A 120,771-nucleotide genomic window follows, 5' to 3' on the forward strand; every position below is an offset into this window, starting at 1 on the left:
GGATCCGGGGGCAGCCACAGCTCCTCTGGGAATTCCAGCCCAGTCCCTCCTCCCAGCCAGGAATTCCTTCCCAATATCCCGTCCATCCCTGCCCTCTGGCAGTACCATTCCCTGCGTCCCGTCCCTCCATCCCTTGTCCCCAATCCCTCTCCAGCTCTCCTGGGCTCTCTGGCAGGGGCTCTGAGCTCTCCCTGGTGAACACCCCCAGCTCTCCCAGCCTGGCTCCAGAGCTGATGTTCCTTAGAAAATTTTTGAGGGAAAGGAAAACCAGGCGACGGTCTGTTCCTACCACTTGAAGATGAAGCAGGACAGGTTTAGGTGGGATATTGTGGTGAAACTCCTGGCTGTGAGGGTGAGCAGGGGCTGGGCTGGAATTCCCAGAGGAGCTGCGGCTGCCCCTGGATCCCTGGCAGTGCCCAAGGCCAGGCTGGGATAACCAGGGATAGTGGAAGCTGTCCTTGCCCATGGCAGGGGGTGGCTTTAACCAACCCAAACCTTTCCAGGAATTCCATGACCCCATCCAGCACCATTTGCTGAGGTAACTCAAGTTTCAGGCATTCAGCAGAACCCAAGGATTTTGCAGCAGAAATGAGCCCACCCAAAGCCCCCCTGGCAGTGCTGATGAGCAGGAGCAAGTCCAATGCTCACTGTGACCTTCCTTGCTTAATAAAACATTAAATTTTTTAATAAAACACCTCAGAATGTCAAGATTTGGGTTTTTTAGCCGCAACAGGGTTTCTAAAAATTGCATTTGCTGCTCAGAACTGGCAGATGAGGGGGGAATGACGTAGAAAAAAACAAAAAAGGTGAAGTGGAAAAGCAAAGTTTGCCTTTTTTTTTTTTTTTTCCCCTCTAATGGAGGGTAGGAAAACAAGGACACAAACACTGCCAGGAGCCTGGCTGGTGTGAGCCGGAGAGAAATCCAGCATCCCACACGTCCCAGCCAAACCAGGGCTTGGGAATAGATTTCAGATGAATAAAAATAATAAAAATAAAATAAAATAAAATAAAATAAAATAAAATAAAATATGTAATTAAGGGTGGGTTTTTGCAGCCGCAAAGGCCGTGCCATGCGGGCAGGCCGGAGGTTCCCAGTGCCACCTTCCGTCAGCCGCGCCGCACTGCACGGCCACGGAAATCCCGCTGGAAAAGCGGGATTGCATCACCCAGCCCGGCTCCGATCCTTCCCCTCGCAAAAATCCCTGAGCCAGCAGGGAGGATTTCACTGCCCCGCAGCACCCTGCCCTCATTACAGAATATATCTTTATTTACGGATTTTTACAAATATCTGTACAGTTCGCGTGACTTTTTTTTTTTTTTTTTTCCTAAGTTAACGCTCTTTGTTTTCGGCGCGTTCCCTCCCTGCAACACCTGAGTTATAATTGAAATACTGAGATGGAACTTGAGCTTCCAAGCGGACGAGGGGAAGGAGAACACGGATGAAAATCCACAAGGAAAGAGCTCGATTTGGGTGAATTCCCGTCCCTTTGCCGCTGGCAGGTGCCAGCCTGCCCAGCCGGGCTCTCCTTGGCGGCAGGGCAGCCTCCTTCCTCGCATCCCAAATCTCCGGGTTGCAGATTTCTCAGGGAACGGGGATAAACTCCAAACGAGAAGACGTCGGGCTCGTGATCCCCACAGTGAACCCTCTCGATAAAGCCAAGCCGTGCTCTCTGCCACTTCCCAGCACAGTCCAGAGGGGACAAACCCCTCGATGTCCCCCGTAGGTTTTTCCAGCGGGGATGCAGCCTGGTGCCCCGTGCCCTGCCAGCCACACGGTGTTTTCCGAGTGCTTCCTTGAGAGAGAGGAGAGGGCACCTGCGGCCAAGTGAAAGGACTCAGATTTTCCACATCGAGTCAGTCGGCCGCGGCTGCGGCTCTCTCAAGCAAGGAAAAAGCGATCCCAACGGCACTTTTGTCCTGGAATCAGCAGCACAGGGAATGCCTGCGAGGTGCTGAATGATTGCCCGAGCCAGCACAGCTCACGCTGCTCCGTCCCCGAGGGAAAAGTGACTTATGGTGACAATCCACAAGAGACACCACACGGGACAAAGCGGAGCCCGTCTCTCCTCGAGGGAATCACCCGAGGAGCGTGTGGCACCTTTCGGGTGAAGGCTGATCCCAAAAAGGCTCCCTGCTCCTCCAGAAGTTTGGTATTTAGGGTTTGGGGTGCAGGACAAAGCCAAGAGCCGGGCGGTGCTGAGGGGACAAACGCCCAGACTGGAAAAGCCACCGAGAGCGCAGGTGATGATCCATGAGGATCCTGGCAGTGCCAGAGGCCACGGGCTCGGTGACAGCTGTTGGGAGCTTAGGAAGAACATCACCCAGCTGGGAACCACGGGAATTCTTGGATTACAGCCATCCAGCCAGGGCACAACACTGCCAGGGGTGCTGAGCCTGTGCCAGGGGCTGACATCCCTCTGTCCTGCGATGGGCAGGAATAACGGCACAGCCTCAGGGAGGGAAGGGAAGGGAAGGTGTGGGAGCCTCAGCTCCAGCACGGTGTCACCGCGTGCCACCACCCTGTCACACCCCACACACCTGCACACAGGTGGGGAGTGAAGCAGGACACTTCACCAACACTTCCAAAACTCCTGCACCTCTCCTCCATCCCCACCCAGCGCCAAGCCACGAGGGATTCCCCCGAATCCACACGGCCACAAGCTCACACCAGGTACAGGACGAGGGGTCTGGGGGCAAAAGGGGTGCGAGGGAACCTCGAGTGACATGGGTGGGGTGCAGGCAACCTTATCAATATGATAATAAGTAATTCACCTAGTGAATCTGGGGAACGCCAGCCCAGAGGCAGAGCTGGGAAGTGCCTGGAACACCCGCCTCCGGCTACTCCCTAAGGCTGGGAACACGCAGCCTCAAGAGGTTCACAGTCCGAGTTTTGCTTTTAAAAACACCCCCACCCCACCCTGAACCTCAGCACTGTTTAAAAATGAGTGGCTGTTCCCAGGTGTCGCCGTAAGCTCGGACACAGCCTCAGGAAGAATCCCTGGGCTGGAGCGTGCGGCGGGCAGGGCTCTGCTCTCATCCCCTTCTCAGCAGCCCTCGCGGAGGAGGAGTTGGGATTTGCCCGTGATTCCAGCGGCGTGGACTGAACGAGGGCTCAGGGCATCCTGGCAGGCTTCTCCCAGCAGCCCAAGTGTCACTCCAACCCAGTTTGGTGTGCTCTGCTCTGAGCACTGACACCCAAAATGTGCTTTGAAACCCCTGCCCTCTTCACCCCGCTCCTGCCAGGGCAGCGTCCGGGCCGGAGCGATGCGAAAGCAGTCGGATGATGGTGACATCGTGAACATCCTCATCCTCGGAGAGCACAGCTCTGAGGGCTGGCTGGTGGGGAACGCTCTGAGAAGGGTCTGTCCCCACCTGTCCCCATCCCACACCCCCAGAGGGGTCAGGACAGCGTCATGGGAACGCTCCGAGCACAACAAGAGGAGCAGCACCGCTGGAGCAGCTCCTGTCTCCCCATTCCATCCTTCCTGGGAGAGGCGAGGAGAGGAGGGATGTGACACTGGAAAAAAGTCAGGTCAGTCCTATAGGAAGGGGAATTCCACTCCCCTCAGCCTTAAACCAGAGGGGGGAAAAAAAAAAAAAAAAAAATCCATGGAATAGCTTTCAAAGCAATGTCTCTCCTGTAGTGTGACGTCAGTGCCCGCACAGGTACCGTCGTATGTTTGCAGCCAGAAAAGGAAAGAAAATAAACCAAAAAAAACCCAAAACCCCTTTCCCCCCCAAAAAAAAACCCATGGAAAAATTGGATCAGGGCTGCAGCTCAGGCTGGTCCTACCCTATCTGGATCTGCCCCGAGTACATGGTGAGCAGCACCATGATGGTGAAGCCCGTGAGCAGCCCCGCGTTCTGGATGGCGAAGGTGATCAGGGCGCTGCCGTTCTGCTCGTCCTCCCGGCTCACCTCGTTCATCTCAGGGAACTGCAGGGGAAAAAATTGGGATGGCAGGGCTCAGTGACAGCTCCGTCCTTGCTCAGCAAACCTCCACCACCCTCCCATCCCGGCGATTTCAGCGGAGCAAAGCAAAGCAGAGACATCCGCACGTGCCGAGAGCAAACCCCGCCGTGCCTGCGGGCTGAGGGCAAGCAGAGCTTTTCCTAGGGGGAAAAAAAAAAATCCCAGGGGCTCAGGATTCCAGGGCTGAGGATCTGGGGCTCGGGATTTACCATGTCAGCCAGTGCTATGTACAGGAACATCCCTCCAGCCAGAGCAAAGATCCAGTTGGCGGAGAAGTGGCTGCCGGCCACGATGCCGAAGGCCAGGCCCACGTAGCAGCAGCAGGCGGAGATGAAGTTGAAGAAGAGCGCCTGGCGAATGGTCATGCCAGCGTTCAGCAGGATCACAAAGTCCCCTGCGGGAGAAGAAGGTGGGAGGATGAGGAGGGAAGGGCTGTCAGCAGCATCGGGACAGCACCGGCTCCGACTCGGAGAATCCCGGAATATCCCGAGCTGGAAGGGACGCACGAGGATCAGAGTCCAACGCCTGGAGCACACAGGACACCCCGAAAATCTCAGCATGTGCCAGCTCAAGTGTGGGCTCCCTGTGGCTGCTGGCACTGGGCACTGACCATTCCACTGTTCCTAAATTCAGACATTCACACCCAAACCTGCCTCTCCTTCACTGACCATTCCACTGTTCCTAAATTCAGACATTCACACCCAAACCTGCCTCTCCTTCACTGACCATTCCACTGTTCCTAAATTCAGACATTCACACCCAAACCTGCCTCTCCTTCACTGACCATTCCACTACTCCTAAATTCATTCACACTCAACCTGCCTCTCCCTCACTGACCATTCCACTATTCCTAAATTCGGACATTCACACTTAAATCCATCTCTCCTTCACTGACCATTCCACTATTCCTGAATTCAGACACTCACACCCAAATCTGCCTCTCCTCCACTGACCATTCCACTATTCCTAAATTCATTCACACCCAAACCTGCCTCTCCTTCACTGATCATTCCACTATTCCTGAATTCAGACATTCACAATTAAATCCATCTCTCCTTCACTGACCATTCCACTACTCCTAAATTTGGACACTCACACCCAAACCCGCCTCCCTCCTCAACTGCCCCTAAATTTGAACATTCACACCCAAACCTGCCTCCCACTCACTGACCACAGCACTGTCCCTAAACCCACACATCCCCACCCAAACCCGCCTCCTCCTCCGCCCCAAACCAACGAGGTGTCAAGCCCTTTTTTTTTTAATTTTTTTTTTTTTTTTTTTTTGCCTCCAGATGCCTCCATCTAAATTTAAACCTCAGACATCATATTACCTCGTTATTTTTAGAGCAGCGATTACTCAGAGCAGTTTACAGCGCTCCCTTTCCCCCCCCACCCTCCACGCACCCCTCAGCAGCATCGCTGTTTATTCCACCCCAAAATTCGCCTTTCTGGATGGAAAAAGGCCGGGTTCCGGAGCGAGCAGGAGCAGGGGCAGAGCCCAGGAGCCACGTACCCAGCTCGTGTGGGAACTCCTCGCAGAGTATGGCCACGGAGGTGCTGATCCCTTGGAAGACGGACACGGTGAAGGACGCGCCGATGGCCAGGCCGTCGATGAAGTTGTGGAGGCCGTCGCTCAGGGTGATCATCCACGCCAGCGTCCCGATGTCCGAGTACCTCACCTCCTTCAGCCAGTAGCACGCGCTCTGGGAGGCCTGCAGGTCCTGCCACAGCACCCCAAAACGGGGCTCAGCACCCGGGTGGGGTCGCTGATCCCTCCCCGGGATGGGAAAAACAACCCCCCGTTCGTTAAATCCGGTCTGTTCCCGCCACCCGCAGAGGATTTGGGCTGCAAAACTCTTTTTAACTGACAGGTGGGGTTTTGCCGCAATCCCGCGGGGTTTTGCCGCAATCCCACGGGATTTTGCGCTCACCTGGACGGAGAGGGAGCCCACCACAGCCTTCTCATCCCCGGAGGGGGGCTTGCACTCCAGGTCGCTGGTGATGTGTGGGATCATGTGGTCCAGGTCCCCGTTCTGCAGCTTCTCCGTGACGCCCTCCTCCCGGTCCTTCTTGGAGGGCAGAGCCTCGGGGCCGTAGTGGCTGTGCCCGTGGTGGTGCTGCAGGATCAGGGGGTTCGGGGCTGTCAGCCATCCCAATATTCCTGCTGTTTCCCACCCTGCTATCCTGATATTCCTGCTCTTTCCAACCCAGCCATCCCAATATTCCTGCTCTTTCCTGCCCCACCACCCTGAAATTCCTGCTGCTTCCCACCCTGCTACCCAGATATTCCTGCTGTTTCCTACCCAGCCATCCCGATATTCCTGCTGCTTCCCACCCTGCTACCCAGATATTCCTGCTGTTTCCCACCCTGGTATCCTAATATTCCTTCTCTTTCCCTCCCCACCACCCTGAAATTCCTGCTGTTTCCCTTCCCGCCACCCCAATATCCCTGCTGTTTCCTTCCCCACCATCCCAATATTCCCACCGTTTCCCACCCAGCCATCCCAATATTCCCGCTGTTTCCCACCCAGCCATCCCAAAATTCCCGCTGTTTCCCACCCCTCCGTCCCCTGCTCGGCCTCACCTGGTCCTTCTGCTTCAGGAGCATCTTCAGGATCTTCTCCGTGAAGAAGAAGAGGTAGAAGCCGCCGAACACCACGGCGGATTTGGAAACGTAATAATCTTCCTGGGGGTTGAATCCAAACGCCTGCGGGCAGGAGGGGACACGGCAGAGGATGAGGAGCGGGCCCTGGCAGTGCCCTTCGCCTGCCTTTGCCCCTGGGGTGACGCTGGAGGGGTGACACAGCTCCGAGCTCCCTCTGAGGAGCGGCTGCTTCGGGGACAAGCTCAGGAAACGCCTTTTGTGCACCTTTAATCTCCCTCATTCCCTGCATCGGATCCAACACCCGCACCGGGGCAGGGATGCCAAAACCAGGCTCCGCTCTGCACGGGGGGGACCTGCCTCCAGGGCTAGAAAAAGCCAGAAAAGGCAAAAAAAAACAACGAATCTCTGCTTGAAGCAGACTGGGGATCTCCCTGGGGAGAGAGAGCCCAACTCCAAACTCCAAACTGCAGCTCCGAGGGGCTTCCAGCCCTCCACAGCTCGCTCTGGGCTCCCCTCCGATGCCGCCTTCCCAGAGAGAGAAACAGCCCCAGAGAGAGAGAGAGAGAGAAGAAAGCCCAGACCTCTCCCTACCTCGGGAATGAGCTGGAAGAGGGCGTTGGAGTAGAGAGTTCCAATCGCCAGAGCTATGAAGTAGAGGAGCAGCCGCTTGTAAAAGGTCTTCTTCATGAAGGGCACCACGCTGGCTCCCACCAGCGAGCACAGGGAGATGACGGAGACGCAGAGGAAACCGTAACCCCAGACTTGGCAGAGCCAAACCCACCCCGGGAGACGGGAGACGGGAAGGGACGAGATCAGCGCGGGGACGGGCAGGGGAGGAATCCACACCGACAGGACAGAGAGAGGAGGGAGGGAGACAAGAGGACATCCATTAGTGATTGCTCTTCATCCGGCGCCACCTCCCAAGGGCGAACCCGGCGCCCAACGGCTTTGGGAAACGTTTGGGAACCTCATTTCGGGGCGGCCGGGCCGCGTCCCGGCTCCGCTGCGGGAGCCCTTCCCAAGCCGCAGAGCGCCCGGGTGCCCCGAGCGCCCGGCACGCTCCATCCCTGCCCCGCGGCGGGGTTGGGGCGTGCCCTCCGGCATTTCAATTCCCGGCAGATCCCCGGGAATTGGAGGCGCTCCTTTTCCAAGTCCGGCAAATAAAAGTTGCCGTTCTGGAGCTGAAAAGGAACCTTGGAAAAACATCCCAATGCCAGCAGGGATGAGGCAGTGAGCTCAGCGACAAAACGGGCAACGCCAGGGTTTGGAAAAACCCCGCCGGAATTTTTGAGCCAAATCCAGCTCGTCCTCTTGAGGAGGCACCCGGAGCACGTTCCGAAGGTTTCCAGTCCAGGTGGGTTTGGTCAGCTCCAGAACGGCGCAATTACAACACAATTAATTTTGCGATATTTCTGTCGGTCCCATCGGAGCACCAGGAAACCTCACGGAAGCCAGAACCCTTGTGGGAACACCGGGCTGGGAAATCAGGCGGGGAAAAAAAAATCAAAATATTTGCAAAAGTTGGCCGATTCCAGAGGAAGCCGCTGCTTCTCCAGGCTGTTCTCCGTGCTTTTATACGGATATTTGAGCGTATTTTCAGGGATATTTCACATTTTTTTCTCTCCGGCTCATGCCACAAGCGTGGCCGAGCACATCCCTCCGAGGCAGAAACTCCTGGACACGCAGAGCAGGAGCAAACCGCTTCTCCCAGCGCATTCCCACTCCTCAGACGCGGCAGGGCCGGAGGACACCGCGCGTTTCCTGGTGCTCAGAGAGGGGTCAGAAAAGCCCTGCGGAGCCCCTTGAGCCAAGCCCTGAGCCTGGGGGTCGGATGGATTTGGCGGGGTGGAGGCAGAGAGGGAGCTGCCCCCGGAGACGCGAGAGAGGGCAGGGACGTTCTACCGCACCTCTGGGATGAGCTGGAAGAGCGCGTTAGAGAGCAGCGTGCCGATGGAGAGCGCGATGAAAAACAGGAGCACCCGGCTGAAAAAGGCCTTCTGGGAACACGGAACGATGAGGATCCCGAGCAGGGAGGCCACGTTAATCATGGACACACTGAGAAAACCAAAGCCCCACACTGCGGAACGAGAAGAAACGAGGGCCAGACATTACCGAGGCTCTCGGAGAGCCCTGGCTGGGGAGGGCTGGCTCCAGGGCTCTTCCCCGTGCTCCGGATGCTCCAGCTGCGACAAAACCGCCGTGTCGGGCGCAGGGGAGGTGGGAACGAAGCCGCCTCGGAAAAGGTTTTTCCCGAGCCGGCCCCAGCGTGGGAGAAGCCGAGCTGCGCTCGGAGCAGCTGATCCGCGGCCTTGGGCACGGTCAGGAGCGGGATAAGCGGGAGCTGGGGGAGCATCTGCCGGCGGCTGGATCCCTCCAGGGCCCCCTCCCACCCACAGGGAACTCACAGCAGAGTCCCCTCCTCATCCAGCTATCCCGGAGGCACAGAGGTTATCCCGGCAAAACCACAGCACGATCCACAGCCAGGAGAACTCGGTCGGGATTCCCGGCTGCCGGAGGCAGGCGATTTCCCAGGAGTGGGAACTGGCTGTTCCTCGGTGCCCAGGCCCAGGCAGTGCCCGTGGCCCCCCGCCAGCACCCCAATTACCTTCAGCTGAGCTGGGCCTGCTCTCCTCTGTCTGCTCATTCTCCTCGTTTTCCAGGTTTTCGGAGGCGCACGCGCCCGACTCCAGCTGCTGCAGGATGGTGGGGCAGAACTCCTGGAACTCTCTGTGCCCCACAGGGGAGCCCTCGCTCAGGTTGTGGATGGCAAAAAGCTCCACGGAGCTGAAGCACTGGGGGAGGGAAGGGACAGAAACGCGCCTTGAGCTTCCCACAGCTCCTCAGAGAGATTGCGGGAGTCTGCAGGGAGGTTTTGGGGGGTCCGCAGAGAGGTTTTGGGGGGTCCGCAGGGAGGTTTTGAGGGGTCCGCAGAGAGGTTTTGGGGGGTCCCCAGGGAGGTTTTGGGGGGTCCCCAGGGAGGTTTTGGGGGGTCCCCAGGGAGGTTTTGGGGGTCCCCTCCTTACCCGGGAGAGGTTCAGGCGCTGCTGAGGTGTTTGGGAGGCATTGGCGTGTCCCACTCCCACATCCAGGCGGTTCAGCAGGGCCTTGAGCTGCCTGAGGCTCAGGCTCTGGCTCTCTCCGTAGCGCTGCAGCAGATCCTGCAGGAAGGAGGCTGCGGACACCCCGGACACTCCGGCGCCGTCCCTGCCCGCCCGGACCTGCGGCCAGGGGAGGAGGCAGAGCAGCAGCAGGAGCAGCAGCAGGCAGCAGCTCCGGGGGCCCACGCTGGGGATCATGGTGCCTCTGGGATGCTGGGAGAGAAACCACACTTGGCTTCGGCATTCCCAGAACTCCAACCGCGGCTCCTCCACCCCACCGACGGATTTATCCTCAGGGAAAGGGGGAACAAGCGCTGGGAGCGGCCAGATCCCGAGGAGGACTCAGCATTTTTCCCGCAATCTTTCCGCACGAGAGCACCCCTGCACCCTCACTCACCGCGGGGCGCTGCCGGGACACGGCTCCCGGGGGCTCTCCAGCTCCGCAGCGCCTCGGGGACCCTGGGAAGAGCGGGATGGTCGGGAAGCAGGCAGGGCCGGCTGTGCCAGCCCCAAACCCAGCTCTGCCGGGGGTGAGGGGGTCACGCTCCAGCCCTTGGCCACGCGTGGGTCCCCTGGGTGTCACCGGGGCTGGGACACAAACGCCTCCGGGACTTCAATGCCGGTGTTCAGAGGAACACGGGAGCCCCGGGGACAGAGGTGGCCTGTTCATCAGGTTATAATTTAACCAGGATAATTACCATGAACCGAGTGCTTCCCCGCTCCAACTGTAGGAGCCTTTATAGTGTTTGCCCAGAATCAATCCTTGCCCTCTGTGCCCCTTTCATGCGTGCCGGGAATCGATAAAAGAGGGGCGGCACAGCCCCGGGGTGCAAAGGAATGGGCTCGGGGAAAAGGGGGGAACGCCAGGCACGACCTGCACGTCCAAGCCGGGACGCACCCAAGAGCCTGGAGCTCAGGCCGCCTCCCTGGAAAAGCTCCCCCGAAAGGCGCGTGGGATTCGCGAGGAGAAAATGAAAGCCCGCTGCCTCCATCCCGATGCCAGCGTGGGGCTGCAGGTGCTCGTGCCGATCCTCCCCGGCTCCCCTTCCCAGCGGCTCCCGGAGCTCCCGACCCAGCCCTGACACCCCACAGCGCCCGGCCTGCGCTGACGGCTCACAGGCTCCGTGAGGCCTCGGTCTCTTCCAAAAAACAGGACATTTTTGAAGCCTGGCCAAGCGATTGTTCCAAAAATAACCTGGGGCCAGGATTTCCACGCCGAGGGGCTGCCGGGGAACCCGCAGGACCCTGCTCCCCCCATCCGGGACCCCGCTGCCCCTGAAGGCTCCCACATTCCCGCAGGTTTTACCAGCTTACCACCACTTTGTGAGCTTTGTTCTCCGGCAGGTTTTAGCCTCCTCCTGCCAGGGCTTAGCTCGGATGCTTTGACTTAACCCTTCCCCTCCCAAAACCAGGGAAGGAGCCCGTCCAGAGCGGTGCTGGGAACACCCAACTGGGTGGGGGCACCCGAGGGACCCTTCCTCTGCCCTCCCTATCCCAAATCCACCCTTCCAGGTGGCTCCACGGGACATCCAGGCCGCCGGTGACTCGCACAGGTGCTGGCACAGCGTGCCAAAGGTGTGTCCCGGCTGGCCGCCCTCCGCATCGCCCCGATCCCGCCGGGAGCCCTCCGGCTCCCTGCACACCCCACGTGTGCCAAAGCACGCAGCTCTCTCTCTCTGCTGCCAAAATCCCTCCCGGGGGTTTCTCCCAAAGCCGGGCTGAGCCGGATACACCCGGGCTGGGAAACCGGGACCTCGACTTTGGCCCCGCTGCAAAAGCAAAGCGCCGAGCGAGGGGGGCAGCGGCCGGAGCTGCAAAGGCTCGCTCCGTTTTAGGGCAAAACCGAGGCGGAGGAGCCGCCCCTGCGGAAGAGAAGGGCCCAAAGAGGGGCATCCCGGGGGGCTCCGACCTGCTGGAACCCCAGGGCAAGGCAGGAGCGGGCCGGGCACACCCAGCCCGGCATCCCGGGACAGACGGGACACCCAAAGAACGCCGACCCTCGCCACGGCCACCGCCAGCCGCGACACCCCCGGAGCCCCCCCGGCCTCCTGCTCGCTACCTTCAAGGGCGTCCTTCCACCGGGATGCGCTCCCGGAGCCCGGAGCCAGCGCCTGACCTACTTTATCGCTCCTGGGCACGGGGCACGGGGACAAAACCGCTGCCACGCGAAGGGAGGGATGCCCGGGAGGGAGGGAAGTGCCCGGGAGCGGTGCCCGGCAGCCACGACAGCAGCTCCCAAGGCCGGGCAAACCCTTCCCAGCTCCCTGGGCTTCGCTTCCCGGAGATCATCGATCCCGGCCGCGATTTCCACTCCCCCCCCCCCGCTCCGAGCGGGAAGGTGACGCCGGGAATAAAAACCGCTGGCACAGCCGAGCATGACCCCGGAGACGTCAGCCCCGCGCCAGACGCTTCGCGAAATCCCGCGCAGGGACAGCGACAGGGCAAAGCTGGAGGGGCCTGGGGCAGCGGGGACCCCCAAATTCCAACCCCCCGGGCCCCATCCCGCTGCTGCCGGGGCGGTGGGAGCCAGCGGGGCCGAGCTCCTTCCGGAGCAGAAGCCGCTCCACGTGTCCTGCGGCAAGGAGGCTTCGCCGGGGCTGGAAGGGTTTTCCAAGCCCTGCGGCTCGTCCCGGGGCTGGCAGCGGGCACGTTCCTGGGTCACGGACACGCTGCACTGCCCCCGGAGCCTCCGGGCACTCCCGTCCCTTCCCTTCCCGTGATCCCGGCCCGCAGGCCCCGGCGGATGGGCAGAGAAACCGGGAGATACCCCGGGCGTCCCCGGGCGTCCCCGGGCATCCCACCGCACACGGAGCCCCCGGTCCTGCCCAGCGCACCCTGGAGCGGAGCTGCCGCTGCCCCCCGGGCCCTGCCCCCTGTCCCACCGCCGCTGCCTGGTCCCACAGCTTCCACTGGTGGTGTCAGACCCCATAACTGGGCCCTGCACCCCAAAACTCAGTCCTGCACCCCATAATAGGGTGCTGCACCTCAGACCCCACCTCTACCTGCCCCCTCTCCTGCCCCAAACCCCACGGGCTGTCCCAAAACGAGCCTCCATGGCTGTCCACAGGCCCTAGGAGCGGTCCCAAACCCTAAACATCCTCTCTCTGCGTCCTTCCCTGCATCCTGCATCCTTCCCTGCATCCTGCATCCTTCCCCGCATCCCCCATCCCCATCCGGGGCTCGGGGCCGGCCCCAGCCCGCTCCCCCCGGTGCGCTGCCGCCCTGCCCCCGGCGGCCCGTCCCCGCGGCCGGGTCCCTGCGGCAGGGCAGGGCTGCCGTGCCTGTCCCGGTCCGTCCCGGTTCGTCCCGGTCCATCCCGGTCCTACCTCGGCTCCGCTCCGCTCCCGCTCGGGGCCGCGCAGGGCGCAGGCGCGGCCACCGGGCCAGAGAGCGCGCTGCCATTGGCTGCTGCTGCCTCGGGACACGCCCCCTCGGCCTCGGGACACGCCCCCTCAGCGGCGCGGCGCCGGGACCCCCAAAAGTGCCAAAGGGGCACCCCAAAAATCACACCCGAGACCCCTAAAAATCACACCCGGGACCCCCCAAAAACCCCAGCCAGGACGTCCCAAAAATCCCATCCGGCACCCCTAAAAAATCCCACGCGGGACACCAAAAATCCCACCCGGGACTCCCCAGATTTCCCCTAAACGTTCCCTGGGATCTTCCCCAAACACGCCAGGAGCACCGGGACTCCCCAAAACCCATCCGGGGGTACCGGGGACCCCACAGAGCCCACTGAACACCCAACCCTGAGGGCACCAAGACCCCCAGGACCCCTCCGAGGGACGCCCCCAGATCCCCAAACACCCCCTGGGAGCACTGAGCACCCCCAACATCCCCTCGGGTGGGGCTGGGGGACCACGAGGACCCCCTGGAAAAGCCCAGGTGGGACAAATCCTGGCAGCCAGACCCGTCCTGGAGCTGTCAGGGACAAAGAAAAAGCAGAGCTGGGATTAAAAAAAAAACTGCTGGACCCCCAAAATCTCCGGCCCAGCACCCCCAGGGCCAAGACTTGTTCCTAAATCCCATCCCGGGCCGGGCCACGGCTGCCAAAGTCCGCCTGGATTGGCAAATAAACGGGGATGAATGATTAACCCAGGGCACAAGGTGACAGCTCCGGTGTGCTGTGACCCCCCCTCCATCCCGGGATCCCCCCCCAAAACCCACGAGGGAGCAGCTGTAGATTAAATCAGCGACGATTTTATTGGAACGAACCACGAAAACTGCTTCGAGCGAGGAGAAAAACCAGGGAATTCCAACTTCTCTTGACTTAGAGGCAAAAAAGGAAAAAAAAAAAAAAAAAGCACCTAAAATAGGTGAAAACTCCAAACCTTTCCCTGGGGTAACGACCTGAATCCACAAAGAATTCTCCTTGGAAAAGCAGTGACTCCTCAAGGACGGGAGAACCGGCCAAACTGGAGCTGCTTTGTGCAACGGAAAAATAAAAAAAAAACAGGAAAACAACTTTAAACCCACATGGAAATGCAAGAAACTGGGGAAGGGGGGGAAAAAAACCTCCGAAATCCTTGGGATTTACATCCAGCACCAGCACAGGGAGGAGCTGTGGGAGCAGCAGCACTTTTGGGGCTCATTAACTCAACCCCCTTCACTGGGAGGGCTGGAAAAGCAGCGGGATATTCCTTGGGGTTCATCCCCACGGAGATAATTCCCAAAAAAAGCCACAGCCCTGGGATGCTGCTGCAATCCCCAAGCACCCCCTAAACCGACAAACAAGGAATAAATTAACACCAGAACAGGGAATTGAGGGAGATCCCCCTCGGAACAGGGGGGGGAGCAGCAGGCGGGGAGCGGAATTCCGGGTGCAATTCCCAGATTTCCGGGCGCAATCCCAGTTTTCCCGGAGCTGGCAGGTCAAAGGAAGAAGAGCTGCTCGCTGAGGTGGGCGCTGGGCTCGTGGTGCAGCACCTGGCCCACCAGGAATGCCAACTTGTGGGCGTATTTGCAGGGAGCAGGGACGCGGACGGTGCCCGGCCAGTTCCAGTACAGGTGACAGAGCTTGAAGGTCAACCTGGGACAGGGAGAAACGGGGTTTGGGATTTCTGGGGATGGAGACAGGTTCAGATCACTCTGAGGTGTCCCTGTCCTTGAAACAGGGAGAAACGGGGTTTGGGATTTCTGGGAATGGGAACAGGTTCAGATCCCTCCCAGGTGACTCTGTCCTTGAAACAGGGAGAAACGGGATTTGGGATTTCTGGGAATGGGAATAGAGACAGGTTCAGATCCCTCTGAGGTGACCCTGTCCTTTAAACAGGGAGAAATGGGATTTGGGATTCCTGGGAATGGGAATGGGAACAGGTTCAGATCCCTCCCAGGTGACTCTGTCCTTGAAACAGGGAGAAACGGGATTTGGGATTTCTGGGAATGGGAATGGAGACAGGTTCAGATCCCTCTCAGGTGTCCCTGTCCTTGAAGCAGGGAGAAATGGGATTTGGGATTCCTGAGAATGGGAATGGAGACAGGTTCAGATCCCTCTGAGGTGTCCCTGTCCTTGAAACAGGGAGAAATGGGATTTGGGATTCCTGGGAATGGGGACAGATCCCAGAACCTGCTCCCAGGTGTGTTTATCCAAAGGTTGGGAATGGGCTGAGCCAGGTGTGGGATCCTCCTCATCCACCTCCTCCCAGTTCACCCAGTATGAGCAGCGGGCTCAGCCCAGTGCCTGCACAGGGATCTGTGCCCCCCAAACTGCTCCAGGGGCTGATTTACCCCAAAACCCCAAATCTGGGGATTCTCCGGGTCCCCACCCCGACACGAGGCTGCTCTTCCCTCTGTGGGATACTGGGAACTCTGGGATTCCTGCTCTTCCCTCTGGAGGATTTGGGGGGGCTCTGGGATATTCAGGGGTCTCCTGCTCCTTCCCCTGGATGATTTTGGGGGTCTCTCCCCTTCCCTCTGGAATATTTTTGGGGGGCTGCAGGATGTCAGGAACTCCGGGATTCCTGCACTTTTCCCTGGATGATTTCTGGGGGTCTCTCCCCTTCCCTCTGGAATATTTTCGGGGGGCTGCAGGATCTCAGGAACTCTGGGATTCCTGCACTTTTCCCTGGATGATTTCTGGGGGTCTCTCCCCTTCCCTCTGGAATATTTTCGGGGGGCTGCAGGATCTCAGGAACTCCGGGATTCCTGCACTTTTCCCTGGAATATTTTTGGGGACCTGCAGGATCTCAGGAACCCCGGGACCCCCTCACTTTTCCCCGGGTGACTCTGAGGGTCGCTCCCCTCCCTCCAGGGAGGATTTTGGGGGGCTCAGGACCGCCCCTTACCTCTGCAGGTGCTCGGAGCTGAGGTTGGCCGTGTTCCACATGCAGATGTAGCGCGTGGGGACGCTGCAGCCCTGCCGGGAGTGATGGGCCAGCAGGAAGAAATCCTGCCTGGGGAGGCAAAACAAAGCCCAACCTTTATTTTTTTTCCCCACCCCAAAATGAGCATTTTTGCACCTCAGGGTGCTCTGAACCCCAGACTGGGGTGTATTTTTACACCCCACAACGGTGGGTTTGAACCCCCAAGCGTTTCATTTTCGCACTCCACGGGGATTTTCCTGCACCCTGGGGTGCTTTTACTTTTTCTTTCACTCTGGGATTTTTTTTGCACCCTGGTTTTATAACCTTTATATATATATATTTTTTTTTTTTTTCTCACTCAAGGTGTTTTTACACCCCATCTTAATTGTTTAAAAACAATCCATTATAATATACCTCATGGTACTTTCCCAATCCTTCCTTCTTACGGGGCATTTACACGTGTTTTTCACACCTTGGGCTGGATTTTTACCAACACCCTGGGCTATTTTTACAAATCCTTTGGCACCCTGGGAATTTTTTTGCACCCTGAGGTTCCTTTTTGCACCCTGGCCTATTTTTACAACCAATTTTTTTTTTTTGGCACCCTGGGGTGGTTTCACAACCATTTTTTTTTTCCCCCCCGTACCGAGGGTGGATTTTTTTTCCCCTCACGTTGGGGCATTTTTTTCCACCCTGGGATATTTTTTCCCACCCTGGGATATTTTTTCTCCCTTCCCAGGGCGTTTTTTACCCCGTCCCAGCTCTCCCCAGCCTCTCACCCGCCCGAGCTGGTGACGCCGTGGTCGATGACGGTGCCCAGGGGAGGGGACACGAACTCCTCTCCTGCCAGGCAGTAGAAGTTGGTGCTCAGCTGCTTCTGCACCACCACGACCACCAGGCTGGGCTGGTAATTTTGGAAGGCGTGGAAGCTCTTCTGGAGCTGGGGCACCTCGTACTTGAGCACCGTGTCCAGCTGAGGGTCGGACACCCCGTCGCGGTACAGCACGATCTTCATGGGCAGGGAGTGGTTGAGCTTGGGGGGAAAAAGAAAACGGGGAAAATCAGCTCGTTTTTAATTCCCTGCCGGCTGAGGGAGGTGGGAGAACGTTCCCTGGTCAGCAGAAGTTTGGGGATGCAGCTGGGAATTTAACCCATGCTGAGACACTTCCCAAAAATGCAGCTCGGGGTGGGTTTGGGGAGGGCTGTGTTTGTATTAATCACGGAATTCCGGATGGGTTTGGGTGGGAAGGAGCTATAAAATCATCTCAATCCAGCCCCTGCCATGGGCAGGGATACCTCCCACTGTCCCAGGTTATTCCAGCCCGGCCTTGGACACTTCCAGGGATCCAGAGGCTTCTCTGGGAATTCCAGCCCAGCTCCTCCCCACCCTCCCAGCCAGGAATTCCTTCCCAGTCTCCCACCCATCCCTGCCCTTTCCCAGTTTAAACCATTCCCTGTGTCCAGGGCTGTTCCTGCAGCATCCAGAGGGAGATGAGAAAATAAAACCAAAGAATCCTGGAATGGTTTGGGTTGGAAAGGACCTTAAATCCCATCCCATTCCACCCCTGCCACGGGCAGGGACACCTCCCACCATCCCGGCTTGCCCCAAGCTGCCTTCGGACACTTCCAGGGATTCAAGCAGCCACAGCTTCTCCGGGAAAATCCCAAGAGCTGGGATTTCTCCTGGCCCCTGGCCCGTCACAGCCTGCTTTTCTCACGCTGGGGACAAGGGCCAGGCCTTTGGGAGCTGTAACGTGGCACTTCCCTCCGAGCCAGGCGATCCCGAGGCGCGTTCCCGAGATAAGGATGAGCCGCGGCCGGCTCCACATCCAGTCCAAAGGCTGCCGGGGAGGAGGTTTGCTGCCCTGCACGTAGCCAGGCTGAAGTTTGGGAGGTTTTCCCTTCGTTTTTGAGGGAATGTGGGTGGGTTTTTGGTGGGCCTCACCTCGTGGAAGCGCTTGAGGGCTTGGGAGAGGCAGAGGCGGAGGCTGTCGGCGATTTCCTGGTGGGGCATCTGGAAAACCACCTTGGAGTACCACTTGGTGAGGATGCTGGGGATGGAAGGGGGGAATGAGCAGCAGGAACTTCCCCCAGCACCAGGCAAAGTCCAGCCCCAGAGCGGCCCTGGCTCAGCATTCCCAGCCCCTTCCCGAGCCATTCCCGGGGAGAGCAGCATCCTCAGCCCCTCCCCGGCCAGGGAAGGGGATTTGGGATGGGATATCCTGCAAATTCCCAGGGCACAGCAGGAAAACGCCTTCCCCCCCTCCCTTTCCCAGGAAGCCACGCACTGGTTCATGCTGGCCACGAAGCCGATGACGGAGCGCACCCCTGGGCTCCGGCTGTGGTGGATGTCCATGCCCACAACCATCAGCTGCGTCTGGAGAGGGGAAAAAAGGGGATTTAGGGATAATGTCCATGCCCACAACCATCAGCTGCTTCTGGAAGAGGGAAAAACAGCCAGGTTGGATTTAGGGATAAGCCAGACAGCTCCAGGCTCGGATCCCTGCAGCTCCAAGGGACTCACAGGAGCACCCAAGAGAAGCCAACCCAGATTCTCCAGCTGGCTCATCCAGCCCATGCCCACAATGATTCAGCCCCTCCAGAGCTTCCAGGCTCATCCCAGGCCTCTTTCCCAGGGCTTTCCTGCCTTACCAGCGGGATATCAACCCCCCAGAGCTGCCCGCCCAGCTTGCAGTTGATCTGCAGCAGAACTTTCTGCACCACGCTCCTGATCTTGCCGGGATGGCCCGTGAGGGACTGGGCGGTGATGACCTGTGGAGAGGGGAAAACGCAGGGAAAAGTGAGGCTTGGAGACAGCCAGGGATCCCCAGGGATGGGAGGTCCCAGCCCACCTGGGAGGGCACGGGGGTCTGCACGCAGCAAAGCTTCTTGATGGCCCCGTAGAGGTCGTCCCGGCCGCTGGGGGTGATGCACAGGAGCAGCTGCACCTTGTCCTGAGGGGAATCGTGGAATTGTTCAGCTTGGAAAAGCCCTCCTGGATCACTGAGTCAAACCTAAGGTCACCGATAACCCAGGCCCCCAAGTGCCAACGTGCACACCTCCAGGGATGGGGACTCCCTTCCCATGAAAAAATTCCTCCTGGTGTCTAACCCCAGCCTTCCCTGCCACATCCCATCCTTTGTTCCCAGCCCCGTCATGGATTTTTTAGGGAAAAATAAGGTCCCCCCCACAAGCCTCTTCTTCTCCCAGGTGCTCCCATCCCAGGGATGTCCCCGCTCCTCACCTGGCTTCCCAAAGAGCTCTGGATGCTCCTGACATAGGTCTCGATGCGGTCGTCGCGCAGCTCCTGCACCGTGGGCTGTCCCACCTGGATTCCCATGGCTCCAGAGCTGCTCCTCATGGCCCCCAGCAGGTCCTTGGCCAGGTGCTGCAGCCGCTTGGGGTAGAGCAGGAGCCAGGAATTGATGGAGATCTGGGAGAGAAGGACAGGCCGTGGTTTGGGGGGGGCGTTTCTGCGGCTCCCAACCCGCGCAGCACGGTCCAGTTTGGGAGAGGAGAAAGCTACGGAGAGCAGGGGGAGGTTTGGGAGAGGAGAACTGGGCCCAGAGGAACCTGGAGAGCAGCAGGGAGTCAGTCCGGGAGAGGGAGGGAATTCGGGCCAAGAGGAACCTGCGGCACAGAGGGGAATTTGGGAAGGAAGCGGCCCGAGGGAAATCTGGAGCACAGAGGGGGATCTGGGAAAGGGAATTTGGAATTCCATCCAATTCCTGCACGTGTGAAAGGCTCCCTCCAGCCCGGGAGGAGGTGGGAAAGCAGACACCACGGCCTCATACCTCCAGCTCCTTCGGAAAACCGTCTGGAGCGCCAGCCCAACACAAACGAGGGAAAGGCCCGAGCTGGAGGCGGCTCAGCCGCAACGCCAGCGCTCAGGAAAACCCATCCCAAGCTTTCCAAAGGAAGGGACGGGAGGAGGCTGCTGCTCACCACGGCGATGGGCGCCTCCTTGGCCACCTCCCGGTGCCAGCCCACGTCCTCGGCGGGAAGGAAGGAGCGGTGCCGGAGGTTGATCCGCTCGGCGGGCAGGACGTGACCCTGGGTCTGGGCAGAGCGGGAATCTCCGGAGCTGCCTGCGCCGCCTCCGTGCCCGGGGGCAGGCTGGGAGCCCCGCAGCCCTTACCCTGTAGATATCCGTGTCCAGGCGCAGCCCCCAGCGCTCCAGCTCCCGGGAGGCGTCCGGCGTGTCCCGGATGCGGCACAGGAGGCTGGTGAGGCGCTGGTAGTGCTGCTGGGGGCTCTGGATCATCTCCCACATCACCTCCTGCGCCGGGGGACGGCCGGCGGTGAGGGAGGGCTTGGGGTTCATCCCAAACCCTCCGGAGAGAAGGGACGAGGGGAAGGGACGGGCTCTGACCTTCAGCATCCGACTGTTCTTGTGGAGGTCGGACAGGCCGGTGGGGAAGGTGAGCTCCGGCACGAGCAGCACCAAGTCCAGCTGGCGCTGCAGGGAGGGAGAGGCAGCGTCAGCATTCCAGGGGCCGGGAATCCCGGCTGTCCCCAGGGGCTGGAGAGCAGCCCCTGGATCTCCCTGCTGTGCTCACCCTCCCCTGCGGCAGCAGCTTCTCCTTGGGCTTGTGGACAAGCAGCGGCTGGTCCAGCTCCCTGATGGTGATCCCGTGGGTCTTGCTGGAAAAAGAAACCAGCATCGTCAGCCACGTTCCACAAGCCCGGAATTTCGCTTGGCAAGGACGGATCCGGCAGAACGCCGAACGCCAAAGCCCCGCCGCGGGCAGCTCCCTGCTCCCGCCGCCGGGCTCGGAGCCCTTCCCATCCCCACGGGATGAATCCGGCGGTCTCTCCTCACCTGTAGTACTCCACGAAGGTGATCTCCTGGCCGCTGGCCAGGGTGAAAGTGTCCTTGGGGGTCTTGTCCCAGTCGATGTCGTCCACGCGGTAGGTGCGGTGGTTGTAGCGCGTCATGACCACGCTCCCCACCAGCTGCTTGGTGCACTCGTCCTGGAACGTCCTCTGGCTCTGGGAGTGGATGGTTTGCCTGGGAAAGGAGGAGAGGCACGGAACGCTCCCTCCCTGTGCTGTCCCGAGGTCAGAGCACCTCTTTGCAGCACCCTCGTCCCCAAAGATTTCGGGGGTTTTCTTTTTTTGCTTCTCTCACATCACGCTCAGGACGGACTCGCTGCGGATGATCTTGTGGATGGCGTCCACCATGAGGAAGAGCCCCCCGTCCTTCCTCCGGATGCTGACGGCGTATCCCGGCCAGATGTGGAGGCTGTGCCCAGAGGGAAGGAGGCTCTGGGTTAACCCGGAGCAGCCAAGGAACACCCCAAACTCCGGGATTCATTTCCCGGCTCCCAACTTCTCAAAACAGCCACTACAAAGTCAGGCTGACCCGGGAACACTTCCCAGCTTCCAGGTTTCCAGGGAAACGGGGACGATCCTGTGGGAAGGAAGGTGCCAGCACCCACCTGTATTTCTGTAGAGCGGTGGCCTGGGCAGGCTCAAAGAAATGTCTCCCAACCAGGCTCATGTTCAAGATTTTCATCACCCTGAGGAAGGAAAAGCAGGAAAAGCAGGACTGGGTGAGGATTGGCAGGAAGAAGGAGGAGAGGGATCTCCTCCCTGGAGCTTGGGGAGGGTCTCTTTGGTCTCTCACCTGCGGAAGACCACGTTGTAAAAAGGGATGCAGAGATCCGAGCTGGGCTCCAGGATTTTGGTCATCTGGATGTTGATGGAAATCTCCTCCCCGTCGCTCCTCCTCCGAGACTTCAGGCTGACCTTTGGCAGGGCCAGAGGGGGTTCTCCCATCCAAAGCGGGGGCACCCCAGTACCCCTAAACTGGGTGAGACCCCCCCTCACCCCTTACCTTGGGGATCTGGATGGGCAGGAAGAGGATGGAGCCGTCGAAGGCCATCACATCCCCGGTCACGGCGTGCTGCTCCTTCAGCATGGCAAGGCGCGCCCCCCTGCACTCCACCTCGGGGCTGGGGGGGCACACGGGGGCTTTTCTCCCTCCTCTGCACCCCCCAGACCTCGCTCTGCCCCCCAAAAATCCCCCTTGAAGGCGAAAACCCAGAGCTCTTTGTCGTGCCGGGCCGTGCCTCACGGCAGGATGACACAGAGGGTTCTGCCTGGGGACACCCCACCCTCGAGGGGCTCTGGGGGACCCTCGAGGGGCTCTGGGGGACCCCGGCCCCCCATTTTCACCTGAAGGTCACGTGATACTGGTAGACAGCTTCATTCTGGCAGTGGATCTTCACAAAGTTCAGCCCCACGGGGACGGTGGCTCCCTTCACCACCGGCTTCGTCCCCTGCGTCCTGCGAGGGACAGGGGCTCAGCAGTGACCCTGCAGCACCTGGGACCCCAAAACGCGGGGCTGGGGGGCATCACTTACGGCCTGGCAGCAGCTGGGGGGCTCTCCGGGGCGGGCACGGGCGTCGGGCAGGGCCGGGGGCTGGGTGGGCGCAGGGTGGGCGCGGCGGTGGCTCTTCCAGGCTGGGCGGGCAGCGCGTCCCCTCTGCCCTTCCACAGGATCCTGCATCCCCGGGGGAGGCTGCGGTGAGCCCTGGCACACGCTGGGGACGCACTGGGGGTGGCAGGGCTGCAAACCCCCCCCAGACATGACCCCGACCCCCTGGAATCCCCCTTCTGCTGCCCCACAGCAGCCTCAAAACAGCCAATTTTTGGGATAAAGGGATAGGAGGGACAGAGGAGATGGGGGAGGCAGAGGGAATAAGGGAATAGGGTGGACATGGGGAGACAGAGGGGATGGAAGAGGAGAAGGAATGGGGACAGAATATAGAAGGGGACTGGAGGAGGACCCAGAGGAGGGTGGGCACTGGGGGTTTGGGGGTTCAGGAGTGTGGGGGACTCACTGCCCACGCGTGGGAAGCGCCGTCAGCGCTGCCCCCTTCTCCTCCTCCTCCTCCTTCTGCTGCACCGGGCCGGGCGCAGCCAAAGCCTTCCCATCGCCAGCACCGCCCCGACCTGCGGGAGCAGCGGCACCGTGAGCCGGGGAACGGAGCTCGCCCGGCCCCCTCCACCCCGTCACCACCGCCACCTACCCAGGGGCTTCTCCACAGGCCGCTCATCCAGGCCCAGCCCACGGAACAGCACGGGAAACGGCGACGACGCGGGGCGGGGCTGTGCGGGACCGGGAGAAGGCGGACGAGGGGAGAAGGCGGCGAGGCTGCGGAGCCCCCGCGCCGCGGGGACGGCGGGGCCGGGGCCGGGCCCGGGCCTGGGCGGGCAGGAGAGCCGCGGCCGCTCCATGACCGCCCCGTCGAGGAGCGCCCGGAGCCGCGGCCACGCCGCCGCCGCCGCCCCGAGCGCAGGCGCGGCCCCGCCCACGCGCGGACGCGGCGCTGATTGGGCGGCTTCCGGCGGGGACACGCCCACGGCGCGGCGCCCCCTGGCGGGGGTGTGGCCGCCGGGGGCGTGGTCACGTGAGAGTGGGCGTGGTTATGCAAAATAGAGCGCGGAGCGTGATGGGAGGAAAGGAAGCTGCGATGGCAGGGAGAGCAGGGGTGGGGTGGGGGGATACAACGGGATTGGGGGAAATATGGGACGGGCAGGGGAGGGTTGGGATGGAATTCAGGGGTGGGATGGGATGGGAGATGGAATTGGAGGAGTAAAATGGGATGGGAAGGATGGGGTGTGATGGGGCAGGAGTGGGGGGATAATATGGAATTGGGAGGGTAAGGTCAGCTCTGGGGGGAGTTTGAGATGGGATGGGGTGGGAACAGCGAGGTTTAAGATGGGATGGGGTGGGAGAGAGGCGAGTGCAGGCCCAGCCCTGCCCAGGTGGTTGGTGCCCGCCATCCGTGCTCCCTGCCCAGGCACTGGTGTCATCCAGGGAGCTTTGTCTCCACACCTGTCACCCCCAGGACAGAGTGGGGGTCACCCACCGCCCCCCACCCTCTGCAGCCATGCCCAGGGACCCCAAGGCCTCGCAGGGCTCAGAGACAGAACAAGACCAAGCAGCCCCACACAGGGGGAAAAGAGGTTTTATTACAGGTTTTCCCCCCAGGATCTGTGTCCTGCTCCCAGCAGCGTGTCCACAGAGCTGGGGGACACACCAGGGTCCCACACATGCCCAGATCCCCGTTTGGCACTGGGGGGAAGCCGCCGGTTTGGGGGACACAGCCGGACACCGTGCGGGGCTGGAAGGAGGCGGGAGCGGGCTCTGCGCCCGCTCCTGCACCAGCCCCCTCCCCACGTCCCAAAGGCACATCTGGAGGGGCTGAGGGTCCGTCCCCAGGGGCTGGGGGGGCCGGGACCCCCTCGGCTACCGGTGCCGGTGCTCCAGGAGAGCCTCGAAGTCCGGGGAGCAGACCAGCTTGTGGCGCACGTGGCCCAGCACCATCATCTCGCCCGTGCGGTTGTCCCCGATGCCGACGGACACCAGCTCCTGTCCCACGGGGGAGAAAAACCCGTGAGCAGCCCAAAACCACTGGGACATCCCAGTGCTGAGCCTGGAGATGCCCCCAGAGGGGATCAGCAGGACCCTCCCCTCATCACAGGGAAGCAAGAGGCAGCAGAACGCCCTTGGGGGGTTATCTTGGGGTGAAACGCCCCCAAACCGGGTGCCAGAGTCCCTCCCTTACCTGTAGGAAGGAGCAGGGGGTGCCCATGGTCACATCCAGGGTCACCTTGCCCAGCACCAGCTGCACTTTTCCCGACTTTCGGATGAGCAGTTTCCCCACCTGCCCCTCGGGGAGGTCGGCCAGGGTGCAGGTGTTCTCTGCCTGCTTCGCCTCCTGCCGTGTGGCACAGCGGGATTGGGATCACCCCACGGGGCTGGGATCCCCCCACGGGATTGGGATCACACCAAGGGAGTGGGATCACAGCACAGGACTGGGATCACCCCACAGGATTGGGATTGCCCCATGGCACTGGCATTACCCCACGGGATTAGGATCACCCCACGGGATTGGGGGAACAGCACCATGGGATGAGGGGACAGCACAGGATAGGGAGATTACACCATGGCATGGGGGGGAAACATCACAGGCTGGGGTGGAAAGGACACCACAGGATGGGGGGACACCACAGGATGGGGGGACATCCTGGTGGGCTTGGTGGAGATGACAGCACAGGAGCGGAGGGATCCCACCCCGGGATGAGGGGACACCCCCACCGAGCCCCTACCTGGCTCTTCTCCTGCTTCACCACCACCACCTGCCCGTCCTCGTTGTGCAGCTCGGCTTTGATGGGTTTGGTGTCGTGGGTGGGGGGCTGGCCGGGCAGGGTGTCAGGGAGCTGCAGGAACACCAGCTCCTCCTCGGCCGCCAGGCTCAGCCGCTGCAGCAGCTCGGCCGCCGACACATCCCGCGGGAATCCGGGCGGGCCCTTGGGCTTGGGATCCTCCTCGCACGGCTCTTCCTTCACTGCAGAGGCGGTGCGTGGGCACGGGGACAAGGGGGACACCCCCGGGGACAAGGGGGACACCCCCTGCTCGTCCCCGCGGGGTCCCCACCCCGTCCCAGCCCACCTTTCACCGCCGGTGGGTCCAGCTCCATCTTCTCCTCCTTGGACGCGGGGAGCCATGGCTGCATGTCCTCCTGCTCTGCCGCCTCCTCCTTGAAGAGCCAGCCCGAGTGCGCCAGGGGCAGCTGCACCGGCTTGTTCCGGATGTCGTTCTTCAGCCCCGGGTCATCCAGGAACTGTGGGGACAGGCAGGGGACACTCAGCAATGCCCTGGTGGCACAGGGGACACTCAGCAATGCCCTGGTGGCACAGGGTATACTCAGCATGGTCCCAGTGGCACAGGGGACATTCAGCCCCAACCCAGTGGCACAAGGGACACTCAGCATTGCCCCAGTGGCACAGGGGACACTCAGCATGGTCCCAGTGGCACAGGTGACACTCAGCACCACTCTGGTGGCACAGGGAACATTCAGCACCACCCCAGGGGCACAGGGGACACTCAGCATTGCCCCAGTGGCACAGGGGACACTCAGCACCACTCTGGTGGCACAGGGGACACTCAGCACCGCCCCAGTGGCACAGGGGACACTCAGCATGGTCCCAGTGGCACAGGTGACACTCAGCACCACTCTGGTGGCACAGGGAACATTCAGCACCACCCCAGGGGCACAGGGGACACTCAGCATTGCCCCAGTGGCACAGGGGACACTCAGCACCACTCTGGTGGCACAGGGGACACTCAGCACCGCCCCAGTGGCACAGGGGACACTCAGCATGGTCCCAGTGGCACAGGGGACACTCAACACCACTCTGGTGGCACAGGGGACACTCAGCACCGCCCCAGTGGCACCAAAGCCACCCCCCTTCCATGCCCACTGACATCGTCCTTCTGCAGCATCCGCAGGATCTGCTTGGTCTCCTCGTCCGTCTCCCTCTTCTCCTTCTTGATGTTGATGATGTGCGAAGGGCCGAAGTCGGACACGTCCACGGTCTTGTCCCAGGAGCCTGCTGGGGGACAGAGGAGCAGCCCAGGGTCACCCCAGGAGGGGACACTCCCCCAGAAAAATAAACCCAACCAGAGGGAAGCTCCCCTTGCCTTTCTTCTTCATCATTTCAGCAGGGCCCTGCTCGAAGATGGAGTGGGACTGGATGACCTCGGGCCGGCCCCGGCCCCGGCCGTGCCCATCCCGCTGCCGCTCCCGCTCCTTCTTCTCCTTCTTGACCGTCACGTCCTCCCGGGGCCTGCGGGGCAGGGAGGTGGAAATCACCCCCAGCCCTGCCCCAAGCCCCTCCCAGGACGGCGAGTTTTTGGAAGGGACCTCTGGACATCGCCCAGAGATGGATATTTGGGATATTTATATGGATATCTGAGACATTTCCGTGGATATTTGGGATATTTATATGGATCAACGGGATCCCTTCTCAGTCCCTTCTCCAGACCAACCAGGCTCAATTCCTGCAGTCTCTCCTCCTCAGAGAGACCCCAAATCCTCCCTGCACCCCCCCCACTTTTTACCCACGGGGATCCCCCCCCCCCACTTCTGCTGGCAAATCCACCCCTGCCCCCTCTGGAAACAACCCCAAGGCCACTCACTCCTCCTTGATCTTCCTGCTGATGATGTTGGGGGTGAAGGTTTTCTGTGGGCACCAACAGAGAGGAAAAAGTCATTCCCAAAACCCGGCCCCTCCCAAAAGGGGGTCTCAACACCCAGGCCCAGCCCGGGGTGACCCCGATTTGGGGACTGGGGGGGGACGGGTCTCACCTTCTTGACGCCCCCCAGGGTGAGGTCTCGGGAGCGGATGGAGGGCAGGCGGCCCGGGCTGAGCGGGGGGGCTGCGGGGCGTCTGCCCAGCACCCCCCGAGCCCCCGGGAGCCCCGGCCGGAGGCTGCCCGGGGAGCCGGAGCTGCCAGAGCCCCCCTCGGCCATCCTGCGGGCAGGGGACACCCGGGGGGAAGGGGGGAGATCAGGGGGAGACGCTGCACCCCCAAACAGCGCTCAGTCCTACACCCACCCCAATAACGAACCCCCTGCACCCCCAAATAGGGTCCACGTGTAGCCCCCTCCCCTGAGGGGTTGTGACCCCCCCCCCCCAGGGGCCACTTGTGCCCCCCTCCCCAGCTTTCTCAGCCCCACTCATCCAGCCCCAAGCAGGAGCCATTTGTCGCCCCCCTCCCCAGGGGTCTCAACCCCCACGATCCCCCTGCTCCCCCCTCCCAAAGGGTCTCAGACCCCCCGTTACCCTCAGGACCCCCTTGCCCCCGCTCCCCAGGGGTTCAGACCCCCATTACTCACTCGCAGCCCCCTCCTCACGAGCCTGGGACCCCAGGGCCCCCCTGCGCCCCCTCCCCAGGGGTCTCAGCCCCCTCCTTGTCCCCCTTTACCCACTCTCACCCCTCTCCCCAGCATTCTCACCCCCCTATACACCCCCAACCAGGACCCACTGCCGCCCCGCTCCCCAGGGGTCTCATCCCCCTCCTCGCACCCCTCAGGACCCCCTCGACCCCCCAAAATCCTCCCACTTCCCCCGCCACGCCGCCCCTCACCCTGCCCGGGCAGCCACGGGCTCGCCGCCCCCAGCGCGCATGCGTCGCTCACGGCGCGTTCTTCCTGAGGCGACGCTGCCGCCGCCATATTTGCTGAGGGCACGGCGGGCTTGGCAATGAGCCGCCATCTTTGTGGTTGGCATTGCCTAACGCTGTGTGACAGCGGCGGCGCCATCTTTGTGACGGGCAGTGCCCGGTTCTCCGGACTGGACGCCGGGGGCAGCGCCGAGGGGACATTTTTGGGGGGATCACTCGTCCCTTGATTTAACACCCTCACGGGATTCCTGCAGTGCAATCACCCTCTCGGAGTCCCCTGCAGCCCCACAGCCAGCCAGGACCCCCACAGAGGGAGTTCATGCGTGGGCACCCCCTCCCAAAACATTTGGGGGGCAATGGGGTTTTTAGGGTTCTCTTCCACCCGCCCACCCGAAAAAAAAAACCCTTTGTCCCTCCAAGAAGGGTGTTCACTGCGTGCCAAACAAAAAGTCCGTCCGTCCGCCCCCCTCGGGCTCTGTACCCCCATTCCCGCGGGGGTCCTCTGTGGGTACCAGCATCCCCACGCACCGCATCCATCCCAATTTTGGGGCCGGGAGGGGCTGTTCCCACTGTCCCGCAAGCGGCACGACCTGGATACCACCACCCCACACACACACACACACACACTCCGGCCCCAAACATGAGGGGAACAGGCAGAACATGCCCACCACCCACCCCCAATCTGCACCCACATCCCACTCTGCCTCCATCACCTGACGCCGCACGCATCCCTCCATCCCATTGGCAGAACCGGGAGGTTTTTCCTTCCTCCCCCTTCTCTCCCCAGCTCCTTGGATATCTATTTTTCCCCCTCTTTTTTTTTTTTTTTTTTTCCTCCCTTCTCTCCCTCCTCTGGAGGGTGTTTGCTATTTCCGAGCTGGCTGGGAGGATCCCAGTCGCATCAGCCGCAGGCAGCGACGCGGCACCGCCGGGTACCACCGCGATCCCTCCGGCATCCTCCGTCCTCCCCGCTTGGATCAGCCCCGCCGGGGCTCTGTGTCCTGCCCTCCCTTCCCTTCTCCTGCCCTGCCGCTGCCCCGGCATCCCCCCGGCACGGCCAGGTAAGGGCCTCACCGGCGCCGGTGACACCGGAGCGGCCGCCGAATAAATCCCGGTGGCGTCGCTGAGGGATGCTCGGGGGAGGGCGGGCAGGGGGACAAGAGGGGGCTCTTAGGGGACACCGAGGCGTTGGGGCCGCGGGGACACGCGGTGACACGATCCAGCTGGAGCTATCCCGGTGCGGAATTCCTGCGCCACCGCCGGGCACGGGAATGGGGCAGCGAGGTGACACCTTGTCCCCGGCGCGGTGACCTTCGGCCGTGCCCCAGGGCTTTGGAGGCGGGGGGACAGCGGCTTGGGGGTGCAGGGGGAGGGGGCTGTGCGGGGGGGGGGGGTCTGCGCAGATGGGGGGGGGACACGTGGCCGTGGGTGGCCGTGGGTGCCGAGTGACAGGGGCACAGGCGGCTGAGCCTGGCGTGGGTGGCCGTGGGCACACGGAGGGGGGGGGGGGGCGGTGGCACGTTGGCTGCCCCCGCACAAACCCGGGGTGAAGGGTGGGGGGCACCCTCGCCCTCCAGCTCCCCCCCCGGAAAACCCACCACGTTCCCGTGCCGTGGATGTGATTCTGCATACCCCCACCCCCGGAGCGCCTTCCCGAGGCGCAGGGAAACTGAGGCACGGGCCGGGGCAAAGGCGGATCCAGCTTTTCCAGTGCCTGCGTCCAACCCTCCCCTCTCCCAGCAACTCCCTCGACTCTCCCCTTGTTTTTCTTTCCCCACCCGGTGTTGAGCAAACCCCGAAACGCCCGCTGGCGTCGAGCCGGGGCCCCGCGGCACCCGGGGGAGCGGCCGGGGCCCCCGCACCCGACCGGGCTTGTTCCCGGCGTCCCGCTGCCTGCTCCTGCCTGCGCTGCCTATTCCTGGCTCCCGGCCGCTTTTCCACCCCGGTGCCATCTGCTCCGCCGCGGGCGGCCTTGGCAGCTGCCGGCGTGGGCAGCCAGAGGGGGTTCGGCACCCCCAAACCCCCGCGCTGTGCCCCGCAGGAGCTCAGCCCCTCCGGCCATGGAGCTGCTCTCCACCCCCAAGAACATCGAGATCAACAACATCACCTGCGATTCCTTCCGCATCTCCTGGGCCATGGAGAAGGGGGACCTGGAGAGGGTCACCCACTACTTCATCGACCTCAACAAGAAGGAGAACAAGAATTCCAACAAGTTCAAGCACCGGGTGAGCGGCGGGAGGACGCGGGACCCCCTGTCCGGGGAGAGGAGACGGGGTTGGGAGGAAGAAGCTGCCTTTTAGCCCTCTCTAGCGCTGAATTTGGGTCATTCCCCTCACGGGACGCACTGGCGGATGGGGACAGGGGTGGGGACGGGGATCGGGGGGGTGACGGACCCCGCTGAGCCCCCGCGGAGGAGCTGAGCCGCTCCTGCTCCCCCTCCCCGTGCCGCGAGTCACTAATTCGGGCCGTTTTTAGCAGCGCCGTTGCCACGGTGATGCTATTTAATGTTTAACATTATTTTTTTTTCTCTCTCTCTCTCTCCTCCCCAATAATAAGGGGTGGGGGGGTGGTGGTGGGGTGGGATATATTTTTTTTTCCCCCTCCATCTCCCGACTTCAGCATCCGCCGTTGCCACAGAAACCGCTCTGCACTGCGGAGCTGCTCCGTGGCCTCTTGACACCGCGAGATGCCACCGGGAGCGCGGGGTCCCCGCGACCACCCCCACCTCGGGGACCCCGCGTCCCCATGGCAGCAGGGACACCTTTGGGGACAGGGACCCGGGAGCGCCGTGGGCACGGAGCGAGGAGGGGGGGGTGCAGCCCCCACACGCCTCACCGCGGTGTTTTTGGGGGGTCCCAGCGGATATTTTGGGGCCCGGCAGCATCCCCGCGGCGCGGGGCGGCGGGGTTCGGGGGGGTTTGGGGTGCTGTCCCGCCTGACCCGCGGCGCTCGGCACAGGATGTCCCCACCAAGCTGGTGGCCAAGGCGGTGCCGCTGCCCATGACGGTGCGGGGCCACTGGTTCCTGAGCCCCCGCACCGAGTACAGCGTGGCCGTGCAGACGGCGGTCAAACAGAGCGACGGGGAGTACCTGGTGTCCGGCTGGAGCGAGACCGTGGAGTTCTGCACCGGGGGTGAGCGGGAGCGGCGCGGGCCGGAGCCGGGAGGGGCGGTGGGGGCGTTCCCGGGAGCCCGGAGGGAGGATGGGGGCGATCCCAGGAGAACGGGGGCGATCCCAGGAGCCGGGAGGGAGGACGGGATTTGACGGCTGGAGTCAGGAGATGGGACGGGGAATGGGGGCGATCCCGGGAGCTGGGAGGAGGATGGAGGCGATGCTGGGAGCTGGGAGGATGAGGACTGGGGCAATGCCCTGAGCTGGGAGCCAGGAGGGAGGACGGGGATGATGCCAGGAGCTGGGAGATGGAAGGGAGAAGAGGGCAATGCCTGGAGCTCAGAGGGAGGATGAGGATGATGCCAGGAGCTGGGAGATGGAAGGGAGAAGAGAGCAATGCCTGGAGCTGAGAGGGAGGATGAGGATGATGCCTGGAGCTGGGAGCAGGGAGGGAGAAGAGGGGTGACCCCAGGAGCTGGGAGCAAGAGGAGGTCAGTGCTGCGAGCCACGAGAGAGGTCGGGGATGATGTCAGGAGCCACGAGCCGGGAGAGAGGATGGAGCCGGTTCCAGGAAGCCGGGGGAGACGCTGGGATCTGGGAGCCCGGAGGAGGACGGGGGCGATGCCGGGAGCTGGCACAAGCCGGGCCGGTTGGAGCGGCAGCTGATGAGTGGGAGGCAGGAGGTGCGGGGAGCTGCGGGCAGGGATGGGCTGCTGGAGGGGGATGGAGACGCCCTGATGTCCCCGTGGCCGTCCCCAGACTACGCCAAGGAGCACCTGGCCCAGCTGCAGGAGAAAGCGGAGCTGATCGCCGGCCGCATGCTGCGCTTCTCCGTCTTCTACCGCAACCAGCACAAGGAGTATTTCCAGCACGTCAGGTACCCCCAGCCCCATTCCCCACGCTCCCCGCTCCCAGAGCGCCTTCCCTGACCCTGCCTGTGCCTGTCTTTGTGTCCCTCCTCCTCCTCTTCCTCCTCCTCCTCCTCGCGGCAGGATGCACTGCGGGAACGTGATGAAGCCGTCGCTGAAGGACAACAGCGGGAGCCACGGCTCGCCCACCAGCGGGATGCTGCACGGCATCTTCTTCAGCTGCAACACCGAGTTCAACACCGGGCAGCCCCCCCAGGACTCGCCCTACGGCCGGTACCGCTTCCAAATCCCGGCCCAGCGCCTCTTCAACCCCAACACCAACCTCTACTTCGCGGACTTCTACTGCATGTACACCGCCTACCACTACGTCGTGCTGGTCCTGGCGCCCAAGGGCTCCTCCGGGGATCTCTTCTGCCGGGAGCGCCTTCCCCAGCTGGACATTTCCTCCAACAAGTTCCTGACGTGCTGCGTGGAGGAGGGCGAGCTGGTGTACCGCCACGCCCAGGACAGCATCCTGGAGGTCATTTACACGGAGCCGGTGGACCTGAGCCTCGGCGTGCTGGGGGAGATCAGCGGCCACCAGCTCATGAGCCTCTCCACCGCCAACGCCAAAAAGGACCCCAGCTGCAAGACGTGCAACATCAGCGTGGGGCGTTAAGGGGAGAAGGAGGGCAGGGCCGGGCAGGGGCACTGGAGCTCGCCGCGGGGGCTTCTCCCACGGACGCCGGCGGGTGGAGGACGCGGGTGGGCTCGGGGGGTGCGGGTGGTGCCCCGAGGAAGGAGCCGGCGGGACGCAAGGAGGCAGAGCCCGCGCCGCTGTGCGCCCCGAGGGAGGAAGCCTTCATCTCCTGGACCGGCCGAGCAGCAGCATCCTCGCCGGCGTGAGCCCCGAGCTCTGCCCCGCTCCGCGCAGCCGCTGCGGGACGCCCCCCGTCCCCTTTCCCCTCCGGTGTCCCCCGCATCGCCCCGCCGCAGGTTCCCGCAGCTCCCAGGGAGCCCCGGCCCTGCCCGCCGGGACTGGGGCTCCCCGGCCGCTCCGGGGGGGTTCAGGGAGATGCTGGAAGCACCCACCCCCGGTTTTGAACTGCTCCCGGGGACTGCGGGGTGCTCAGGCAGGGGCTGCAGCCGTGCGGGGGACCCCCGGGCGTGCCCCCCGTGTCCCGTCCCTCTCCGCTCCGCCGTCCCGCACCGCCCGAATCCCCGCGGCCCCGGAGGCAGCCGGAGGAGCCCGGGGAAGGGGAGAAGGGATGTGAACCCACCCGCCCCCCCGTCCCCGTGCCTCCCCCCCAGCCCGCAGCCCCCCGCATGAGCCGTCGGCAGCATGGCGCTTGCGTGCGGCCCCCCCGGGGTGCCCGCCCCCCGTCTCTGTGTCCCCCCCGCCCCTGCACGCTGTACAACAACCGGCTCCCCGTCCCCGAGCATCCCTGTGCTGTGCTGGAGGTGTTTCAATAAACTCTGTGCGGTCGCCACCGGCCGTGTCACTCGCCTCTGTCCCCCACGGGACCCCAGGAAGGGGCTCCGACCCCCCCGCACCGATGCGGCTCGGGGGAAGGGGGGAATGGGACTGGCAGGGGACACGGTGGCCGCGGCCAGCTCCCAGAAAATTCGGGTTGGAAGGGTCTTCCTGGAGATCACCAGCTCCATCCCGCCTGCCCAGGCAGGGTCACCTGGATCGGGTGACACAGGAGCGCTTCCAGGTGGGTTTGGGATGTCGCCAGAGAGCTGCACCCTCCCCTGGGGCTGTCCCGGTGCTCTGCCGCCCCGCATGGAAAGAAGTTCTTCCTCGTGTTGAGGTGGGACTTATGTTTTTGTTTATGGCCATCGCTCCTCGTCCTGTCGCTGAAAACTTCCCCAAACCCCACGACCCCTTTTCACCACAGAGACTGAAAATGAAAATTTCCCCAAACCCCTGTGACCCCTTTTTATCACGGAGACTGCAAATGAAAAGTTCCCCAAACCCTGTGACCCCTTTTCACCATTGAGACTGAAAATTAAAAGTTCCCCAAAACCCTTTGAGCCCTTTTCATCATTGAGACTGAAAATGAAAATTTCCCCAAAACCCTGTGACCCCTTTTCACCATTGAGACTGAAAATGAAAATTTCCCCAAAACCCTGTGACCCCTTTTCACCACGGAGACCGAAAACCCCTGTGGATGAAAAACCCCGGAGCCCATCCCGGTCCTGTCTGGGCACAAACAGGGAAGAGGATCCTCCCCGTTGCGCCAGCAGCGAGCACGGGATGCAGGAGGGGTCGAGGCACGCGGGAGCACGCGGTGGGCGCGGGGGCCGCGTCACAGCCCACCCGCCATCTGCCGCCGGCGGCGCGGGGACGCGCCGGAGCACGCGGTGGGCGCGGCACGTGGCACCCACACACCCACACACCCCACAGCGGGTGCTCTCCCGGCTCAGAGACACCTCAGAATAAAGGTGTGGGGAGAGAAGCCACCTGCAGGGTCCTGGGGGGCACAGGGCTCCGAGGCCACCACCCACCGTCACCAGGAGAGGGTCTGGCTGCTCCTCTGTTGGAATTCCCGGCTCTGCTCCGTCGGAACCCCAAGGATGGGGGTCCTCCCTTAGGACTGGGGTCCTGGGTGTTTTCCCACCCAGTCCAGCCCCATCTCGGACGCTGTTTTGCCGGGCTGGAAGCAAAGATGCCGGGGCTGCCCCCGCTCCAAGTACAAGGGTATTTATTTCATGGGTACAAGAGAGAGACAGCACCTTGTGTGTGTTGGGCTCTTCCCGGTTACTGGTTTGTACATTCAGAGCTTTGGCCGGGGCAGGGGAGGGCAGCGGGTCCTGCTCGGCCCCCCCAGCGCCGGGGTGGGCGGCTGCCAGCGGGGACCCCCCCCCGGTGCCCCCGTGCCGTGGGCGCCCGAGCCCCGGGGCCCCGTGCGAGCGTGTCTTGAGTGCTGAGGTTGGCTGTGTGCTCGTCCTCCGTGCAGTCTGTGCGGGGCAGCGCTCCCCGCCGTCCTCCCTGCCCTCCTCCTCCTCCTCCTCCTCCTCCTCCCCCTCCTCCTCCTCCTCCTCCTCCCCTGCCCGCGGCGGGGCCGGGACCCCCGGCCCTCATTTCCTCGTGTGCAGCGTGTCCTGGAACTTGGTGCTGGTGTAGCGAAGGTGGAAACCCTTCTTGTTGATGGTGTCGTCCGAGTGGAAGCGGATCATCACCGAGTCTCCGGCCGAGTAGACCTCCTCGGGGGGCTGCGGGGGTGAGGCGGGGGGGGCTCAGATCCACCAGCACCCCCGGGGTGGGAATCGTCACGCCAGAGCGAATTCCCGCAGGGATTTCTCTGCACCGCTCTGGCTCGGCCTCATCCATCCCCCTGCACCCTCACTCCTCACCCCCCGCCCCACCCCGTGCCCCCCTCTCCGTCCCAAGCTCACCCCGGACCCGCAGAAGCGGCCGAGGCGCGGGGCCGTCCCGTCGTAGCCGTCGAAGAGCTCCATGTAGTCGTATCCGCAGTCGGCCTCCTCCTCGATCTCGAAGGTCTGGAAGATGAGCTCCACGCCGAAGCCCTCCTCGGCCATGATCACCCACTCGCAGTCCGAGCCCCCCGGGTAGTTGTTGTCCCCAAATTGCGCGTGGGAGTACAAGTCCTTGGTCTTCACCTCAGCACGCACCTGGCCCCCGCACACTGCGGGAGGAGTTGGGGTTCAGGGGCGCCCGCGCCGCTGCCCCCACCCCACCACCCCATTCCCCACGGAGAAAGGGTACCTGTGGTGTGGGTGGCCTCGAACCCCTTCTTCTGGACGGAGTTATCGGACACAAACTTGAGGAACATCTTGTTGCCCGAGGAGACGATGGGCTCGGGCTCCTTGGCCCCACAGAAGCGGCCGAGCGCCGGGGCCTTGGCGTCCTTCCCGTCGAAGATCTCCAGGTGGTCGTAGGTGCATTCCTGCTGCGCCTCCACGTCCAGCTCCGAGAAGGTCTGCGGAGGTTCCGGGTGAGGCGGAGGCTCGGCAGAGGGGACCCCCAGTGCCACCCGCACCCCTCAACCCCTACCAGCTTGACGCGGTGCCCCGGCGTGGTGCTGATGGCCCAGGTGCACTCCTTCTTACTGGGGTATTTATCGGGCCAGTTGGGGCTGGTGATGGTCCCCGAGACCGACGTCACCTTGTGGTCACAGCCGGCTGCCGGGACAGCGAGGAGGGGTCACGGATGCACGGATGGGGGGGTTCCCATGGGAATTGAGGGGCGCTGGGACGGACCCACCTTCCTTGCAGTCGTGCTTGTTGTCGTGCAGCACGAAGCCGCTGCGGCACTGGCACTCGTAGCTGCCGAAGGAGTTGAGGCACTCGTGCTGGCAGCCCCCGTTGTTCTTGGAGCACTCATCCTTGTCTGGGAGAGAGCAGAGGGACGGCTGAGCGGGCTGGGAACGCCCGGAGCGATGCATTCCCACCCCAACACGGCCCCGAAGCCCCCAGCCCCGCTGCCCTCCAGCCAAGCAAGCGACCCCGGGCAGCAGCAAGCAGCTCCAGCACCCCGCTTCCAGCTCCGGCCCCCGGCGGGGAACGGGACGGCTCCTCCTCTCCCGTGGGCTCACCCATGGGTGCCACCATTACCTGCTGCCGGGACGGACGGGGAGAGGCAGAAAAACACACAGTGACAACCAAAGGTGCGCAAGAAAGACCAGGACGCGGGAGTCCCTCTTTACTCATCGATAGGAAATGTCACAGACACGGTAAAAATTGGCGGGGAGGGGGGGTGTGGGGGGAGGGATTAAAAAAAAATAATAAAAAATAAACCAAGGTCGGCTGGTCAATGGCAGAACCGAGGGGGTGGGGTGCTCGGAACCACCAAAAAAAAAAAAAAAAAAAGGGGAAAAAAAAATCAAAAAACCCAATAAAAATAAGGTCAACAACCAGTTCTGTCAAGCAAAAGGCTGCCGGCGCCGGCAGCACGGCTCGGCTCGGCTCGGTCCCACCGTGCTCCCGCACGGCTCCGGGGCCGCGGCGTTCCTGAGAAAGACGGAGAGGACGGAGAGGCTCAGGAGGGGCCCCGCGGCCGCTTCAGCGTGCGGGACTTCAGGCCGGGCAGGCGAGATTTCGGGGGCTGCAGCTGCTGCTTCTTCTCTGCGAAGAGAGAGGGAGACGAGGGGGGGAGCGATGGGGGGGCGGGGGGCGGCGGGGGCGGCGGGGGGGGACATGCGGAGCGGCAGCCGGGGGAGCAGCAGCGGGGGGACCCCCGGGAGCCCCTCTGCGGAGAGGAAGAGGAGGAGGAGGATGAGGATGGGCTTTGGGTGGGTTCCTAGGGGTCTCCAGTCTAGGAATGGAAGTGGAGGGCTTTGGGATCACGCCGAGCCGGCCGGATTTTGGTGTTTTTTTTTTTTTTCCCACCACCTCGCCAGCCCCTCCCCGAGCCCCCCCCCTCCCCGTTCCCAAAGACCCCTCCACGTCCCCTCACTCCCCCTGCCCACGGGGAGGTGTTCGGGGGAAGCCAGCGGCAAGCGGGCACCAGCCCCCCCCTCAGCGTCCCGCTCCGAGCTCACAGCGATGCCGGAGAGGAGCCGGGATCCCTCCTGGAGCCAGCGGCGAGGGGGGGGTCCTGCCCCGGCCCCCCCCGGCCCCGCGGCCGCCTCTCAAGCGGAGGCTGTAACCTGACGTCTCCTCGGTGTCAGGGAGGAGGAAGCGAGGCTCGGAAAAGGCCCTTTTGGGTTTGGGAAGGGGCTTCTGGGCTCAGAGCATCTCCAGCACCGCGGGGGGAGCTGGCGGGACGGAGGGAGCCTGGGCGGGCGAGACGAGAGCGGGAGAGAGTTTGGAGGCGGAAAAAGAACCCCACGGGGCTCGGCGTCTTTTTAGCAACCCTCTACCAGCCGGCACCGCCGGGCGCTCACCCTTCTCCCCCGAGGGCTCCGGGCTGCTGACCGCCCCGCAGCCCCCCGGCAGCGCCTCTCCCCCCGCTGCGGACCCCCCCAGAGCCGGGGGGAGAGCCGGGGTCCGTACCTGCACGCCGACACCGCGGAGGATCCCCGGGCGGAATGCGCGTCCCGGCCCGCCGGGAGGAGGAGGAGGAGAAGGAGGAGGAGGAGGAGAAGGAGGAGGAGGAGGAGGAAGGGGTCACGTCTTCACCGGGGGAAAAAAACAAAAAACAAAAAACAAAAAACCGAGCGCCCGGAGGGCCAGGCTGCCCGCGGCACCCAGGGACTCGTCCGGGGCACGGGGACCCTCCGCGGCTGAAAAAGAGCCGCACGGGAGAGGTTTTCGAGCCGGGGAGCAACCCCCGGGGGGACCAGAGGAGGGACCCCGCCGTGGCCGAGTCCTCCGGGGTGGTCCTGCTTGCCGGGAAAGCCCGAGACCTGAGCAGGGAGAGGTGGAGGAGAGGTTCTGTCGGTCTATCGTCACCGCAAATCCCAGCGGGATGAGGGAAAAAGAGGGAAAAGGGGAGAGGAGAGGAGGCCGAAGTGCTCCGGGGGGAGACTCACCCGGCTGCCCCGCGGTCCCGCTCGGCCTCCGGGCTTCCCCGAGGAATCGCTTTGCGGAGGGTGCCGGCTCCCGACGGCTGGGCCCCCTCGGGCCGCCCTACTCGCCTTGGTTTTGATCGAACGGATAAAGCAAAGACACTCCACCCCCGGCGGGCTCCGGGGGGGATCGTGCCGGTCCCGCTGCCCCTCAAAAACGGAGCCAAAACGCAGCGGGAGGCTCAGGGCGGGGTCCGGGAGGTGCTGCGGGTCTCTCCCGGCCGGGATGGTGTCCGGGGCCGTGGCAGCTCCCGGCACAGCGTCCAGCCCCGGCTGCTCCCAGCAGTTTGGCTCCGTGTCCCCATCCCTACCCGCAAGACCCATCCGGAGGTGACACCGTCCCCTGGGAGAGGAGAGCTGGCCCTGGGGCGGGCGGGGAGAGGCGGGTGATGGATTTTGGGAGGAGGGATGGCTCCGGGGGGAGCTCAGACGCGGCCGGGTGCTGAGGAGGGAGCCGGCGCCGTGCAGCGGAGCGGGGAGCAGCAGCAGCAGCAGCAGCAGCAGCAGCAGAGCGGGGTGTCACCGTCCCCCCACCCTGGGAATGCCACCCGAGGGGTGCAGCACCCGGCGCCGAGCACATCCCCGTCCCCAGCTGAACCCCTGGCCATTTGGGGACCCCCACCTCTGAAGCAGGAGCCAATCATCCCCCCCCCCAAAGAGGAAAAATCCTCCCAAAACGCGCTGCCCGCGGCTGGAGGGCTTTGGGACCGGGCGCTGCACCCCCGGCGCGGGCGAGGGGAGCGTTAGCGGCGGTCTGGGGGCGCGGGGGGTCCGGCTGGGCGAGGGAGGGCAGCGGACCCCCGTGCTGGGGCCGGGCAGCTCTACCTGAGAAGAAATGGGCTTTGAAGCCCTTCTTGGAGACGGTGTTGTCGGACTTGAACTCGATCCTCATGTTGTTGTACTGGGAGGTGATGACCTCGGGCTTCTCGGCGCCGCAGAACTTCCCGTGCAGCTTGGAGTCGGCCGTGAGCCCGCTGCGCACCTCCACGAAGTCGTACTTGCACACCTGGGGAGGGGGGCGACACGGGGCTGGGGACACGGCGGTGCCACCGCGGGGGCGGCGCCGGGGGTGGCACTTGGCACAGAGAGAGAGAGAGAGAGAGAGAGAGGAGCTGCTTTCCCCCTCCCCGGCTCACGTCGTTGCCCTCGGTCTCGAAGAAGTCGAACTGCAGGGAGATGCGGTACTGGGTGGGGGCCACCAGCTGCCAGATGCAGTTCTTGTTGGGGGGATACTCCTTGGGCCAGCCCGGGCTGGTGATGGAGCCGTTGAGCTTGGTGAGGAAACCTCCGCAGGCGGCTGCAAGGGCGGCACCACCCAGCGCCCGTCACCTCGGCGGGGCCGGGGGCGCGGCGAGGGCGGCTTCGGGGGTGGTTCTCGGGGGTCGCTCACCCTCGCAGCGGCGCTTGTCGGACGCCAGCTCGTAGCCGGGGTCGCAGGCACACTTGTAGCTGCCCAGGGTGTTGACGCAGCGCTGCTCGCAGCCGCCGTTGTTGGGGCGGGAGCACTCGTCCATCTCTGGGCAGGGCAGGGCAGGGCAGGGGGGCAGTGAGAGGCCGGGGGGGCTGTGACCGCCCCCAGAGCCCCCTTTCCCCCCGGAGCACCGGGGCTGTGACCGCCCCCAGAGCCTCCTTTCCCTCCGGAGCACTGGGGCTGTGACCGCCCCCAGAGCCCCCTTTCCCCCCGGAGCACCGGGGCTGTGACCGCCCCCAGAGCCCCCTTTCCCCCCGGAGCACCGGGGCTGTGACCGCCCCCAGAGCCCCCCTTTCCCCCCGGAGCACCGGGGCTGTGACCGCCCCCAGAGCCCCCTTTCCCCCCGGAGCACTGGGGCTGTGACCGCCCCCAGAGCCCCCTTTCCCTCCGGAGCACCGGGGCTGTGACCGCCCCCAGAGCCCCCTTCCCCCCCAGAGCACCGGGGCTGTGACCGCCCCCAGAGCCCCCTTTCCCCCCGGAGCACCGGGGCTGTGACCGCCCCCAGCACCCCCTTTCCCCCCGGAGCACTGGGGCTGTGACCGCCCCCAGAGCCCCCTTTCCCCCCGGAGCACCGGGGCTGTGACTGCCCCCAGCACCCCCTTTCCCCCCCGGAGCACCGGGGCTGTGACCGCCCCCAGAGCCCCCTTTCCCCCCGGAGCACCGGGGCTGTGACCGCCCCCAGAGCCCCCTTTCCCCCCGGAGCACCGGGGCTGTGACCGCCCCCAGAGCCCCCTTTCCCCCCGGAGCACCGGGGCTGTGACCGCCCCCAGAGCCCCCTTTCCCCCCGGAGCACCGGGGCTGTGACTGCCCCCAGCACCCCCTTTCCCCCCGGAGCACCCCCCCAGCGAACCTTTGAAGAAGTTGACGGCGAACCCGGCTTTGTTGATGGAGCCGTCGGAGACGAATTTCATCCAGAGCTTGTTGGAGGTGCTCTTGATGTCGTCGGGTTTGTCGTAGCCGCAGTAGCGGCCGATGAGGCTGCTCGAGTCGCTGCTGCCGTCGCGGATCTCCAGGTAGTCGTAGGCGCAGCTGTCGTGACGCTCGATCTGGTGGAGGGGGTGGTAGAACCAGGGGTGGGGGTTTGTGCCAGCACCCCTAAACCCTTCCTGGTCCAGTTGTGCGGGGAAACTGAGGGGGGAAACGATGCTTTTGTGTATTTCGGGTTCTGCGCTGCCCAGGTGCAGCTCTGAGCTCACACTCAGGGTCACTCAGCTCTCTGCACACAGCAGCGACACAAAACAAATCCTGCTCCTGCTGCACACCAAGGACAGCTTCCAGCCCCAAAGCACAAACAGCAGTGGCTGGAGGGAGGAAGGAGAAGGATGGGAGCTCACAGCCTGGAGCTGGGATGGGACAATGAAACCCCAATGTGAAAATGGACCAAAATTTATAAAAGCGTGAGGCCTCATGACCATTTGTCCATTTTGTGACAATATTGTGAAGATTTTGTGTCCATTTTGGGTCCATTTTGGGTCCATTTGTGACCATTTTTTGACCATTCTGTGCCCATTTTGTGTCCATTCTGTGCCCATTTTGGTTCCACCTTGGATGTGTCCCTGCCCAGGCTCTTGTCCTGCCCAGGCTTTTACCTTAAAGGCCTTTCAATAAATCTCTGCTTTATTCTCCAGCTCTGTCCAGTCTCTGTTCCAGCTCAGCCTTCCCAAGGAATCACAGAGGCCGTGCCGAGGGATGCAGCAGCCCCCAGCCCATCCCGAGGGACCCCTGGGATGAGGAGATGCCCCCTCCCCAGCCCCAGGGGTGGGACGCTGACCCACCTCGAAGGACTGGAAGGTCAATCCCACGTGGTAGCCCTCGGACACGGTGATTTTCCACACGCACACCTTGCTGGGCCGGTAGTCATCGGGGTAGTTGGGGGACTGGATGTGGCCGTTGTCCTTCTTCACGTCCCCCCCGCAGATGGCTGGAAGGGAGGAGCAGCGGCCTGAGCCCCCCCGGGCCCCACGCCCACCCCTGGGACCCCCTGCTCCCCCCTACCTTCGTAGACGGCGAAGAAACCTTTGCCCACCCAGTTGCTGCTGCTGCGAAACTCCACCCAGAGGCGGCTGTCGGTGGAGACGATGGGCTCGGGCAGCTTGTTCCCGCAGAACCTGCCTGGGGAGGAACGGTGCTGGGCTGCCGTGCTGGGGCCCTCCTCTTCCTCACCAACACCTCCTCCTCCTCTTCCTCACCAACACCTCCTCCTCCTCTTCCTCACTGCCACCTCCTCCTCCTCTTCCTCACCAACACCTCCTCCTCCTCACCGCCACCTCATCCTTGCTACCACCTCCTCTTTCTCCTCACCAGCACCTCCTCTTCCTCATCACCACATCTTCCTCCTCACCACCACCTCTTCCTCACTGCCACCTCCTCCTCCTCCTCACCAGACCCTCCTCCGTGCCCTCTCCTCTTTCTCATCACCACCTCTTCTTCCTCTCTGCCACCTTGTCTACCTTACCATGGCCTCCTCTTCCTCCTCATGACCTTCTCCTCCTCACCACCACCTCCTCCTCCTCATCACCACCTCCTCTTCCTCACTGCCTCCTCCTTTTCCTGCTTACCAGCCTCCTCCTCTTCCTCACCACCACCTCCTCCTGCTCCCTGTGACGCCCCTTTCCAGCCTAAAGCCAAAAGCTGCTTCTCCCTCCACCTCCCCTCCGGCTTTTGTGGCTGTTTCACTTCAGCCGGTGGCTCCAGGGCCAGCTGGGATTTGGGGAACACCCAGTCCACGGGGGACGGGGCTGGGACCCCGGAATCTCCCTGGGGAACATCCAGCTCCTCGGGGCGGGAGCGGGACGCTGGCATCTCTTGGGGAACACCACGGGGATGGGACGGGGACGCTGGAATCTCCCTGGGGAACATCCAGCTCCTCAGGGTGGGAGCGGGACACTGGCATCTCTTGGGGAACACCACGGGGATGGGACGGGGATGCTGGAATCTCCCTGGGGAACATCCAGCTCCTCGGGGTGGGAGCGGGACACTGGCACTCCCTGGGGAGAGACGCGCCAGCCAGCTGGATCCTCCAGACCGGTTTCACTGGCGTGGGCCAAACTGGGAGCTCCGTTCACCCCAATAACCCCTCCGGAGGGGGTGTAATCCCCCCCGTCCCCAGGATTTTGGGATGTCAGGCAGGCAGGGAGAGAGGCAGAGGGAATCCCCCGGCCCCGCTGCCGGCCCCGGCGGGCAGGAGGAGCGGGCAGGAGGCCCCGGGTTGTTACCTCGCAGCGTGGCCTTTCTCCAGAACCCGTCTCTCACCTCCACGTAGTCGTACCAGCACAGCCGGCTTCGGTACAGGTCCAGGGTGGTGAAATTCAGGATGATCTGAGGTCGGGAAGGAGCAGGGAGAGCGTGGGGTGAGATCCCCACACGCCCACATCAGCCGGGAGCCAGGGGAGAACCTGGCGGAAGCCCAGGATGGGATTCTGGGGTTCGGAACACCCCAAAACCAGGCTGGGAGGAGGGAGAGGAGGGCTGGGAGGGCGCGGGAGCGCTGACGCCGGTGGTCAGCACCTTCTCTCCGGGGGTGACGGAGATCCTCCAGACGCAGTGCATGTGCGCAGAGTATCCGTTGGGGAATTCCGGGGAGGAGAAGTTGCCCTGGCTGTCCTGGAGCGTCTCCCCACAGGCTGCCCAGGGAGAAAAGCGGGGTTCAGACCCTCCAGCACCCCCATCCCCAGCGCCCTTTTCCCACCCCGATTCCCAGCCCCAAACACCAAAAAAACCCCCCCAAAAAACCGCATCGCCGCCATCCCTGGAGCGACTCCGGCTCCGTGGCTCCCCTCCAAGGGCCCTGCCGGGGGGCGGCAGCACTGTGACCCCCCGTGCCACGCCTGCAGCTGGCCCAGCGCTGCCATCTGGAAGCCACATGCCCGCGGCACACGGAGCTGCGGCTGCCGGGGGGCCGAGGCTGCCGCCCCCTCCCCACCCCGCCAGATGAAAGGTGCAAAGCAGGCCGCTGGAAACCTGGGCTCGCTGCCTTCTTTCCTCTCCTGGCTTTGAGATGGAAACAAAAGAAAGGGAAAGTTGTGATCCAGAGAGGCTTTTTTTAGGGGGGGCTTCTCTTTTTTTCTTTCTCTTATTTTCTCTTTCTTCTCTTTTTCTCTTTTCTTTTTCTTTTTCTTTTTCTCTTTATTTTTTTCTTTTTTTTTCTTTTATTTTTCTTTTTTTTTTTTCCTTTTCTTTTCTTTCCCTTTCCCTTTCTCTTTCCCTTTCCCTTTCCCTTTCTCTTTCCCTTTCCCTTTCCCTTTCCCTTTCCCTTTCCCTTTCCCTTCCCCTTTCCCTTTCCCTTCTTCTTTTCCTTCTTCTTCCTCTTTTTCCTTTGCTTTCCCTTGCTCCAAACCGATCGCTTTTCCTGCTGCCCTGGGGCCCCTCACAAAGGCGTCCCTCTTCCAGGCCGCTAATTAGCAGCTGGAATTAAGCGGGGGGCGTGCGGGGAGCCAAACTCCCTGCAGATCGTGTGCCAGCCGCCCCCTCCCCGCTCCCGGGACAACGCCACGGCCCCCGAGCCCCCCGGGGTGACAGCAGCGGGCTCGGTGGGATCAGGAGCTCCGGTCCCACCTCATCCAACCCCCGCCAGGAGCAGGGCTGGGGTGCAGGAGGCTCTTGGAGGATGTTGGTGGGGTCAGGGGACGCTCTGCTCCCGGAGGATGCGCTCGGGGGAACGGCCTTTGGAGGATTTTCCAGCGGGATGATTTTGGAAGATCCTGTGGGGATCTGCTCTTCCCCTGAAGGATCCTTTGGTGGGAATCCTCTGGGGAATCCTCTTTGTAGGGTTTTTTTGGGGGGTGCTCTCGCAGGAGGCTCCGGGGGGAGATGCTCTTTGAAGGATTTTCTTTTGGGGAGATGTTTTTTTCTGAGAGATGCTCTTTGGAGGGTGCTCTGGGAGGATTTTTATGGGGAATGCTCTTGGGGCATGTTCTTGGAGGATGCTCTTTGAGGAATTTCTTTGGGGGATGCTCTTGGAGGATGCCCTTTGGGGGATTTCTTTGGGGGATTATTTCTGGGGATGCTTTTGGAGGATGTTCTTTGGTGGATGCTCTTTGATAGATTCTCTTTGGGGATTTCTTTGGGGGATTATTTCTGGGGATGCTTTTGGAGGATGCTCTTTGGGGGATTTCTCTGGGGGATTATTTCTGAGGATGCTTTTGGAGGATCCTCTTTTGAGGGCCGCTCCTAGCAGATGCTCTGGAGAGGATTTTTTGGGGGGCAACGCCCTGGGGGGATGCTCTTTTCTCAGAGGAGTGGAAAGAGAGTTCAGCCAAGGACACCCTCACCCAGGCAGATCCCGCTCACAGCCCCCCAAAATACCGCAGGTGGAGGAACCCACCTTTAGCACCTTTAGCAGCGAGGACCCCAAACCCACCGGAAACAGCGAATCCATCCAGCGCGACGCCACTTTCACCAAGATTTGTGCAGAAGCCGAGCGTTTCCCGGGAAATACGACCCCGGGGGCGCTCCCTGGGGGCGCTGGCACTGACCTGGGCAGCGGTAGAGCTTGCGGGCCTGGGCGATGTCCCCTTTGCTGAGCCGTGTCCGCTGGCCGATGGCGGGACGGACGCCGTTCACGTCGTACTTGGGCAGGATGGTGTCCAGGAAGATTCCCCTGGGGCAGGAGAAGGGATGAGCAGGGTGGGAATCACCGGCCCTGCGGCCTCTTCCCCTCAGCAGCGCCGCCGCCGCTGCCACCCGGGGGGGAAGGATGCTAAAAACAGCCTGGCTAATTAAAAGCAGCCCGGCTAATTAAAGCCTGCGGGCCGGTGAGTCATTGGGGACGTGTCCCCTGCGGAGGTGACCGCGGGGACAGCAATTCCCTGCTCTGGGAAGGGACGCTGAGGGGTTTCACCTCACCCTACACACCAATTCCCTTTTTCCGAGGGGATTAACTCCGTCCGCAGCTGGTGACCACCCTCGGGGCTTGGGGACGCCGTGCCATTGTCCCCAGGAGGTGAGGGGACAGCAGGGGACAGCCCTGGCCGTACCTGGAGAAGGTGTTCCTGGCGTAGTGCATGATGCTGTCGAAGTCGTAGGTCTCCCCCAGCGACTCCACCTCCTCCGGCTCCATCTTCAGGAAGTTGTACTCCTGCCCTGTGGGGGACAGGATGGGGACGCTGCCAGGGGCACCCCGGCTTCGGCAGCACCCCAGCGCAGCGATGAAGAGCAGGAGGAGGAGGAGGAGGAGGAGGAGGGAAGCTCATCCCCACCCGGCTGGATGTTCTCCCGGATGATGGAGACGTGGTCGTCCCGGTCGGGGCGCGTGTGCTCGTGCCAGAAGCCGATGACGTGGCCCAGCTCGTGCACCACGATGCCGAATTTGTCGCAGTTTTTGCCGATGGAGATGGCCTGGGGTCCCCCTCCCCTGCGGCCCACGTAGGAACAGCACCTGGAGGGGAGGAACCAGGTGATTCCCGTCTCTCTGGGGGTGCTGAGGACATCCCGGTGTTCCACAGGGGTCCCACGAAATATTGGGAGTGTGGGGACCCTCCCCGACACAGGAATGCCAGGCATCCCGCCCAGGTGAGGAACTCAAATCTCAGCTCTGCCTGGAAACGGGGAGAGCCCAGCTGCCAGCACGGGATGGCTCAGCGCGGCTCGGCACGGCTGCGCCGGCCCCACATCCCGCTCCCATGGGTGCCCACCCCGCTCCCCGCACCCATCCTCGCTCCCGCCCCGCACCCGAGCCGCTCCAGCCCCGTGCTCTGCACCCACGCAGGGGCTCCCGTTCCAGGGGAAATCCTTCTCCTACACCACCATCTGCCTGGCCGGGGCCGTGCCCTGACGCGTGAAGACGCCGAACCCGTCCAAACCCCTGTTTCCTTTGGCACCGGCCCCGCCGCAAGCCCGGGCCGGCGCCGCGCCACCGACCTCAGCCCCCGGCGGCGAGCGCCGAGCTCCAGCACCTCCCTGACCCCGAGAGGACGAGTCCCCCCCTACCAAACCAGACCCCCGGGGACGCGTCCCGGGCCGTACCCGCAGGGGCGGTAGGTGAACACGATGTAGCTGTCCTCGTCGTTGCGCTCCAGGAAGGTGACGCAGGTGTGCTTCTCCCAGTGCCGCATGGCCTGCCGGAAGATGGCTCGCTGGCTGCCTGTGGATGGGGCGGCGGCGGGTCAGCCCGGCGGGGAAACCGAGGCACGGCAGCGCCGGGGCGCCCCTCGTCCGGCCGTCACTCACCGCTGAAGTTGCCGCTGATGACGTAGGGGATGACCCCGTCCGGCCACACTCGCTCCGGCCTGGACGTGGCGGCGCGGCGGCTCCGCGCCCGCTGCCGGCCGCGGCTGCGCCCGGGGGGGCCCGGCCGGGGGTGGGTGGCGTTGCTGCCTGTGGGGGTTCAGGGGGGTCAGCATCTGGCCGGGGACGGGGCAGGCACGGGGCGTGGGGGGCCTGAGGGATACCTGAGGGCTCGGAGGGCAGGCGGGTGACGGTGTGACGCGCCAGGTCCACCACCCGCTCCACCTGGAAGAGCTGCAGGTCCTCCTCGTCCAGGGCGATGTCACCCAGGAAAGCGGCTGGGAGGGGAAGAGGAGGGGTCAGCCTTCCTTCGTGGATCCCAAATCCCATCGGGCGCCTCTCCCCGGCCCCTCCGCACCTGGCAAGCCCCGAAGACAAAGGCAAACCCTTCCTCCCCTTCCTCCCCCTCCTCCTCCTCCTCTCTCTCTCCTTCAGTTGAGCGCAGCGCTGGCCGGGCTCCCCTCGCTCGCCAGCAGCTGGAGCCAGCCCCGCTCTCACATCTGGATCGCATAAAGCCCATCCATCACTTTTTAGGGTTTCTATTATTATTATTATTATTTGCGTTGCAAAACCGCCTTTTTATCCCCCCTCCCCTCCGCTTTTGCTGGCTTTAGCACCCCCTTCCCGCCCGGCTCCTGCCCCCCCAGGCCAGTGAGAGCTCGGACAACCCCGGGACGCTGCAGCCAGCGACCTCTGAATCATCTGCCAGAGCCATATGGGCCGGGAATCTCCCGCTGCGCCCAGCAAAACCCAGCCGGGGCCCGGCCCCTCCCTCCAGCACCGGGCGAGGGGAGATGCTTCAGCATCACGGGGCTGGAGGACATCGCCCCGCACAGAACCCTTCCTCCTGCTCTCCTCCTCCGTTCCTCGGCTCCTCCGTGACTCGGAGCCGCGGGACACGCGCGGCTCCCGGCGCTTGGCCGGCCCCGAGCCCCGGGGACGCGGCCGCTCCTGCGGGAACGCCGGGGCTGGCTGAGCTCAGGCAGCGGCTCCGGAGGTGGCCGCGGTGGGGTGGAGCGGGAGAAAGGCGTTCCTCACCGGTTTTGGGGGTGCCTGGGCAGAGCAGAGGGGTGTCTGGAACCCCCCTGGCCTCGCCATCCCTTGGGAAGGGCAGCGGTGGGGGAATGGGGTGGCCGGAGCAGCTCGGGGGACGAGGGCGAGCGGAGCCAAGGTCGCGCTCCGAGGGCTTAGCGAATGGATCCCAAAAGAGCCACTAATTATGAAGGCGAGGCGGGACAATTAGGAAAACCCTGAGAGGTCCAGAAAGCCGGCACGGGGTGAGAGGGACAGCCTTGGGATCAGAGCAGCAGGCTGGATCCCATCCCTTCCCACGGCACCGAGCCCAGCGGCGGCGTGGAGCCCTTTGGGGTGAAAGAGCCGCGTTTCGGGGCTGCCCCCAGCGCCGTCCGGTGCGTGAATCCCACCGGGGGAAGCTCCGGGGTGGAGAGCAGACCTGCGGCAGCGCCGAGGGAAGAACAAACAAGCCGGGGCCGGCACCTCCCCTGGCAGCGACCTGCGGCTGGCACGGCCAGGCTGCAATTTGAGGGCAGAGCAGAGGCAGGAGCCGGCCCCGGCCTCCCCACACCCTCCCCGGGGCTGGGAGAGACGTGTCCGAACGGGCAGCGCGGGGGAGGACCAGGGCCGGGGAGAAGGACGAGCATCCCGTGCCAAGAGCCGCATGGAAAGACAAGGGAAAGTAAGCTCGCTTACAGCGCAGCAAGCGCCGGCGGAGCCAAGTGATATAGAAACCATATGTGAGGGATTTGGGAGACGTGAGAGAGCCGGGCAGCCCGGCCCGGGGATGGGGAGCTGCTTTTTCCTGGAGGTTTCAGGCAGCTGGGCTCCTCCAGAAGCCCCCCAGCCTCGGGGGTTGGTGGGCGGTGGCTCCCGGAGGGACAAGCGGGGCCCCGGGGTGCCCCGGCAGCGATCCCTGTTCGGACACGTCAGGGCCAAGCCCAGAGTGTGCGATTGAGAAACTTCCAGGTCGGTTTGGGCTTCGGTCACGTCCTCCTCCCACTCGCTCCCTGTGCACCCGCGGCGCCAGGTGACACGTGGGGGAGTTTTGGGGGGGGTCTCTGCTTGCCAAAACCCCCCAGACGCTGTTAATCTCCCCTGGGGGCTTCACTGGGGACACTGCTGGCGCTTGTCCCTTCCCTGTTCATGGGAGAGGTGGAGGAGACTCCCTGCAAGCAAAGGGGACCCCTGTAAGAAAAAGGGACCCCCTGCAAGTGAGGGGAACCCCCCTGCAAACTGTGGGGTGGGGGTCTCTCTGCAGGAGAGGTGCCAGCGCTGTCCTGGGCACAGCACAGGCTGGAACAGGGGGAAACAACCCCCAGCACACCCCCTCACCCCGCCAGGAGACCCCAAACCACGGGACAGGGTTTGGAGGTGTCCCGGTGTCCCCGAGCTGTTCCCAGCCGGGGGCTGTGCCACAGGGGCTACGCTCAGCTCGGTCACCTCGGGGGCAAGGTCCGAGCCACGGCGGTGCCAGGGGGAGGATGAGATGCCAGAGGTGGGGATGCAGTGCCAGGGGGAGGATGAGATGCCAGAGGTGAGGATGCAGTGCCAGGGGGAGGATGAGATGCCAGAGGTGGGGATGCAGTGCCAGGGGGAGGATGAGATGCCAGAGGTGAGGATGCAGTGCCAGGGGGAGGATGAGATGCCAGAGGTGGGGATGCAGTGCCGGGGGCAGGATGAGATGCCAGAGGTGGGGATGCAGTGCCAGCAGGACGCCAGCTCCAAGGCCAGGCGTGGGGCACGCAGCAGTCCGGAGTGAAGCAAGGGAGAGTGGGATCACCCCAGCTCCACCCCTGCACATCCCTGCCACCCCCCAGAACACAAGCAGCCCTTCGGGAGCCGCTCCCACGGAGCTCTTCCCCCTCGGCAGCCGGGAGATAGCTCAGCCCCGCTCTGTTGTTTGACTTTTTTTTTTTTTTTTTTGCGCTGTGTTTTCATTCGGGTTCTCGGAACGGTGACGTAACCCCCGGGGGCTGAAGCTTTAGACAAACAAGGTTTTTCATTCGGACCGGAGCCAAAGCCCTCAGCACCCCATCCCGATCCTACAGGCACCTCCTGCCCGCTCAGGGCTCCGTGGATCCCTCTCCTCCCTGCCCGGGATGCGGGAGCTCGGCATCCCCCACCCCCGGGCGAGCTGAGCGGCGCAGGGGGTGCCCACGGGCCCGGCATCGCTGGGAATCGGGGATGAGCCCGCCCTGGGGTTCCCACCGAGGCTGGGAACCGCGCTGCAGGGAAAATGCGATAACACAAGCGGTGGGAAGAGGCCGGGGCGCGAACGCGATGTTCTGGTGAGCCGGGAAAAGCAAACAGAGCCGCGGGGAAGCCTTGGCAGGGCGGGCGGCAGATAAACAGGACAGGATCAGATTCCAGGGCAGTCTGGGGCAGAGCAGGCTCCGTGTGTGGTGCGGGGCAGGGGGACACTCATCCCTGCCAAGATCCCACTGAAAGGTGGGAAAGATCCTTCCTCATCCTTGTGTGGGTCTCACCATTCCCTGAAGGACTCTGGGCAGGGGGGATCCTCACCTTTGAGGATGGGTGGGAAAGATTCTCATCCTTGTGTGGGTCTCACCATTCCCTGAAGGACTCTGGGCAGGGGGGATCCTCACCTTTGAGGATGGGTGGGAAAGATCCTCATCCTCGTGTGGGTCTCACCATTCCCTGAAGGACTCTGGGCAGGATTATCCTCCTCCCTGTGAAGATCCCACCAAAGGATGGGAAAGATCCTCATCCTCGTGTGGGTCTCACCATTCCCTGAAGGACTCTGGGCAGGATTATCCTCCTCCCTGTGAAGATCCCACCAAAGGACGGGAAAGATCCTCATCCTCGTGTGGGTCTCACCATTCCCTGAAGGACTCTGGGCAGGATTTTCCTCATCCCTGCCAAGATCCCACCAAAGGGCACCAGGTGGGAAAGGCGCTGACCCCTGCGCAGGTCCCTGGAGCCCTGGAGGGCCCGGAGCAGGAGGGGTTCTCATGGCTGCGAGTGTCCCGGGAGATCTCAGAGGGCACAGCGCAGGATGGGGAGCACCCGCCCGGCCCCGCGTTCCCTCCCCGGCTCAGCAGCTCCATCCCAGCCCCCGTGGGAACGCCGAGCATCCCTCCCGGCGCGGGCAGGATTTGGGATGTGGAAGGAAGCAGGGATTGAGCTGCTCTGGCCTCAGGCCGGGAACGGGGATGGAAGCGAAATCTGAAATCGGCCTACTCCGTCCTCAGCCGAGCTGCCCTAAAGCCACGGAGCCACCGGAGCAGCATCCCGCTGGCTCCCAGAGCCCTTAAATATGTGAGGAATGCTCTGCGCACCGCCCCTCGCCCCCGCACGCCGGCCCAGCTGCGCGGCAAAACGCGCCGGGGCCGCGGCCCGACGAGAGGAGAGACCCCCCCTGCTCCGGGGGTCCCCCCCGGCCCCGGGGGTCTGCCCTGCCCGCAGAGCTCGGGGACGGGACGGCGTGCGAAGGTGGAAGGACGCGGAGCGCCCCGGGGCGCCCAGGACAGCGGGGACGGGACGCAAGGGAAGCAGCCCCCGTCCCGCCGCCCCCCGGCACCGGCGCGGCCCCTCTGCCGGTGCCCCTCGGAGGGGGAGCAGCCAGGCTGGAAAACGCCGGGGCGAGGAATATTTGCTTTCCCCAGAGCACCTTCCGAGCGGAGCAGCAGGCACAAAGCAGGAATTCAAGGCTCGGAGGCCAGGCTGGGAGCCAGGCCAGATCACGGCCCCCGCGCAGGCGGCGGGGAAACTGAGGCACGGGGGGATAGAGCCGGTCAGCACCGCGGGGGAACCCCCCGAGAGCTCAGATATCGCTCACTGCCGTCCTCCACCTCCTGCTTCGCGGCTGGAGCATCCTTCTCCGAGCTGGTGGTTTTGGGAGGCCCGGGGCTGTGCCAGCACCCGGCACCGGGCACGCAGCAGCTGGGGAAGGCGGAGAGGCTCAAACACAACACCCGAGCTGCAGGGATGATCCCTATCCCGAACTCCCTGCGGTGCAGGGCACCTCCTCTCCCCGCCAACGCTTCCCTGAGCACCCAGAGCCAAATTCCCTCCCCAGCCCTGGGCACCGGCGTTCAGGCTCCGAGCCCTTCGCCTGCTCCCGGTGATGAAATGAGCACCGCGGAGCCTCCTAATAAACATCCCGGGCAGCGAGCGAGTTCCAGGGGCAGGAAATGTCCATCCGGGGGCAGCCTGGGGGTGGGAGGGATGGTTGGATCGCTCCAGGGAAGCGTTTTCCTTCTGCTCCTCTTCCGTGACAGCAAAAGGAGGAAAGAGCCTCCTGCAGGGCTCGGTGTGGAGGACGCCAAGCCTGGGGAAGGAGCGAGGTCTCCCCTCGTCCTCTCCCCAAAGCCGGGTCACCGAGGAAAACACATCCCGGGCCAACAGCGCCAGGCCCTGCGAAAGGGAGAGCTGCTGGGAAGGGAAACAGTTGGGAATTGCACGGCCAAGGGGATGTCGTTGTCACTTTGGAGAGGAGCCTGGTGACAGCGGGAACGGGGAATGGAGGCAGGGATGTGGCCTGACACCCAGCTGCTGTCCCTGTCCCCGGCTCTGCCAAAGGACATCGGCTCCCGAGGGTTCTCTGGGCATCCTCGCCATCAGCAAACGTCCCCTCTGCCGCGCTTCCTGTCCCCAGCACGCCTTCACCCCTTCCCGAGGCTGCTCCCGGCTCCCTGATAAACCTCCTGAGGCTCGGGATAAACCCTCCCGGCTCCCTGACAAACCCTCCAGCCCCCGGGGTGTTCCCACCGCCCTCCCCACGCCGTTTGCCACGCAGATCCTGCCGGCATCGCCCTCCCGCAGCCCTCGGCCAGGTGATCGGCGGGCAGGATGCCGAGGGAAGCTTTTCTGGACTTTTTTTTTTTTCTTTTTTCTCTCTCCAGAGACCTCCAAAAATCCTCAGCAAAACCACAGGCAAAGCAGGAAGACACGTCGCTGCCCGGAAAACACCCTTCTCCGCGAAAAAGAAGTAAAAAATTTTTTAAAAAATAAAAAAAATCGGGGAAACCCCAGGGCGAATCATTCTCCCTCCTCTCTCCCCGCATCCCCTCCCGGCTGCTTTGTTCTCCCCGGGTCTCCCCCGTCCCTCCCGGCCATGTGTTTCCCAGCCTCGGCGGAGCGGATAAAACCTCAGGAAGCGCCGTTCTCCCCCCTTGGGCACGACCCGGCGGCGTGAATCAGCAGCCGAGGCGTTTCCCAGGAGCCGGGGAAGGGAGGGCAGCGAGGAGCCGAACCCTCCAGCCCGGCCTCGCCGTGGCACCCCGGGGCCCCCGGCGGAGGATCCCAACGGGTGATTACACAAAGATAAAGGCAGATCCCGGGATGGGCCGCACATTTCCAAGGTTTGCCGAGCCCCGAAGCGCCAGGCCTCCCGCCGGCTCCGCGGGTGGATTTTTTTTTTTAATTTTTTTTTTTCTTTTTTTTTTTTTTTTTACCCGGCATGAATAAGTGACATATAACGGCTGGAAAAATATTTTCGGGCAGCTTGACAAGTGTGACTGCAAGCAGTAGCCTGGGCTGGCTACGCCTGGAAAGTGTAATCTAGGTGAAAATCCGGAGAACTCCAGGCACGGCTGGGAAGCTCCTGCGGCAGGGGAAGGGGGCTCGGACCCCCCGACCCCAGCCGTGCGTCCCGTGGTTCTGCCGTGCAGGTGATGCTGAGCTCCCCGTGGGAGTTTGGGAGAGGAAATCACCCCAAACACCAGCTTTGGAGGGGGTTCTGCACCCCCGCGTCCCTCTCCTCACGGAGCAGGGTGATGGAATGCCGGGCAGGGCGGGGTTCAGTTTAGCCAAACACCCCCAAAATGCGGATGTGGAGCTGACTCGGGATACAGGACGGGCTCCATCCCACCCTCCTGGGTGCTGGGGGCACCCAAGGGATCCCGGCTCCCACCACCGAACTGCCCAGCCATCCCTCAGCTGCGCCGGGACGAGCCAGAGCGAGCCCTGGGGCGGCTCTGCCGGCACAGCCGGGGGCGCTGGCAGCGATTCCAGCCGCTTTTCCCAGCCGGAGATCCGAGCCGGATCTGACCCTGCGGCCGCTCCCGGGCACCGAGACCGGCCCGTGCTGAGCGGGTGAAGGGAAACCGAGGCCACGGCCGGTTCCTTCCTCCCTGCCTGCCCCGAGGGCTGGATCTCCCGGCGGTTTCCCGTGCTTTTGGCACCCTCGGAGGCTCTTCCCCTTCCGCTGGCACCGCTGCAGACGGGTGGCATCACCGGGGTGGCCGCGGGCAGCCGGTGGCCTCAGGATACCTCTGGCACGAGCGAGCACAAATCCCTCTCCCGGTGATTTCCCTGCCCGCAGCCACGGCCCTGGCAAAACTTTTGTTGGTGTTTGGTGGTTTCTGGCACGGCCCGGAGCTTGGAGCGGGGTGAGGGGGGGGGCTCAACACCCCAAAAAAAGAACCGTGGGGGGTTCAGGGGGAAGCCACGGGGGAGGTCAGGAGGATTTCAGGGGATCCCGGCTCCCCGGAAATCTGAATTTCATCACCTCGGTGTCCTGCGGAGCCAAAGGAGGGCCAATCCCCGGCTCGCTGGATGCGTGGCAGGGCCTGATCCCCCCAGCCCAGCCCCGGCTCCCCAGGAAGAGCTCCTGGAATTAAATCCAATCCCACCAGGATCTCCTAAAGGCAGGACGGGGATGGGGAGGGGGCGGCCCCGGGGAGGTGAGGGGGGGTCTCGGGGCGCACAGGAGAGGGGCGAGGAGGGGACAGCGGCAAAGCCAGCGCTCTTTGAGCCGGGCTGAAGCCTCGGCTGCGCCGCTCAGCTGGAGGAAGCGGGAGAGGAGGGAAGGCTCCAGCCGGCTCTGCCCGGACGGTTTTGCAAGCTTTGCTGTTTCAGCCCGGGAGGGCAGGAAGGGAAGGATTTTTGGCCAGAAAAAAGCCCTCGTGTAGACAGAGTTATATCAACAACTGCCGCCTCGCAGCGCAGACAATGCCAGTACAGAGAAACGTGATCCCCCCACGCCAGACCCCGCCAGACCCCGGCCCTCAGGCTCAGCCCGGCACGGCCCTCCCGTGCCTCAGTTTCCCCCCTCCCCGAATCCTCCCACCCGCTTCAGCCCGCACTGGGACACAGGGATTTTGCCCCCCGCAGCACCCAGTTTGTTCCCAGCCCTTCCAAAACCTGGGGAGCAGCTCCGGAGCCCCTGTCCCGGCACAGAGGGACCCCAGCCCGGGCAGCACCTCCCGGGAACGAGCTTTGGCTGCGAGCTGGGGGAGAGGGCGAAAGCCGAGGGGCGCGGAGTGCGGGTTCGGGGATGGGGGTGCAGGATGGATCCGGTGGGATGGGATGGAGAGGGGGGCTGGGATGGGGGGGCTGGGGGCTCCCCGCCGCCTTTGACAGCTGCCAGTGCAGCCAAGACCGGGGATAAAAACGCGGGGTGCCGGGCCAGCCCCCCCTGCGCCTCACCCCGAGTACAACCAGACGCATCCCGGAGCGGGACCGGCCGCTGCTCCTCCGCTCCCCCCCCAAAATCCCGGGACTCCCCGGCCCGGGGCGGCGGAGCCAAGCTCGGCCGTGCGGAGCCCCGAAGTGTGTGCGGGGCACGCTCAGGCTCACCCAGGCTCACCCAGGCTCACTCCCGCACCGGCGGTCCCGCCGCCCCCCCGCGCTCCCCTTTGTCCGCCCCCCGCTCCCCGCCGCGCATCCCCCCGCTCCTACCGGCTTTGCAGGGGTCCTTGTAGTCCAGGGGCTCCTCGTCCTCCTCCTCTTCCTCCAGCACGTAGGAATAGTCCGGGAAGCGCAGGGCCCGGGCCAGGAGCAGGCAGAGGAGCAGCCCGCAGCTCCGCAGCCCGGCCATGGCTTCGGCCGGGCTTTCTTTTTTTTCCTCTCTTCCCTCTTTCCTTCCCTTCTTCGATTTTTTTTTTTTTTTTTTTCCCCTCGCTCTCTCTCCCTCTTTTTTTTTTTTTTTTTTTTTTCCTTCTTTCCTTTTTTTTTTTTTTCTCTTCTTTCTTTTCTTTTTTTTTTTTTTTTTTTTTTTTTTTTTAGGGAAATGAGATCTGGCGGGGGCGGGTTCAAGCGCGGAGCTCGGCCCCTGCAGCCCCGGGCGCAGGGCTGGGAGCGGGGCCAGCGCCGGGGGGGGGGCGGCGGGGACGGGCTGTTGCGGGGACCTGGCCCGCAGCCCCCGCTCCTGCAGCCCCCGAGCCGCGGCTGTCCCGTCCCGTCCCGTCCCGTCCTGAACCCCCCGGGTCCCCTCTTGTATCTCCCGGTACCGATCGGGCTCTCTCCGGTACCGTCCCATAACCCCCGGTACCGATCCTGGTCCCCCCGGTACCCACCCTGGTCTATCCGGTACCGATCCTGGTCCCCCCGGTACCCACCCTGGTCTATCCGGTACCGATCCTGGTACCCCCGGTTCCCATCCTGGTCTATCCGGTACCGATCCTGATCCCCCCCGGTACCGATCCTGGTCTCCCCGGTACCGATCCTGGTACCCCCGGTTCCCATCCTGGTCTATCCGGTACCGATCCTGGTCCCCCCGGTACCCACCCTGGTCTATCCGGTACCGATCCTGGTACCCCCGGTACCCATCCTGGTCTATCCGGTACCGATCCTGGTCCCCCCGGTACCCACCCTGGTCTATCCGGTACCGATCCTGGTACCCCCGGTTCCCATCCTGGTCTATCCGGTACCGATCCTGATCCCCCCCGGTACCGATCCTGGTCTCCCCGGTACCGATCCTGGTACCCCCGGTTCCCATCCTGGTCTCCCCGGTACCAATTCTGATCCCCCCCGGTACCAATTTTGGTCCCCCCGGTTCCCATCCTGGTCCCCCGGTACCGATCCTGATCCCCCCCGGTACCGATCCTGATCCCCCCCGGTACCGATCCTGGTCCCCCGGTCCGATCCTGGTCTCCCCGGTCCCGATCCTGGTCTCTGCCGGTCCGGTTCCGTTTTCCCCGTTCCGATCCCACCCCCGCCGTGGCCCCGCTCCGTTCCCATCCGCTATTCCCGGTGCTCCCCCCGTTCCCCACCCGCGGTCCCCCAGCCCCGTTCGTGCCCCCCTCGGTCCCGTCTCGTGTTCCCCGGTACCGATCCAGGATCAATCCTGGCCCCCCGATATTCCCGGGACACAAAATTCCACATCTCCGGCAGGGGTCTGTCCCCTTGGGTGCCATCCCGTGTCCCCCGGCACCAATCCCGCACCCCCAAATTTCCCAGTCCCGCTCTGGAACCCCACATTTCTCACCCTGCATTCCCCACATTTTCCAGTCCTGGACTCCCAGTCCTGCACCCCTGGTCCTGTACCCCTCATCCTGCACCCCACATCCTGAGCAGCCCCCCAAGAAACTGCTAAAGAACCCTGGGAATGGTGGGCAAGGAGCCCAGGAGTGGGACGAGCACCCCAGGAGCGGGATGAGCACCCCAGGAATGGGATGAGCACCCCAGGAACGGGATGAGCATCTCAGGAAGGTTGGGTGAGCACCCTGAAAGTGGGATGAGCACCCCAAAAGCTGGGCAAGCACCCCAAGAGCAGGATGAGCACCCCAGGAGCAGGATGAGCACCCTGGGAGGGTTGGGCAAGGACCCTGAAAATGGGATGAGCACCCCAGGAGTGGGATGAGCACCCCAAGAGCAGGAAGAGCACCCCAGAAGCAGGATGAGCACCCCAGGAGCGGGATGAGCACCCCAGGAAGGTTGGGCGAGCATCCTAAAAGCCGGATGAGCACCCCAAAAGCTGGCCAAGCACCCCAGGAAGGGTGGCCAAGCACCCCAAAAGAGGGATGAGCGCCCCGGGGAGGCTGTGTGAGCACCCTGGGATCAGGATGAGCGCCCCAGGAGCAGGATCAGCCCCCCCGGGGAGAGTTTGGGGAGCAGGCTGAGCCCCCCAGGGCGATGCGGGTGCCAAGGCACAGAGACACGACCCTGTCCCCCTGCAGCGTCCCTGCCTGGGACGTTCCAGCCCGGGAATGTCGCGGTGGGAACCGGGGCTGAGTGGATCCTGCTCATCCCGTGCTGCTCCTGCTGCTCCTGCAAACATCCCCATCCCCTCACAGCCCTCCCAGAACTCGCTTTAACGTCATTTTTAAGGATTTTAAGCATTCCCTGTGTCCGATGACCTCCACAGGGACACTCTGGGTGACTCTGCTCTGCTCCCTGTGCCCGCCAAGCCCCCGAATCCTCTTCCCCTTCACTTTTGGGGATCCCCTGCATCCAGGGCCCGTTCCCACCAGAGCCTCCTTCACCCCTTTACCCCGGCCGTTGTTTTCCTCCCCCATCAGGATCATCCCAGGATGTTTTCCTCCTTCTCCCTTATTGCAAAACCCACATCCAGCAGAACTTTCCTCCTCGAAGCAGATAAATAAACCCCGGAGAACCAGGCTGGCTCCGCGTCCCCGCTCTGCCCCCGGCCCCCTCGACACCCAGCGCATCCCAGGGACGGGAATTTGGGGAGCAGCTGCTGGATTCAGCTCCAACCTCAGGAGCCGGTCTCCCAAGAAAACAAACAAGCCGGGCTCTGGAATACTTTTTGTTTTCATCCTGCGCTCGGGCCGGGGAGGATGTTTGCGGGCCGAGTCCCTGGATGATGTCAATCCATGATGTCAGGATCCAGCCGTTGGTTTCCACCCTGAGATCGCCCCTTTCTCACGGAGCGCTCCGGGGAGCCGAGGCTCTCCGAGGAGGCTTTTCCCAGCCCCCGTTCCCACGCCGGGCTCCGCTCCCGGGATCCGGCTCCCTCGCAGCCGTGCCGGTGGCCCTGGAGGTCGCCGGCCACCAGAATTCCAGCCTGGAGCCCCACCTGGAAGAGGAGCCGAGCATCCCACGCCGGCCTGAGCGTCAGGATGGGGACGTGCTCTATCCCAGGAGCCCTGGGCGGGCGTCACCTGGCACGGGCACACGGATTCCAGCGCTCCCGCCCGCCCTGCGGGGCTGCCCTGGCATCCTGGAATGGCAGGTGGGCGATGCCGAGGCCTGGCACCGGCACAGCCCTGAGGGTGGGGGACACCGGGAGCTGCCAGGAGCATTCCTGGATCCCATCCTTGGCTCTCCGAGCCTTCCACCCCCAAAATCCCCACAGCACAGAGCGGCCCCAGCTCTTTGTTCAGGAAGTTTAGAACATGCAGCGCCTTATTTAAACTCAGCTGAGGTGTAGCTCTCACCTCTCCTCTCTCCTGCTTTTATTTTTTTTTTTTTCTGTTTCCAGGACCTTTTCCCCCATGGAACCAGGAGCAGTGACCCCCTCAGTGACCCCTGTGCAGCGAGTGACCGGCGCTGGATTGTCCCCTGCAGCTACAGTGACACAACCCAGGGCTCCTGGAGGGTGGCACCTCCTCTTCCCAGGGATGGGATCCCCCACTCCCAGCACCTCCTGGGGGGTTTCACTCGGATTTCCCCTGCCAGGACTCCCCGAGGTCCCCACAAACCTCCGGAAATCGGGACACTGGAATTATTGCACAAGGACCTGGGGGTGCTGCCAACTTTCTGTCACCTCCTCCATCTGCTCCGGCCTCGGGGAGGAGGCTGAGGGGGTCTGGGGGTCAGGGAGGGTTTGGGAGCGGACACCCCGGAGCTGCAGGAGGCCCTGGATGGATGCCCCACATCCCGGCCAGCTGCAGTTGCGCTCTCCCGGCAGGAGCAGCTTCCCCGGTGCCAGGAGTGGGAACGGGGGCTGGATCCAGGTGTGGGGGCACTGGGGGGCTGGTGGTCCCCGCTTTGGGGCCATCCTGAGGCGCCTGTGGGGCCGGTGGGCTCCCATTCCCAGGGGGATTGGATGGGCTGCTCCGTGCCCCTCCTCTCAGCCCCAGGCCAATGTCCTGGTCCCAATAACTCCCGGTCCTAATAAGGCCAGAATCCGAATGAAGACTGATCCTAATGAAATCCTGATTCTTGTATTACCAGCATCTCAGTCCTAATAATGTCTGATCCCAGTAACACCTGATCCCAGTAACACCAGTATCCCAATCCTAGCAACACCCGATCCTAATGACACCGACATCCCGATCCCAATAATCCCTGATCCCAAACAGTACAAGAATTCCCGTCCTAACAACACCTGAGCTTAATAATTCCTGCTCCCAACACCAGCTCCTTCATCCTAAAACCCCTGATAACTCCCGGTTCTTATCATGCCTGACCCTGATACCTCCCGATCCCAAACCCACGGGCATCCCTGTCCCGAATCATCCCAGTGCTAACGTTCCTGTCCTCGGGCAGCGTCTGGTGGCGCAGGCTGGCTCCAGGAATAGCTCCCGGACCCGATTCCTGCCCTTCTCCTTTATTCCGGCCTGGCAGAGCACAGAGCCATTTTTCAGGCCAGCCTGGCTCTGGCAGCAGCACGGAGCAGCTCAGGTCAGGCAGCCAAGCTCGGGGGGAGCGCTCCCGTGAGCTGGGACAGAAACCCCCCCAGAATTCCAGCTCGGAGCCCCTCAAGGCATTTTTTAAGGCAGGGGGGAAGGCGGGAGCGGGCGGGAGCGAAGAACTGGGACGGAGAATTGTGTTTTCTTTAAATGTCATGGTTTTGTTGGTTTTTTCTTTCTTTCTTTTTTTTTTTTTTTTTAAAGCTCGTTTTTGCACTTGGGTTTGGCGAAGCTGAGAAGAGACTTAAGTGACAAACCAGCTGTCCCCCGGCGCGGCGCAGACACCCCCGGCCCCACGCAGCCCCTCCAGCGCCGACCCCCGGACCCCTCCGAACCCCCCGCGCCCCAAAAATCGGGGGTGGGCTGCTTGGGGGCGGCCGCAGAGGCGTCGCCGATGCTCCCGGCGGGGCTGCGCCTGTCGGGGACGCTGCGAGGCGAAGCTGGCGCTGTGAGGGTGCTGCCGGGTGGGCGGGGGTCCCGCGGCACCCCCTGCCCACCCTGCGGGCTCTAAGCCCAGTAAACAGGGAGGAGGCTGCAGAGGATGCTGGCCGTGGTGCCCAGGAGGGAGCGGTCAGCCAGGGGCGCGGAGATCTTGTCCTCAACCTGGACGGGGGTGACAAGGGACGTCCTTCAGCGTCATCTTCATCATTCCTCACCGCGGGGAACCCCCCCAGCCCCCCCCGGCCCGGCCTGGCCCTCACCTGCCGGCGCTGGAAGGTCTCGACCACGGTGTCCAGCCCCGGGATGTTGTCCCTGTCCACGCGGGTCACGTAGCAGACGCGGCGCGCTTGGGGCCTGTAGCTCACCAGCAGCTGTTGGAAGCCAAAACCCGGCTCAGCTCCACCCCATCTCCCCCTCCCCGTGCCCCCCCCCCCGGAGCCCCCCACTCACATTCTTGTAATCATAGATGACGGTGGCCGCGTCCCCGTCGCCGCTGTCCAGGTAGAAAGTGGCCGCGTCCTCTTCCCAGGCCGGTCCAGCCCACAGCCCGCCCCGCAGGACCTGGAGGGGGGCGAGGGGGGAGCCTCAGAGCCTGCAGAGCCCCTTCCCCGCAGCACCGGGGGGTCCCTGGCGGCGCTGGGGCGGGGGGGGGTTCCCACTCACGGTGTCGGCGCAGCGGTCGGCGCTGAGCCGCATCAGCAGGGCGCCGGCGATGACGACCACCAGCAGCACCACCACGACCACGGCGATGAGCAGGCAGCGCAGGCGGCCGCAGCTCAGGAGCTTGCGGGGCAGGTAACAGAGCAGCCGAGGGACGAAGCACAGCGACTTCTTGAGGCAGCCGGAGCAGCCGGAGCAGCCGGGACACTTGGGACACTTGGGACAGCCGCAGCACTTGGGCAGGCAGCAGCACTTGGCGCAGCACCAGCTGCATTTGGTGCAGCATTTGGCGCAGCACGTGGCGCAGGGCAAGCAGCAGCCCGGGCAGCAGCAGCCGTTCCCCGAGTCCTGGGGGTGCGGGAGATTGAGGGGAGGGGAGGTCAGGGCGGGTGCAGGTGGGAGGTGAGGTCAGGGCGGGTGCAGGTGGGAGCTGGGGGATGCAGGGGTGGGTTGAGGTCTCATCCCGCTGCTCCTGGGCGCTGGGAATGCAGCATCCCGTGGTCCAAACCCCCGTCCCACAAAGCACCGGTGCCTTGCTGGGATAAACTGGGCCGAGCTGGCTGCAGGGACACCCCGGGGTGGCAGGGACTCACCTCCTCTTCAAGCACCACCTGCTTCATGCTGCTCTCCATGGCTGCTGCCTCCTCCTCCTCCTCCTCCTCTTCCTCCCATTCCCAGCCCAGCCTGCCTCCTGGGACTGGGAATTTTATACTGGGCCACCGGGGCGGGGGCCGGAGCGGCCCCTGTGAAGGGTTTGGTGTCCCCGGGGTGCAGTCGGGGCCTGGCATGTGACCCACTCCACCCGTGTTTGCTGAGCGCCCACTCCCAGCTGGATCCTCCTGGGAACCTGCTGCTCGAGAGGCTCCGAGGGCACTGGGTCGAGGACACTTGTCCCCGGGCACGGGGACTTCTCTGCTGCCCGGCAGCGAGGTGGCAGGGCCAAAGCAAACCCTCCAGGGTGGAGCATCCGGCCGTGGCCGCGGCCCGGGCGAGACCTGGCTCGTGTCCCTTCGCCAGCTCGGGCACCTGGAGCTGCTCGAGGAACAAAGGGGACATTAAAGATTTCCTGTAAGCCGCAGCGATGGGGTGGCAGCTGGGTCACCACGGCCCGGGGAAGCGTCCCTGACCCTCATTCTCGGCCCCGAGGCAGCTCGGACACCGCTGCTGGCGGCTTTTGGGGCTGGCAGAGACGTCCACGGTGTGGATTTTTTGGGGGTGAGGGGGTCCCAGCTCTGGCATGTCCCCCTCAGGTGGCAGGGGGACACTGTTGGGCCTTGGTTTTGCCCGCCCACGAGTTCCTCCTGCACCTTGGACCCCTCCAGCCGCCCCTGGGACCCCCACCACCCACAGCCAGCTTTTGAGGGGGCGAACGCTGCCTCTTTTCCCGGGGTGTCAAGGGCCACAAGAGTCCCTTGAGTGGCTCCTGGTTGTTTGTTCTCGGTCACCGTGGGAGCCCTGCTCACCTTTCCCAGCCCATGGCACCCTCTTCTCCCAGCTCCTTATCGCGGTCAGGGATTTTTGGGAAGCAGAGCCGCTGGCCCCGAGTCAGCACATGGAAATGTGCAACGTCCCTCCCATTCCCAGCAAAGTGTCACCCCCCCTGGAGCTGTGACCCCTCCCTCTCTGCCCCTGGCAGCGATTTTTGGGGACAACACTGAGTTTGCAGCTCTGGAGAGATCAAATCAACTTCCAGAGGTCTCCTTTTTCCCCTCCCAGCCTGGCTGCTTCCCTGTTTTTCAGTGCAGCACTTGGAAGCGGCCCCGGAGGTTGCTCCCAGCTGATGTGGGGCAAGAAGGGCTGGAATGGGTGGGAAAAGGGAGAGGAAGGGGATGAGGGGAGCTGGAGCTGGATCGTGGTGTCTGTGGGCCTGGCTCCCACTGGGGACGTGGCACCGTCCCTCTGTCCCCACCTGCACGAGGAGGGGATGGGGTTGGGAGAGTTTTCTGAAGGTCTGGAAGCGCAGAGGCTGCTGCTTCCACCTCACCCTCCATCCTCCAAACTGGGGGGGCACAGGTGGGGACACTGAGGGGGCACAGGTGGGGACACTGAGGGGGCAGAGGTGGGGACACTGAGGGGGCACAGGTGGGGACACTGGGAGGCACAGACGGGGACAAGGGCAGCATCGCGTGCAGCTGTGCTGCTGCCCCCCGCGTTCCATCCCTCCCGAGCCCCCCGAGCCCCAACATGAGGGATTCCCCTCGCCACCCCGCACCCCGCCAGGCCACACCCCTGGGACACCGTGTCCCTGTCCCCAGCGCGCAGGAAGGCCGAGAGCACCACTCGCAGGCGGGGGCACAGGCTTTACTTTGTAGACAGAAGAGAAACCCAAAGCAAAACCCACTTTTTTTTTTTTCTTTCTTTTTTTTCTTTTTTTTTTAGGGTGAGAGCGGTGGGAAAGCCGCGACAGCGGGTGGAGCACCCCGGTGGCGGGGTGGCTGTCCCCGGGGTGGGGACGAGGAGGAGGAGGAGGAGAGATTCCCGAGTATCCCTCCTGGAAGGCAGCGTGTGGGACAGCGACATCCCCGCCTCGATGGGAGCTGCTCCTACGCCCAGAACACGGGCACGGCGCTGCAGAGGATGTTGATGGTGGTGCCCAGGATGGAGCGGTCAGCCAGGGGCACGGCCTTGTCCTCATCCTGCAGGACAGAGAACGCAGCCGCCGCTGCCACCCTCGGCGGCCACAGTGTCCCCTCCAGAGGGGACAAACCCCCGGCCCCACCGTTCCCAGCTGGCAGGGCTCGGGCCGTGCTGAGCCCATCCCCATCCCCATCCCCGTCCCCGCGGGGCTGTCACCGCTCACCTGGCGGCGCTGGAAGCTCTCGGTGACAGCGTCCAGCCCCGGGACGTTGTCCTTGTCCACGCGGGTGATGTAGCAGGCGCGCTGACGCCAGGACCTGTAGCCGACCAGCAGCTGTTTGCAGACAGAGCCGGCTCAGCCGGGCTCAGCGCCGCCCTGTCCCCGCGGTCCCCGTCCCCGGGTCCCCGCGCACCTTGCCGTAGTCGTACACCACGGCGGCGGAGGCGTTGAGCCCGTCCCGCACCGCGAACGTCCCGGTCCTTTCCTTCTTGTTCATGGCGAGCTGCTGCGGGGTCCCCTCGCCATCCAGCCCGTGGATGGTCATTCTCAACACCTGCCGGGGAGGGGGGAGAGGAGCTCAGGGAGCTGCGGTGCCATCCCAAGCCCCCTCCCCGCGCCGGTGGCACCGCAGGTCCCCTCCCTGCCCTCACCGTCTCGGCGTGTGACTCGCTGAGGTGCAGCCCCAGCAGCAGGAAGGTGACGTTGACCACCACGAGGGCCACCACCACCAGCGCCACCAGCAGCAGGAGGCTCTTGAGCTCGTGGGGGACGCAGGGCGGGCGCGGGGACTCGCTGTACCTCTGTCGGGGACAACGGGGACAGCGCCCGGCTGAGCCTCCAGCGCCCGGGGTGGCAGCGGGGGCTCAGCCCCACGCCCGGGGTGGGCGGTGGGTGCTCCTCACCGGAGGTGCCTCCTCCATCAGCGCCTCTTTGGAGCTGTCGTCCATCTCTCCGAGCTCTCCTGTCCCTCTGCCAGCCCGGGCCCGGGGGGATTTATAGGATCCGGCGCGGCCGGGGGAGGTTGAGGCCACTCCAGCTGCCACTTGTGCTGTTTGCCGAGCACAGAGAAGAGCCAGGGAGGGGACACAAAACCCCACGAGAGCCCTTCCCTGGCATTTCTGGGGCTGCCAAGGCAAACAGTGAGCACTGCCCACCCTCCTCACCCAGCCCTGGACCCCATCACGTACCCGGGCGGGGCTGCGCCCCGGTTCTGCACGGGCAGCTGTGTGTGCCCCCCCCCGGGGCAGGGAAGGAGCTGGCTGCACTCATTGTTCCCTCTGGCGCTGCGCCAGGGACGGCGCAGATGGGCGCCTGGCATGGGAGAGATGGGTGCCAGGGACGGACGGGTGCCCGGGCTGCCGCGGGTGGGTGCCCAGAGCGCTGCGGCCACCGCGGGCAGGGAGCCGGGGCGGGCAGCGCCGCAGCGCCGAGGTGGGGGAGGCACTGCGGGGGTGTCACCGCTGTTCTGTCCTGTCCTGTCCTCTCCTGTCCTGTCCCCCCCGTTCCGCGCACCCCCAAGAGCACCCGGCGGCCGCCACCCCGCCGTGGAACCCCGAGTTCGCTGGCTGCCGCGCACGGCCACGCGTGCACGGGGATGCTGGCGCTGTCACTCAGCCGCATCCCTCCCTCCCTTCCTCCCTCCCTCCTTCCTTCCCTCCTCTCCCTCCCTCCCTCCCGCAGCACCGGGCATGGTGTGCTGCAGAGCCGCGGGTCAGGCGCCCGCAGCCTCCGCCGCTTCTCCTCCGCGCTGAGATCCCCAGGGAAACAACAACAACAACAAAAAAAAATAAAGGAGGAAAAGGTTTTTCCACAGCTCTCGGGCACAGCGGCGTTGGGATAAATCAGGGGTAAGGCCAGGGCGTGATGGAGCTGCGGCGCGGGAGGAGGATGCTGAGGGACCAGCTCCCCGCTCGCCCCCTCCTCCTCCTCCTCCTGGCCGTGGCCTGGCTCTGGCTGCCGGCGGAGGGGCGGCGGCCCCCCCGGCCCCCCCCGTGCCCCCCGACCTGCTCCTGCACCCGGGACACGGCGTTCTGCGTGGACTCCAAGGCTGTGCCCAAGAACCTGCCCCCCGAGGTCATCTCGCTGTGAGTAACCGGGGTGGGGACGGGGACGGCGTCACGGCCCGGCAGCTGCAGGGGCTGCTGGCTGTCCTGGAGGGGCAGGGACACCCCGGGGACGGGGACGGCGTCACGGCCCGGCAGCTGCAGGGGCTGCTGGCTGTCCTGGAGGGGCAGGGACACCCCGGGGACGGGGACAGCGTCACGGCCCGGCAGTGGCAGGGGCTGCTGGCTGTCCTGGAGGGGCAGGGACACCCCTGCTGCGCTGCATCGGGGGGGCGAACGCGGGCTGCTGTCAGTGTGGGGGGCTCTGGGGCAAGGAGGAGGCTGGGGACAGCCCGGGACCTGTCCCTGTGCCCTGCGGTGCTGGCACACGCAGCCATCCATCAGCGCCAGGCTGAGCCGGGCTGCCGCCTGTCCCCGCCGCGACCTTGGCACCAGAACCCCGAGGGGACACGGCTGTGACCTTGGGGGCGGCATCCCCAAGGGGGGCACGAATGGCGGGTGGGGGGGGGGGGGGGTGTCCTGTGGAGGGTCCCTGGGGACGCGGCTGTCCCCCGGAGCCTGGCACGGGGCTGTGTGCCAGGTGTGGGTGCTCACACCTGTGTGCGTGTGCTTACACACCCGCTCGTGCGCGTTTACACACGCGTGTGCGCGCATGGCCCCGGGCCAGGGGTGCCGCAGGGCGTGGGCAGCCCGCGGCCGGTGCCACCCGCTGTCCCCTCAGCCGTCCCCACACGGGGCAGGGGCCACCGGTGCCCCTGTGCCACATCCCGGCGCCCCTCACGGGCAGGCAGCAGGTGACACGGGGCTGGCTCTGGGGGGCCCGGGGGTGGCAGCGCCATCCCCTCAGCTGAAGCTCCGTCTCTCCCGCAGGACCATGGTGAACGCGGCCTTCACGGAGATCCGGGAGGCGGCTTTCGCCCACATCCCCTCCCTGCAGTTCCTGTAGGTCTCCCGTGCCCCCCGCCCGGCACCCCGGAGCTCCCCTCGGTGCCCGCCCTGCCCAGCCCGGCGCTGACGCCTCCTCCTCCTGTCTCTCTCTTTTTGCAGCCTCCTCAACTCCAACAAGTTCACGCTGATCGGGGACAATGCCTTCGCCGGGCTGTCGCACCTGCAGTACCTGTGTGTGACACGGGGACGCGGGGACAGGGAGGGCACAGGGGGGCTCGGGATGGCCCCGTCACCGTCCGCTCCCCTTCCAGGTTCATTGAGAACAACGACATCCAGGCGCTCTCCAAGGCCACTTTCCGTGGGCTCAAGTCCCTGACACACCTGTGAGTGCCTGGGGGACGCGGCGGGGGTGGCCCTGTCCCTTCGTGGCTGTCAGGGATGTGTCACCTCCACCACCCTTCCTGTCCCCCAGGTCCTTGGCCAACAACAACTTGCAGACGCTGCCGCGGGACCTCTTCAAGCCGCTGGACATCCTGAGTGACCTGTGAGGCTGCCACAGCTCCGGGGACACCGGGGACACCGGGGACACCAGGCTGGGGAGAGGGTGACATCCCAGGGGTCAGGGTTTGGGCAGGGTGCTGTGTTCTGGGGTGACTTGATGCCATCAGTGGGGACTTTGGGACACTGAGCTGGGAGAGAGTGACATCCCAGTGGGTGCTGGGGGTGACTCGGTGACAGCCCTGGGACACTGAGCTGGGAGAGGGTGACACCCCAGTGGGTGCTGGGGGTGACTCGGTGCCACCCCTGGACACTGAGCTGGGAGTGGGTGACATCCCAGTGGGTGCTGGGGGTGACTCTGTGCCAGCCCTGGGACACTGAGCTGGGACAAGGTGACATCCTGGTGGGTGCTGGGGGTGACTCTGTGCCAGCCCTGGGACACTGAGCTGGGAGTGGGTGACATCCCAGTGGGTGCTGGGGGTGACTCTGTGCCAGCCCTGGGACACTGAGCTGGGACAAGGTGACATCCTGGTGGGTGCTGGGGGTGACTCGGTGCCACCCCTGGCAGGGACCTCCGTGGCAACACGCTGGCCTGTGACTGCAAGATCAAGTGGCTGGTGGAGTGGCTGGAGAGCACCAACACCACGGTCCCCGCCATCTTCTGCAGCAGCCCCGGGCAGTTCGAGGGACAGCGGATCCGGGACCTGGCGCTGGGTGACTTCCAGTGCATCACCACGGGTAAGGTGCCGCCATCACCTGTCACCTGTCACTTGTCACCTCACTCCTGGGTGTTCAGACCCTCACTGCCGCCTCTCCCCGCTCCAGATTTCGTCATGCACCAGGTCCTGCCCTTCCAGGCGGTGTCGGCCGAGCCCTTCACCTACGACAGCGACCTGTACGTGGCCCTGGCGCAGCCGAGCGCCAGCAGCTGCTCCATCCTCAAGTGGGACTACGTGGAGCGCAAACTCCGCGACTTCGACCGCATCCCCGGTGAGGAATCGGGCTGGGCGCTCCCCTGCCGGGCTGGGACCCTCTCCGGGGTGACCCGGGGCGGGCACAGCCCCGGCGTGACGCGGTTTTGCCGTCAGCTCACTCGGCGGTGCACTGCAAGCCCATCGTGGCGCAGGAGCAGCTCTACGTGGTGGTGGCGCAGCTCTTCGGCGGCTCCTACATCTACCGCTGGGACACGGCCGTGGACAAGTTCATCAAGATCCAGGACATCGACAGCCAGAAGATCCGCAAGCCCAACGACATCGAGGCCTTCCAGATCGAGGGCGACTGGTACTTCGTCATCGCCGACAGCTCCAAGGCCGGCTCCACCAGCCTCTACCGCCTCAACCAGAACGGGTTTTACTCCCACCAAGCCCTCCACGCCTGGCACCGCGACACCGACGTGGAGTACGTGGAGAACGACGGGAAGCCGCGGCTGATCATCTCCAGCAGCTCGCAGGCGCCCGTCATCTACCAGTGGAGCCGGGCGCAGAAGCAGTTCGTGCCGCAGGGCGAGGTGGGCGAGACGCTGGACGTGCAGATGGTCAAGCACTTCAGGGCCAAGCGGGACCAGTTCCTGTGCCTCAGCCGCTACATCGGCGACTCCAAGGTGGTGCGCTGGGAAGGGCAGCGCTTCGTGGAGGTGCAGACGCTGCCGAGCCGCGGCTCCATGGTGATGCAGCCCTTCGCCGTGGGGCAGCGGCAGTACCTGGCGCTGGGCAGCGACTTCTCCTTCACCCACGTCTACCTGTGGGAAGAGGAGAAGCAGAAGTTCGCCAAGTTCCAGGAGCTGTCGGTGCAGGCGCCTCGGGCCTTCCGGGCCGTGCCGGCGGCCGACGTGCAGCTGCTGCTGGCGCCCAGCTTCAAGGCCAACACGCTGGTGTACCGGCACGTGGTGGTGGACCTCAGCCTGTAGCCGGCACCCGGAGAGCCGCCGGTCGTGCATGTGCCCGCCGCCCCTCGATCCTCCCCGGGCACCCCGCCTCGTCCCAGCCCCTCCACCTTCACTCAGGCTCACGGTGCCTCAGTTTCCCCGCGGCGCCGCCGGTTTGGCCCTGCGGGATGCAGGGAGGGAGGCTGGGACACCCCTTGTCCCGCAGAGCTGCACCCCTGGGGGCGTGGGGAGGGCTGGGGGGGCTGGGAGGTGGTGGCAGGAAAGGAGGGGGGACAGGGATGTGGCGGGAGGGGTCCTGGGGGCGTTCCCAGGACGCTGAGGGACTTTGGGATGCTCCAAAGTGGGTGGGATGGCCAAAGTGGGTGGGGTGGGGTGGCCTGAGGAGGACGGGGCTCTCCGAGGTGGGTGCTGATGGGACGGTGAGGATGATGATGATGGGATGGTCTGGGATGGCCCAAGGCGGATGTAGGTGGGATGGTGAGGATGATGATGGTGGGATGGTGAGGATGATGATGGTGGGATGGTGAGGATGATGATGGTGGGACGGTGAGGATGATGATGATGGGATGCTCCGTGGTGGGTGCAGATGGGACGGTGAGGATGATGATGGGATGCCCCAAACACAATGGGATCCTCTGAGGTGGAAGCAGATGGGATGCCCCAAACATGATGGGACACTCCAGGATGCTCTGAGGTGGGTGCAGGTGGGGTGATGATGATGATGGGATGTCCTGAGGATGATGATGATGATGGGATACCCTGAGGATGATGATGATGACGGGATGCCCCGAGGTGGATGCAGATCCCCGAGGACAGCGGAACGCTCGAGGCCAGCAGCTCCTGCCCCTCTCCGTGCCCATCCAGCAGCTCCCCGTGCCCCTGGCCCCAGCGTGCCAGGGGGTGTCCGTGCCCACCAACCCCCCCAATAAACACACTGTGCCCCCCAGCCCTGCCCGGGTGTCCTTCCAGCCGCGGGGTGCGCGCTCTTCCCAACATTCCCGCACCAGGGAATGGGAAATTCCTCATTTTAGGGCGCTCCAGGCCCCGCACGCGGTGTTTTTTTTCCAGCAGAAGCCTTGGCCCGGGTGCGGGTGGGAAGCGGGAGGTGTTTCCCCAGGGAGGGGAGTCCCCGCTGGACTGGTTTTCCAGGGGAGCTTTTCCCTGGCTGCCGGGTGTATAAATATGCATGTGAAAAACCACCAATTAAAGGCACGGATAAAGATCCTCTCTGGCAGGGAAGAGGCGCCTCCGGGGCGCGGGTGGGGTTGGGGAGCAGCATGGCTTCTCCCGGGGCATTGCCGCCAGTCCCTGCCTCAGTTTCCCCGGCAGGGAAAAAGCGGGTTTGAAAGCACGGGGAGCACTCCAGGAGGGTTCTGGCGCTTCCAGGGTGGCCGTGACCGGGAATTTGGGAAACCCTGGATCAGACCTGGGCTTCCAGGGCCAAGGGGGAGGTTGCCCAAAGAGGAGGTTCAAGCAGATTAGATTTTCTCGGGAGCATCTCTCAGGGCTCCACTCTCACGGTGGAGCGCTCCACATCGTCCATCAGAGCACCAAAAAAGCATCACATCCCCTCCAGACCCCCCAAAAAATCCTTTAACATCAATCAGAGCGGCTCTCCCCTCCCTTCCCTACCAGTTCATTGCTTTAAAAATTGTATGTTTTAATATAGAAAAAAAATATATATTAAGGAATTTATTTTTTGTGTGTTATGGAATATTTAATATATGTTCCATATTAATATACAGGACATAAGTAACATATTAATTAATATACTTACATTATTAATATGCAATATATTAATATATATACACTATCTATTAATATATAATATTCAATATATTAGGGGAATTTTAAGCAAGACATTTTTTAGGCATGTTCAGTGTATTCTATACTGATATTTAACATATTTAGGGAACTTATAATTTTTTATTATTTTATAAAGCTGGGACTCTCCGCGCTTCCCGTGAGTCACGCTATTAAAGGGGCGCCGTTGCCCTTTTAAGGGCATTGCCCTTTTAAGAAGCTCCCGTTGCCCTTTTAAGGGCATTGCCCTTTTAAGAGGCTCCGTTGCCGCTTTAAGAGCGGCCGGTGGGGCCCGCACAGCGCCTGCGCCGCTCAGTTGCTGCAACTTTCAAGTTTTTTGGATTCTCTCCCTCGGGGTTCGGGGGAGATTTGGGGGGGATTTGGGAGCCCCAGGGGTGGGGCGCAGCGCCCACCGCAGCATGGTGTCGTGGATCCTCTGCCGGGTCATTGAGTGAGCGGGGTGACGGGGGCGTAACGGGCGCTCTAACGGAGGAGGGGCTGCAGGGCGGGGGCGTCCCGGGGGGGATCGCGGCCATCCCCGATCCTCTGTCCCCCCCTCCGGGTATTCCTTTAAATGGGGATCCCCGTGCTGGGAGAGAGAGAGCCCAGGCGGGGTTTGGGGGGCGCGACCCCAAATTTCTTGTAGGGGGATAACCACCACCATCCCCACCCCACCCCAAACGTGCCACCCCCCCCCCCCCCCCCCAAAAAAAATGGATCCCCGAGCTGCTGCTGGTCCTCGCTGCCCGTCCTGGGGAGGGTGATCACGGCCTGGGGTCCCCCTGCATCACCCATGGGTGGGGGTCCCCTGTATCAGCTGGGGAGGGTCCCTGCACCATCTGGGTCAGGGAGGGTCCCCACGTTGCCTGGCGGGGTCCCTGTCACGGGGGCACGAGGTGGGAATTTGGGGGTGCTTGGCACCGGGGACCGAGCCCGTGGGCACCGGGGACCGAGCCCGTGGGGACCGGGCACCGAGCCCGTGGGCACCGGGGACCGAGCCCGTGGGCACCGAGCCCGTGGGCACCGAGCCCGTGGGCACCGGGGACCGAGCCCGTGGGCACCGAGCCCGTGGGCACCGAGCCCGTGGGCACCGGGGACCGAGCCCGTGCGCTGCCGCCTCCCCCTGCCCCGCCCCGACAGGTCGGGCCGGTCCCGTGGCCGTGGCAGTGACGCCGTGCTCGTGGCTGATCCTCCCGGGAGGCTCCCGGAGCCTTTTCCCGGTCTCGCCGGGCCCGGGATGGTGCTGGAGGGGCTCCCGGGCAGGCTCCGGCGCTGGGGCCGGCGGCTCTGCTGCTCCCTGCTCCTGCTGCTCTACGCGGGGTGGCCGCGCTGCCTCACCCCCGCTCTGCGTTACAGGCTGCTTTTCGGGATGCTCTACCCGGCCTACGCCTCCTACAAGGCAGTGAAGACGAAAAACATCCGGGAATACGTGAGTCGAGTGCCCGGGGAGCCCTTTGCCGGGCTCCGATCCTCCTTCTCCCAGTCTCCAGTCCCTCCTTTCCAATCTCCGGTTCCCCATTTCCAGGCTTCAGTCCCGATTTCTGGGGTTCAGCACCCCTTTTCCCAGTCTCCAGTTCCTCAATTCCAGTCTCCAGTTCCCCAATTCCGGTCTCCAGTCCCCATTTCTGGGGTTCAGCACCCCTTTTCCCAATCTCCAGTTTCCCTTTTCCCAGTCTCCAGTCCCCATTTCTGGGGTTCAGCACCCCTTTTCCCAGTCTCCAGCCCCCTCTGATGGTCTCCCCACGGCTCCCCAGGTGCGGTGGATGATGTACTGGATCATCTTCGCTCTCTTCATGGCCACGGAGACCTTCACCGATCTCCTCATCTCCTGGTGAGCCTGGGGAGGGGCTCTGGCCGTCCCCACGCCCCCAGAGCTGATGTGTGGGGGGAACGGGAGGTGCCTTCGGAGCCCCCCCGAATCTCCAGCCGCTCTCCTCGCCCAGGTTCCCCTTCTACTACGAGGTGAAGATGGCTTTTGTCATCTGGCTGCTGTCCCCGTACACGCGGGGGGCCAGCCTGCTCTACCGCCGCTTCGTGCACCCCACGCTGGCCCGCAAGGAGAAGGTACAAAGTCCCCCAATTCCCGGGATTTTGGGGCTCCTCCCTGCCCAGCCTGCTTCAGACCCAGCCCGGGCTGGGCTGGTGATGGTGTGGGGAGGTGACAATGCCCTGGGAGGTGACAACGCTCAGGGCCACTGCAATGCCGCAGGAAGATGATGGTGCCCAGGGTTGTTGTGATGTCCCTGGAGGTGACAATGCCCTGGGAGGTGACAATGCCCCAGGACATGGCATTACCCTGGGAGGTGACAATGCTCAGGGACATTGCAATGCCCCAGGACAATTCCCAGGGTTGTTGTGATGTCCCTGGAGGTGACAATGCCCCGGGAGGTGACAATGCCCCAGGACATGGTGATTTCCCTGGGAGGTGACAAGGCTCAGGGAATGCCCCAGGACATGGCATTACCCTGGGAGGTGACAACGGCTCAGGGACATCGCAATGCCCCAGGACGATTCCCAGGGTTGTTGTGATGTCCCTGGGGCTGACAACGCCCCGGGAGGTGACAATGCCCCAGGCCACCACCCCTCTCGTCCCTCAGGACATCGACGCGTTCCTCGCCCAGGCCCGGGAGCGCGGCTACCAGACCCTGCTGCGCTTCGGCAAGAGGGGCCTCAACCTGGCGGCCACCGCCGCCGTCCAGGCGGCCACCAAGGTACCGGGGGAGGAAATCCCACCCCGGCAGGGTGACGGGACGGGGCGACATCCCCTGCGTCGTGCCGCGCTCATGCCCGTCCCCTCCGTGTCCCCCGACGCAGAGCCAGGGCGCGCTGGCCGGGCGGCTCCGCAGCTTCAGCGCGCAGGACCTGCGCTCCCTGCGCCGCCTGAGCCCCGCGCGCTTCCAGGACCCGCTGTACCTGGAGGAGCAGGAGAGCCCCCGGCAGCCCCTGGGTGAGGAACCGGGGGGTCACAGCGAGGGGGGCGTCCAGCAAAGCCCGGGCGGCCGTGCTGGGAGCTGGCGTGTCCCCGTTGTCCCCAGCCTACGGCAGCAGCCGCTGCTACGAGAGCGAGACGGACGATGAGGAGCTGTGGTCGGACTCGCAGGTGTCCCCTCCGTCGTCCCCGCGCCGGGATCCCAAAGCCCTGTCCCGCAGCCAGAGCCTGCGATGCCTGAGGAAGAACCCGGGAAAAGAGGTGCTGTGGGAGGGGGACGCGCGTGGGGCCGCGTGAGGGGGTCCTGACCTGTCCCCATCCCTGTCCCTGCCCAGGGCTCTTCCCGGCTCCTGCGCAGCCGAGCCAAGAGGAAAGCGGCTGCGTCGGAGCAGGACAGCTGAAAATCCCGGGAAACCTCTGCCAAGGAGGCTGGAGAGGAATTCGGTGCTGCGGCGTCAGGAGGGAGCGGTGGCTCCCGCGTCCCCGGGGTGGCTCCCGCGCCCCCGGTGCTCCTCACACTGTAAACCCCTTCCGTGACCTCTGTGGTGCCTCCAGGAGTGGGGAGCAGCTCATTCCCTGCTCTCCCAGACCCCCGCAGCTCGGCGCCGGCGCCTCTGGTGTGGGGTCTGCCCGCTCCTTTTCCCCCGTGCCGTGAACACTACACGCTCCCACCGTCTCCTGCTGCCTTATTCCCGACATTCCCGTTCCCCCGGGAGCCGGGGGTGGATGTGTCCCGTCCCTCTGAAGCCAAAGCCGTGGCCCCTGCCCGGGGTGCCCCCCCAGACACAGACTGACACCCCCATACTTGAACCCGGAGCGCCGGGCAGCACACGGCTTTTAACGTTCCCCTCTCCCGAAAAAGAGGATTTTGTACACGGAAAAATAAACGTTGTTTTGGACTTTGGGAAGGAGGAGTTGTCCCTTCCACGGGAAGCGTCCTGGGATTGGTTTTTTTTCTTCTCTTGGGGGAAGATCTGAGACTCCTCACCCATGTTCCAGGATCACAGGTCGCAGCCCCAGACTCCTCCAGGAAAGCTCCCTGAGATTTTTTTGCCTTTGGAGGAAGCTGGACCCTCAGGGATCCATCCATCCAAGATTCCCTCCAGGCACCTCCCAGAGGCTTTCCCCCTGTATTTCATGTTCCAGAATCCCCCACAGCATCCCCAGACTCCTCCAGGAAACCTTCCCGAGATTTTTTTTTTTCCCTTTGGAAGGATCCATCCAAGACTCCCTCCTGGCATCTCCCAGAGGCTTTCCCCCTGTATTTCATGTTCCAGAATCCCCGACAGCATCCCCAAACTCCTCCAGGGAGACGATTTTTCTCCTCCTCGGGAATCCACCCCGAGGACCTTTCACCACCCGCTTCACGCCCCCCCCCCCCTCCCCCGCCCCGAGTCCCCCATTCCCAAAGTCCCCTGGAATCCGGGATCCCTGCAGTAGCCGCGTCCCCCACGGCGCGGCAGCAGCAGCCGGCACAACCCCGCGCCGTCCCCTCTCCATCTCCCCATCCCACCGCAATCCCGTCCCGGGGGGTCTCATCCCCACACGCACAGGGGAGGGGAGGGGGGTGGCACAAGGTGACTCTGTCGCCTGCCCTGGCCCCGGCTGCCCGCCTGTCCCGCGGTGCCCCCGCTCCCTGGCATCAATCCCCTCGCTCCCAATCCTCGCTGCCCTCTCCCCTGGGGCCAAAGCCGTATTTTTAGCCCTTGGCTGCCGCCCGCTCTCGGGGGTCTTCCCAGGGCAGCGAGAGCGTCCGGCCCCTGCCCGGGCAGGGGTGTTGGAGCAGATTAGGTGGAGGTGGTTGGATTAGCCCCGTAAAACTGCCTGGGAGACGATTACTTAAAGCAGCGGGGAAGGAAGGCTGGGTGGGGACAGCGAGGGCCAGGGGGCTGCCTGTAATCCCCCCAAAGCCGCTTAGGGAGCGCGGTTCCTCCAAGGATACGGCCCGGGGAGGCAGCTGGGGGTCAAAGGGGGGGCGCTCCCGTGGTGGGGTACTCCCAGGTGTGCTAAGGGAGGGGGGCAGCGGCGTTGGAACCTCGGTGCTGCGTCCCCAGGGTGTGCGGGGTCGGGGATTGCCAGGGCGGGGGAACTGAGGCACGGCATCGGCGCCTTGCGAGAGGGGGAAAAAACGGGGTGCTGGGAAGGACCGAGGAGTTCTGGGGTGCTGGGAAGGACCGAGGAGTTTTGGGGTGCCGGGAAGGACCAAGGCGTTTTGGTGTCTGGGAAAGAACAGGGAGTTTTGGTGTCCTGCTTCGGTAGATCCGTGTGTCCCCCCAGGGGATGAAACCCAAGGAGGGGACAGGAGCGGGGCGGGGTGGCACAGCCCGTCCCCCCGGGGCTGAGGCAGCTCCGGCGGCGGTGCCAGCGCTGATCCCAGCTGTGTCAGCGCACGGGCCAGTGCCAGGCTGCCTCAGCAAAGCCCTAATCCCGCCCGGCTCGCCTGGCACCGCCCCAGCGCAGCAGCAGTTTAAGCGCCTGACCTGAGCTCGCCCGCTGCCGCCGTGCCCTCCGGGGAGGGGGCGCCGGGCTGAGCCCCGCCTGGCACCGCTGCCGGGACCCCCCCGTCCCACCCCGGGGCGGCGTTTGGATCGCTGGGGCGGGGGGGTTTGGAGGAGGTCACGGAGATGCTCCAAAACTGGAGCCCCTCTGGGGTTTTAGAAGAGCTGGGGGCGCTCGCCTGGAGAGGGAAAGCTCCAGGGAGAGCTCGGAGCCTAAAGGGGCTCCGGGAGAGCTGGAGAGGGGCTGGGGACGAGGGATGGAGGCACAGGACACAGGGAACGGCTCCCTGCCTGCATCCTCGGGAGCTGACGCAGGGCTGCTCCTTCTCTCAGCTGACAGCGGCCGGTGCTGTGCTGCCAACCCCGGGCCGGGCACTGCCTGTTCCTGGAGGGCAGCAGGAGCCGGTGCCCGAGGGTTTCACCCACCCCCGTCCCTCCCCGGGCACTGCAGGCTCAGGGAAATCGAGGTCCTGGTTCCCCAATGGGATTTTCCCTCCCCGGGGAAGCTGCTGGGTGCTTGGGGTGCCACCCCTGCACTCCTCTCCCCTCATCCCCCCGAGCTGCTTGTGGGGGCTGGCAGCAGCCCGAGCCCCCCCAGACCCACCCTGGTGACACCCAGGGACATCCACCGCGTTCCTGCCACCCCCTCCTCCTTCCCCTGCCCCATCCCCACTGCTCCAACCCCGCTGCCCGTGCTGTGGGATGCTCCAGCCATCCCTGGGCTGCCTTTACCCACCCGGAGGGGGCAGTTTGGGGGTCCCAGGTGAGGGTGTGACCCCCCCCCGGATCCCCCCGGGGCTGTGCCCTGCCTGAGTCAGCCGTGGCGGGCGGGATCCATGTGAGGCCGCGCACACATGGCTCCCCGCGCGGCAGGCACCCAGCTGTATTTTTAGCAGGCGGTATCAAAAGCATAATTATGTCTGTTGTTTAAACGCAGCCTCTTTTCTGGCAGCCCCGGGAGCTCTCAGCTGCCTCCCCGCCGCAGAGGGCAGGGAGGGCGGGCTGAGGAGCCGCGGGCGGGGGGGTGACACCGAAAATCCCCCCCCTGGCCCCTTCCCCGGCGCTGCCGTGCAGGTGAGAGCTCCCCTCCTCCTTCTGGGGGGGCTCCTGCTGCGCCCCCACTCTATCCTCAAGCCCCCACGCTGTCCTCAAGCCCCCACGCTGTCCTAAAACACGCACATCCCCCCCCCACCCAAGGCTGCCGGTGAGCCGCTGGTGAGGATGAGGATGAGGAGGAGGAGGAGGAGGATGGCGAGGAAGAGGATGACGGGTGGGAAGCGCGGCGCTGGCGGGAGGGGTCGGGAAGAGGGCGTTCGAGGTGACGGGAGTGTGGGAGGACGCCGCGGAAGGAACGCTGCCGCTGCGGCTCCCCCGCTCCTCCCCGCAGCCGCCTGTCCCCCCGGGGACCCGGCTGTCCCCAGCCAGCCCGCGCCGCCACCGCGGAAAGCCCCGGCTCCGCGGCCCGGCCGTGACACCGCGGCCGTGGCGCCGAGGATTTTTTTTGGGGAGCGCGATCCCCAGGCTCGTGCCCGCTCCCTGCGGCCGCCGCGGGGGAAACTGAGGCAGGACATCTCCAGCCGCCGAGGGAAACTGAGGCAGCCAGCGGGCGCCGTCCCGTGTCACCGCATCGGCTGCCCGGCGGCGCGGGGTGGGGACACCGGAGGGGCCCGCGGGAGCCCCCGGGCGCTGCCAGGTGGGTGCTGCCAGGAGCTCGGGCAGCTGCCAGCCCCGCCGGGCGCCCTGCAGGTGGCAGCGGGCTGCCCGTGTCCCTGGCTGCCGTCCTAAGCCCCTTGGCCCCGGGGTGAGCTTTTAATGACATCAAGGTATTTGGAGCCGGTTCCTGGCGCTGGGTAAACAGGAGTCCCGGGCACGTGGAGGGAGGGGGGCACAGGACGGGCACCGTGCCCCCGCACGCCGGGACGGCCGGATCTGCCCCGGGGAGGGAAGGAGGGCACGGCGGCATCCGGCAGCATCCATCCGTCGCTCTCCGGGTCCTCCCCCTGGCACGGGGGACGGCGGCTGAGGTGGGCTGGCTGCGACATCCCGCGGTGCCCCGTGACACCGGGGACCAGCCGCCGCTTCTCCTCGCTCCGTCCGCGCCGAGCTTCGCCTTGAGGGGAGCCGGGGCTACCCGGGCTGGGCCGGGCGAGCTGGGGCTGTCGGGGAGCGGCCCCAGCCCGGGGAGGAGCGGTTCGTGTGTCCCCGGCGGAGAAGCGAGCGGGATTAGCGATGCTTACTCACCTCCCCGGGGAAAAGCGGGAGATTAAGGTCGGGAGAAGTGCCCGAGCCTGCGGACGGGGCCCGGTGAGGCTGGCCGGGATCGGAACCGGCACCGGGGAGGGTGTCCAGGCCCCGCCGTACCGGCAGCCAGGGCTGGAGGGGAGCGCAGGCTGCCAGAGCAGTTGGGCTGTGGCCCTAATTCCCAGAAAGCTGCTCGTGTGGGAGTGAGTGTCCTCCCGTGCCCTCCGCTCCGCCGCAGCCTCCAGACTCCTGAAGGTTTGACGTGGGTTTTTTCTTTTTTCTTTTTTTTTTTTTTTTTTTTTTTTTTTTTTTTTTAATTTAAGCGCCGGGTGCAGATTGACAAAAGCTCTGGCGGCCATCGCGCCCCGTGCTGGGCACGGGGAGGGGTTCGGGGCTTCTTCCTCTGCCTGCGCCCTCAGCTTCCTCACCTGCGCCGCGGTGGAGGCAGGTAGGTGCGTGCCGGGCTCTGCGCCGGGGCTGGGAGGAGGAAGGAGGAGGAGGAGGAGGAGGAGGAGGAGGAGGAGGAGGAGGAGGAAGGGCTGAGGTTCTGTGTGTGCACAGTGGACTCCGGGCAAGCCGGAGCGGGGATCCATTTTGCATGAGGAAAAAGCTGGATTTGGGGGTTCTTCCCCGGGCGGTTCGTGGGTCTGGGGGTGCGCGTGTCCTCCTGGAGGTGCCCCACTCCAGGCAGGATCCTGGGCTGCTGCGACATCCAGCAGAGAGGTTTTGGGGCGCCGGGACCCTCACCCGCCCCCTCCCGCAGCGCTGGATCATTCTGGGAATCCCCTGTCCCGCAGGATCCCAGGGGACACCGTGGGGACACTGTCCCTCCGCCCCTCGTCCCCACGGCGTCCCCTCCCCACGCCGTGGGGCGGAGCGGGGCAGGGATGCCAAAGGCTCCAGTTCGGGAGTTTCCGGCCTCCCGTTCTGGCCAGCGCTGGGTGTTGCCGTCCCTCTGCTCGCCCTCCGATTTGGGGGGGAAAAAACGAGGATTTCGGAGCTCTGTGTCGAGCCACAGAGGCAGAACCCCCTCGAGGGTCACCTCCCCGAGCTGGCACAACTCGAGCCTGGCCCGGACCCCCCCCGGTTCACCCTGGGGACCCTCTGTGGGTGATGCTGGAGGTTGTGGGGGCAGGCAGGGATCCTGCTCCTGGGTCGGGGGGGCAGTGCCTGAGCCCCAGCACAGCGTCCCAGAGCGCGGCCACCCCGTGGGGACAGCGCCGGCCCTGGGAGGGCTCCACCGGCGCCCCAGGCTCCCCGGCACTCCGAGGGCAGCGTGGCGTGGGGAGGGGACAGCGCCCAGGGATGCTGCCCCGGTGCACGGTGGGAAATTCCCACCGCTCGTCCCTCCATCATCCCCCTGCTCCTTGCCCCAGCCACGGACCCTCCCTGGGGGCTTCCAGCGTGGTTCGACCCTCCCCTGTGCCCACCCGTCCCCTCCCTCGCCACATTCGCGACATCCCCGGGCACCCCCGGGCCCCCCGGGCCGCTGCAGACCCTTCCCCGGGGGTCCCGCCCGCCTGCCAGCGCCGTCATCCCAGAGGAACGGAGGGAGGGAACGGGAAGAGTTCGTCTTTCAGCGCCTTCTCATCGCAGGCAGGCGCGGGCTCTCCCTCGCCCCGAGCCCTGTCTGGGTCCCCTCCCTGTTCCCTGGCACCCACTGGGTGCAGCGAGCAGCGCCCGGGCGCCGCTGCCCCCCAGACCCGTCCTGGGCTCGGGGAGGGGGGGTCCCGCACGGCCCAGCGAGCCGTGCCCGGAAAGGGTTAACCCCCGCGGGACCGGAGCTCTTCGCGGCTCCCGAGGGGCCTGGCCCGTGCCCCCCGCTGTGCCCAGGGTGGGGTTTGTGTGAGGCGGGCACGTCCTGGGGGCTCCGCCTGGGAGACCCCCCCCAGATCCACTCCTCGCTCTCCAGGGTTTGTCCTCACGACAAGGGGCCGGTGGGTTTGGGGTGAGGGGGGCCTGGGGCTGGGGGTCTTCGGGCTTGGGGATAGTGTGGGGAGAGCCCACAAGGTCCCAGGTTTTGGGTGATGGCTGCAGGGCACGGCTGGGATCTGAGATCCTGGTGGGCACAGGATTTGTGGGACCCTGGTGGGCACAGCTGGGATTTGTGTGATCCTGGCTGGCACAGTTGGCGTGGGTGTGACCCTGGTGGGCTGCAGGGCACGGCTGGGATCTGTGTGACCCTGGTGCGCACAGCTGGGATCTGTGTGACCCGGGTGGCTGCAGCTGGGATCTGTGTGACCCTGGAGCACACATCTGGGATCTGTGTGACCCCGGTGGCTGCAGCTGGGATCTGTGTGACCCTGGTGGGCACAGCTGGGATCTGTGTGACCCTGGTGGGCTGCAGGGCAGGGTTCACCCCCCCGCCTACTCCCTCCCCATCCCAGGTCAGCCTGGCACGCTCAGGATGCTTCCACATCATCCCCGCGCTCCCCAGGGCCCCTCTGCCCCCCTTGGAGCACACCCTGCTCCTCCCACCTGCCCGCTGCGGGGTCTGCAGCGAGGCAGAGGAGCTCTGGACCGTGACCTGAGGCCGCATCCGTAACCTTTGGCCAAAGCCGAAGGCGTTTGGGCCGCTGGGGACTCACATCCTATAGGATGCTCCGTGCTGGACATGCCCCCAGCAGCTCCCCAGCACCAGCGCAGGGACTTTTGGCCCATCCCGGTGTTCCTCCCATTCCAGTTTGGCCCGGAGCGGGCGGCTGGAGCCTTTCATTGGTGCCGGGGCGGCCTTGGCGAACAAAGGGCGCTTTCTTCACCCGGCACGGGGCAGAGCACACCTGCCCGCCTTGGCACCGCCGCCGGTGCCCCCGGGGCTGGGCGGCACCGCCGGCACCGCGCCGATTCCCGGTTCCCGAGCGTCAGCAGCCCCGGCATCCCCTCCCCTCCCGCCCAGTCGCTGCCGGAGCCGGCGGAGGCTGCACACGCTCAGCCGCTGCCACCGCCCCGTCCTGCCCCGGGATGCTCAAGGCTGCCTAGAGCCGGGGGAAGGTCCCGCTGGTGCTGCCGCCGCTCCCTGGGTACCCCTGCCCCCCAATCCCAGCCCGCCGGGACCCCCAGCTCCGCAGGACCATAGGCAGGAGGAGCACGGAGCTTCCCAAGCCAATGGATCAAAAACTCCAGCTCCAGCACGAGGAGAAGAACATCCCCAGGGCCGCCCGGGCGGCTTTCTGCCTCCTCCAGATCCCGGAGCCGGATCCCTTCAGCCTGTGGGTTTAGGTGGTCCCGCCCGCCCGGCTTCGCCTCTCCGGTGTCCCCGGCGGTGACCTCTGCTCGTCCTCGGCACCGGGGTCCCTGATGGACCCTCCAGGTAGCTGCGGGGATGCTGGCCGAGCAGCGGGACCGGCTTCGTGTGCTCCGGGAGGCGCGAAGGACAGGGGACAGCGTCACCCTGGGGAGATGGCAGGCGGTGGGGCGGCTTTGGGGCGCTGTGCTGGGAGAACTCCCTGCTCTGGGGCCGGGTGGGAGAGCCTGGCTGGGCCCTGCGCCCTGGAGGGATGGGCTGGGTGTCCCCAGGGTGTCCCCAGGGTGTCCCGACTAGGGCAGGGTGCCGCGGGATGCTTCCCGAGCAGCGTGGGAACGGCGACTTTGCCCTCTCTGGGGAGAGGATGTGACGGGACCCGGCGGCTCTGGGGACACACGCTCCTGTCCCCACCCCGCTCCTGTCCCCATCCCGGCCCTGGGGCGGCTCTGTCCCACCCCGCAGCGGGGCCGGGAGCTCGGTGACCTCTGCTCCGTCCCCCCTCGGCTGCTCCAGCCGCCGGCCGTGCGGGGCTGAGGGGACACGGGCAGGGGATGCGGCCGCCGGCGCTGCGAGGTCTGGCTCCGCAGCCGCCATCTGCGTGTGGCCCGGGTCCCGGAGGAGCCCTAATCCTGCAAATCCCCCCCAGGCGTTTCTCCCAGGAGGGGCCCCCGAGAGCGGGGAGCTCCCCCCTCGCTGGGAAGAGCAGCCCGGCCCTGGCCGGAGGCAAATACCTGCGCGGGGCACGGCCTCCCCACGCTGGGTGCCAGCGGCCGGGCGCGGGGCCAGCCTGGGTGCGGAGGAACGGGTGGGCGCGAGGTGCGTCCCGGCCGCCAGCCCCGCCGGGATCGGGCGCAGGAGGGCCGGGATGGGACAGGGGGGACACACGGGACACACGCCCCAAACGCGTGTCCGCCCCGGGAATCCCCTCGCCGTGCCGGGGATCCCCCCACCAAACACGGGAGGATGGAGCTGGGGGGGGTTGATGCGGCCCCCCAGCAGCACCCTCGTGCATGGCCGTGCCTCAGTTTCCCCGCAGCGGTGCCCTGGCAGGGGTGGGTGCAGTTCCTCACCGATGTCCCTCTCCCCGCCCGCAGGATCCGGCCTGCCCGGGACGTCGCCGAGCGCCACATGAGTGTCGGAGCAGCACGGCCAGCGACGCGAGGATGGGCGAGAGCCCGGCGCGGTGGAGAAGAGCCCCGGAGGCAGCGCAGGACTGCCGGGGGATGGAGAGCAGCGGGCTGGTTTTATCCCGGAGCTCCGCCGCCGAGCTGGGACTCCCGCCTTACCCCGAACCCGCCAAGATGAGCTACGGCGTGGAGAAAGGATGCCCCTGGAGGGGCTCCCAGGGATGTTTGGGACCCGTCCGGGAGCTCGCCGGGGGCCGCCTGGGCTGCCCCTACCCACCGGCCCCGCCGCCGTGCCTGCGGGACGCTCCGTGCCGCGCCAAGGACGGAGCCGAGCTCCCCCCGCTGCTGCCCCCCCGGAACGGGCAGCCCAAGGCGAGCTGGGGCGAGCCCTGCAAGGAGCGCCCGGGGCCGCGCTGGGCCGAGGCCGTGCTGGCCCCGCTGGCCCTTTACAGCCACGCGTATCAGCGCTACCCGCTGCCCGCGGCCGGGCTGGACTCTCCGCGCCCCGGAGCAGCCGGCAAGCCCCGCACAGCGGCGGGGGACACGGCCGGAGACCCCCCGGCTTTCCGCCACTGCCCGTTCATGCTGGAGGCCAAGCACAGCCCCTTCGTGCTGTCCTCGCTGCTGCCCGGCGGAGCCCCGGCCGAGCCGCCCTTCGAGGGGCCGGGGGCGGTGGGGGACGGGCGGTTCGGCGGCCTGGACTGGAGGCTGGGCTCCTACGGACCCGCCTGGGCACAGCCGCTCTACCTGGGGGTCCCGCCGAGGTGCAAGGCGGCTCTGGCCCCCTTCCAGGACTGCTCCAGCTCGGGGGACAAGGTAGGACGCGCTCCGCCGCGAGGATGCTCGGGGGTCCCCGGGGCTCCCCGAGGGTGACGGCGGCTTCTCCCTGGCGATGCTGGCACAGCGGGCGGGGCCCGGCGGCGCCCCCGAGGGGGCACGGCCCTCTGCTCCCCCCCACCTCGGCTCGGCACGGGGGTCGCAGCCCCCCGGAGCGCTGGGACGGGGTGACGCCGCGCTCCGCCGTGTCCCTGCGGGTGATGCCACCCCCGGGCTGAGTCACGGGGAGGGGAGGCAGCGCTGCCAGCCCTGGGCGCGCCCGTGCCGCTGCGGCTCTCCATTCCTTTCCCACGCTGGCAGCGGGGGACGCGGGCACCCCAAAATCCAGCGCCGGGCGCTGGGAAGCACCGGGCGGATGCCCAGCCTGGCGCCGGGGACGGGGCGGAGGGCGGGGAAACTGAGGCAGGGGAACGGAATGCTCCCCATCGCCCCCTCTCAGGGATGTGGGTGACGGGAGCGGGACGGGCACCCACACCTGGGCACGGCCTCTGCTCCCTTCCAGGAGTTTTACGCGAAGCAAGAAGCCGGGTTCCACCCCGCCGCCAAGAACCGCGCGGCGTCGCAGCTGCTGGGCAAGAGCCAAGCGGGGCAGGACAGAGACGGGGAGGGGGAGCCGGCGGTGCCGGAGCTGCCGGGAGCCCCGTGGAGGGACGGCCGGGCGGGGGGCAGCTCGGCGGTGCCCGCTCCCCATCCCCGCACGCCTCCCTCCACCTCCAGCCGCCCCCTCTTCCTCCTGCAGCCCTCCTCGGGGGGCTGCGGGGGGCCCTGGGTGGGCTCACGGCCCCACGGCGCCGATTTTCCCATGGACGCGGGGCCGGGCCGGCCCTCGGAGCCCAAAGATGAACGCTCGGGCTACCGGAGCGCCCAGCCCGGCTCGCCCCCGGGGTGCGGGGAGCCCAATCCCTCGCCTCTGCCGGCGGACGGGCACTGCCCAGCGGCTCCGGCCAAGCCGGAGCGCGCCCCGGGCTGTCTGTGCCCCGCGGCGGGCTGCCATGGGTGCCCGGGGGTGGGCTGCGGGGTGCCCAGCCCCTTCGAGCCCACCCCGGGCACGGCCGGGGGGCGTTTCCCGTGCCCCCCCAGCAACCACACCAAGCTGAAGAAGACGTGGCTGACGCGGCACTCGGAGCAGTCGCTGCCTCGCTCCAAAGCATCCCGGCGGGATGGGGGTCCCGAGCCCCCCGGGGAGGCCAAGCGCTCGGCCAAACGCCCCCACGGCACCGCCGATGGGCCCCGAGCTGCGGGCGAGGGCGCCGGGGCGGCCAAGAGGGGCACCAAGGCCGCCGAGAGCCCGGGGGATGGCACGGAGGGCGCGGGGGAGCCCGAGGAGAGGAGGATGGAGCTGGGGGACGGAGGTGAGGATGCACGGGATGCGCAGCGGGGCCGCGGAGAGGGCGGGGGCAGCGCCCAATCCCAAGGGAATTTCGCATCCCGGTTCCCGGCGCCCACGGCAGGAGCCGGGAACACGCGTGGGCTGCGGAACCTGCCGCGCCGGGGGGGTTTTTTTATTCCCGGTCTGGCAGCGATTCCCAGGGTGGGCACGGAGCGAGATGTCCCTTTGGGGCGAAGTGGCACCCTGGTGTGGGATTCCCCGGGGGGCTGGAAGTGCTGCGGCTGGGTCGGTGGCTCCTCGGGGAGGCGTTGGAATCCCAGCCCCGACCTCTGCGGAGCTCCAGCCCTAATTTCCAGCCCTACTTTCTGGCCCAGTTTCCAACCCCCGCCGCAGCGTGCCAGTCACAGGATCCCAGAATCCCGGGATGCTTTGTTAAAATCCCATCCACTCCCAACCCCTCGCCACGGGCAGGGACACCCGCCACCATCCCAGGTTTCTCCAAGCCCCGTCCAACCCGGCCTCGGACATTTCCAGTCCCTCCCGGCTGGCGCGGATGGGGCTCCCCGGTGTCCCCAAGCCCTGCCCGTGTCCCCAGAGCCGCCGAGCCGTGCCGGGGAGCCGTGGTGCCTGCAGAGCCTGCCCTGCACGGCGCTGCCCCCGAGCATCCCCCGCTGCTGTGCCTGCGCCCCCCGCGCCGGGGGGGACCCCGAGGGCCGGGAGGATGAGGAGGAGCCCCCCGAGAGCGCCTGCAGGCTGATGCATTTCCGCAGGTGAGCACCAGCAGGGCCAGCGGAGCGTCCCCTTTTCTGGCATCTCCTTTTTTATCACCCCTGCTTCGGAACGTCCCCTTGTGTCACCCCATTTCGGAGTATTCCCTTCCTATTCCCCTGCTCCGGAGCTTCTTCAGAGCGTTCACCCCACTTTGGAGCATCCCTTCCTGTCACCCCTCTTTGGGACGTCTTCTCCTGTCACCCCGCTTCAGAGAACCTCACCCCATTTTTGGGCACCCTTCCCTTGCCCTGCCGCTCCCCAGCATCCTCTCCCATCACCCCAATATTTTCACCTCGGGTCTCATCCCCCCGTTCTCGAGCTCCCTCCCTCTGTCCCCTCTCCCCACAGGTTCGCCCTGGGTGACAGCGGGGACCTGAGCGTCGATGGCCTCTGCACGCTGCGGGAGGCGCAGGGGGAGCTGCTGGGAGCGGCCGGCGCCGAGCCGGGGGCCAGGAATGTGGGGAGCAGGAATGTGGGGAGCAGCCTCTGCCTGGCCAAATACCTGCTGGGGGTCCTGGGGGACCCCTTCTGCACCGCTGTCCTCAGGGACAGGGACGCGTGGCCCGGAGCCCCCGGCGGGCCCGAGGGTAAGCAGGGACCGGGCTGGGGGTGACACTGGGGACACCGGGGACACTGGTGACACCGGGGACACCGGGGACACTGGGGACACCGGGGACAGCGGGGACACCGGGCTGAGGCTGTGCTTCCCGCAGGGGTGACAGGCTGGAGGCGGGGGGAAGGAGCGCCCCAGCTCTGTGACGCCTGCCAGCGTGGCTTCTTCAACTCCCACTGGAGCTGCGCCAGATGTGGCTTCCAGCTGTGCCCCGAGTGCCACCGCAGCAGGCGGGAGGACGGCGGCCCTGGTACGGGGACAGGGAGGGGTGCCAAAGGGGGTGTCGGCCTTTGGGGGGGGCTCAGTGGGGACAAACGCACCCTCTCTCTGGCACAGAGGGTCCTGCGCCGTCACCCGAGTGCACCCCCGGGCGGGACCACCACGCGTCACCCCTGGTGCCCACGCAGTTCGTCCCCACCTGCGGTGAGAGTGTCCCCCAGCCCCAGAACCGCCCTTGGGGCGCTGCCGGGGGGGTGACACTCCTGTCCCCTTCCGTCCCCAGTCCTGACCCGGCTCTGGAAGCTCCTGCACGAGGTCAGGGTCAAGTTTGGCATCGAGTCCCGCTGTCCCTGCGGGGAGGGGAGCCAGGCGGAGTCCCCGGGCAGGCAGGTACGGGGCGGGCTGGGGGCTGCGGGGCTGCAGGTGCACCCCAAGACCCGCACAGGGCGTGTCTGGGGCGCGGGATGTGGCTCCCGCCTGGATCCCCACCTGCTCCGGGGTGTTGCAGGAGCCTCCCGGGGCCGCGGTGCCCCCGCTGCCACCCCGCAGCCACGGCCCAGCCGACCCCGCCCGGCCCATCAAGGAAGGTAGGGCCGGCTGCGACCCCCCCGCCGCGGGCACGGCCCCGCTCCGGGGGGGTCAGCGATGCTGCAGCCCGTCCCCTTCTCGGGGTGCTGGCTCGGGGGTGACGCGCAGAGGACGGCGTGGGCCGCCCTGACCGCGTTTGTCCCCCCCCAACCCCTCCCCGAGCAGAGAGCCCCGAGGAGGGGCCGCCGGCGCGGGGGGGCGCGGTGCAGACCACCACCCTCTGCGACCTCCTGGCCTCCACCGCCGTGAAGCTGTGCCTGGGGCAGGACGGGGTGCGCATGGCCTTCGCCCCGGTGGCACCGGCGCTGCCCAGCGTGAGTGTGCCCGCGGCCGCGGGGCCAGCGCGGGTCCCCTGCTGCCCACCCCGCTCTGCTGGCGCTGCGGAGGGCTCGGCCGGGGCTGAGGGGCTCCCCGAATTGCGTCCTCCCGCAGGATAACCGCCTGACCAGCATCCTGGACAGCATCATCGCCCACGTGGTGGAGAGGAAGATCCAGGAGAGGCAGGCGGGGGGCGAGCTGAGCCCCCCCGGCTCCCCGGACCCCGCCGCGTCCCACTGCATCCTGGCCCCCAGCGGGCTGCTCTGGCTGCACGACCCCGGCCACGCCAGCAACTACAAACTCTTCCAGGAGCACTGGAGGCAGGGCCAGGTGAGACCCCCCGGCCCCTGGGTGTGGGGTGAGACCCTCCCCAGCTCCCCCGAGCCCGCTGAGCCCCGGCTGCCCCGGCAGCCCGTGCTGGTTTCAGGGCTGCAGAAGAGGCTGGAGGAGCGGCTGTGGGCGCCCGAATCCTTCCAGCCCTCGGGGGAGGAGGAGGAGGTGGAGGCGGTGAACCTGCGGGCGCCGCGGAGCCGAGTCCGGATGAGCAGCCGGGAGTTTTGGGATGGCTTCGCCGCCAGCACAGGTGAGGGGGCCAGGAGTGTTTGGGGTCCGCAGCGTGATTTTGGGGTGAGGTGTGAGGGGGGCCGGGCCGTGCCCCCCTTCACCCCTGAGGTGACGCCGGGCTCCCTCCCGCAGCACCCCCGCAGCAGGAGCGGGGCAGCGGGGACCTGCTGAAGCTGGAGAGCGGCTTTGGGGACACCGAGCTGAGCCGGTAGGTGACAGCACAGGGTGGCATCACCCCCGTGCCCCCTCCCGGGTCCTGAGTGTGACCACAGCCCCTCCCCGTGCCACAGGGCCACCAACCTGCGCGCCAGCCTGCCCCTGCCCGAGTACTGCGGGGCCAGCGGCCGCCTCAACTTGGCCACCTACCTGCGGGGCCAGCGGGGCCGGAGCTGGCTGCGCCCGCGCGTCCGAGCGGCCTACGGTGAGTGCGGGGCCGGGCATCGGGGATTCGGGGGATCTGGGGATTTGGGGGCCCAGGGAGTCATGGGTTTGGGGGTCCAGGGATTCTGGGATCCAGGGATTTGGGGATTCAGGGATTTGTAGATTCAGGGATCCTGCATTTGGGGATTTATGCATTCACAGGTTCAGGGATTCATGGGTTTATGGATCCAGGGATTTGGGGATCCAGGGATTCACGGATTTATGGATTCACAGGTTCAGGGATTCATGGGTTTATGGATCCAGGGATTTGGGGATCCAGAGATCTGGGGATTCAGGTATCTGGGGACTCATGCATTCAGGGATTCGGGGATCCAGGGATCCCGGGATTCAGGGACACAGGGATTTGGGGATCTGGGCTCTGGGGGGGCACCGGGGCTGCCCCCACCCACACTGCTGCCCGATATCATCCCCCTCCCCAATCCCCCTCCCAGGCGTGCCTCCGCAGGAGAGGAACTTTGGGACCAAAAACCTGACGGTGGAAGCGGCCGACTCCATCAGCGTGCTGGCCCACGCCTCGCCGGCACCGCGGGGTACGGGGGCGGCGCGGGGGTCCCCCAATCCCGACCCCCCCGCCCCGCGCCCCCCTGACCCCTCTGTGCCCGCAGAGGTGCTCCTGCCGGGGGACGCCGATGACCTGGACGCGGCGCTGCGGGAGCGGCTCGGGGGCAGCGCCCGGCCCGGGGCCCTGTGGCACATCTTCCGTGCCGAGGATGCGGGGCGGATCCAGGAATTCCTGCGGAAGGTGGGTGCCACTCTCCTCGGCCCCCCGGCACCATTCCGCCCCCCCCCAGGCTCCGCTCACCCCCCTCCCCGGCATCCCACAGGCATCCGAGGAGTCGGGGCAGGAGGGGGCGGCCACGGCGGAGCCCCCCGGCCGCTACCTGGACCCCGCGCTGCGGCGGCGGCTGCGGGACGAGTGCGGGGTGAGCGGCTGGAGCCTCCTGCAGCTCCCGGGGGACGCCGTGCTGGTCCCCGCCGGGGCTCCCCACCAGGTAGGCAACCCCGAGCCCCTCCCCGAGAGGCCGTGCCAACCCCCTGGGGAAACTGAGGCACGGCCAACCCCGCCGCAGGTGCGGAGCCTCAGCGGCACCGTCAGCGTGGAGCAGCAATTCCTGTCCCCGGAGAGCGCCGTGCGCCTCCGGGACCTCGGCGTCGACCCCGCCGCCTCCCCCCGCCTGCTCCGCGCCCAGGTGGGTGTTCCTGGGGGGGCTGGAATTTGGGGGGTGCTGGGGCTGGGGGGAGTGGTGCTGAGCCCCCTCTTTGCGCCCCCGCAGCTGGACGGGATGATGGTGGCCGCCGTGCGGGAGGCGCTGGGGGTCCTGCAGGGCTGCAAGTGAGGCTGAGCGACGGGAGGACACCGGGAGCCTCGGTCACCGTCACGGGTGGCCACGACACCGCGGGGAGCCCGGAGCGGGCGCCTCCTGCTCGGTGCTTTGCTCCCCGCAGCTCCCGGGGGGGCTCGGGGAAGGAGGAATAAAGTGTCCATGGGGCCGCTGGCAGCACCAGCACCCGCCTCGGTGTCTCCTTTCGTCACAGCGAGGTGCGGGGTGGTGTCCCTTCACCCCCCCTTCATCCCACTGGGGTCAGGGGTCATTTCCCTTCACCCCCTCTCCATCCCACTGGGGTCAGGGGTACTCTCCTCTCATCTCTCTCCATCCCATTGGGGCCTGGGATGGTCTGTCTTCATCCCTCTCCATCCCATTGGGGTCAGGGATGGTCTCCTTTCGTCTCTCTCTATCCCATTGGGGTCAGGGGTGCTCTCCCTTCGTCCCTCTTCATCCCTTTGGGGTCAGGAACAGTCTCCCTTCACCTCACTGGCGTCAAGGACGGTCTCCTTTCATCCCTCTCCATCCCTTTGGGGTCAGGGGTCATTTCCCTTCACCCCCTCTCCATCCCATTGGGGTCAAGGACAGTCTCCCTTCACCTCACAGGGGTCAAGGACGGTCTCCTTTCATCCCACTGGGGTCAGGGGTACTCTCCTCTCATCTCTCTCTATCCCATTGGGGTCAAGGACGGTCTCCTTTCATCCCTCTCCATCCCTTTGGGGTCAGGGACAGTTTCCCTTCACCTCACTGGGGTCAAGGACGGTCTCCTTTCATCCCTCTCCATCCCTTTGGGGTCAGGGGTCATTTCCCTCCATGCCTGCTCCATCCCATAGGGATCGGGGATGGTTTCCCTTCATCCCATTGGGGTCAGGGATGGTCTCCCCCCATCCCCTTCCATCCCATCGGGCTCAGGGGTGCTCCGGGGTCCCGGGGTGGGGTCGGGTGGCACAGCCGCGGCTGGCAGCGTGGCACGGTCCCGTCCGTGCGGCCCCGGTGCCATGAGCTGTGCCCGGCCTCAGCCCCGGCAGCCTCACGCACAGCTGGGAACAGCTGGGCACAGCTGGATGGCGCTGCCCAGAGGCCGGGGCACCCGGGCTGCTGCTCCAGCCTGTGCGATGCAGGAAAACGACTGAACACCACCACGCAATTAGCACGGGGCAATTCATTAACACCGGGCAATGGGCACGGGGCAATTCATTAACACCGGGCAACGAGCACGGGGCAATTAACACTGGGCAAAGGGCGCCGTACAGTGCGCACCGTGAGGTGAACAAGCGGCGATGGGCACCATGCAACGACCCCCGTGGAACCGGCGCCGCCCAATTAACCCCGCCTAATTAACTCTGCGCCACGCTCCCGCGCGGCCCCTTTAAAGCCAAGTCCCTCCCGATGTGAGTGGCAGCAGCACCAACCAATCAGCAGCGAGCTGCGCCGGAGGGATAGCCAATCGGAGGGCAGCAAGGGGGCGGGGCCGGCGCGGCGGAGCCCCCGGCGCGGTGAGTGCGCGGCGCATGCGCGGGGCGGGGGGAGCGGGGGGGTCCCGGAGCCCCCCGGAGCTCCCCGGAGCCCCCCGGAACCGTCCCCGCTCCTGCTGCACCCCCCGAGCTTCACTGCAGCCCCTGAGCTTCATTGCAGCCCCCTGAGCTTCACTGCAGCCCCCCCAGGCTTCACTGCAGCCCCTCGGATCTTCCTGCAGCCCCCCCACCCTTATTGCATCCTCCTGGCGCTTCTTGCAGCCCCCCTCCCAATCCTTCCTGCATCCTCCTGATGCTTCTTGCGGCCTTTTCTGCATCCCACCCGTCCTTGGTGCAGCACCCCCGATCCTTATTGCAGCCCCCGAGCCTCGCTGCAGCCCCCCCAAAACCGTGCCCCCATTGCAGACCCCCCAAATCTTTACTGCAGCCTCCCTAGAGCACCCTTTTGGCTCCCCCCAAGCCTTTATTGCAGCCCCCCAAATGCCCCCCTGCAGCCCCCCAAGCCCTCCCCTTACTGCACCCCCCAAACCTTTGCTGCAGCCCCCCAAACCCTCCCTCAATTTCTCCCCGTAGCCCCCCCAAGCCCCCCTGGCTCCACAGCCCCCCATTGCACCCTGCAGCCCAGCTCGCCCCCGAGCCCCCCGTGCCCCCCAGACTGGGGGCAGCCCCTCCCCCAGAGCGCCCTGCAGCCCTACCTGTCGTGGGACCCCCAATCCCCCCCCAGCTCCAGCCCCCCCGGCAGCCCCCAGCCCAGCGAGCTCTTCTACCCCAGCCCGGGCATCCCCCAGTCCAGCCGGCCCATTCCTCCCAGTGCCCCCCAGTCCAGCCAGCCCTTCCCCACCAGTATCTTCCAGTCCAGCCAGCCTTTTCCTCCCAGTATCTTCCAGTCCAGCCAGCTTTTTCCCCCCAGTGTCTTCCAGTCCGGCCAGCCTTTTCCTCCCAGTAACCACCAGTCCAGCTACCCCTTTCCCCCCAGTATCTTCCAGTCCGGCCAGCCTTTTCCTCCCAGTATCTTCCAGTCCAGCCAGCTTTTTCCCCCCAGTGTCTTCCAGTCCGGCCAGCCTTTTCCTCCCAGTAACCACCAGTCCAGCTACCCCTTTCCCCCCAGTATCCTCCAGTCCGGCCAGCCCTTTCCCCCCAGTGTCCTGCAGTCCAGCCAGCCCTTCGCCTCCTTCAGCTTCCCGTGCATCCTGCAGTCCAGCCAGCCCTTCTCGTACCGCAGCCCCCCGCGGCTCCCCAAATCCTGCCAGCTCCTCCCGCCGTGCCCCCCGCAGCCCAGCCAGCCCTTCCCGTCCTGCGCCCCGCCGGGGGTCCCCCAGTCCGGCCAGCCCCTGTGCTACAGCAGCCCCCCGCCGCTGCCCAAACCCAGCGACCCCTTCCCCTCCTACGCCCTGCCGGGGGTCCCCCAGTCCAGCAGACCCTTCCCCTTCTGCACCCCCTCCTGCATCGCCAAGGCCACCGAGCTCTTCCCTCGCTACGTCCCCCCGCAGCCCAGCAGACCCCTCCCCATTTACACCCCCCTGCACGTCCCCCAGTCCAGCAGACCCTTCCCCTCCTCCAGCGCCCCTCAGCCCCCCTCCCCGTGCCCCCCACAATCGCCCGAGCCCCTCCCTCACCGCCCCCGGCGCCGCGGCTCCTTGTCCCCTGCCCTGCACGTCTGGGGGGTCCCCTCGCCTCCCCAAAACCCCGCCACGCCCTGAGCTGGCCCCGCTCCCGTCCCCAGCTGCCGCGGGACCCCCCGCTCCCATGGGGGACGCGCCGGTGCCGGAGCTGGAGGCGGTGCTGGATGGAGGCGCTTGGGACGTGGGGACGGTTTTCGAGGGGTCCCCCGCGCCCCCCGGGCCCGTCCGCCTGGGCAGGAACGTTTGCTACGTGGTGCTGGCCGTGATCTTCAACCAGGAGGTGAGGCAGCCGCCGGTCCCAGTGCCCCCAGTCCAGCCAGGCCGTTCCCCCAGTGCCCCCAGTCCAGCCAGGCCGTTCCCCCAGTACCCCCAGTGCCCCCAGTCCAGCCGGGCCGTTCCCCCAGTGCCCCCAGTCCAGCCGGGCCGTTCCCCCAGTGCCCCCCAGTCCAGCCAGGCCGTTCCCCCAGTGCCCCCAGTCCAGCCGGGCCGTTCCCCCAGTGCCCCCAGTCCAGCCAGGCCGTTCCTCCAGTGCCCCCAGTCCAGCCAGGCCGTTCCCCCAGTACCCCCAGTCCAGCCAGGCCGTTCCCCCAGTGCCCCCAGTCCAGCCAGGCCGTTCCTCCAGTGCCCCCAGTCCAGCCAGGCCATTCCCCCAGTGCCCCCAGTCCAGCCGGGCCATTCCCCCAGTACCCCCAGTCCAGCCAGGCCGTTCCTCCAGTATCTTCCAGTTCAGCAACCCCTTTCCCCTCAGTATCCCCAGTCCAGCCTGCCCATTATCTCCAGCATCTTCCAGTCCAGCCACCCCAGAACCCTCAAGTCCAGCCCATTTTCCCCCCCAATATCTCTAGTCCAGCCATCCACCATTCCCCCAGGATCCCCAGTCCATCCCTTTCCCCCAGTATCCCCAGTCCATCCCTTTCCCCAGTCCCTCGGTGCCTCCCGCAGGACGCGGTGCTGCTGGTGCAGGAGGCCAAGCCCGAGTGCCGGGGGCTCTGGTACCTGCCCGCGGGCCGGATGGAGCCGGGCGAGGGCATCGCGGCGGCGCTGCGGAGGGAGGTGAGGGAGGAGTCGGGGCTGGAGTGCGAGCCGCTCACGCTGCTGGCGCTGGAGGAGAGGGGCCCGGCCTGGATCCGCTTCGCCTTCCTGGCACGGGCCACAGGTTTGGCTCCTTCGATGCTCCAAGGGGCAGCGGGGGGCTTGGTGGGAGCGTCCCCGGCTGGCCCCGTGATGGGTGTCCCTGTCCCCTGAGAGTTCCGTGATGGGTGTCCCTGTCCCCTGAGAGTTCTGTGATGGGTGTCCCTGTCCCCTGAGAGTTCCATGATGGGTGTCCCTGTCCCCTGAGAGTTCCGTGATGGGTGTCCCTGTCCCCTGAGGGTTCCATGATGCGTGTCCCTGTCCCCTGAGAGTTCCGTGATGGGAAGTGGCATCCCCGTGATGGGTGCCCCTGTCCCCGGCTGGCCCCGTGATGGGTGTCCCTGTCCCCTGAGAGTTCCATGATGGGTGTCCCTGTCCCCTGAGAGTTCCGTGATGGGTGTCCCTGTCCCCTGAGAGTTCTGTGATGTGTGTCCCTGTCCCCTGAGAGTTCCATGATGGGTGTCCCTGTCCTCTGCCAGCTCCCAGTGGGAAGTGGCATCCCCATGACAGGTATCCCTGTCCTGTGCCAGTCCCCTGGTGGGTATCACTGTCCCCTGAGAGTTCCATGATGGGAAGTGGCATCCCCCTGATGGGTGTCCCTGTCCCCTGCCAGCCCCACAGTAGGAATCCCAGTCCCCACCCACCCCTGTGCCCAGGCCCCAGTGTCCCCTGCCACCTTTGTGCCAGGTCACTGATGTCCCCTGCAACCCCCACGATGGATTTTAGCATCTTGGTGCCAGGACGTCGCTGTCCCCTGCTGCCACCACCCCCCAAACCCCACGCAGGGCCATCAATGTCCCCTCTCGGGGGTCTCAACGCCCCTTCCCCGGTGTCCCTCTGTCCCGCCCATTCCGTGCCACCCCTGCGCGCGCAGGTGGCACCCTGAAGACCCTCGAGGCCGCCGACGCCGAGTCCCTCCAAGCCACTTGGTGGCCCGGGGACCCTCGATCTCTGCCGCTGCGCTCTCCGGACATCCTGCCCGTGCTGGACCTGGCCGCCCGCTACCGCCGGAGCCCCGCGCACCCCCCGACGCTGCCGCGGGAGCTGCCCTGCTCCGCGCTCTGCCTGCGGCTCCTGCTGCCCTTCGCCAACGCCGCCGGCCGCCTGTGGCTGCTGCTGGCCACCTCCGGCACCCCGCACCTGCCCGTGGTGGCCTGCGACGCGTCCCCGTCGCCGTCCCGGCTGCGCTCCGGGCTGCGCCCGCCCGTGCTGCGCCTGCTGCGGGAGCTCCTGGCCTGGGAGGCGCAGCCCGAGGCTCTGGGGCTGCTGGGGCTGCAGCACCGGGCGGGGCGGTGCGGGGACACCGACGGCATCTGTTTCAACGTGATGCTGAGCGTCCCTGCGGGGAGCCAGCGGGACGAGCCCCCCGAGCCCCGCCACCCCGCGCTGCGCTGGTGGCCGGTGCGGGACGAGGGGCTGCGGGGCCGCATCCTGCAGAGGCTGAGCGCCGCGGTGCCCGTGAGGAGTTAGGGATGGGCTCTGGGATCGGGGGGGGACGTGGGGACTGCAGGCCGTGACAAAGGGGGAGCCCCGGGATGTGCTGCCCGCGGGTGGGGGGCGCGGAGGGGCTGGGTTGAGGTTTGGGGGCGATGGGAGTGGAAATGGAATAAACCCGGCTGCTGCTGCTGCTTCCGTGGGCCTGGCTGTGTTAGAGGTGGGATGTGGGGGGAAATGGGGAGAGGGATTTAGGGGAAATGGGGAGCAGGGTTTGGGGGAAATGGGGAGTGGATTTGGGGGTGTTTGGGGGAAGCGGGAGTGGGGTTTGGGGGAAGTGGGGAGTGGGATTTAGGGGAAATAGGGACAGGGGTTTGGGGGTGTTTGGGGGCAGTGGGAGTGGGGTTTGGGGGTGTTTGGGAAGGGGCGCAGGAGATGGTGCTGCATCACAGCTTTATTGGAGCAGAGTCCCATCACCCTGGGGAGGGGCTGTGCAGGGTCTGGGGGGGACAGTCCCTCACCAGACCACACACGTGTGTCACGCACACACACACTTGTCACACGTGTCACACTCCCCCTGCCACAGCGCCAGGGCAGGGGACAATCAAGTCAGCAGAAGAGGGCAGGGGGGCACTGCCCCACACACCCCATCATCGCCTAAAAAATTCCCTGCTGGAGCCTCGGAGGGGCTCAGGGGAGCAGGAACCACCACCCAGGAGGAGCCACAGCACCCACGGCCCCGCGCCCAGCACGCGGCATCACCTCGGGGCTGGCCCGGGTGACAAAGGAAGGACTCGGCGCCTCCCCGTCCTTCCCGCGGTGCCACGGCCACTCCAGGGCCACCAGAACGTGGGCTGGGCCACCCCCAGCGGCCACCACAGCCCGGCCCAAGAGGGGGAGCTCGGGGAGGGGCTCAGGGTGGCCCCTCGGGCGGCCCCTTGACCAGGGCAATGGCAGCCAGCTCCTTGCAGAACTCCTCCAGCACCACCACCCCCTTGAACAGCACCGTGTGATCCATCCTGCGGGGACACCAGCCATGAGGGGCGGGCTCTGTGGGGTACGACCCCTCCCCAAAAAGGCATTTTTAAACAACACCCCCCGCCCCCTCCCCAGCACTCACTGCTCTCCCGGCACCAGCCCCAGGAGCTGCCGGCGCACCAGGAGCAGCTTGGCCCGGGCGTGGGGCACGCGCTGGAGCCGCTGCATCAGGTCCCCGATCACCTGGGGAGGGAGGGAAGAGTCACCCCACCCCGTCCGGGCGTGTCCCCGCGTCCCCACAGCCCCGTGGGCGACGTTACCCTGACGAGGACGGAGAAGAGCGAGCGGCAGCCGGGGGCCAGGTTGAGGTAGGGGTCCAGCAGGTACTCGTGCAGGTGAGGGTGGGGGAAGGCGGCCAGGTGGGACAGCACCGAGGTCACCTGCAGGTTCAGGCTGTAGGGCTGGGAGCGGGGAGAAACGCTCAGGAGCTGGAGTGGGGGTGACCCCCCGACATCCCCTCGTTCTGAGCCCGTCCCCGCCGAGCTTTTGGCCACTTTGTCCCCATTATGGGGGTCCTGGAGCCCCCCATGCGGGGCAGAGCCCGGTGAGAGCCCAGGTGTATCCCCGGTACCTGATCCAGGATCCGGCTCACGCGGTCAAACAGCACCTTGAGGAAGTGCCCCTCGTAAAAATCCACCCCGGGGTGACAGGAGTCCAGGGGCCGGGGGGACGAGGGCCAGCCCCACGGGGCAGCGCTGGCACGGCACGCCTGGACCTGGCCGGGAGGGGACAGCGGGTGAGAGCCGGAGCGGGGACAGCCGCCGGCAGGGTGGGGACACCCCCAGGCAGCACCCACCATCCCCAGGGCATCGTGCACGTAGGTGTCGTATCCGCCCTCCTCCATGCACGAGGAGGTCTTGGCCTCCTCGGGGACCAGGCAGAGGAAGCTGGAAGAGAGGGAGGACAGCGTGGGGAGGGGGAATGCAGCCCCCAAATCCCAGCCCGGCCCCTCCAAACCCCCTACCTGCTGACCACCTCGCTCGCTCGCCCCTTCCCCGACGGGCTGGATGCCGGGGAAGGGTTTTTTGCCGTCCCAAAGTCGTCCGGGAATCCGTCGGTGAAATAGGGATCCTCCTCCAGGTCCCTGTTGTTGCGGGGTCGGCGTTAGTGGGGTGGGCCCCCCCCCCCCTTTCCCCACCCCGCCCCGGCACCCCCCAGGCTCACAGCCCGTCCTCCTCGGGGTCGGTCTCGGGGGCTCCGCGCTCCTCGGGGGCCTGGGGGCCGCGCTGCAGGTACGCCCTGGCCTCCAGGTTCCGCAGCACCAGGTTGTGAGCCACGTGCTCGTGGGGCTTCCGCAGGAGCTCCTCGAAGAGCCGCAGGCTGGCCAGGCTGATCTGGGCACGGCGGGCGGGGTGAGAGCAGAGCCCCAGCCCCGAGCAGCCCCGGCGCGGGGCCGGGCTCACCTCGTCGCACAGGTGGTCGCAGCGGTCGATGAGCTGAGCCCGCAGCGGGTGCGGGGCGTCCCCGGGGGTCTCGGGGTGCCGCTGGGGTCCCAGCAGGAAGAGGACGAGGCGGTGGAGCAGGGCGGGCGAGCGGAGCTGCCGCACCGTCGCCGTCAGCACGGCCGTGGCGCCCAGCACGGCCGGCTCCGACCTGCCGGGGCGGGCACGGGGCGGTTGTCCAGGGAAAAAGGGGAAGGGGCCCCGATCCTGGCTCCAAAGGGGGGGGTCCTGAGGGGCGGGGCAGCCCAGCTTGGGGGGTCACTCACATCTGCAGGAGCTGCGGCTGCAGGATTCCCTGGAAGAACTTCTCCTCCACGGCCTCGGTGATGGCATCGGCCACGAGCTGAGGGAGGGGTTGAGAGTGGGGAGCCCCACAGGACAAGGGGACACGGTCTCAGTTGTGCGCAGGGAGGTTTGGGTTGGATTGGGAAGGGTTTCTTCCCAGAAAAGGGGATTGGATGTTGGGATGGGGCTGCCCAAGGAAGCGGTGGAGCGACCGCCGGAGGTGGTGACGCGACACTCAGCGCTCGGGGCAGGTGGCAAACTGGGGATTGGGCACAAATTAACTCCCACGCTAATTAACCCCGTGATCCTCACCGGGTGGGCGCCCGTCACCAGCTCATCCAGGAAATCCAGCCAGCCCAGGAACTCAACCAGGCTCTCCTTCCCCGGGAATCCCCCGTCACCGTCCCCGTCCCCCGGCGACCTGCACGGGACGGAGAACGCGGGGCCGTGACGCCGCCCGGGCGGTGACACCCACCTGGGACCCCCCGACCCCGCGCCCCCTCACCTCCAGCTGGCCCTGTCCATGGCCAGGACGTCGGCGGGGTCGGTGCCGGCGGGCACGGCGCCGTAGAGGTCGCGGAGGTGCCCGGCCAGCAGCTGGCACAGGGCACCGCCGCGCACCAGGCAGGCGGCAGCCGCCTCCTGGGACAGCCCCGCCAGCAGCAGCAGGTTCTCCCGAGCCTTCAGCGCCACCCGGCTCTTCTGCGAGGAAGAGGAGGAAGGGCAGAGGGGTCGGCACACGCCTGGCGGTGCCCCGCCGCCCCTCCGGCGCCGCCGCTGCGCCCGCACCTTGCTCCTGCACAGCCCCAGCAGGCAGGCGACCAGGCTGCCGTCCCTGCGGGGCGGGGAGGGCTCGGCCGGAGCGGGGCTGGCAGCGCTGCCCGGGGCAGGATCCAAAGCCTCTTCCCTGGCGCTGCCCGGCGCTCTCCTCCCGTTCAGGACGCTCTTTCCCTGGAGAGGAAGAGGAGCAGCAAAGCATCGTGGCCGCCACCTTCCTCCTCCTCCTCCTCCTCCTCGACACGAGGAGCTTTGCGGCGAGGGAGGAGGCTGCAAAACGGGTCAAAAAAAAAAAAAATAAAAAATCCCAATTACAGGAGCCCAAACCCCACGCTGTCCCACCTCCAGGATATAGGGCAGCAGGCCGGGATCCTGCTGGATTTTGGAGCAGAGCACAGCGGCGAGCTGCACCTCCTCCTTCTCCGTGCCGGAGCCCAGGCGGTCCCCGCTGAGCTGGAGCAGCTTCTGGGGAGGCAGGGATGGGGATGTGGGGGTGCTTTAAGTTTTGGCTTTTGTGCATTTTGGGTTCTGCGCTGCCCAGGGGTGCAGCTCTGAGCTCACACTCAGGGTCACTCAGCTCTCTGCACACAGCAGGGACACAAAGCAAATCCTGTTCCTGCCAAGGACAACTGTGACGAGTTTTCAGGCCCAAAACCCCAAAAACAACGGTGGGCTGGGCTGGAGGGGGGAACAAGAAGGATGGGACTTCATAACCTGGAGCTGGAATTGGACAATTAAACCCCAATGTGCAAATGGACCAAAAGTTATCAAAGTGTGAGACCTCGTGACCAAGGGTCCATTTGGGGTCCATTTTTTATGACCATTTTGTGACCATTCTGTTGACTACTTTGGGATCCATTTTGGGTCTATTTTGCATCCATTCTGTGACCATTTGGGGGTCCATTTTTGTGTCCATTTTCTGTCCACTTTGTGACCATTCCGTGTCCATTCTGCGCCCATTTTCTGCCCATTTCCTCCCCATTCTGTGACCATTTTGGCTCCACCTTGCCCTGACCAGGCTCCCGTCCCACCCTTAAAAACCTTCAATATCCCATAAATACCTATATACATTAACAAACATCTAAACATTAACAAACACTTCATCCTCTTAGCTCCCTCCCGTCTGTTCCAGCTCATCCTCCCCAAAACCACGGACTCCTGGTGACCCAGGCAAAGTAAAAACCCTTACAAACCCCCGGGGCCAGGCGGGACCTCACCTGCACGGGCCGGTGGACGTTGAGGTAGTGCAGCAGCGGGTGCTGCAGCCGCCCCAGAGCGCGGCTGAAGAAGAGCAGCACCTGCTGCCTCATCCCGGGGGGATACTGGGAAAACCACCGGAGACACATCCCATCATTTCCCGGGAATCGCCCCGAGTCGCCCCAAAATTATCCCGAAAAAACCCCACCCCTTTAGTAACGAGGGTTTAACTCAGGTCGTCTCAAAAGTGAGAATTAAAATCTGAGGGGTTGTTTGTCGTTTCTCAGCGTTTAGGGTGTTAAAAGTCCAGCACGCCGAAACTTCAAATCCTCATGGGTGTGACTGAACCAATTATATTTAAATAAAATTTTATTTCTAGGGGTTTCGTTGCTCTTATTTAAAAAAGCTGCTGTAATTGTTATATATTTGGGCAGTATTTACTTTTTTCCCACACCTGGCACCTCATCCTGCAAAAGCCAAGTGCCAGATGTTTAAACAAAAAAAAAAACCCAAACTGGGTGACATTAGGTTTAAAAATATTAGTTGATTTTTAAATTAAATTATATTTTTAAATTAAATTAAATTTTAAAATTAAATTATATTTTTAAATTTAATTATATTTTAAAATTAAGATTAAAAAAAAAAAACAAAAAACACCTTCCCATGCAAGCAGGGATGCGCTGGAGTGCAAGATCCCAGAAAGGATCCCAGTGGGGAATTTGAGTAATCCAAGACCCTCCCAAAAAAAGCCAAGTTTTCCCTCAAAAAAAGCCAAATTTCCCCTCTAAAAAAAGCCGATTTTCTCCCAAATAAAAGCAAATTTTCCAAAACAAAAACCCCAATCCACCCCAAGTTCTGCGACCTGACAAACTCCGGTTCCCAGTAAAAACGCTCCAGAATGAAAACGACGGAGGGGCACCACGTGAAGCAGCCGGGAGCGGCTGCGGCCTCGGCCCCTCCGGAGGGATTTTCCCGATTCCCTGGCTCACCTCCGCCTTCCCCAGCGTTCCCAGCGTTTCCAGCAGCTTGTGCTGCAGCAGGAACTCGAGGCACGGCCCCGTCTCCCCCGCCGGGCGCTGCTGCTCCTCGTGCACCAGGATGTCCAACATCTGCCGCAGGCGCCACGGAATGTCCGTCTGCCGCGCCGGGATGCTCTCGTCTGGAGACCGGGAATCGGGGATTCGGGGGTTTGGGGATCAAGGGATTTGGGGATTCGGGGGTTTGGGGTTCAGGGATTCGGGGATTGGGGATCAAGGGATCCGGGGATTCAAGGATTCGGGGATCCAGAGGTTCAGGGGTTCATGGATTTGGGGATTTGGAGATTTGGGGCTTCAGGATCTGGATTCGGGGATCCATGGGTTCAGGGATATTGGGATTTGGGGAGTCAGGGATTCAGAGGTTCAGGGGTCCTTGGATTTGGGGATTTGGGGCTTCAGGATCTGGATTCAGGGATCCACCGGTTCAGGGATATTGGGATCTGGGGAGTCAGGGATCCAGGGACCCGAGGATCCAGAGATTCAGGGATTCATGGATTCGGAGATTCGGGGCTTTGGGGATCCAGGCTTTCAGGGATTCAGGGAACCACAGATTCGGGGATCCTGGGAGTCAGGGATATTGGGATTTGCGGAGTCAGAGATCCAGGGGTTCAGGGATGTGGGGATCCAGGGATTCAGGGATATCGGGATTTGGGAATTCAGGGATCTGGGGATTCAAGTATCCAGGAATCCACTAATCCACGGATTCGGGGGTTCAAGAACGGGGGTGTGCGGCGGGTCGCCCCCCGGGCCCGGCAGGAGAAGGGGTGCCCGGGTGCGGTGCCAGCCCCGGGTGGGGCTCTGCCGGGGCTTTTCCCGGCTCCGTGCCATCCGCACGCCGCGCTCCTCCGCAGCGGGGACGACGCTAGATGGCAATGTGAGGATGGAGCCACCGCTTCCGCCCCGGCCTAGGGCTCTGCCGGACATCCCGCTTCCCCCGCCGGGCACCGGAGACCCCTGCCCGGGCACCGCCCGCACCGCCGTCCCGCCGGGAATCGTGCCCGGAGCTCTCCCGGCGCTGTTTCCCCCAAAGGAACGCGCCCCAGCCCGTCCCGCGTCCCCGCCCGGCCAAACCCGCCCCGATCCCACCGCGGTGCCGGGGGGTCGCGGCTGGGCAGGGCACAGGAGCCCCGGCGGCTCCATCCTGCCGGGGTTCGGCGAGGGGTGGCCCCTGGCCTGTCCCCTACGTGCCAGGGCGGGCGCAGGGCGCGGGGTCCCGTCCCAGGGCGCGGGGATTTGTCCCGGGACATGGGGTCCCGTCCCAGGGCGCGGGGATTTGTCCCGGGACACGGGGTCCCGTCCCAGGGCGCGGGGATTTGTCCCGGGACACGGGCTCCCGTCCCCAAACCCTGTCCCAGGGCACAGCTCTCCTTCCCAGGCTGGGCACCCTGATTTAGGAGCCTCCCCCAAGACACGCGCTCCCCTCCCAGGATATGGGATCGTGTCCCGGGGAATGGGGTCCCCTCCTAGAGCCCCGCAACCCCCCCTCCTTGGGCGCAGGGAGCTTATTCCCATTTTTAGGACGCCCTATTTTAGGATACAAGGACCTCTCTTAGGACACGAGGACTCCGTTCCCACACCGCAAGGGTTTCATTCCCACGCTGCAGAGACCCCATTCCGGGGGAAAATAAAGACCCCATCCCGGGGGAAAATAAAGACCCCATCCCGGGGGAAAAAAAAAAAAAAAAAAAAATCCTGGGAAACGGGGATCCCATACCGGGAAAAGAACTACCTCAAGCCCGGGGCTCCCCACTCACCTGTGGCCTCCAGGTAGTAGCCGGTGATGCCCCTCCAGTGCTCGGTGAAGGCTTCCAGCAGGTCCACGCTGGGCTCCCGCTGCTCACACCGGGATCGGGATCGTGGGGGGCTCCCGGAATCCCCCCGCTCCCGGCCCCGGTCCCGGCGCCGTTCCTCCCGTGTTCCCCCCCGGCCCCGGCCCCGCTCACCGTCTCCACCGCCTGCTGCAGCAGCGCTCCCAGCCGGCTGAGCATGGCTGCGACCCCCGGGAGCGGCCCCGGTCCCGACCCCGCCGCCGGTTCCACCGCCCCCGGTGCCGCCCCGAGCCGCCGGCGCCGCCCCGCTCCGGCTCCCGGCGGGATCGGGGCGGGATCGGGGCGGGATCCGGAGAAGGGGGAGGACGGAGGGGTTGGGAGGGTGCCTCAGCCCTAAAATCGCTCCGTGCGAGCGGCTCGGGATGGGGAGGGAGCCAGGGCTGGGATGGGAACCAATCCCAAGCACACCGGGGGGGACCCCACGGGATTCTTTTCCAGGGATGGGGACTGATTATGGGGATGAACCCCATAATCTCCTTCTCTGGGATGAGGATGGACCCCACAAACTCCTTCCCTGGGATCGGGATTGGCCCCACAACCTCCTTGCACCGGGATGGCGATGGACCCCATAATCTCTTTCTCTGGGACGGGGATGGACCCTACAAACTCCTTTCATCAGTATTGGGGTTGACCCCACAAACTCCTTTTATAGGGACAGGGATGGACCCCACAAACTCCTTACTGGGGTCGGGATTGACCCCACAACCTCCTTGCACTGGGATGGAGCCCACACTGACCGGGACAAGGACAAGGACAAGGACAAGGACAAGGAAAAGGCCACCCAAGGACAAGGACAAGGCCACCCCCCTTCCCAGCTCACCCTTTCCCACAGCACAACTCAACCCAAGTTTTACGACAATATTTTTTTTTTTCTTTATTCTTTAAAAAAAAAAATATATAATAACATTTCTCCAATTAAAACCAAGCCCTGACAAGCACAGCTGTTGGAAAACCACCCAGGGCCCAGCCCGGGTCCTGCTGATTCCAGGGAATGGACAATCGGGTGCCTCCCAAATCTGTGTCCCCCAAAACTGCTGCGTTTATCCACACCCATCCCTGAAAATCCTGGGAGGGGAATTGGGGCCCTGCTGATGGACCAGGCCCGCACTGGGGACAGAGCCAGCGGCTCCTGAAGTCAGGCCTGGGAGTTCTGAACCCCCAAAACGAGGAGCTGGGATGGGGACGCAGAGGGGAGAGGCGGGAGACGCGCGGGTGGAGAGCCGATATGTGCGTATCGATACATCTGAATACAGAAAATAGATGTGCGTAGTGGTAATGATGATACTGAGGGAGAAAAGCGGAATTCCAGGCTGAATCCAGGCTGGTCCTGCACGATCCACGTGCAGCACGATGTTCTCTGGGATAACATCAGGTATTCTCCGGGATGTTCTCTGGAATGTTCTCTGTGTTGTTCTCTGGGAGAACATTGGACGTTCTCTGGAATGTTCTCTGGGATATTCTCTGGGATGTTCTCTGCGATGTTCTCTGGGTTATTCTCTGCAATGTTTTCTGGAATGCTCTCTGGGTTGTTCTCTGGGATATTTTCTGGAATGTTCTCTGGAATGTTCTCTGGGTTGTTCTCTGGGTTGTTCTCTGGAATGTTCTCTGGGACGTTCTCTGGAATGTTCTCTGCCATGTTCTCTGGGACGTTCTCTGGAAGATTCCCGCTCCGTGGTCACATCGCAGATTTCATCTCCCACTCCTGGACAAATTGAGGCGTGGGGTGTCAATCCCTCCTTCCCCTGTGCCGCGGGATCCTCCAAACCCTCCCCGCTCCCCGGGATCCCGGAGTCACCTTCGTCTTCCTCATCACATTTCCCTTGGCCGCCAGGAGCGGGGACGGGGGCGGCCTCAGGGCGCTCCTCGCCGACGCCGTTCGCTTCAGCAGCGGCCTGAGGAACGATCCCTGCGGGAAAAGCGGCGCCAGAAGCCTGAGTGCTGCGCTCCCGCCCTCGCCACCCCCGCGTTCCGCTCCTGCTCCCGCGTCCCGCACCTCGGAGCCGGCCGGGCCGGCGCTGGCGGCGATGTGACCCTTCAGCGACTTGCCGAGGGCCAGCAGGTTCATCTCGGAGCCGGCTTTCAGCCTGCCCTTCACGCGGCTCTCCAGCTGCCCCACCTTCTCCTCCAGCTTGGGAAAAGCTTTCTTCCCTGCAAGGACAGCGGGAGCGCTGCCGAACCCGGGCAAGCCTCAACCCCTGGGGCAGCGTCCGGCACCGGGCCGGAGCCCGTCCGTGCTCCTACCGATGAGGACGTCCAGCCCGTCCCGCGTCCCCTTCCTCTGGGGCAGCGTCAGGGTGTGCTGGGACAGGGAGAAATCCCCGCTCGGGAGGTTGGGGGTGTCCTTTGGGAGCTGCACGCTGGAGGGCCTGGCCCGGAGAGCCGCCGGTGGTGCTGGGGGCAAAGGGGAGAGGAGGGAAGGTGAGGAGGAAGAGAACAGAGGAAGGGCGAGGAGGAAAGGCAGGGGAAGGATGGTGGGGAGGAAATTCAGGGAAAAGATGTTCAGGAGAAAGAGCAGAGGAAGGAACCTGGGGAGGAAGGGAGGAGGAAGTATTTTGGGGTCCAAGGGAAGAGGAAGAACGATCTGGAGGAAGGGAACGGAGGAAAGGTCAGGGAGAAGAGAAGAGAAAGGATGATCAGGAAGAAAGGAAGAGGAGGAAGGGCAGGGGAAGGACACACAGATTCCAGCTCTCAGGGCACCCACACGGATCTGGGGACGCTGGAGCTCCCAGCCCCTCTCACCTGCCTGCGGGGGCCGGGCACTGCCCGGGGCGTGGCTGCTGGCACAGGTGGGCAGGGCGGACACGGCGCTCCTGGGCTGCCCTTGCACTGCCCGGTCCAGGCTCTGCTGCTGCCGAAGGAAACCCGGGAGAAGCCGGTGGGCATGAGGATGGTGAAACCCGCGGGCAAGGGGGCGGTGGGAGCGGATCCCCCCACCCTGAGGGCCCTGAGCAGAGGTTACCAGCTGCTGCAGCCGCTCCGCGTTGGAGTAGAGATGTTTGGGGGTCTCAGCTGGCGGGGGCTGCCCGAAGGGATCGTCCATGTAGGTGTTGGGGGTCGGGACACGGCGCAGCAGCAGCCCCCTGACGGCAGGAGGGGGTGGCGTTATTGCCGGCACCCCGCAGCGGGGCGGGAGGGCTGGGGGTGCCCAAGCTCCTTACCCAGCTGCAGGGCGACTGCTGGGCCTGGGGGGTCTCGGGGGGGGCCCAGCACCTTTCTTCGGCTCCGCTCCTCCCCTGGCCTGCAGGGTCTTCAGCCAGGCTTCCCTCTCCTGGTCCGAACGGGCCTGGTGTGGGGCAGGGCCTGGGCTCAGGGGGCTGGGTTCCCCCCAGGCTCAGGGGGTGCCCTCCAGGGCAGGGGTCTGGGCTCAGGGGGTGACTCTAGGGCCGAGTCTGAGCTCAGGGGGTGCCTCTAGGGCCGAGTCTGGGCTCAGAGGGTGCCTCTAGGGCCGAGTCTGAGCTCAGGGGGTGCCCTCGGGGCAAGGTCCAGGTTCAGGGGGTACCCTTGGGACAGGGGTTTGGGCTCAGGGGATTCCCCCCGGCGCAGGGGTCTGGGCTCAGTGGGTGCCCCACGTGGGCCGGGCCCTGGCTCAGGGGTACCCCCAGCCCTGTATCAGTGTGTGCCCCCCTGAGGAACCCCCAGCTACCCGCGGCCGTCTCTCACCTGCAGCAGGGCCAGCTCCCGGCCGTGCCGGGCCGTGCGGATCCGGAGGTTTTGTGGGGACCCGGCGGCCGCTCCCGGGGACACCTGGCAGCCGTTGGGGCGCAGGGAGCAGACGGGGCGCCGGGCGGCGCCGGGCTCCGGGAACATGCGCAGGGCTCCGTGCCGGACCGCGCACCGCAGGCGCTGCCAGCGCCCCAGCAGCCGCACCGCCAGGAGCCCTGCGGGCAGCCCGGTCAGCGGGCACGGCGGGCGGCACCGCCCTCACCGCCGCCCCTCGCACCCCTCACCTCCTTTGGCCTCCTCTCCGGGCCGCGGGCTGCGGGCGGGGCTCTGCCGGGAGCCCTTCTCCCCCTCCTCTTCCTCCTCGCCGAGCTGCGATGGGCAGCGCCCCGTCTCCGTGGGGTTTCAGCCCCCTGCACCCCCCCACCCTCTCCCCGGGGTAGATCTCCGCGGAAGGACGCCGGGGTGCGGGGTTGGGGGTTTTTCCTGAGCCGTTCCCGTCCCTGGCTTCCCCGGGGGATGAACTCACCCTGCCGAACCTCGAGGGAGGTGCCGCTGGCACCCCCAGGGCTGCCAGCCCGCTCGGGGCCTCGCTGCTCACCTCCTCGATCACCTGCCGGGGGGAACGGGCAGCGCTGCACCCCGGGCCACGGCTCCCCGTCTAAAACCCCGCGCAACGCCGAGGAGCGAACCGGGGACGCGCGGGATCGTCCCCATCCCCTCCGGGAGCACCGCAGCGGGGCCGCGCCCCCGTTTTTCCCCGCGCCCACCCCGCTCCTGCCCGGCTGCAACACCTCCAAACCTTCCTCCAGTCCTCAGCCTGCTGCCGGCTCTGGAAGCCGATGACCAGCGCCTCTCCTGTGGTCGCCGTCACCTTCAGGGCGTGGGGCATCTTCTGGCCTCGCCTGTCCTTGGAGGTGACGCGGCAGCCGCGCAGGTCCAGCTCCAGCACCGGCTGCAGGTCAGCGGCGCACCTGAAACACTGCGGGGGGCACGGAGGGGTCAGGGGATCACGGAGGGGTCAGGGGGGCACGGAGGGGTCAGGGGATCAAGGAGGGGTCAGGGGATCAAGGAGGGGTCAGGGGATCAAGGAGGGGTCGGGGGATCATGGAAGGGTCAGGGGATCAAGGAGGGGTCAGGGGATCAAGGAGGGGTCAGGGGATCACGGAGGGGTCAGGGGATCAAGGAGGGGTCAGGGGGATCACGGAAGGGTCAGGGGATCAAGGAGGGGTCAGGGGGATCACGGAGCCCCTCTCTCCCACCCTCCATCCCCTTTTCCACCCTCCTCCCCAGCCCCTCACCAGCAGCACGTGCTCCCGGACGATGAAGAGCTGCTTCGCCCACCGCCCGAGCCAGCGCTTCCTCCAGAGGAAGCCGCAGAGCTGCGCCTCGGGGCGCCCGGGGGGCTCGGCCTGGGCGGCCGCCGGCCAGCGCAGGTAATGGGCTCGGTCCGTCACGCCTTCCTCCTCCTCCTCCTCCTCCTCTTCCTCCTCCCCGTAGGACTCGTAGTGGCTGCTGTCGCTGTCGCCACCGCCTGGCAGCCGGGATGGGGTCAGGGCTGGCGGGGAGGGGGTGCCGGGGGTGCCGGGGAGGGGGCGCGGGGGTTCTCAGACCCTCACCGGTTCTGCCGGGAGCCGCGGGTTCGGCGTCTTCGTAGGAGTCATCGGCCGGGGGGCGCGGGGGAACGCCCCGCGCTTTGTTCTGGGGGTGCAAGGGGTGCTCCAAAGGTGCTGCCACCCCGGGGGGAACCTCGCAGGGTCCCCAGATCACTGCCGGCAGCGGGCGGGCCCCAAAAAACCTCCCAGTCTGGATGGACCCAGCCCTGGGAGCGAGATCGGCCTCCGGTGCCATCCATGGCGTGCCTGGACCCTTCTCCCACCCCCACGGACCCCTCTCTCCCACCCCCGGACCCCTCTCCCACCCCCGGACCCCTCTCCCACCCCTGGACCCTTCTCCCACCCCTGGACCCCTCTCCCACCCCTGGACCCTTCTCCCACCCCCACGGACCCCTCTCTCCCACCCCTGGACCCCTCTCTCCCACCCCCACGGACCCCTCTCTCCCACCCCCGGACCCCTCTCCCACCCCCTGGGACCCTCCCTCTCCCACCCCCATACCCCTCTCTCCCACCCCCAGACCCCTCTCCCACCCCCTGGGACCCTCTCCCACCCCCGGACCCCTGGCTGCCCCCTCTCACCCCTCGCTGCAGGCTCAGGGCGCTGCCCGGGCGGCTCTCTCCGGCTCTGCCTCCCGCTGCATCCTCCCTCCCGGATCCTGCGGGGAAAAGCAGCTCCGTGCCAGGGTGCCGAGGGGTCGGGGACCCCCCCAAAACCCACAGGAGGAGGAGATGAGGGGCGGATGGGAGCGTTGGGCTCACCCGGGCTGCTCCGGCCTTGCGGGGTGCCCGGGGAGGGCGAGAGGCAGCGCATGATCATGTACTCTGCATCCTCTGCTGCGGGGCGGGCGGAGAGCCGAAAAAAAAATCTTTAAGGATTATTTTTCACGCCGTGGTCAAGGGGCACCAGCCGGGGGCTGCCCCCCGCCCCCGGAGCCGCACTCACACGGGCTCTGCAGCCGGGACAGCAGGTCGGACACGGATCTTTTCTTGGCCCGAGCCGCCGTGCTGAGGCTTTCGCGGTCCAGGAGGAGCAGGAAGGAGCGCAGGTCCGACAGCAGCTTGTCCAGGTCTGCGGGGACAGGGACGTGCCACCGCAGGCTCCGGAGGGCGGGGCGGGCTGGGGTGACAATCCCTGGGCAGGGCAGGGGTGTCCCTGGTGCCATGGGAGTGTCCACAGTACCACTGGGAATGTCCCCATGCCATGGGATGTCCCCGGTGCCACTGGGAATGTCCCCAATGCCATGGGGTGTCCCCAGTGCCACTGGGAATGTCCCCAATGCCATGGAGTGTCCCCAGTACCACTGGGAATGTCCCCATGCCATGGAGTGTCCCCAGTGCCATGGGATGTCCCCAATGCCGTGGAGTGTCCCCAATGCCATGGAGTGTCCCCAATGCCATGGAGTGTCCCCAGTGCCATGGAGTGTCCCCCAATGCCATGGAGTGTCCCCAGTGCCATGGGATGTCCCCAGTGCCACTGGGAGTGTCCCCAATGCCATGGAGTGTCCCCAATGCCATGGAGTGTCCCCAGTGCCATGGGCAGCCCGTGCCTGGTCCCTCCAGCCCTGCCCTGCTCCCGCTCCTGCCCCGGCCGGGCACAATCCTGACACTGAGGGGCCCGGGGGGGACGGGGGAGGATGAGGAGGGCGCCCTGCGGGGATGAAGGCTCCTCTGTGCATGCTCACAGAGCCGGTCTGTTCCCAGGGGCTGCGCTGCTGCTGCTGCTGCTCCTCCACGTGCAGGAGGATGAGGAGGAGGAAGAGGAGCCCTGGCAGCCTGGCGCAGCTGATGAAGGCTGAAACGCTGAGCATTCACCCAGCGCCCCGGTCCCGGGGCAGGGACAGCGCTCGGGGCTCCGCCGCCGCTCCGGGAAGGACGGACGGGGACAAGGAGCGGCGACAGGGGCACAGCCGGGACAGCCCCGGGCACGGCGAGAGCGTCCCTCCGTCAGAGCAGGACCAGGAACACCCTCGGGCCGTCCCCTGTCCCCTCTCCCGCCCTGGGCACCTCCAGCTGTCCCCCAGGAGCGGGCAGATGTCCCTCAGCCCCCCGGGGTCGCTGCCCGGCTCCTTCCTGCCCGCGCCTCTGGAGTCGCTTTGCCCGGCCCCGCTCCGGGCTCTGCTCGCTGCTCCCAGCTGGGATCGAACATTCCAGAGCCGCTGCGGGGACCCAGCACCCCCTGGCACGCCCCCCAGAGCACCCCGATCCCTCCCGGAGTGCCCCTGCCACCTCCCCTCTGGGAAGGGACAGGACCCGGCGAAGCCACCACCAGCTCCACCTGCAGACCCCAGGTGACCCCGGACCCCTCCACATCCCTGAATCCCAGATTTCTCCGGGTCGACAAGGATGCCCTGAACCCCAAAAAGAAGCTGGGTGAGGCGAGGGGAAGGAGCCCCCCCAGCGCCAGTGACGCCCCCTCCCCCGGAGGTGCTGGCACGGGGGGACCCCGGACGGGGAGCACACACCCTGCCCGGGGGGACAGGAAACATCTGGCAGCGCGCTCCGCCTGAGCAACGCCGGAGCTGGGCCCAAACATCTGGATTTCCCTGGAAACCGGGGAAGGGAAGGGGGGGAAAGAGCTCCCTGCGGGAAAAGCAGCGGGGAGGCCGGGGCAGGGACTGGCTGAAGGGACCTGCGGGGCGGTGTGGGGCACACGGGGACCGTCCCCGCTCCGGCCAGCGGGCCTGGCTCTTCCCCTCCCTCCCTCCCTCTCTCCTCTCCTCCGCCCAGGCCGAATTCCTGGGCAATGACATCTCCGTCCACTCACCCTTTTGCCCTGGCTGCAGCCCCCCCCGCTCCCCGCGCTCCCCCCGGGCGCGGTGCCCCTCGGAGGGGCAGCGATCCGTGCCCGCAGCCGGCGGCTGCCCTCCGGCCTGGCCCGCTGCCCGCTGCCCGCCGCCGTGCCAAGGGAAAGCGGCCGGGATGGAAAACATCTGCCTCGCTCTCCGGGGGCGGGTGGAAAACGCCCCCCAAACGCACAGGGGGCAAAGCTCCCCGCTCCTGTCCCGTGTGCCGGCACGGCGGCATCCTCATCCTCATCCTCATCCTCACCCTCACCCTCATCTTCGGCGGAGGAGGAGGAGGAGGAGGATGAGGAGGAAGGGCGGGGCGGCCCCAGGGGTGCCATGGGAACGCGCGATGCCCCCGGGCGATGCCCATCCGCCTCCGCCCCGAGTCCCCGCGGGGTTCTGCCCGCGCCCTGAGCGCTCCGAGGGCCGCGGGGCGGGGAGGGGACCCCGGGGACCCCGGCGGTGGCTCTGGCGCGGCGCGGGGTGACTCAGAGGAGGCTGCGGGGCCGCAGCGTGACTCGTCATGTGCGGAGGCTCCGGGCCACGGCTGCGGGGTGGGGACGCTCCCCCCCGCCCCCCCCCCCGCCCCGAGGCTGGTGCACCCCCGAATCCACCCCTGGAAGAGGCGCTGAGCCCCCCCAAACCCTGCCGTAGCACCCCAATGAGTGTGAGGGGGACACCCCGTCCCTCCTCGTCCCCTCACGCTCATCCCTTCCCCTCCAGCTCCCTTTCCACCCTCTCCTCTCTTCCCGAGCCCCCTTTTCCCCCAGGCGCTGAACGCTCTTTCCTCCCCCCTCCTTTTTTTTAAAGTTTGTGTCCCCCCTCCCCAAATCACAGCCCCGTGGAGCCCCCGTACCTCGCTGCCGGGACATGGTGCGGGAGCGCTCACATCGCGCCGGGAGCGGGACCGGGAGCGGGAGCGGGATCAGGGATGGGATCGGGATGGGATCGGGATCGGGATCGGGATCGGGATGGGAGCGGGATCGGGATCGGGATCGGGATGGGATCGGGATCGGGATGAGATCGGGATGGGAGCGGGATCGGGATCGGGATCGGGATCGGGATGGGAGCGGGATCGGGATCGGGATCGGGATGGGATCGGGATCGGGATCGGGATCGGGATCGGGATCGGGATCAGGGATGGGATTGGGATCAAGGTCGGGATGGGACTGGGATCGAGATTGGGATCGGGATCAGGATCAGGATGGGATCGGGATCAGGGATCAGGGTCGGGATCAGGATTGGGATCGAGATCGGGGATGGGACCGGGACCGGGACGGGAATCGTGGCAGCGCTGTCCCGGCCCGGCCCGGCCCGGCTCGGCTCGCACACGCCCTGCGGGCCCCCAGCGCAGCCCGGCCGGGGCGGGAGGAAGGCGGGGAAGGCTCCGCATCCTCCTCGGAGCAGCACCGCCATCTGCAGGGACCCGGGCTCGGGGACGGGGCCCGCGGGGAGGCTCGGAAGAGGCGAGAGGAGGAGGGGGGAAGCAAAGCTGCGGAGCCGAGCTGGATAAAGCCATTTCACCTTTAATTGTAAGCAAAAAAATCACTCTCACGCGGATTCTCCGACACCAGCAAATAAAATAAAACTCTAACAAAAAAACCAAAACAAAACAAAAAAAACAAAAGAGAAAGTGAATCACTGCAGTCCAGTCCGAAAACAAACCCATATTTATAGATATATTTATAGATATGTCGTTTGTAGCAGTGAAAGGCAAGTATGGGCCAGTGAATTCCCGATAAATTACATTCTTTACATCCCAACGAGCGGCTGGAAAGTGGCTGGGAACGAAAAAAAAAAAAAAATAAAGAACCAAAACGGGGAGCGTGGAGGGGTGCGGGGAGAGAGACAGAGGGGTCCTGCCCGAAATGTGTGGAGGGGAGGGGACGGGGACAGCGCCCGGCCCCCGTGAGTGCCCATCGAGCCGTGCCCCGCTCCAGTCCATCCCTGAACCCCCAAACCACCGCCCCTGCGCCCCCCCAGCTGCCCCAGGGACCCCCCGCTCCCTGCCCAGCCCGGGGGGGGTTGGCAGTGTCCTTGGGGGTCCTCGCCGCAGCACCTGGCACGGGGTGGGGGGCACAAACCTGGGGGGGCAGGGGGGGGTTAAGGTGGGATTTGGGCCTGGCTTTGTGGTGGGAACATCGATCTGGCAGTGTCGGCCCCCCCAAAGCTCAGCGTGGGGGACTGGGGCACCTTTGGGGGGCTCCCCGGGGTGGGGCGGGGCTGGGGGCAGCAAAACCCCCCCAGAGCCCCCCCAGCGGAACCAGGCACGTTCCCGAGGGGGGACAAAGGGGGGGCACAAAGCCCAGAGACCCCCCCCCAAAACCTCCTGTGGCGGCTGAACCGTGCCTGCAGCGGGGCAGGGACACCCCCAGCGCCGTCACCCCGCGGCCAGGCCGGCTGGGACCCCCCAGCCCCATTCCCTGCAGGATTGGGGGGCAGATCTGGGGGGCGCGGGGAGAGGGGCTGGGGTGGGGGGTGGTGGGGGCACCCCAATAAAAACCGGCTGGGAGCCCAAAAGCGGTGACGCGGCGCGGCAGGGGCGGGCTGGGCTCAGAAGAGGAAGGCTTTCTTCTTCAGCTCGTTGCGCTTCCACAGCGCCAGCTTGCCGAACTCCTCCGGGGACATCTCGAACACCTTCAGGAAATCCTCCGGGGACAGGTGTCGCTGCAAAGGGGAGGGGACAGAGGTGACAGAGCTCACCGAGCCCACCCGGAACCGCCCCCGAGCCTGGCGCAGCCCCCACCTCCAGCCTGGTCCTGTCCACGCCGGGCGGGAGCTTCACTCGGCCTCGGTTCGTCACCATCAGCATCTCGTAGGGGTAGATCTGCGAAAAAACGGGGGGGCGAGGGGCTGTGAGACCCTCCGAGACCCCTCTTGGCCCCTCCCGAGCCCCCCAAGCCCCCCCAAAGCCCCCCCAAAGCCCCGCTCACCTTCTGCTCCAGCATGCTGGGCAGCGAGTTCCCTCTGTCCATGCGCCCGCGCTGGCCGTTCTGGGGGGGCAAAGCCCGAGGTCAGCCCGGCCCCCCAAAAACACCCCCAAAACACTGATTTACCCCCCCCGAGGGGGTGAGGGGCTCCGGCCTGGGGGTGTCACACCCTCCCAGGGGCGTCCCCCGTACGTCACCCTCTCGCCGGGGCTCGGTGTCCGCGGCCAGGTGAGCTCTTACCTGCAGGGCTGGACAAGGAGAGGAGCGGGGCTCAGCCCGGGGGACCCCGCGGTGCCCCCCACATTCCTGCTACTCCCTGAGGGCAGCCCCACATCTCCCAGGACGCCCCGGGGACACCCGCACGTCTCCGGGGCATCCCCGCCTCTCTCCAGGGCGCTCCAGAACACTCCCACATCTCCCAGGATGCTCCCACATTCCCCAAATACTCCCACGTCCCTGCAGGGCATTCCAGCATCCCCGGGACACCCCCACACCCCTGGGACACCCCCACATTTTCCAAGGACAACCCCCACATCCTTCCAGGACATTCCAGCATCCCCAGCACGCTCCCACATCCCCCGGGAAACTCTCACATCCCCTGGGACACCCCCACGCTTTGCAGGACATTGCCATGTTTTCCAGGACATCCCCAGCACTCCCAGGACACCCCCAACACTCCCAGGACACCCCCACATTCCCGGGATCACCCCCACATTCCCGGGATCACCCCCACATCCCGGGATCACCCCCATTCCATGCCCTGATCCATACCAGGACTGCCTTTCTCGCTCCCTGCCGAGCCGAACTCTGCCGACTGCAGCTGCGGAAGGACAGGGACAGGGACAGGGACAGGGACAGGGACAGCGTCAGAGGGGTCACCCCAAACCCCGGGCGGGGCGGGGGTGACCCCGGCAGTGCGGGAGGACAGCTGACAGCCACCTACCCGGGTGAGGGTGCTCCGGCCGGAGGCGGGGAGGGAGGAGCTCTTGGAGCTCGTGTGGAGGGCTGCGGGAGAGGCAGAGACCGTCAGGGACATTTAGGGACCTTTGGGGACATTTAGGGACCTTTGGGGACATTTAGAGACCTTTGGGGACATTTAGGGACAGGCAGGGGTGGGCAGGGATGGACAGGGACCTTCAGGGACTTTTAGGGACATTTAGGGACAGGCAGGGGTGCAGGCAGGGAGGTGGGAGGTGCAGGCAGGAATGCACGAGGTTCAGATGGGATTTGGGAGGTGTGGGCAGGATTTGGGAGGTTCAGGCAGGATTTGGGAGGTTCAGGTGGGATTTGGGAGGTTCAGGCAGGATTTGGGATGTGCAGGCAGGATTTGGGAGGTTCAGGCAGGATTTGGGATGTGCAGGCAGGATTTGGGAAGTGCAGGCAGGATTTGGGAGGTGCAGGCAGGATTTTGGAGGTGTGGGCAGGATTTGGGAGGTGCAGACAGGAGTTGGGAGGTGCAGGCAGGATTTGGGAGGTACAGGTGGGATTTGGGAGGTTCAGGCAGGATTTGGGAGGTTCAGGCAGGATTTGGGAGGTTCAGGCAGGATTTGGGAGGTTCAGGTGGGATTTGGGAGGTTCAGGCAGGATTTGGGATGTGCAGGCAGGATTTAGGAGGTGTGGGCAGGATTTGGGATGTGCAGGTGGGATTTGGGAGGTGCAGGCAGGATTTGGGAGGTTCAGGCAGGATTTGGGAGGTTCAGGCAGGATTTGGGAGGTTCAGGCAGGATTTGGGGAGGTGCAGGAGGGATTTGGGAGTTGCAGGCGGGATTTGGGAGGTTCAGGCAGGATTTGGGATGTGCAGGCAGGATTTGGGAGTTGCAGGCAGGAGTTGGGAGGTTCAGGCAGGATTTGGGAGGTTCAGACAGGATTTGGGAGGTGCAGGCAGGATTTGGAAGGGGCAGGCAGGATTTGGGGAGGTGCAGGAGGGATTTGGGAGTTGCAGGCGGGATTTGGGAGGTTCAGGCAGGATTTGGGATGTGCAGGCAGGATTTGGGAGTTGCAGGCAGGAGTTGGGAGGTTCAGGCAGGATTTGGGAGGTTCAGACAGGATTTGGGAGGTGCAGGCAGGATTTGGGAGGTGCAGGCAGGATCTGGGGATAGAGGGGGGTGCAGAGATGCGGATGCTCAGACGGGTTCCAGGAGAACAATCCCACTCACACGTGTGGAAAGGCGTCCGGTCCGGCAGCGAGCGAGTTTTCCTCCGGATGGGGAGAGACTTCTCCATCTCCTCCTTGAGGATCATCTTCCCGAGGTTGGAGGTGACCTGGGGACGAAGGGACACGGGTCGGGATCGGTGCCAGCGCGTCCCCAGCCCCTCACGAGCCGCCGGCCCGGCCCTGACCTTGCTCAGCTCCTGCCGCTGGAGCTCCCGCAGGTTCTTCATCTCCTCCGTCAGATCCTCATCCTCCTCCTCGCCTCTCTTGGACGCCATCCGCCTCCTCCACTCCGTCTCTGCGGGGAGAGCGAGGGATGCTCCGGCCGTTCCCAGCCCTCCCTGGGGTCTCCGGGAGGGAAACCCGGGAGGGAAACCCGCCCCCGTGCCCACCTACCCACGACGGCCAGGGACGGCGGGCACGGCCAGTAGTCGGTCTCGATCTTGGCGGGCTGGTTGGGATCCGGGGGCTGCGCCGCCGGGAATTTGGAGGACTCGATGATCAGGTCCTCAATGAGATGCTTGCCGTGGTGGGCGCTGGAGTGGTGGTCTGGGGGCGCGGGGAGGGTCAGGGGGCGTCCCGGGATGCTCCGTCCCGCGGGATGGAGCCCCCCGCGCTCACCTTTCTGCCGGTAGATCGGGGGCTTCTTGTAAATGTTGAGCTCCGTCGTGTCGGTCTCTGGGGGAGAGGAACGGGGTTGGGAACGGGAGGGGGAGATCGTGGGAGTGGGAGTGGGAGTGGGAATGGGAGTGGGAATGGGAGTGGGAATGGGAGTGGGAATGGGAATGGAAGTGGGAATGGGAATGGGAGTGGGGAATGGGAGTGGGAATGGGAGTGGGAATGGGAGTGGGAGTGGGAATGGGAATGGGAGTGGGAGTGGGAGTGGGAGTGGGAATGGGAGTGGGAGTGGGAGTGGGAGTGGGATGGGAGTGGGAATGGGAGTGGGAGTGGGAGTGGGAATGGGAATGGGAGTGGGAGTGGGAGTGGGAGTGGGAATGGGAGTGGGAGTGGGAGTGGGAGTGGGATTGGGAGTGGGAGTGGGAGTAGGAGTGGGAATGGGAGTGGGAATGGGAGTGGGAGTGGGAATGGGAGTGGGAATGGAAGTTCATAAGAATGGGAATGGGAATGGGCATGCCAGTTCATAAGAATGTGATCTCATGGGAATGGGAACTCAAAGGAATGGGAGCTCAAGGGTTGGGAATGGGAGCCCACGGCATTGGGAATGGGAGCCCAGGGGATGGGGAATGGGAGCTCACGGCATTGGGAATGGGAGCCCAGGGGATGGGGAATGGGAGCCCATGGCATTGGGAATGGGAGCCCATGGCATTGGGAATGGGAGCCCAGGGGATGGGGAATGGGAGCCCAGGGGAAGGGGAATGGGCTCCGGGACACTCCGGGACACTCCGGATGGGCCGGGGGCTGCCCCGGGTCCCGCTCCGGGGCCGTTACCGGGTCGGTGGAAGTGCTGGACGCTGCTGCGGGTCGGGGCCGTGCCCTGGCGCGAGGGGGGCAGCGGGGTGCTGCTGGGGGGCCGGCTCTCCAGCCACTCCCGGATAACCTGCGGGAAAACGGGATCGGGGATCAGCCAGACCCCTCCCCAATTCGGCATCACCCCCCTCCTCCTCCCACAGCCCCCCAGCGCCGGTACTCACCTCCGGAGACGGAGGAGGAGACATGGATTTGGGAGACAGGGAGCGCTGCAAGAAGGCAAGAATTTAATTCATTTAAATATTTCTTAAAATGAATTTTAACAGTTTTAATTACCTGCATGATCTGTTACGAGTTACGGTGAATTTTAAGGAATTTCAGGTATATTTTTTTTTTTTAGGCTGGAATTTTAATCCAGCAGCGCCAGCTCTGCGATCCTTCTATCCTTTGGGATTGCCCCCCACCACAAAAAGAAAAAAGAAAACAAAAAAACCAAAACCAAAACCAGAACCAGAACCAAAAAACAACAACAAAAAATAAAACAAAAAATAAAAAAAAACCCAAAAAAACCCCCCACAAACAAACAAACAAAAAAAACCACCCCACAAAAACAGGGGAAAAAAAAAAAAAAAAACCAACACCAAAAAACACCCCAAAACCAGGGAATGTCCCCTCACCTCCCGGCTCCGGGGCAGCTCCACGTGCTCCATGAGCGAGTAGGTGAAATGGGGCTCGTAGATCATCAGGTCGGGGCGCTCGATGTCCAGGATCGCCTTGTCCTTGGGGATGGCGGCCAGGTCCTTGTACCCCAGCACCTCGTTGTCCATTTTGGCCTGGGGGGGAAAGGGAGGACGCCTCCGTTTGGGGTGCAGAAGGGGATTTTTGGGGTGCAGAAGGGGATTTTTTGGGGAGGGGGGCGCATCCCCGCCCCGTGGGTTTAGGGGGGCCGTGGGAAGATGGGGACGGTTTCTCACCACGATGCTGGAGGGAGATCCGGGAACGCTGGAGCCGCGGGAAGAGCAGACGCTCCCAGGGGAGGTCAGTGGCTGCTGGACGGAAAAGGGGAGATTTTAGCCCGGGAGGGGCTCAGGGGGGTGGTCGGGGCATGGCGGGAGGGGGGCAGGGGCCGCCCCTATGGATCCCGGATTCCTTGGGATGGGGATTCCCGGCGGGACAGCCGGGAGGTGGCAGCGGCCTGGGAGGGACACGCTGCCACCAGATGGTGCTGCCAGGCTGGGCTGGGGGGCGAGGAGCAGGAGGAGGAGGAGGAGGAAGGCAGGGCCCTGCTAACAGCAGCCCGTGACTGCCCCTGCCCTTGGCCACCAGCCCCGTGTGTCCCCTGTGTGCAGGGCACCCCATTGTCCCCCACCCTGCCAGGACCCCCAGCACCCTGCCAGGACCCCCAGCACCTCCAGCACCCTGCCAGGACCTCCAGCGCCTTCCCAGACCCCCAGCGCCTTCCCAGACCCCCAGCACTTTCCCTGAACCCCCAACACCCTGCCCAGACACCCACCACTCTCCTTGGACCCCCAGGATCCTGTCTGGACCCCAACACCCTGTTCTTTACTCCCAGGATTTTTCCGGACCCTCAGCACCCTTCCCTGGACCTCCAGCGCCTTCTCTGGACCCACAGCCTCCTGTTCTCTATCCCAGAACCTTCCCTGGACCTCCAGCACCTTCTCTGGACCCACAGCGCCCTGTTCTCTATCCCAGAACCTTCCCTGGACCTCCAGCACCTTCTCTGGACCCACAGCACCCTGTTCTCTATCCCAGAACCTTCTCTGGACCTCCAGCACCTTGTTCAGTTCCTCAACACCATTCCTGGACTCCCAGCACACTATTCCAGGCTCCCAACACCCTCCCTGGACCCCCAAAAACCTTACCAGACCCCCAGCACCCCCCCGGACCCCCAGCCCCTTTCCCCAGCCCCCCCCTTTACCTTCTGCAGTCTTTCCATTCAGCTGTGGGCTGGCGGGGTTGTGTCACTCACAGGCTCCTGTGGGGACAGCAGGGTTTGGGCACCTCAGGGTGGGCACAGAGCACCCCCCGGGGCGGGGGTCCCATCTCCCACCGCCCCCCCGGCACCCCCCGCACCGGGCACTGAGGCTGGCCCGTCCCCGCCGCCCGTGCCGGCAGCAGGACAGGCCCGCCGGGAGATGCCGCTTGTCCCCAGGGAGGGGACGAGGCGTGGGGACACCGCGCTCACCGCTGCCTCTGCGGCTCCACATCCCCCTGGGCGCCGGCACCGCGCTGGGGCTCGGCTGTTCCCTCTGCAAGGAGAGGACGGAGGTGGCGGTGACCCGCAGGGCGACGAGAAGCCACCGCTCGTCCCCAGCGCCTGCCGGGTGTCCCCAGCGCCTGCCGGGTGTCCCCAGGCCGGCGGCTGCTGACGGAGCAGCGGCGGTGCCTCGCTTTTGTCCCGCGGCCTCCAGAAGGCTCCAGCGGCAGCGGGACGGGCTCGGCCCCCCCCCGGAGCCCCCGGAGCCCGGCCGCGCTCTGAACCCACAATGCCGCGCACAAAGGGGAAAATTCCCCATTCTCCTCCGAACTTCTCCTTTCGGGAGGGAGGGAGTCGGGGAAAAAGCTCGTGAGAGCCGGGCAGCAGCGCGGGGAGCTGGGCACGGGGGTGGCACCGCCTCTGGGGACACCGAGCCCGCTGTCCCCCGGCTGCCACCAGCGCGC

General features: G+C 65.1%; 14 protein-coding genes across 21 annotated transcripts in view; 5 read left to right on the forward strand and 9 right to left on the reverse strand.

Annotated features, from left to right (window-relative positions):
* Positions 1 to 1,177: 1,177 nt before the first annotated feature.
* SLC39A14 (solute carrier family 39 member 14) lies at positions 1,178 to 13,013 on the reverse strand. Of its 2 annotated transcripts, XM_040087676.2 has the most exons (10): positions 13,002 to 13,013; positions 10,073 to 10,134; positions 9,601 to 9,888; positions 9,183 to 9,369; positions 7,169 to 7,338; positions 6,557 to 6,679; positions 5,904 to 6,089; positions 5,486 to 5,693; positions 4,182 to 4,366; positions 1,179 to 3,936 (listed from the first exon to the last, which is right to left on the reverse strand). In XM_040087676.2, the coding sequence occupies exons 3-10, from the start codon at positions 9,871 to 9,873 to the stop codon at positions 3,790 to 3,792; spliced, it is 1,479 nt and encodes a 492-aa protein (XP_039943610.1). In that variant the 5' UTR covers positions 9,874 to 9,888; positions 10,073 to 10,134; positions 13,002 to 13,013; the 3' UTR covers positions 1,179 to 3,789. The 2 variants fall into 2 exon arrangements, with proteins under 2 accessions (XP_039943612.1, XP_039943610.1); XM_040087678.2 differs by lacking the exons at positions 9,183 to 9,369; positions 9,601 to 9,888; positions 10,073 to 10,134; positions 13,002 to 13,013 and adding an exon at positions 8,690 to 9,162 and having other exon boundaries at positions 1,178 to 3,936.
* Positions 13,014 to 13,882: 869 nt separating this feature from the next.
* PIWIL2 (piwi like RNA-mediated gene silencing 2) lies at positions 13,883 to 23,223 on the reverse strand. Its single transcript, XM_040087606.2, has 21 exons — positions 23,016 to 23,223; positions 22,827 to 22,938; positions 22,346 to 22,486; positions 22,158 to 22,268; positions 21,817 to 21,934; positions 21,607 to 21,728; positions 21,419 to 21,499; positions 21,109 to 21,222; positions 20,800 to 20,988; positions 20,537 to 20,621; positions 20,350 to 20,436; positions 20,116 to 20,256; positions 19,923 to 20,036; positions 19,222 to 19,410; positions 18,830 to 18,931; positions 18,630 to 18,749; positions 18,266 to 18,354; positions 17,923 to 18,028; positions 16,757 to 17,010; positions 15,960 to 16,067; positions 13,883 to 14,704 (listed from the first exon to the last, which is right to left on the reverse strand). The coding sequence occupies exons 1-21, from the start codon at positions 23,221 to 23,223 to the stop codon at positions 14,548 to 14,550; spliced, it is 2,748 nt and encodes a 915-aa protein (XP_039943540.1). The 3' UTR covers positions 13,883 to 14,547.
* A 718-nt stretch (positions 23,224 to 23,941) lies between these two features.
* Positions 23,942 to 27,948, reverse strand: POLR3D (RNA polymerase III subunit D). Of its 2 annotated transcripts, none has more exons than XM_040087683.2 (9): positions 27,926 to 27,948; positions 27,144 to 27,309; positions 26,975 to 27,018; positions 26,477 to 26,622; positions 26,261 to 26,385; positions 25,445 to 25,616; positions 25,102 to 25,340; positions 24,558 to 24,710; positions 23,942 to 24,361 (listed from the first exon to the last, which is right to left on the reverse strand). In XM_040087683.2, the coding sequence occupies exons 2-9, from the start codon at positions 27,306 to 27,308 to the stop codon at positions 24,239 to 24,241; spliced, it is 1,167 nt and encodes a 388-aa protein (XP_039943617.1). In that variant the 5' UTR covers position 27,309; positions 27,926 to 27,948; the 3' UTR covers positions 23,942 to 24,238. The 2 variants fall into 2 exon arrangements, with proteins under 2 accessions (XP_039943617.1, XP_039943616.1); XM_040087682.2 differs by having other exon boundaries at positions 26,261 to 26,388.
* Positions 27,949 to 28,739: 791 nt separating this feature from the next.
* Positions 28,740 to 33,160, forward strand: PHYHIP (phytanoyl-CoA 2-hydroxylase interacting protein). The gene is made up of 5 exons (XM_040087687.2): positions 28,740 to 29,022; positions 30,003 to 30,186; positions 30,920 to 31,094; positions 31,832 to 31,949; positions 32,065 to 33,160. The coding sequence occupies exons 2-5, from the start codon at positions 30,022 to 30,024 to the stop codon at positions 32,597 to 32,599; spliced, it is 993 nt and encodes a 330-aa protein (XP_039943621.1). The 5' UTR covers positions 28,740 to 29,022; positions 30,003 to 30,021; the 3' UTR covers positions 32,600 to 33,160.
* A 1,810-nt stretch (positions 33,161 to 34,970) lies between these two features.
* Positions 34,971 to 55,924, reverse strand: BMP1 (bone morphogenetic protein 1). 2 transcript variants are annotated; one of them, XM_040087664.1, is made up of 20 exons: positions 55,753 to 55,924; positions 47,256 to 47,369; positions 47,035 to 47,181; positions 46,831 to 46,948; positions 46,065 to 46,243; positions 45,843 to 45,948; positions 45,342 to 45,466; positions 43,375 to 43,490; positions 43,083 to 43,185; positions 41,863 to 41,979; positions 41,643 to 41,788; positions 40,718 to 40,913; positions 39,787 to 39,912; positions 39,533 to 39,693; positions 39,222 to 39,402; positions 36,152 to 36,277; positions 35,942 to 36,069; positions 35,654 to 35,867; positions 35,323 to 35,573; positions 34,971 to 35,139 (listed from the first exon to the last, which is right to left on the reverse strand). In XM_040087664.1, exons 1-20 carry the CDS (start codon positions 55,889 to 55,891, stop codon positions 35,005 to 35,007), a joined length of 2,928 nt encoding a protein of 975 aa, XP_039943598.1. In that variant the 5' UTR covers positions 55,892 to 55,924; the 3' UTR covers positions 34,971 to 35,004. The 2 variants fall into 2 exon arrangements, with proteins under 2 accessions (XP_039943598.1, XP_039943599.1); XM_040087665.1 differs by lacking the exons at positions 34,971 to 35,139; positions 35,323 to 35,573; positions 35,654 to 35,867; positions 35,942 to 36,069; positions 36,152 to 36,277 and adding an exon at positions 36,848 to 37,011.
* A 4,916-nt stretch (positions 55,925 to 60,840) lies between these two features.
* LOC120763971 (pulmonary surfactant-associated protein C-like) lies at positions 60,841 to 62,122 on the reverse strand. Its single transcript, XM_040087607.2, has 5 exons — positions 62,084 to 62,122; positions 61,494 to 61,838; positions 61,281 to 61,391; positions 61,091 to 61,201; positions 60,841 to 60,992 (listed from the first exon to the last, which is right to left on the reverse strand). The coding sequence occupies exons 1-5, from the start codon at positions 62,120 to 62,122 to the stop codon at positions 60,897 to 60,899; spliced, it is 702 nt and encodes a 233-aa protein (XP_039943541.1). The 3' UTR covers positions 60,841 to 60,896.
* A 1,717-nt stretch (positions 62,123 to 63,839) lies between these two features.
* Positions 63,840 to 65,409, reverse strand: LOC120764018 (pulmonary surfactant-associated protein C-like). The gene is made up of 5 exons (XM_040087693.2): positions 64,971 to 65,409; positions 64,719 to 64,868; positions 64,481 to 64,621; positions 64,291 to 64,401; positions 63,840 to 64,126 (listed from the first exon to the last, which is right to left on the reverse strand). Exons 1-5 carry the CDS (start codon positions 65,013 to 65,015, stop codon positions 64,034 to 64,036), a joined length of 540 nt encoding a protein of 179 aa, XP_039943627.1. The 5' UTR covers positions 65,016 to 65,409; the 3' UTR covers positions 63,840 to 64,033.
* Positions 65,410 to 65,720: 311 nt separating this feature from the next.
* On the forward strand, positions 65,721 to 69,631 carry LGI3 (leucine rich repeat LGI family member 3). Its single transcript, XM_040087671.2, has 8 exons — positions 65,721 to 66,152; positions 67,002 to 67,073; positions 67,179 to 67,250; positions 67,331 to 67,402; positions 67,492 to 67,563; positions 68,086 to 68,255; positions 68,343 to 68,507; positions 68,606 to 69,631. Exons 1-8 carry the CDS (start codon positions 65,932 to 65,934, stop codon positions 69,421 to 69,423), a joined length of 1,662 nt encoding a protein of 553 aa, XP_039943605.1. The 5' UTR covers positions 65,721 to 65,931; the 3' UTR covers positions 69,424 to 69,631.
* A 1,867-nt stretch (positions 69,632 to 71,498) lies between these two features.
* Positions 71,499 to 75,064, forward strand: REEP4 (receptor accessory protein 4). The gene is made up of 8 exons (XM_040087739.2): positions 71,499 to 71,656; positions 72,562 to 72,634; positions 72,960 to 73,036; positions 73,149 to 73,269; positions 73,803 to 73,916; positions 74,020 to 74,152; positions 74,241 to 74,395; positions 74,470 to 75,064. Exons 1-8 carry the CDS (start codon positions 71,625 to 71,627, stop codon positions 74,533 to 74,535), a joined length of 771 nt encoding a protein of 256 aa, XP_039943673.1. The 5' UTR covers positions 71,499 to 71,624; the 3' UTR covers positions 74,536 to 75,064.
* Positions 75,065 to 82,195: 7,131 nt separating this feature from the next.
* HR (HR lysine demethylase and nuclear receptor corepressor) lies at positions 82,196 to 90,262 on the forward strand. Its single transcript, XM_040087608.1, has 19 exons — positions 82,196 to 82,282; positions 83,212 to 84,060; positions 84,584 to 85,433; positions 86,007 to 86,181; positions 86,531 to 86,769; positions 86,905 to 87,039; positions 87,132 to 87,218; positions 87,298 to 87,404; positions 87,523 to 87,601; positions 87,768 to 87,916; positions 88,035 to 88,250; positions 88,332 to 88,503; positions 88,617 to 88,692; positions 88,775 to 88,905; positions 89,357 to 89,455; positions 89,531 to 89,673; positions 89,762 to 89,917; positions 89,996 to 90,115; positions 90,200 to 90,262. The coding sequence occupies exons 1-19, from the start codon at positions 82,196 to 82,198 to the stop codon at positions 90,260 to 90,262; spliced, it is 3,933 nt and encodes a 1,310-aa protein (XP_039943542.1).
* A 1,465-nt stretch (positions 90,263 to 91,727) lies between these two features.
* On the forward strand, positions 91,728 to 95,967 carry NUDT18 (nudix hydrolase 18). Its single transcript, XM_040087753.2, has 4 exons — positions 91,728 to 91,746; positions 93,449 to 93,627; positions 94,290 to 94,503; positions 95,353 to 95,967. Exons 2-4 carry the CDS (start codon positions 93,472 to 93,474, stop codon positions 95,946 to 95,948), a joined length of 966 nt encoding a protein of 321 aa, XP_039943687.1. The 5' UTR covers positions 91,728 to 91,746; positions 93,449 to 93,471; the 3' UTR covers positions 95,949 to 95,967.
* Positions 95,968 to 96,360: 393 nt separating this feature from the next.
* Positions 96,361 to 103,743, reverse strand: FHIP2B (FHF complex subunit HOOK interacting protein 2B). Of its 3 annotated transcripts, XM_040087734.2 has the most exons (17): positions 103,632 to 103,743; positions 103,443 to 103,521; positions 101,641 to 101,810; positions 100,672 to 100,776; positions 99,797 to 99,919; positions 99,467 to 99,628; positions 99,183 to 99,379; positions 98,990 to 99,098; positions 98,659 to 98,735; positions 98,354 to 98,543; positions 98,115 to 98,284; positions 97,915 to 98,034; positions 97,747 to 97,837; positions 97,522 to 97,665; positions 97,211 to 97,351; positions 97,033 to 97,133; positions 96,361 to 96,931 (listed from the first exon to the last, which is right to left on the reverse strand). In XM_040087734.2, the coding sequence occupies exons 1-17, from the start codon at positions 103,674 to 103,676 to the stop codon at positions 96,826 to 96,828; spliced, it is 2,130 nt and encodes a 709-aa protein (XP_039943668.1). In that variant the 5' UTR covers positions 103,677 to 103,743; the 3' UTR covers positions 96,361 to 96,825. The 3 variants fall into 3 exon arrangements, with proteins under 3 accessions (XP_039943668.1, XP_039943669.1, XP_058279690.1); XM_040087735.2 differs by lacking the exons at positions 96,361 to 96,931; positions 97,033 to 97,133 and having other exon boundaries at positions 97,215 to 97,351; positions 98,354 to 98,488; XM_058423707.1 differs by lacking the exons at positions 96,361 to 96,931; positions 97,033 to 97,133 and having other exon boundaries at positions 97,215 to 97,351; positions 98,354 to 98,488; positions 98,659 to 99,098.
* Positions 103,744 to 113,085: 9,342 nt separating this feature from the next.
* Positions 113,086 to 120,376, reverse strand: DMTN (dematin actin binding protein). 3 transcript variants are annotated; one of them, XM_040087646.2, is made up of 16 exons: positions 120,296 to 120,376; positions 120,029 to 120,085; positions 119,064 to 119,138; positions 118,767 to 118,922; positions 118,314 to 118,358; positions 118,111 to 118,219; positions 117,283 to 117,339; positions 117,058 to 117,210; positions 116,850 to 116,959; positions 116,666 to 116,771; positions 115,453 to 115,514; positions 115,281 to 115,329; positions 114,750 to 114,757; positions 114,513 to 114,572; positions 114,326 to 114,406; positions 114,023 to 114,246 (listed from the first exon to the last, which is right to left on the reverse strand). In XM_040087646.2, the coding sequence occupies exons 2-16, from the start codon at positions 120,044 to 120,046 to the stop codon at positions 114,133 to 114,135; spliced, it is 1,203 nt and encodes a 400-aa protein (XP_039943580.1). In that variant the 5' UTR covers positions 120,047 to 120,085; positions 120,296 to 120,376; the 3' UTR covers positions 114,023 to 114,132. The 3 variants fall into 3 exon arrangements, with proteins under 3 accessions (XP_058279681.1, XP_058279682.1, XP_039943580.1); XM_058423698.1 differs by lacking the exon at positions 114,750 to 114,757 and having other exon boundaries at positions 113,086 to 114,246; XM_058423699.1 differs by lacking the exon at positions 114,750 to 114,757 and having other exon boundaries at positions 113,086 to 114,246; positions 119,064 to 119,135; positions 120,296 to 120,367.
* Positions 120,292 to 120,771, reverse strand: part of XPO7 (exportin 7) — a 29,670-nt gene continuing 29,190 nt past the window's right edge. The window contains exon 24 of the mRNA XM_040087610.2: positions 120,292 to 120,585. Within this exon, the coding sequence (XP_039943544.1) occupies positions 120,292 to 120,585 (294 nt within the window). The remainder of the gene's footprint in view (positions 120,586 to 120,771) is intronic.

This window comes from Hirundo rustica, chromosome 28 (genome assembly GCF_015227805.2).
Source record: "Hirundo rustica isolate bHirRus1 chromosome 28, bHirRus1.pri.v3, whole genome shotgun sequence".
NCBI classification, from domain to species: Eukaryota; Metazoa; Chordata; class Aves; order Passeriformes; family Hirundinidae; genus Hirundo; species Hirundo rustica.

Bases quoted from the DNA above. Each gene is read 5' to 3' on its own strand.
- DMTN (XM_058423698.1), bottom strand. The intron at 118,220-118,313 runs GTGAGTACCGGC...GTTTTCCCGCAG, and splicing joins CTCCTCCTCCGTCTCCGGAG to GTTATCCGGGAGTGGCTGGA. The intron at 117,340-118,110 runs GTAACGGCCCCG...CCTCTCCCCCAG, and splicing joins CCAGCACTTCCACCGACCCG to AGACCGACACGACGGAGCTC.
- BMP1 (XM_040087664.1), bottom strand. From the start codon at position 55,891: ATGGCCGGGCTGCGGAGCTGCGGGCTGCTCCTCTGCCTGCTCCTGGCC. The intron at 39,694-39,786 runs GTGAGCGACCCC...CCGCCCTTGCAG, and splicing joins CGACAAGCGCCGCTGCGAGG to CCGCCTGCGGAGGTTTCCTC. The intron at 35,868-35,941 runs GTAGGGGTTGAG...GAACCTCCGCAG, and splicing joins CGGGGCACCGCGTCAAGCTG to ACCTTCTCGGAGCTGGACGT.
- FHIP2B (XM_040087734.2), bottom strand. From the start codon at position 103,676: ATGCTCAGCCGGCTGGGAGCGCTGCTGCAGCAGGCGGTGGAGACG. The intron at 99,380-99,466 runs GTGCGGGCGCAG...TCTTCCTCGCAG, and splicing joins TGGGGCTGTGCAGGAGCAAG to AAGAGCCGGGTGGCGCTGAA. The intron at 98,035-98,114 runs GTGAGCCTGGGG...CCGCAACAACAG, and splicing joins GACCCCGAGGAGGACGGGCT to GGACCTGGAGGAGGATCCCT.
- LOC120763971 (XM_040087607.2), bottom strand. From the start codon at position 62,122: ATGGAGAGCAGCATGAAGCAGGTGGTGCTTGAAGAGGAG. The intron at 61,839-62,083 runs GTGAGTCCCTGC...CCGCACCCCCAG, and splicing joins AGGTGGTGCTTGAAGAGGAG to GACTCGGGGAACGGCTGCTG. The intron at 61,202-61,280 runs GTGAGTGGGGGG...GGCTTCCAACAG, and splicing joins TCATCTATGATTACAAGAAT to CTGCTGGTGAGCTACAGGCC.
- LGI3 (XM_040087671.2), top strand. From the start codon at position 65,932: ATGGAGCTGCGGCGCGGGAGGAGGATGCTGAGGGACCAGCTCCCCGCT. The intron at 67,564-68,085 runs GTGAGGCTGCCA...CACCCCTGGCAG, and splicing joins CTGGACATCCTGAGTGACCT to GGACCTCCGTGGCAACACGC. The intron at 68,256-68,342 runs GTAAGGTGCCGC...TCCCCGCTCCAG, and splicing joins CTTCCAGTGCATCACCACGG to ATTTCGTCATGCACCAGGTC.
- PIWIL2 (XM_040087606.2), bottom strand. From the start codon at position 23,223: ATGGAGCGGCCGCGGCTCTCCTGCCCGCCCAGGCCCGGGCCCGGCCCC. The intron at 20,037-20,115 runs GTAAGGGCTGCG...CGCTCTGCCCAG, and splicing joins TGGACACGGATATCTACAGG to ACCCAGGGTCACGTCCTGCC. The intron at 18,355-18,629 runs GTAAGGCAGGAA...TCCCCTCTCCAG, and splicing joins GGGGGGTTGATATCCCGCTG to ACGCAGCTGATGGTTGTGGG.
- SLC39A14 (XM_040087676.2), bottom strand. From the start codon at position 9,873: ATGATCCCCAGCGTGGGCCCCCGGAGCTGCTGCCTGCTGCTGCTCCTG. The intron at 6,090-6,556 runs GTGAGGCCGAGC...CTGATCCTGCAG, and splicing joins TCCTGAAGCAGAAGGACCAG to CACCACCACGGGCACAGCCA. The intron at 3,937-4,181 runs GTAAATCCCGAG...TTTCCCCTGCAG, and splicing joins ACATAGCACTGGCTGACATG to TTCCCTGAGATGAACGAGGT.
- LOC120764018 (XM_040087693.2), bottom strand. From the start codon at position 65,015: ATGGACGACAGCTCCAAAGAGGCGCTGATGGAGGAGGCACCTCCG. The intron at 64,622-64,718 runs GTGAGGGCAGGG...CCTCCCCGGCAG, and splicing joins GCGAGTCACACGCCGAGACG to GTGTTGAGAATGACCATCCA. The intron at 64,127-64,290 runs GTGAGCGGTGAC...TCTGTCCTGCAG, and splicing joins AGAGCTTCCAGCGCCGCCAG to GATGAGGACAAGGCCGTGCC.
- REEP4 (XM_040087739.2), top strand. From the start codon at position 71,625: ATGGTGTCGTGGATCCTCTGCCGGGTCATTGA. The intron at 72,635-72,959 runs GTGAGTCGAGTG...ACGGCTCCCCAG, and splicing joins CGAAAAACATCCGGGAATAC to GTGCGGTGGATGATGTACTG. The intron at 73,270-73,802 runs GTACAAAGTCCC...CTCGTCCCTCAG, and splicing joins CGCTGGCCCGCAAGGAGAAG to GACATCGACGCGTTCCTCGC.
- HR (XM_040087608.1), top strand. From the start codon at position 82,196: ATGCTGGCCGAGCAGCGGGACCGGCTTCGTGTGCTCCGGGAGGCGCGA. The intron at 86,770-86,904 runs GTAAGCAGGGAC...CAGGGGTGACAG, and splicing joins AGCCCCCGGCGGGCCCGAGG to GCTGGAGGCGGGGGGAAGGA. The intron at 89,674-89,761 runs GCCACTCTCCTC...GCATCCGAGGAG, and splicing joins AATTCCTGCGGAAGGTGGGT to TCGGGGCAGGAGGGGGCGGC.
- NUDT18 (XM_040087753.2), top strand. From the start codon at position 93,472: ATGGGGGACGCGCCGGTGCCGGAGCTGGAGGCGGTGCTGGATGGAGGC. The intron at 93,628-94,289 runs GTGAGGCAGCCG...TGCCTCCCGCAG, and splicing joins CCGTGATCTTCAACCAGGAG to GACGCGGTGCTGCTGGTGCA. The intron at 94,504-95,352 runs GTTTGGCTCCTT...CTGCGCGCGCAG, and splicing joins CTTCCTGGCACGGGCCACAG to GTGGCACCCTGAAGACCCTC.
- POLR3D (XM_040087682.2), bottom strand. From the start codon at position 27,308: ATGGCCGAGGGGGGCTCTGGCAGCTCCGGCTCCCCGGGCAGCCTCCGG. The intron at 25,617-26,260 runs GTCAGTGGGCAT...CTGTCCCCACAG, and splicing joins GGATGCTGCAGAAGGACGAT to TTCCTGGATGACCCGGGGCT. The intron at 24,362-24,557 runs GTAAGGGAGGGA...CCCGTGGGACAG, and splicing joins CCCCCTGCTCCTTCCTACAG to GAGCTGGTGTCCGTCGGCAT.
- PHYHIP (XM_040087687.2), top strand. From the start codon at position 30,022: ATGGAGCTGCTCTCCACCCCCAAGAACATCGAGATCAACAACATCACC. The intron at 30,187-30,919 runs GTGAGCGGCGGG...CGCTCGGCACAG, and splicing joins CCAACAAGTTCAAGCACCGG to GATGTCCCCACCAAGCTGGT. The intron at 31,950-32,064 runs GTACCCCCAGCC...TCCTCGCGGCAG, and splicing joins GAGTATTTCCAGCACGTCAG to GATGCACTGCGGGAACGTGA.